The following is a 137871-nucleotide window of genomic DNA, read 5'->3' as shown; positions in this document are numbered from 1 at the left end:
GTTTATATGAGCTAAGAAACATAAAAATACCTCATGCTTTTAGCGGTCTACCAGGCTCCATCAATGTCTGCCCAGGCTGTGAACTTTCTCGAGTCTTGCTCAAGGTGTATCAGGTTCTAATAAAATGTTTAATAATTTTCCATATGCAGAAAATGGTTGAGAGAGTAACATGTCCTCTCTCTATGTTAAACAGTGATCCCAGTCATTATTAACATTTGGATTTCTTGTTACCTCGATTTACAATGTGTAATGGATACCAAAATATATTTTCCGAGCAGTTTCTTCAAAAATATAAGTGTAGAAATCTTTAATTAAGTAGTTGAAGGGAATGTTTGCAATTTTTACATTCTTCCCAAACAGGGAACAAAATCAGTTGCTTTCACCTTTTAGTTCATTAAGAAAAAGCCGACTTGTCAATATATAATTTGTACTGAAGTTATTATGCACATGAAAAATACCGAAAAATTTAAAATTCTAAGCGCAAATTGTTTTTATGTGGAATCACGCGAAAGCATGAGCATATGAACTGCCACAGGGCAACACCACACTCCTGTCGAATTTTAAAGATCACACTCGTGGTACATGTTCCAGAAGTCTCCAGAAAGTTAACTATGAGAGAAGATCCAGCAACTAATAATTTGTCATGATACTATTACTTGTAACATTTTCCTGACGATGGCAGTCAAAGGAGCATGAGAGTCTTTGAAGGAACAGGCTAGTATAGTAGTTATTTACTTTCCAAAAAGGTTAAATGACAGTACATATGCCGCAAATATCTTCAATAATTACTTCGTTGTCAAGGCTGTCAATTGATAAGAAATGCAGTGTATTGTATTTCACTACAACTATCTTTGTAGCTTCTAAAGGAATTAGGAAGAAAATTGGCTGCAATTTTTTGGAAAGATAAAATAGTCAAGAACCGATAAACTTTTGTACAAAAATATTATTCTAGGAGACTATTCCGTAAAGATGGCAGTCTTCAAGCCCATTTAAATATATATATGTGAGAAAATTTCACAAATTTGCTTTGAGCTGCACTCGTATTTTACCTCTACAAATCAAAACATTACTTTGTAGGAATTTGAACACTACAGCACCGAAGCTGAATGAATTACTTAAGATGACAGAAAGCAAAGAGAAATATTATGGATCCACATCAGTTTGTATAAAGAGGCACATGAGATCAAATTGCTTGTGTATCACAGTTTTATTTCCCTAAATACGTATCTGTCACTTAAGATTAACACAGTGGAATAATTCTCTATTGTTATGGGAATTCATCAGCTTATATACTAGAGACACAGCTACAATATCATGAAAGTTACAAAGAATTTTCACAAACGTTTTATTCTTCTGCGATTGATACACCACTTGCAAAGTCGTACTGACGTACTTAAAAGAAAATGAAACCTTAGTAAATATGTAGCTTGAGGAAAGAATCTATGTAACAGAGAATTCACAAATGTGCAATGACAAGAACTTGAATTCAAATTTAAAAAAAAATACATAAATTTAAACACTTAAAATTGGAAACTTTTCTCTGCATTAAAAGAAGAAACTTACAAAAACGAAAAAGTTTAGGTGTAATGTCCCCGTCGGCGAAGAGGTAGTTGCTGACTAGGCTCAAGCTCAGATTGAAACGGAGAGTCGGTCCTGTCCTTTTCAAGAGGGAACATTCTTGAATTTCTTTTAAGTGATTTAGGGAAACACACAAAAAACTGTATCTGAAAGAACGGACTAGGAATCGAACCGTCGTCCTCCCGAATGTATGACCAGTACCTTAAGGACAGTGCAACCTCGCTCCGTGAAAATGTCAATAGATTAGTTCACTTTGAGCCCTCTGGATACTTCTGCACATAAACAACAAGTGAACATTGCGCAGAAAACATGATTTGAATCTAAATAGGTTCTGAGCTTAGGCAAGCCTCGTCCGTACTGTTTAAGGAATTAGCACTGGAAATAACAGTTGCAACCAGTATACCTATACTGTTTAATGACGTTCGATAACAACCAGGGATAATTTGAAAACGACACTAACTTCCGTAAATGCTAGAGTAATAATGAATATGGCCTTCTCAGCTTATTAATTCACAGTTATAAAAGTATTTGAGTACAACTGAACAGAAGCATCCAAAAGAACAGGAATCTTTTAGACCCAATAACTCTTTCTAATATGTTGTTATATAATAGACATGGAAATCACATTTTTTTTACTACACTGAAGAGCCAAAGAAAATGGTACACCTCTGTCTAATATCGTGTAGGGCCCACACGAGCACGCAGAAGTGCCGCAGCACGACGTGGCATGGACTCGAATAATGTCTGAAGTAGTGATGGAGGGAACTGACACCATGAATCCTGCAGGGCTGTCCATAAATCCGTAAGAGTACGAAGGAGGGGAGATGTCTTCTGAACAGCATGTGGCAAGGCATCCCAGATATGATCAATAATTTCCGCTTCTGGGGAGTTTGCTGGGAAGCGTAATTTTTAAACTCAAAAGAGTGTTTCTGGAGTCACTCTGTAGCAATTCTGGGCGTGTGGGGTGTCGCATTGTCCTGTTGGAATTGCCCAAGTCCGTCGGAATGCACAACGCACATGAATGGATGCAGGTAATCAGACTAGAGGCTTACGTACGTGTCATCGGTCTGAGTCGTATCTGGACGTAGCAGGTGTCCCATATTATGCCAATTGTACACGCCCCACAACATTACTGAGCCTCCACAAGCTTGAAGAGTCCCCTGCTGATATTCAGGGTCCATGAATTTCTGAGGCTGTCTCCATACACGTCCACCCGCTCGATACAATTTGAAACGAGAGTAGTCCGACTAGGTAGCGTGTTTCCAGTCATCAGTCCAATGTCAGTGTTGGCGGGCTCAGGCGATGCGTAAAGCTTTGTGTCGTGCAGTCATCAAGCGTACAAGAGTGGGCCTTCGGCTCCGAAAGCCCATATCGATGATGTTTCTTTGAATCGTTCCCACGCTGACAGTAGTTGATGGCCCAGTATTGTAATGTGCATCAGTTAGCGGAAGGGTTGCACTGCTGTAACGTTGAACGATTCTCATCAGTCATCGTTGGTTTTGTTCTTGCAGGATCTTTTTCCGACCGCACCGATGTCGGAGATTTGCTCTTTTATCGGAATTCGGAAATTCACGGTACTCTCGTGAAATAGCCGTACAGGAAAATCCCATTTCTTCGCTACCTCGATGATGCTGTGTCCCATCGCTCGTAAGCCGACAATCAAATGGCTCTGAGCACTGTGGGACTTAACTTCTGAGGTCATCAGTCCCCTAGAACTTAGAACGACTTAAACCTAACTAACCTAAGGACATCACGCACATCTATGTCCGAGGCAGGATTCTAACCTGGGACCGTAGTGGTCGCGCGGTTCCAGACTGTAGTGCCTCGAACTGCTCGGCCACTCTGGCCGGCGCCGACTATCACATCACTTTCAGAGTCACTTAAATCTTGATAACCTGCCATTGTAGCAGCAGTAACCGATCTTATATAGGTGTTGTCGACCGCATTACCGTCTTCTTTATATATATCTGTATTTGGATACGCATGCCTATATCAGTTTCTTTGGCACTTCAGTGCATATAGCGCTTCTGTCTTAAGAGTCGACAGACGCGTTTTCTTTCGTCTTTCAGCAGACGTCTGCAATTTCGTTTTTGCGTAGTGTAGCTGAATTCAGCGCAGACAAATAGTGCTGATGATGTATTTCATGGGACGCCAACTGTTGACCGAAATCATCCGTTTGTTTCCGGATACAAACAAAATGATTTTTAAAACGGAATTTTACGTGCTCTGTCGACAGAGCTGTCCCAGACTGTCTAGTCCGACACTCATATTGTCAGTACGTATTAACAGGAACAGTAAAACACAAAGAATAAACATTAATCCAGTAGCGACTCAGTTGTGCTGCATGGCTGGCGGTAGGAGTCAGCTTGGGCCAGGGCAGTGCCACTTCTACTCGAGAACTTCTATTCTTCGTGTTTTAGCGTCCCTGTTAATACAAGTTGATAGAAAAATGTGGCAATAGAGAAATTAGGGCTCATACGGAGGCGTTTAGGGAGTGGTTTCTCCCTCGCTCTGTTCTCGAGTGGAACAGGGAAGGGAATGACAAGCAGTGGTACAGGGTGCCTCCGCCACGAACCGTAAGGTGGCTTTCGGAGTACCTATGTAGATGTAGGCGAGGATGTACTGTTTACATAAAACGTAAATAATGTGATGGTGACTAATTAGACACAACTAAAACAATTAGAAGCGGCTAAGAGACATGCGTTGAAATTTTATTACATTTTTTACAAAAATATTTCGATGCTCACACGTCATCGGTATACTAAACACCAAAGTAATTATTGGTACTTCCATATTATGCCTTTGTTACAGTAGGGGCATTTTAGATGTTAGTAATTGCAGAAGCACATGAACTCACAAAATCCAACGCGTTTACACTGGAAAACAGAGGTTGTGGTCAAAGGGCTTAAAGAAGTACAGAGAAGTTACAAACGAAGATGGGCAAAAGTCAGAAATAGGTCGTGTATTGAATAAAATCGTATTCTCTAGAGACTGTTAACGCTTATTGTTCTACACTCTGTGAAGGAGTTCATCTGCATCTATGATGGATAAAATTCACTTAGTGAGAAAGAGTTTGTGGCGAACTGAGAAACGACTTTCTTAACTTACTTTTCCGAGCTAGCCCATCGGGTCGTAAGACATAGGGCTGCTACTACGGAGGATAGCAGTTCAGACACCCGTCGAGGCTGTCAGGTTTAGGTTTCCCATGACGTCCATAAATTCTTTATGTGAATCACACGATGGTTCCCTGAAAGGAGCACTAACAATTTCTTTTCCTTGAATGCATGGCATCTGTTACTTCGAAAGAACAGACACCACGCAGATCCCGCAGTTGTGAAATACTGTATGTACACTGAAGGGAGATCGCTGCTATCAGCTGCGGTGGGACACAAAGCGGAGTCAGCGGCAACGAGCGAAAATGTGTACCGGACAGAAATTCGGACCTGGGATTTCCTGCTTATTATGCAGGTGCAGTAACCACTGGGGCATCCGGGACATAGCGTTACCGTAACTGCACGGGCTATCTCCGTACTCCTCACGGCCCATATACACTCCCATTGATGTCTCATTGCAGATCATAACTGTGATCCCCCTTCCATTCACATGCAGTGTTTCACAGCTGCGGGATCTGCATCAAAAAAAGTTTTGCATCACAGACACAGTCCCGTTGACTGTTCAGAGATGTCACTAAACCCGTCCAAAGATGTAAAGAACCATTCATGAGCAGCGCCTATCCGACGGAGGGGGTCAGGCAGCCGATCATTTCGAGTCATTCCACCAGGAATGAGATACACGGCTCCTGTTGTCTGTAGTTCAACCATGCCTAGACTGTCAATACCGCGGTTCGATCGCGTCTGCATTGTTACTTTGTGCCTGGAAGAGCTCTCAACGAGCGAAGTGTCCAGGCGTCTCGGAGTGAACCAAAGCAATGTTGTTCGGACATGGAGAAGATACAGAGAGACAGGAACTGTCGATGACATACCTCGCCCAGGCCGCCCAAGGGCTAATACTGCAGAGGATGACCGCTACCTACGGATTATGGCTCGGAGGAACCCTGACAGCAACACCGCCATGTTGAATAATGCTTTTCGTGCAGCCACAGGACGTCGTGTTAAGACTCAAACTGTGAGGCAGCGCGGTACAGATTGGCCCAACAGCATGCCGAATGGATTGCTCAGGACTGGCATCACGTTCTCTTCATCGATGAGTGTCGCATATGCCTTTAACCAGACAATCGTCGGAGACATGTTTGAAGGCAGCCCGGTCAGGCTGAACGCCTTAGACACACTGTCCAGCGAGTGCAGCAAGGTGGAAGTTCCCTGCTGTTCTGTGGTGGCATTATGTGGGTCAGACGTACGCCGCTTGTGGTCATGGAAGGCGCCGTAACGGGTGTACGATACGTGAATGTCATCCTCCGACCGATAGGGCAACCATATCGGCAGCATATTGGGAAGGCATTCGTCTTCATGGACGACAATTCGCACCCCCATCATGCAGATCCTGTGAATGATTTCCTTCAGGATAACGACATAGCTCGACTAGAGCGCCCGGCATGTTCTCCAGACATGAACTCTATCGATCATGCCTGGGATAGATTGAAAAGCGGTGTTTATGGACGACGTGACCTACCCACCATTCTGAGGGATCTACGCCGAATCGCCGTTAAGAGCGGAACAATCTGGACCAACAGTGCCTTGATGAACTTGTGGATAGTATGGCATGACGAATACAGGCACGCATCAAAGCAAGAGGCCGTGCTACTGAGTATTAGAGGTACCGGTGTGTACTCAATCTGGACCACCACCTGTGAGGGTCTCGCTGTATGGTGGTACAACATGCAATGTGTGGTTTTCATGAGCAATAAAAAGGTTGGAAACGATGTTGATGTTGATCTCTATTCCAATTTCGCGTACAGGTTCTGGAACTCACAGAACCGAGGTGATGCAAAACTTTTTTTGGTGTGTGTTAACAATTGTTTTAGAGAGATATCGCTTCACGGTATGTTACATGACCCGTAAAAATGTATATGCTGTGCAAGGCATTCTGAGACTTCCGACGACGCCTTTCATAATGAAACTGGGAACATACGCTTGTCATTTGAAATAGTGATCGAATTCCTGTGGTTCAAATGGCTCTGAGCACTATGGGACTTAACATCTGAGGTCATCAGTCCCCCAGAACTTAGAACTACTTAAACCTAACTAACCTAAGGACATCACAAACATCCATGCCCGAGGCAGGATTCGAACCTGCGACCATAGCGGTCGCGCGGTTCCAGACTGAAGCGCCTAGAATCGCTCGGCCGCACCGGCCGGCAATGCAATTAGTGCTAATATTAATAATCATCATTTCGTACTCACTTTAGACTGCATCAGCATTTAGTTCGTAGCTTTACAGTTAAGACTGTACAACTGCTTTCATGATTTTTGCCTTGAAAAATTCCGTCACGTAAACACGTATATTTATAGTAGACCTTTTTATTGAAGTCTGAGAATACTGATTGATATTAATTAGACACTGTGTCCATCATTTACCAATATAACTGATTAATTCAAACAAAGAAATCTCTTTTGGCTCTACACAATCTGCTTAATAATTAAAGTTATGAAACGTCCCCTTTGAAAAATTATACAGGACTGTGCTTAAACTGACACACAATATTTTGTTAGCGCAAAGCAATCTGACTTTCAATAATCCCTACAAAAGAATGGGCCCTGACTAACAGTAAACTATACCTTTCACAAATCACTTACCTCACAAAAATCTTCGCTACTCAAGCTACTGCAATACAGCGAGCGCCACTACTGCCAGCTAAATAAAAGATTCAAACTACTGAAGGCACTAACTATTGATAGGGATAGTTAGCAAATGAAAGATATTAATAGAGAACAAACAATGTATTTACCTTGATATCATCATATATAAATATAGCAGTTCATGACCAATTTCAAAACTCCGCCATCTCTCTCCCCACATCCACCACTGCTGGCGGCTCACCTCCAACTGTGCAACGCTACGCGCTGTTCACATCCAGCTGCCGCTGCCCAACACTACAATGGCAGACAACAATGCAAACTAGCCACAGACTGCACACAGCACAGCCAGTGATTTTCATATTGAGCGCTACGTAACGTTGCCAATAAGAAAACATAAACAGCCTACTTACATAGAGAAAACATAAACAGCCTACGTACACAGAGAAAACATAAACAGCCTACTTACAAAGTGTATGAGTGTGTCACAACATAAGTAATTTTCTTAGTTAATGAATTGATAAATTAGCTAAGTTCGAGATATTTTCGTCTGTAATTACACATCCTTCTGAATGATTTTTGGGGAAGAGAAAGCCGCAAATTAAGCCTGCTCCTGAGTGAGTCAGTTGTGCATATGTGTGTGTGCAGTTGTGTGTGTTTGTGTGCCATAGAGGAGACAGAGAGAGGGGGAAGAAGAAAACAGAAAGCTTTTCGGCACGTATATTTTTGATAGCTTAGGCTTTCTGTAGCCTAAGTTTTAAGCGCTACCCCCGCATTGTGATACCGGTGAGAGGTAAGTGTCCGTTCGTCGAAAAGTATATTTGTTGAGGAACTGAGCATCATAATTGTCGTCTGTGATAAGTAGCCCATTGATTACTGTCATTAACTAAATGGAATATCAAGTCAAGAATCAATAATGTAGCAGTGTAGGAAGGTGGTTGGAGAGGAACATGAGTTAACAAAACAGTTATATGTTATTCCCCTTGATTAGGACAATTATGTGGGTACGGCATCGCCTCAGGGGCAATATTTCGTCTCGGCGCAGCAGGCGAGGCAGACGTAGAAAAGAAATTGCAGATGATGCGTAAGTTCAAAATGGTTCAAATGGCTCTGAGCACTATGGGACTCAACATCTTAGGTCATAAGTCCCCTAGAACTTAGAACTACTGAAACCTAACTAACCTAAGGACATCACACACACCCACGCCCGAGGCAGGATTCGAACCTGCGACCGTAGCAGCCTCGCGGTTCCGGACTGCAGCGCCAGAACCGCACGGCCACCGCGGCCGGCGATGCGTAAGTGTGTAAGGAGAGCAAGCAACTAAGGTCGTTAGTCTCCTGTTCACCCACAGGACAAGAAAATGGCTCTGAGCACTGTGGGACTTAACTTCTGAGGTCATCAGTCCCCTAGAACTTAGAACTATTTAAACCTAACTAACCTAAGGACATCACACACATCCATGCCCTAGGCAGGATTTGAACCTGCAACCGTAGCGGTCGCGCGGTTCCAGACTGAAGCGCCTAGAACCGCTCGGCCACTCAGGCCGGCTCCACAGGACAGAAGCACTGTACCAAATCTGTCTCTGCAAAGAGTAAATTCTGTGTGAAAGTTTAAGGAAGTGTTCTAAACGTTTATGTAGCGTGTATGTGAGGCGGAACATGGAAACCAGCCCGGTATTCACCTAGTGGTACCTGAGAAACCGCCTAAAAACCACGTCTAGGATAGCCGACACACCAACCCCTCGTCGCTAACCCGGTGGGCTGATTCACACCTCGCCCCCATAAGCAGTCACATAAACACGTGCGGATATCCGGACGGATGGCAAAGAATCTGCACAGATGGCAACGTGTTGCCAACAAGGGGGACGCCGAGTCGATGGGGACGTTTACGGTCCCCATCTCGGAACTGGCTACCAGCGGCAAGAAAGCAAAGGCACCTTACATTCTAGTCCGTGGTGTTTTAGTGACGCTAAATCAGGCGGTGCTGCCCAAGGAGACGAACTCTGGACCGTAGGCTGCAGCGCTGCCTCAGGTGGCGGTAGTCCCGCAGTGGGACAGAGTTGGGCAGTCTACCATTTGTGTCTCGATCACGAGCTGGCAGCATGCAGGATGGCGAGCAGACCTGGGGAGATGGGGTCCTGGTTGTCATGGGGCCTGGGCGATAAGGCAGCGATTGACGATTAGTGGGCTGAAGGCATGGTGACGGGCGCAGCACCTGCATCATAGTCACTGCGTAGACTCCAAGGCCGCGTCCTACGCAGACTGGGAGCGACAACGTTGCCCAACTGTCCAGAACGATTATAGGTTGGTCCTGGTGAACATCATGTTTCTGTGTCACCCGGGAGTGGCCCAAACAGTGTGCAGGTGTCGGTGTAGAAATGCGGTGGTGGGTCGAACAGGAGAAGCTTTCTGAAGGTTCGTCAGCGTCTCGCCCATCGACTCGCAGAAGCTTGGAGTGGGAACGTCTCGCCGTTGCTGATCAGGCAGGACGTTGTCCTATGCTGACAGAGTCACGCCTTCCAAAATAGAAGGAGTCAAAGTACTAACTCGAACCACTGTATTTTGAGCTACTGTACATTCAGAGACAGCACATAAATACAACAAGACAAAGTTGATCGCTTTCTAGCGGCACGCAGGGAACTACTTATTCCCAGTACTTGGTGCACTGGAATACACAACAGAGTAAATGATTAGACCATTACTTACTCAACTGCGTGTTAGCACTTTCGTCCTCCGACAGCTTAAAATAATCCGAGGCATTTTCAATGGTATTAAGATCAGGGGCCAGTCGAGGCCATTAGAGAGGGTGTCTTACTGTTCGTCACACCAGGAACGTTGGCGCGCAGCCTTGTGAATATGGCTGTTGTCGTCTTGGAAGACGGGAGTGTGCACAACTGACATCAGGAAGATGCAGAATAAATGTTGTAATAAACACCCTGGCGTTGTCTGTTTTAATATGAATGTGCAGGCCTACGCCATGGCAAGGAAAACACTCTCGAAACATTATAAAACCAACTGCCTCCAATATACCGTCCGAGCACTGTGAGGTAAACGCCTCGTTAGGTTGTTGGTACACTGGCTCCTTGCGTCATTGATATCCCTTTCCACCCTGGTCCGCACGATCATGTGGGCTTGGTTTTAAATTGGCCGCCTCTCAAATTCTTAGTTGTTCTGCATCACTCCAGACCGAAACGACAATTTCAGGCCCCGGATTGGGTTTGGCATTTGTTTTGTTTCATAATGCGACCACCAGAGGTCAGCAGATGACTTCAAACCTCGACCAGAAGCGGAGCCATGAGTCGGCGAGGTAAGCACCACGTATTTTCTTCCATTTCATTCATTTAAGGTAATGCTGCATTATTTTTGACTGAGAATTGAGCCATTTGAACTAATATCTTGGAGCGCAGTATAGCACTAAGGCAACCTCATTGTATACCACCTTGTGCCCCGGTCTAGTACCTTAATTTTCAGTGGCACGAGTTAGCTCCACTACCGGTTTTACTGATGTGCTCCCTTCAAAATCTTGTCTTGTATAAGTTTGCCCCATGTGTGTCTGGGAACACAGAGATGAGCTTCAGAGTGACTTCAGTGCTAGTCAGTTAATGGAATCTTCATTTTGGCTTGGCTTCTACTGAAGAGTTTGAGTGGAGCGTAGTGTGTTTGATTAGTTATTCATTTAATTACTGTAAGTTTGTTTATTTAATGGGGAGCAAGACATTTAAAGACTTGATATTAACTGCCCTTTTTGCGGCGTGTTGCTAATTCGTTCCAAATGGCCTACTAGTTATTCAATGGCAAGGCTGTTGATTAGTTGGTTACTGTGAGTACAAATTCACGCTATTTATTTGTTACCGAAATTGTTTAAGTGTCTGTGTCGTGATTCAATCACTAGCTACGTGTTTGAGCTAAACTGATATAAACCTTACATTGCTTCCTTAAAATTTGTTGCCAGCAGACCCTTAAGACAACTAAGTTTTTACACTACTTATGTTAACCTTTACTGGGAGCAGTATTTCAGGTGGTTAGATTTTGTCTAAAAATGTGTATTTCTCTGATGTAATAAACGAGTGATAAAAGAAAAAAGCAAAGGGGCCTGGTCCTTCCCATTGTGTCCGGTTTGTAACACGTATCAAGAATTTTTCGCTGAACGTATATAAGATGTCCAAACAAGTGCTTGAAGTGCCAGTTTTATTTTATAAATGTTTATATTCGCAGCAGCACTGACGTTCGTCACAGGTGTTAATGATGCCAAGCTCTGACACTAACCTCACTTTCAAACGCAGACAGTACAGTAAATATTCGCAGTAACATCTGTGATCAAATAGTACTGCTTTGGTTTTTATATACAAGTAAAATACCCTTTTGTCTTTTAGGACTAACATATGAAGAAATAATACGATTTATTTTGGATGATTCCGATTTAAGTGACCTCTCCAGTAACGACGATTTTGAGCCAAGTCACGTTGCATCAAGTGTGATCAATATTTGTGCATGTCCAAGGGAATAACTGCTTTCGGTTATTCCACATACATTCGGTATATGTGCGTGCGATGTGTGTGTGTATTTAAGTGAGAATTGGCTATTTTGCAACATATATACGTTTATATCACTTTTATCATACTACAGTATTGAAAGTCCTTGAAATAAATATAAATGAAAGCACATCTTGAACAGCAGAATATATATTATTTGCACTGGGATAAAACCTCGTACTAGTGAAGTTAAAAAAAATACCACCCCGAGAATTTTTTCAGTATGTTGACCCTATTTCACAGGTCTAATGCATGGGAATGGGCATATTTTAGATGATAGTTTGAAAAATCTTCTCTCAGAGGGGAAAGACATATGAGACAAAATCGCTACTCACCAGCCACATTATGTGCATCCGGTTTGCTACTTCTCAGTTTGTATGTTCTTCTTATCTTTAAACTGAAGATGTGCAGCTTTACGTGCTGTCGTAAACTATTGCCTTTACTTGCAGTTTTCTTCTCAATGTTCGATCTAAACTGGTACTGTTGGACCTGTATTCACTGAGAGCAGACATTCTGGGACAGGCGCCGATTACAACTGATGAATCGTGACAGTCGAATCATGTTCCCTTCCATTACAATATTTTTCTGAGCACTGATCGTATATTTAAAAAAAAGGTAAGAAACAGACGCAACAATCTCTGATTACTTGATAGATTACTAGAAAACGGGAGTTTGTCAATAAACCGTTTGTTCACAAAATTTTTTTTTTCATAAAATGCGCTTTCAGTGCTGTTGTGTTCTCGGTATTCTGTTTCATGTCCTTAAACTTGATCCAGCTGCCGTAACATCGTGAAAGTCCATCAAATGGATAGTGCATGGTCTAACATGCGAAGCTGTGGTTCACACTGAAATTCCAAAGTTCAAAAGATATGACAAATGCTTTTTGTTAACTACAATTCTACTAGCTAAGGACCTAATGCTTTATTCCTGGAAGTGTATTAGCACAAATAAGGCATAGTGTTTCAATAATAATGGCATCTGGAACAAAAACTTTTTTTCCTATCTGTCGGAGAGTGACATTTTTGAGAGCGTTTCTGTTTACTAAATACACGATGATTCTTGAAAAGAAGAAAACGGTAGACAGCCAGTCTTAATACGAGGGTTGTCCACAAAGTAAGTTCCGATCGGTCGCAAAATGGAAACCACTGGGAAAAATCTAGTAAAGCTTTGCACAGATGTGTTGGGCAGTGTCTCTAGTTATGCCCGTCGATCGTGTCGCGTCGCCCTTTTCAGTTTTGAGTGAACAGTGAGCACGTAAAGATGCGTATGGAATAGCGTCCTCCGCCAAGTACGAGGGCTTGGTTAGAGATTTCGCCTGTGTCATGCAGCCCACATAACACAGCTGTCGAGCAGTTCCTTCTTCATGCCAATTCTTGGCCGCACACTGCAGGGGCAATGAAGACGCTCCTGCAGAGTTTCCGATGATAAGTGTTTGACCACCCACAATACAGTCAGTAATTGGCTCCGTCTGAGTCTCATATCTGCTCACAAGAACCGCTGGCTATGAAGACAAAATTTTCCCACAGACAACGAGCTGCCGACCAGTGCAGATAACTGGCCGAAAGCACAGGCGGCTGCTTTCTATGACGAGGATATTGGAAAGTTGGTAGAACACTACGACAGTACTCGAAGTTGGAGCGGGACTATGTAGAAAAGTAGGTGGAAGGTGTACCTAGCTGTTGCAAATAAAACGTTTCTGGTCTTCACTGTGGTTTCCATTTCGCGACCGATCGCAACTTACTTTCTGCACACCCCTCTCAATACTGCTGATGTGAGCAAATATCGCAGCTGCCAGTTTCAAACTGGAAGGTTCATCTTCAGGCGGCTGTTCACGAGTGAGGTGGCGCAGTAGTTAAAACACTGGACTCGCATTTGGGAGGACGACGGTTCAAAACCACATCCGGTCATCCTGATACAGGCTTCCGTAAATGCCTTCAGGCAGATGCCGGGATGGTTTCTTTGAAAGAGCAAGGCCGACTTCCTTCCCAATCTTTTCTTAATCCAATGGAACCGAAGACCTCCCTGTCTGGTCCCCTCCCCAGAATCAAACAACCAACGTCTGTTCACATTTATATTAGTTCGTTAATGTTTACATAAGTTCATAAAGGTAAAAAATAAAGAGCCAACAGCTAATATAAACAACAAAAAACATAACATAAACGTGAACAGCCGTCTAAAGGTGACCTTGCTGGTTCGAAATCGATGACAGCGCTGTTTTTGTAAGTAAAGAGCGTTGTTAATAGTGGCTGGTGGCTGTTTTCTTCTTTGCAAAAATGAACTTGCAAAAATTTTGTGATTGGCACTTGGAACCAGTCAGTTTCCTGATACGGCACTTGGAATATTCTTAATAAAGTATTTTCCAATTTGCCTAATATTTTACAGTAATGCGGTTACCTGTGTAATTCTGTGGTATCACAATACCTTCTCAATTTTTGGATACAAATAGTTGTCAGAGATTCACCGTTTTTTCTTTCCCCTGAAAGATACCACATTGGGCACTTAAATCGATTTCTATGAGGGCTTGCTGAACGGTAGAGCCTCCGATTTTTTTATACGAAAATTCCGAATTTTTTCTAAAAAATAAAACACACTTTACCAATATTGTAAATCGTTATTCTTCATAAAAATAAATGTCGTGTGACGACGGCCTCCCGTCGGGTAGACCGCTCGCCTGATGCAAGTGTTTCTATTTGACGCCACTTCGGCGACCTGCGCGTCGATGGGGATGAAACGATGATGATTAGGACAACACAACACCCAGTCCCTGAACGGAGAAAATCTCCGACCCAGCTGGGAATCGAACCAGGGCCATTAGGATTGACAGTCTGTCGCGCTGACCACTTTTTTTTAATTAATTAATTTTTTTTAAAAATAAGGAACTGCTGCGGGAGCAAGATGACGGTTAGGGCAGGGGTCGACACCCGAAGCCTGGCCATCCCGCCGCCACGCCCAAGCAACGTGTTCGAGGATCGAAGGATCAGGAAGAGGATGTAGTTGGTTCGTCTATATTGTTTATGTATTTATTTCTTTAACTTTTATAACATTTTTATTTTCTTATTTTATTTTTTTGTATTTATGGATTTATTTTTGTTTCATTACAAAAGGATCCTACAACTGCCGTAGCCGAGCGTCCGAGTCGTCTTCTCGTCTGTTGGGAGGGGTTCCCCCCTATTCCGTCCGTAGAGGATCAATATGCTCCAGGATTCTTCTTCATTTTCAGCGTCTCATACCCGGAACGCCCCAGTGAGCAGGAGGATCCACAAATAATGAACCTAAATAGTTTGCGAAACGGGTTCTGTACTTCGGGTGGCGGCTGAAAGGTGCATGTGTCGTCATCAGTAGGGACCAAAAGTCAACTGTGCTTTTGTGAGCATCGCAAAATATGTAGTAAAGGGCCATGCCTTTTAGATAGTTAACGGCGTTCGTCCTGGTTGATGGAAAGTATACGCCGTCTGGGCGCAATATATCATCAGGGGAGATAGACTCCGGCAATCGCCGCAAGAGTACTGCCAGCATGCGCTGCGTCAGTAGCCAGCACTCGCTGGTCGCGGCACAGTCAACGACTGAGCATGTCGGACACATGGGGTCGTCTGTCAGATGAATGGAATGTAGCCTCTGACACCACTCAGCTACCATGGGTGGACGTTATTCCTCATGTGAACATATTTATATCTCAACATAGACACCCTGTTGAGAAACACACTGCTACCAACAAGAGACCATTTTGTTGATACCGTAAACTGTTGGTTTTTGTTGATGACGGATCCCACATCCTCATCTCTACTTGCATCGCTTCATCAATGTCAAAGTGAAGTCCTCTGAGGTGTTCTTTAAGTTTTTGAAAGAGCTGTAAATTGAGTGGTGCCACGTCGGGACTGTATGGAGGATGATCGGTGACACACTGTAGCAGACGTTGCCGCGCTCTTGTGTGGTCTGGCATTGTCATTCTGAAGTAGAAGGTGCTCCGTGTGTGGACGAACGTATCCTGCGGTTAGGAAATTGATTACTGCACGCTGTTTGTCATGCGCCGAAATAGTTACTTTATACTCCGCAATTTTACAGGCTCCAACTCGGAGACCTATAGCGACAGCGGTTTGCAACTAGCGTCAGCGATACGGGAAAGCTGACCGAGTAATATGTGTGACATGCAATACCTCTATTGAAATAGAGGACAGAAAAAAGTCGGAGGCGTAACTTTCAGCACGCCCTCCTATTTCCCGTCTTCAAATGTGTCGTTGAGTTATCAACGGGATGAGCTGTTTGTGGAGGGGCTCCATCAGGCGAGAGGTTCGGGTGAAGGAAACTAGGCCAGTAGTGGCAGTGGCGAGACAGAGATACGCAGAGGGACAGCAGCATTTGTCTCCGAAGAGCCGGTGTCATCAGCCTTCTGCCGGGGAATATCGTCTCCATCGGCGGCCGCAGACGAGCGGCTAATGTCAGTATAAGAGCGGCCGGGGCGTCGCGACGATTCGTGAAACATGGCGGTCTGCCCCACGGGCCTTCTTTTGCTGCTGCTGCTCCTGGTAAGCGTCACTGTCTAAATACCTCGGGCGCAGCCGTCGCACTCGTCTTATATCCGCCCTCTGATGGTGGGGGAAACCAGCCTCTTCAATCAAATGATGGGAAAATTGAGGGCTGTTTTGATTCGAAGTGCAGTAAACTTAACGACGTTTTCAGTGTTTGTAACGGTGCTTGGAAACCGAGTGGAGAAAGCTATTATGGAAAATGTAGCGGTCTATTTCTGTGAGTGATTCTCTGACGGACATTGCGTTACAGAATCACGAGACTGGCTTCCTAATACTACTGCTAAATAACGACTCTCTTCTATACAGGGACAGTCCTGTGAGTTGTCACACTTTATTTTACGGGAACGGATTAAGATATCGAAACAAGATTTCCGGCATATTATGTCGCTCAGAGGGGCACCTGGTTCAATTATATGTTTAAATCCTCTCAATCCTTGTACTAGTCGACGTACTGAAACATGAATGTTTCGCCTAATGGAACGTAGTACGTGATTCGACGACGGAGCTCCTCTTTGGGGCGTTTACATCACGGTAGCTGATTCTGCCTGCATAGGTTATTTTTGCCAAAATTTTAAGCCCTATCACGTTTTCAAGAATTTTCGAACGCCTTTAACCTTGTGAGCATCCGATCTTCAGTCGTGTTGACTCATCGTACTTAAAAAAAAAGATAGTGCCATGAAACACAGTGCATATGTAAAAAAGTGGTGTACAAACATACAAAAATGCTGAAAGTTTCCTTCCGGCATACGTAGACCACGTAAGGTGTGCGCGCCATGCATATCGGAATCAGGTTTCCAGCAAGCAACAATTTTTCAAAAAAAATATTTTGTTATGTTGTTATTACTCGTATGTTCCTTGCATACGGAGACGTGGAAGCATTTATGATACTTCTAAATAGAAAAAGAATAACTAGTTTAAATTGTTTTTAGGAAGTACAGTTATAGGACTCTTCGCACATACTTGGAGCTATGCTATTAATAAAATTAGTGAGTTGAGGCCAAACATGATGGTACATTGCAGTTGCATATGCTTCGTCATGTAAATGTGGAAAACGGAGTTGAAATAATTTTTTTGTGATTTTACTCACAAACAATTGCTGTTAAAGTCGGAAAAATGATATCATTGCATTTTAAGAAACTGTTACATGCATATTTCAGACAACGAAAATTGTACGAAGAAGAAGCTTTTTGGAGGCAATATCGCATTAGTTACTGCATATTATTGACGAAAAGTTTCGTCTTTGAAACTGTCACCTTCTGATCTTCAAACAATTTTTAGTTATTAATTTTGTTCTCATCTTTTGATCTACAAAAAATTTTCAGTTATTAATTGTGTTTCAAATGTCGAAACCAGCTGTCAGTAATAAATAGTAATTAACGCGATCTCGACTACAAAAAATTTTTTCCAAGCTATATATAGATGGCTCTTCCCATTTTCTCAGCATGAGGAACTTCAATCAATGATACGAGGATTAACAAAATGGCAAAATTTACCCTTCGTTTATTATCACTTTCCAAAAGCCTTCTTTCGCTGTCCTGAACTGTCAGCGAAATGTTAAGAGGGTCCATGTTAGGTATAAATCGCATAAAATACTTATATGAATGCGGACATGTCAGAAAGAACAGACATAGCACATTTACATGATTTGATTGGTCCAGGTAGCCAGTGCATCTACCTTTTTCAGTGCATATGCAGAAAAGTGTCCGACGTCTTGTGGGAATCTCAGAAAGCGGACTTGCAGGAAATGGACACGGACTGCGTATAGGTGGCGCTCAATGTAAATGTGAAACGGCCGTTAGAAGTGTCGACATAGTCTGCGCAGGTGGTTAGCGCTCAAGATAGTAAGCTGGATATCCGGGTTCGTACCCCGATGCGGTGTGCATTTTGACTCGTCGCCGCTGCAGATTCTGCATTATGTCCCGAGGCAGCTCGCAGGAGTGATCTTCTCCCTAACTTTCATTTCCTCCCCTCACCACCTTCAGTTCGCATAAATTGCTGGTGGTATATTGATGAACATTAACAAAAGCAAAACGAGGGTAATGGAATGTAGTCGAATTAAGTCGGGTGATGCTGGGGGTATTAGATTAGGAAATGAGACACTTAAAGTAGTAAAGGAGTTTTGCTATTTGGGGAGTAAAATAACTGATGATGGTCGAAGTAGAGAGGATATAAAATGTAGACTGGCAATGGCAAGGAAAGCATTTCTGAAGAAGAGAAATTTGTTAACATCGAGTATAGATTTAAGTGTCAGGAAGTCATTTCTGAAAGTATTTATATGGAGTGTAGCCATGTATGGAAGTGAAACATGGACGGTAAATAGTTTGGACAAGAAGAGAATAGAAGCTTTTGAAATGTGGTGCTACAGAAGAATGCTGAAGATTAGATGGGTAGATCACATAACTAATGAGGAAGTATTGAATAGGATTGGGGAGAAGAGAAGTTTGTGGCACAACTTGACCAGAAGAAGGGATCGGTTGGTAGGACATGTTCTGAGGCATCAAGGGATCACCAATTTAGTATTGGAGGGCAGCGTGGAGGGTAAAAATCATAGGGGGAGACCAAGAGATGAATACACTAAGCAGATTCAGAAGGATGTAGGTTGCAGTAGGTACTGGGAGATGAAAAATCTTGCACAGGATAGAGTAGCATGGAGAGCTGCATCAAACCAGTCTCAGGACTGAAGACCACAACAACAACAACATATTGTTTTTGACATGATTCATTCTAGGAATGACCTCTTCTACAACTACAGAACGCTACTTCACTCTAATGAAAATAAAACACATGTATTTATTTAGCACTCGAGTTGATACCAAGGTTTGTCGTTCACTTTCCATTATTCCTCCTATTTTTGCCCTAAATGCGTTTCTTCTCAGAAACCTGACAATTTGTTCAGAAGATCGTATACTGAAAGTCATTTGCCTGAGGTTGCAATTCCTAAAGAGACAGTGATACGGTAATAAATGGTTTAAACCTCGTGATCTTATAATTTTAAGGCTCTTATAAGTAGTCTTCTTCCGCATCAGCTGACGATTACATATCTAATTTAATCGACCCAAAATGCGTGAATGAAATGTATTTTAAGTAAAAGGAGGTCAAAAAATGAGACCTTTCTTTGCAGTATCGTTTGGCTGAAAGGTGAACACTGATCAAAACCAATATTTCAGAATTATTTTCAATATTAGAAGAGCTAATATAGCCGTCCCTCATAACTGACGTCTATGTGGTTCCTAAGAATTATAATTTTATTGTCTGCGTACTGCTTGTTATACGACTGTGGTTGCTTTACGTTTTCAGTATGTAGCTACTCACGAAATTTTATTACACGTTTAATCTATTATTTCAGATCTTAAGTTCGTAGTGTCCTTCACCAGAAACATTGGTTGCATGTAATGTGTACATTGCTTCTTATGTGAATGGTGTTCTTTCTCCCGTTTCTTTTTTACAGTTTTCACGTGTCGTAGATTGTAATAGTGTCTTGGTATCGAAAATATTGTTAACAATGACTGAAACTCCTTCCAAAATATTTTTTTTCGTAATGTGTTTCCTAATTTTCTGAAGAAGTCTGGAAACTGACAAAAGAAATATTTCTACGAAAGCCAGAAATCTGCACAGTGATAAGAGTGTAAGAAAGTACGCTGTCCTGCAAAATCTGAAATCTGCGAATCCTTATCCTGTGTAATTGCAGACGATTTGTTAACATTTTTCATTCGCGTTTCCACTATCGTATAAAAACCTGTTTAATTACCGAGGAAAATGGTCTCATATTTTACTATTTATAATACTAGCTTATATGATGCATTGATTGAGCTGATTTTATCCTTTTTGTCGCATGTATTCATTTTTTTCTCTTCTTCTGTCACTCTCTTTCCGGAAATTTTTTGCTGGAGACAATGAAAAATACAGCTTCTTCAGTTCTTCGTTCCTCAAGTGAATAGACATGTACCCTTATTGTACAATCCGGAATCCAGCTTGATTGAGGTTGTGGTGGATGAAATATAATAAAGAACGGCGTCAGCTACAAGATTAATGAAAATTTGTAATCAACAAAATTTTGCTTCTGGGATTCTTACAAGAAACTTTCCCACAATTCTCTAATTTTACTCCGAAACAGCATTGAAGCTAAATAAAAGAATGGCTAAAATGTCAAACTGGCTCAGATGATTCGACGCTGTATGTTAGTCTGTACCAACTGTACACTATCTCTTTGGGACAGGAAATCTGAATTTGTTGAAACTGGAAAGAGTATGTAATTCAGTTATCATTTAGTTATGCAGTGTAATTTAATATTTTAATGAATAAGAATGTAAGCTTCTCGTCATTGAAGGGATTTTTTTCTATTTGTAATGTTTTAAGAACTGCTCTCTCTCTCTCTCTCTCCCTCTCTGCGGAGGATTATTCACTGTTATCAAAGTTTACGGTTGACCTAACACGTCTGCCAGAGCGTATTTGAACCAACTGCCGCCCCTGTTAGGGCCAACCGAGCTAAGCAGTCATCAGACTTTAAACTGTCACGCAATCTGCTGTGAATTTCAGTTTCATTTTGTAAACATCATCCTTGACAGTAACTACACCTTCTCCGCCGTATTATTGCCATAGCACTAACATAAAAAAAGGTCGTACCTGGATAATAGTTGTATTCCGTCACTGTTTCCCCTATTTACCGTGCTTCCTCTAAGTAAACAATGCATTCTTCTTACTACTTGTATGTGAGAACATTTGATAAGGTCTAAGGTTCACGTAACTCAACAACATCCATAATCTGAACTGTATTTCAAAATTAGCAAATTAAGTTATTTATCGACATGTCCACACCCGGTAGCTGAGTGGTCAGCGCGGCAGAATGTCAATCCTGCCCGGGTTCGATTCCCGGCTGGGTCCGAGATTTTCTCCGCTCAGGAACTGGGTGTTGTGTTGTCCTTATCATCGTCATTTTATCCCCATCAACGCGCAAGTCGCCGAGGTGGCGTCAAATCGGAAGACTTGCACCCTGCGAACGGTCTACCCAATGGGAGGCCTGGTCACACGACATTTATTTTTATTTGTCGACATCAGATTTGCATAACTGAGTTACTTAAAAATGTTTCGGAGATGGCGTACATAAACAACATGCACTGACATACAAGACAAAATATATTACCGGCGTTATACTGGATTTTCTCAAACGGTCTGAAAATCTTGTAAGGTTGTTGCAATGTAGGTTGTGCTGAGAAATAACTGCTAAGAAGAAAATTCAGTATGTTGCACCATTTCCTGTTTAATTAGTCAATCAGGTCTTTGCGCACTTAAATTCAAGCGCCCCGCCAGAGACGGTGTCACCAAATGTCTGCTTCTCTTGGTTTCCTGAAACCGAACAAGAGAACGATACAAAAATGGACATGGGGCGGTAGTAAGGATCGGACCCGTGCCAAGGGCTGAGCAGCTTCGTGCTCTGTCATTTACACTATGAGCATAACTGACAGTAATTATATCTGGCGGGCCGCTTGAATTGGCCCGCGCAACGGTCTGAGTGGGTACCTACAATCAAAACGCCTCAATATATCACCTTTTCTTAAAGCTGTTTCCCAGCACACCTTACCGTGCAACATCCATACATGCTTCTCAGATTGTTTTTGGCCACCCTGTATAAATAAACAAATGTGTATATAATATTATTAATTTCTGTCGTTAAAATGGTCAACAGCAGTACCAGTTATCCAAATAATAAAACAAGTCTGATGAACTTTTAAAAACGATCAGTGTAGCTGTGTCTAGCTTGTTCCTGAGTATTTCCTTTTGCGGTCGAAGATTTTCGTCTCTTCAGTGTGTGATCACTGCATACTTTTTGTAAGTGTTGTATGGAAATACGAGGGCAGTTCAATAAGTAATGCAACACATTTTTTTTCTCGGCCAATTTTGGTTGAAAAAACCGGAAATTTCTTGTGGAATATTTTCAAACATTCCCGCTTCGTCTCGTATAGTTTCATTGACTTCCGACAGGTGGCAGCGTTGTACGGAGCTGTTAAAATGGCGTCTGTAACGGATGTGCGTTGCAAACGACGGGCAGTGATCGAGTTTCTTTTGGCGGATAACCAGGGCATCTCAGATATTCATAGGCGCTTGCGGAATGTCTACGGTGATCTGGCAGTGGACAAAATCACGGTGAGTCGTTGGGCAAAGCGTGTGTCATCATCGCCGCAAGGTCAAGCAAGACTGATCTCCCGCGTGCGGGCCGGCCGTGCACAGCTGTGACTCCTGCAATGGCGGAGCGTGCGAACACACTCGTTCGAGATGATCGACGGATCACCATCAAACAACTCAGTGCTCAACTTGACATCTCTGTTGGTAGTGCTGTCACAATTGTTCACCAGTTGGGATATTCAAAGGTTTGATCCCGCTGGGTCTCTCGTTGTCTAACCGAACACCATAAAGAGCAAAGGAGAACCATCTGTGCGGAATTGCTTGCTCGTCATGTGGCTGAGGGTGACAATTTCTTGTCAAAGATTGTTACAGGCGATGAAACATGGGTTCATCACTTCGAACCTGAAACAAAACGGCAATCAATGGAGTGGCGCCACACCCACTCCCCTACCAAGAAAAAGTTTAAAGCCATACCCTCAGCCGGTAAAGTCATGGTTACAGTCTTCTGGGACGCTGAAGGGGTTATTCTGTTCGATGTCCTTCCCCTGGTCAAACGATCAACTCTGAAGTGTATTGTGCTACTCTTCAGAAATTGAAGAAACGACTTCAGCATGTTCGTAGGCACAAAAATCTGAACGAACTTCTCCTTCATGACAACGCAAGACCTCACACAAGTCTTCGCACCCGAGAGGAGCTCACAAAACTTCAGTGGACTGTTCTTCCTCATGCACCCTACAGCCCCGATCTCGCACCGTCGGATTTCCATATGTTTGGCCCAATGAAGGACGCAATCCGTGGGAGGCACTACGCGGATGATGAAGAAGTTATTGATGCAGTACGACGTTGGCTCCGACATCGACCAGTGGAATGGTACCGTGTAGGCATACGGGCCCTCATTTCAAGGTGGCGTAAGGCCGTAGCATTGAATGGAGATTACGTTGAAAAGTAGTGTTGTGTAGCTAAAAGATTGGGGAATAACCTGGTGTATTTCAATGCTGAATAAAACAACCCCTGTTTCAGAAAAAAATGTGTTGCATTACATATTGAACTGCCCTCGTACAATGAGATACGGTACTTTATAATCTGTATGAATCTGATGGAGTGCAGACATTTTATTTGCCACAACTTCCTATTCAAGATAATGTACAAAACCCTCACCCTTCCCCTGTGCAGTGGCGGTTTAGGTCTACATCATGTGTCTTCCAAAGCGGTAGACCTTTTCATTGGCTCTCACATGACGTTGTGGCACAGTAGTCTTACGTGCCTTACCAGCCTATTGCTGGAAGCCCTTTGCACCACGCTCTCTCGCAGCAACTATCCAACTTTCGGAAATCCCGCCCCCCTTCTTTTACTTCCGCCATTTTTTCCTTGAACTGAGCTGCGTCCGTACTATGATACGGCCGGAGAAATTGATATCCACGAAGGAGATCTATGATTTCCTTCAGCAGCGCATGTCACGGAATGTGGTTGAGGGGAAGTTTCCACAAGTCGACTCCTTACCTTGACACTAACATTCTGTCTGCATGCTACCTTACTGTCAATGGGAAGCATGTATGCCGGTCACGCCTTCAAAGGATTCACCTCGCAGACACCCCGTTGTGTATTGCCTCTGATGCTTTGGACACAGACGAGCACCGCCTGGTGTGCAGATCTGCGAGACGTGTCTGGTTCTTAGTGCGACATATGTTGTCCCTAATTACTCGAAGGACTCCTCATCAGATACCTACTCAACTGCTCCTCTTTCCGGTCGTTGGATACTTTCTGCAAGCAAAGACGAACTCTGTGAGGCGGATTTGTGGACACGCAGCGCACTACTTGTTTGCTGATGGCGAGAAACGTATCCTTAACTTTTGGCAGTTCCTTAATGAACGCCACTGTGCAGTCGTCCGCAGTCCAAAATACAGACAATTTTTCTTCAATTTCCTCTGCGATGTCTTCCTTAACCACCTCAGATTTGTGGTGTTCATGCCATGAAGAGTTGATCGCAGCCTCTTCCACACACAGAACCGATATATTCACTGGTCATCGGAATGTTTTTCTTAGTCTGACGTCTTGGTACGCCATTGTCGTCGTGTGACACCTGTTTCCTTATATTCTTGGTGGTATTACTGCCAAAACTAAATAAATAAAATAAATAAATAACTAATCACAAGAGAAGTTTTGCGCGTCTGTTATGAGTCTTATGTATCTGTACATTGTTGCCAGACGTTAGAGTTGATGGTGGTGAAGTGATTAGCGGTCGATCTTCATAAGACGAACGCGTCTGACGCGACGGTTCGACTTCCGGTGAAACTCAGATATTAATCCACATTTTTTCATCACTGGTCACATTATTTAATTTATATGATATTTCAGAGGTAATATAAAGAAAAAAACTACGTGTATTTTCATGACTTTGTGGTGAATGTAACATTTTATTTGACTATTTACTATTGTAACCTCCCCACCAAAATTTATAAGACGGAAATATTATTTAGGAATGCCAATGGACATTGCTCTATGTGTAACCTCTCCACTGGAATTTTAAAGACAGAAATAATAAATGAATAGGAGCCAAACGTAACCTCCCTAACAATTAAATTTAATGACAATAAAAGTGAGAATCGCAATCTGACTCAAGTATACGTTCTTCATAAAAATTAAAGTCCATTCAGTGATAATGATAATTCAATTAAACGGAAATATCGGTCTTTGGCCCTATGCAAAAATCAAAATTAAATTCTTACCTCATTGCAACACCTGGTCAAATTTCTGCTCTTGTTGTTTCGCACCGCTTGGAGGAACTGCATTGCAAATAATAATATTCCCTTTTTTTTTTTTTGTAATCTAATTGAAAACTGAAACTTTTGTTTAGGGGAAGTGGAACGAAATAGTTACTTCAATTAAATGAAAATTTTATGTAAAATTGCTTTTGAAATCAAAGTTATTATTGGGGGCACTTGTTGAAAATTAGTTACAATAATTAAACTTTACATTATCCGATGATTATCTTAATTAACAGCATACCTCATTCAGCATCTTGACCAGTGTTGTCGCCAGACCTCATCACGCAACCCCACTGGGCTGCTACCACTGATCGACCGCTCTGCATGACGACTACTGGCGTACTGCACGCCACTGAACAGAGCTACTGCTCGCGACGACTACTGACAGAGTACTGCCCTCAACTAGACAGAGCTACAGACTCGCAACGACTGACTGACAGACAGAGAACCGCTCGCAACACTCGCGCGGTCAAGCGCATACTCTCTGGTCACAGATGCTACAATGCCTCGCCATCGCTGCTATGTTACATACGTGTTTCATAACCCTCCACTGGGGGGGCAAAAATTTGGCAGCGATGGTGAGTCATTTGAACTTGCCAAGCGCGGCAAAATTTTTCTTTAATTAACAAAATTCTACAACTTACAGAATATTTAAATGTTGTGCACACGCACTAAGTACAAAATATATCAGACAAAGACAAAATGTGAGTACAAAACATAGTAGCAAATCAGAAAAATATATATACAAATTATTTGACAGATAACAAAGTGCACAGGCACTGAAAAAAAATTCTTTAGCATATTCAGAACAAATAAACAGACTGGCAAAATATTATGTTGACAAGTGACATGAGTGCACATGCACTGCAGTTGAGAACATATCAGTAATTGATGAAATGTATGTACAATTAGTAACAAATGACACAAGTGCATACGCATGAAAGTATTGAATATACAGAATAGTAGAAATCATATTGAAAAATGAGAAAAGTGTACAGGCACTGAAGTTCAGTAGAAAACATATTAACACCTAACAGAAGTGCTCATGCACTGTAGTTCAGAAAATAAAAAATGTATATACAATATAAAAAACAAAAGTGCACATATACTGTACTTCAGAACAAATCAAAAAAATGTCTTTAGCATTTTGGCAATAAATAAACATAATAGCAAAAAAATCATGTCGACCAGTGACATAAGTGTAATCGCACTGGAGTTTAGCGAATTGAAAAAAATGTATAGCCATGAACATAAATAATGTTAGCAAAAATGATTTTCACTATGTGACAAGAATTAGGATAGGAAAGGGAAGGATTGCATCACGGTTGTAGCACTTTAGATTGCACACAGCTGTTTTGAAAGTCCATATCTTTCCACAGAAGTACAACACCAAGTGACACAACTTGAAGTTCTTTTCCCCTCAGAATTTATCAGCGTAGCCAAGATACTGAACTGTCGTAGTAATATTCCATTTTTTTATTTATTTTGGCAGTATATTAGGTACACCAAACAGTGGGACCATAATAACGTCTTCATCGCTCACGGTGGTGGACAGCATGTCGTGTCAACACCACGCTCTTACACGGCACATCAACGTAGAATTAGTGCAAAACCAAATATAGTGCTCATGATCACTAGGATAAACAGGACAAATGGACATCGCAGTAATTCAGGGTAGTTAGCTCATAAGATGAAGGACATTAAGTCACATAATATTGTCAATTACAGTAGTAGTTTGCGGCATTCATAGCCCAGTTATTGAACATTTCTGTACCATGTATGTAGTATTACAGAAAAATGTTCATTAATTGTTTTACATAGAATCAGTAATCTTCTTTTCCTAGTTACAAAGCATTATTAAATAATCGCATTCTTTTCCAGTTACAAAGTATAGCATAGTTAATTAATCATTTGTCATTCCAATATAGTATTAATCATTAACCTTCTCCTAATTACAAAGCATCATGAAACAATCGCATTCTTTTCCAGTTACAAAGTATGGCATAGTTAATTAATCATTTGTCATTTCAATAGTAATAATCATTAGCTTTTTCCTAATTACAAAGCATTATTAAACAGTCACATTCATTTCCAATTATAAAGCATAGTTAATTAATCATTTGTCGTTTCAATAGTAATAATCATTAGTTTTTTCCTAATTACAAAGCATTATTAAACAGTCACATTCATTTCCAATTATAAAGCATAGTTAATTAATCATTTGTCATTTCAATATAGTATTAATCATTAACCTTCTCCTAATTACAAAGCATCATGAAACAATCGCATTCTTTTCCAGTTACAAAGTATGAACATTGAAAACAAGAGCTAATTAATGGCATAATTAATAACAATTCATTAAGTGACATTAATTATTGGCACTCAGTGGCCATCAGGTATCGAATAGTATAAAGCATTGTTCCTCATTCAGTATTATTCAGATCATTACGAAGTCATTATTAAAAATCAGTTAATTATAGTCATAGCATTAATAATCATGGGGATTATAAGTAGTCTCATTACAATAACAGTGGCAATTACTAGCCAGTGACTAAGCATTATTTTATATATATGTGTAATTTTGTTGTCTCATTAAGAAGTCATTACTCAAGTGACATACTATTCAGAGCTAATCAGTATTATTCAGAATTTTCTCAAACTGGTATCACTATTTGGGACTGTTAATACATTTTTTTTTGTTAGCAATGCGTTGCGTTGGGATCGATAATTAATTGCTGAGGCATAACACTTTTTGCTTTTGACCTATTGCTGCCAATGAGGATAGGTAACGTCATTCGTCATGAGTCAGCTGTAGCAAGGTTATGTAACAAGGCAGTATATGTGATTACATTTATAAATGGTAAACACAAATGGGTAAAAAAAATAAAAATGCAAGTACTAGAACAGGTATAATAAGTAACAGTTTTAGTAAGTATCATGACAAGCATCTCCTGGAAAGAATACAAAATGGATTATTGACCTGAAAGAAGAAACGCACACTATGCTGAAAAGTAGTGAACTTCGAATTAACAAGTAGTGAAATGTGTATAAAATGTGTTCCATAGCTGTCCTTTCCAAAACTTTCCGTCATCCTACTATGCAATATAACACCTGCTGTCAAAACAAACTGCAACAAATACTTAAATAACTACATAGCATGAATATAAAACTCCAACATTATCCTCATCTGTAAAGAAAAAACTTCATTATCAATCACTTCATTATCCATATTATCATAGCTTCATTATTATCATCACCTGTAAAGAAAAACTTCATTATTCATAATACCATATCCTTCATCATTATTCATCAGCATTCATTATCATCTGCAAAAAATATCACTTCATTACTCATTACACAACTATTCCTTATCTCTAGCATATTTCATCACTAAAAACTAAGATGTGTAGTTCTGTCTGACAGCCTGCATCAATCACCTTGTATTCTGAAAGAAAAAATTAGCTAAGGCTGCTATTCTATGATGAGTATAGTATATTCTTGTTAATGCTTGTTAATCCTGATCCATTTACTCTTCCTCATAAAGTTATTGCATCTTCTATCGTTTATTCCGTAGGTGAAATTCCCATTTCTGTTGAATTTATTTCTTACACGCATCATTTCTTTCCGAAATTGATGAACAGAGATTAATGTCTTGCATTTAAATCATATACCAATTAAATAATGACTGGTTTATGGTGACATAATTAACCATACAGCATAACATGACAGAAAACGTAATATGTCAAAGACATTGACAGTGTTCAGAGGCGAAATGTACAGATAATATCACAATGCAGCAGCAAAAATGTAAAACAGTCACGATGTTGAGATGTCATAAGGCAAAAAAATGTCAAAGTCAACAGGTGTGTTATATCTTAACTATTTCACAGTGCATACAAACAAAACTGGAGTACAATCATATACACAAAAAAAGTGGAAAATGTGCACGGTCTGATGTGTAACGACAAGAAAAGCGACCTGCTAACCTTACCTTGCCGGGCACTTGCCAAGAAAAAATACGATAATCATCAGTAATTAGTCAAGTGAAATAATTGCATTAATAAATGACATCATAGTGTGTTGAATCATAAAGTGTCTTCATTCAATAAACGGTTTAATGTTTGAGATATGGTGGTTGCCTTTCGATTTTCTAGTTCTCAAAGTTTCGACGTGTACAACATTGGGGTGAGGGATGCTGCGAATCCGATATGGACCTGCGTATAGAAGTTCAAATTTACTGCACTTACCTTTTAATTTGCTGGATAAATAGTGTGTACGTACTAATATTTTCTGTCCAACGTGAAAGTCTCGGCGTCTACAAACCTGTTTTTGCCGTCTTCTCCGGCGCTCTGCGGCACGTTTGATGTTGTTCAGCGCAATGTCAATTATTTCGTGGTGTCTTAGTCGACGACATTTAGGGAAGTTTACTAATTCTTTAATTTTGTTAGGTGGTTCAACGTTTTTCAGTATAGTAGACGGAGATAGCATAGTGGATTCATTTGGAATGGAATTAATTACGTCTTGGAATGAGAGTATGTGTGTATCCCAATCAATATGTCTTTTGTGGCAGTATATTCGGCACAGTTTACCAATTTCTTTCATTAACCGTTCACAGGGGTTCGAAGAAGCATGGTACTTGGATATATAGATCGGAGAAATGTTTCTGGCTCGTAACATGCTTGTCCATACACTACTACGAAATTGTGATCCATTGTCGGAAATTACTTTCATCACATGCCTTACATGAAATAGAAAATGTTTTACAAATGCTTTCGAAACAGTTTTAACAGTAGCTTTGCGTAATGGAGTGAAAGTAACAAATTTTGAAGTGAGCTCTACAGCGACAAAGATGTAGCAAAAACCTCTGTTAGTTCTCGGAATCGGACCAAAAATATCTACTGCGGCCATGTGTCTTAATTTAACAGGTATAATGGGATATAAAGGAGGAATATGTGAAGTGGTGTCTGATTTAGCTTTCTGGCAAATTTTACAAGACGCTAAAACTCGTCGTATACGTTTTTCCATGTTAGTAAAATAAGAGTTCTGTCTCAGTATAAGAAAACATTTTCGTGCTCCGTAATGTGCGTAATTTAAATGAGTGTACCAAATTAATTTGATAACCAGTTCGTCAGGAATGCATAATAACCAATTGTTGCTGTCAGGATGAGAGCGGCGAAACAGAATGTCATTGCGTACAGTGTAGTGGTTCCTAATCGTAACATTTTTCCTATCTTGCCAAAGGTGTTTAATTTCTTTCCACACATTGTCCTTATTTTGCTCTTGCGCTATGTCCTGTAATGACGATGAAATAAAGTTTTCAAATGCAACTTCCTGAATGTACATGACACTGAAATTTGTTTTGCAGAAGTTGGTTGCTACGTCTTGCTGATTGTTGCCGAGAGAACGCGATAGTGCGTCTGCTATAAAATTTTGTGTGCCGGGAATGTGAACAATCGTAAAATTAAATTCTTGTAAATATAGTTTCCATCTACTCAATCTGTCGTGAGTAAATTTAGCTGAAAGCAAAAATTGTATTGCTCTGTGGTCTGTGTAGACGGTGGTATGTCTGCCGTAAAGAAAGTGCCTAAATCTCGTAAAAGCCCATACAACACATAATGTTTCCAATTCTGTAACGGAATAATTTCGTTCAGCAGGTGACAGAATGCGGCTTGCAAATGCGATGTTTTTAATAACTGTTGAACCATCTTCTTCAATTTCCTGGAAAATATGTACGCCTAAAGCGGTGTTAGAACTGTCGGTGGCAATGGAAAAATTTCTAGTAAGATCGGGGTGCGATAAAAGTGGAGCATTCAACAAAGCATGCTTCAGGTTCATGAACTCAGAATGTGCTTGCTTATCCCAAGACCAAATAGTGTTTTTACCCGTTAATTGGCATAGTCTAGGCGTGTCTAAAGCAGAATGGTGAATAAATTTACGAAAAAAGTTAATTAAGCCCAAAAAACTGCGTAATTGCTTTTTTGTTGTAGGAACAGTAATGTCACGTAGAGCTTGAAGTTTTTCTGGATCAGGCGCAATGCCTTCTGCTGAAATTACGTGTCCAAGAAATTTTATGGAAGTTTTGCCAAAGTGCGATTTACTAAGATTAACTGTAAGTCCTTGTGCATGAAAGCTTTGTAACAGTTGTTCAAGAATCAGATTGTGTTCAGACCAGTTAGCTTCTGCGATAAGAATGTCGTCTACATACGTCGTAATTCTGTCTTTAAGTTCTGTCGGAAGTATTGTGTTCAAACCGCGAATAAAAGCTGCAGAAGAAATAGTTAAGCCGAACGGTAATTTGCAAAATTGATAACAGTCGCCAAAACAAAGAAATGCTGTGTATTTTCTACAATTCGGATGAAGTTGAATTTGCCAAAATCCCGATTTCAAATCTAATGTGGAATAAATAGCTGTACCGTGAAATTTCTGTAAAAGTTCCTCTAGTGTCTGTGGTCGATCTGTTTCATTAATAATAATGTCATTAATGTGACGTGAATCAAGTACAAGGCGAAGTGAGCCATCTTTTTTCTTGACAATATGTAGCGGGTTTATGTATGGACTAACTGCTGGTTCAATAATTCCTTGGTCGAGCATATCCTGCAATTCTTTTTTAACTTGTTCTCTATGAATATACGGAATAGGATAATGCTTAGCTTTAAATGTATCGTGCTGCTTGACTTGAAATTCATACATAAATCCGGACATAGTACCAGGAATGTTGTCAAAAACTGAAGCTTGCTGTAAAAGAATTTTGTGTAATTGCGTTCGTTCGTCGTCTGTAGTTGCACTGCTTCGTTGAACTTTATCGGAAATCATTTGCATTACGTCGTAGTCAACTTCGTCTGGAGTATTATAGTTGTGTACGTACGTATCCGTGAACAATGTGGGATTACAGTCTATGTTGCGTGTTGCGGAAATGACCTCTGTGCGGTTAATTGTTTGTTCTTCCGCAGATAGTGAGTGCTGAAATTCTAAAGCCACTTGTACATTTTCATCCTTTAACATTAAATAAGAATTTTGAAAATCGATAACTGCGTCGTGTTGTACCAGAAAATTCGTACCTAAAATAACGTCTGTTGTCAATAAAGGAACAATCCAAAAATTTGAGTGGAAAGTATGACCTCCAATACAAAATGATAAATGCGTCTGTAATTTAACGTCTACACCTTTACTCGGTACTGCTCCTTTCACTTTTGTTTTGCCTAATGGTAATGTCGGATACGTATTCTCTTTGTTGCACTCGTTGAAAGTCTCCTCATTTATTACAGATATAGGTGAGCCGGAATCAATTACTGCTGAGAATTTCGATGAACCAATTTTAATTTCGATAACAGGATGTGAAATAGATTTCTGAACAAATGGTCTTTCCTGCAAGAGAGTGTCTCTGATGTCGTCAAAAGTAATTACGTTTTCGTGAACAACATTTTGCGTGTCAAAGGTAGTGCTTGTGTTATTGGAAGATGCGTCCTGTGCAGTATTTAGTCAGATTCTATCTGACGTGTTATTATTATTAGGAGGATTCTGTGGCATTTCTACTATTTGAACTGTTCTATTACTTCTTCCAGACTACTCGGTACTGCTCCTTTCACTTTTGTTTTGCCTAATGGTAATGTCAGATACGTATTCTCTTTGTTGCACTCGTTGAAAGTCTCCTCATTTATTACAGATATAGGTGAGCCGGAATCAATTACTGCTGAGAATTTCGATGAACCAATTTTAATTTCGATAACAGGATGTGAAATAGATTTCTGAACAAATGGTCTTTCCTGCAAGAGAGTGTCTCTGATGTCGTCAAAACTAATTACGTTTTCGTGAACAACATTTTGCGTGTCTGAAGTAGTGCTTGTATTATTGGAAGATGCGATCTGTACAGTATCTAGTCAGATTCTATCTGACGTGTTATTATTATTAGGAGGATTCTGTGGCATTTCGACTATTTGAACTGTCCTATTACTTCTTCCAGACGTGTTACGCTCTGGATGGTACCTACTGTCGGGTTCATTCATGAGAATATGTTCTTGCGTATGATTTTGCTGTTGGTGAGACCGACTGTTGTTATATGTACGCTGATAATTGTGCTCATCGTTTTTACGTCTGTCGTAGTAGTCATTCCTATACGGTGCATTACGATAGGAATTGAAATACTGTCTTCTTTGTACGTAGTTGTTTCCTTGCTGACGTACGTTACTATTTGTTGTATCAGGGACTATACGTGCTCGCGGCGGAACATTAAAGCCTGGTTGACCTTGTGCATTCCATTGTTGGTTAGGTATGCTAACCGACTGGTTTTGATGTTGTTGTTGTGAAATACCTCTATTGTTACTAAAGTGTGGTTCTTGTTGCTGAAAATTTTGACGATATTGATAATTAAAATTTTGGCTGTTATTAGAATTTTGGTAGTTGCCGTTCCTAAAGCGTCTGTTATCTTTCCTATTGAAATTACGTGTCTGATCATAATTGCTGCGCTTTTGTTGACCTTGGTTATTATAAGAAAAGTTTTTGTTTACAAAAGAATAATCAGATTGCTGTACTTCCAAGAGCTGTAAAAGATCTCTGAACGCTGAAATATTTTATTTTTGCTGACCTGTTAGAAGTGACACTCTTAATGACCGTGGTAATTTAGAGATGCATAATTGTATAAGTGCGGATTCACTGTACGGCTCACTTAGGTACTGGTTTTGTTGGACCATATGCTCAAAAAATTGCGTCACACTGGGAAAATTTGAGTTCTCGTAATTCGGCAAACTAATTAACTGATCTTTAATTCCGCGCTGTGTCGTCTTCGACCAGTACGCTGATAGAAAAGCATTCTGAAATTCCTCTACTGAGTAGCATTGCCTCGCGATCGGTCTCATACGAGTTGCCGGTTCGCCTTCCAAAAAACTGCAAATAAATTCAAGTTTATGTGTTACAGGCCAAGTCGGTGGAAGAGCAAAGCTAAATTGTTGACTCCAATCCAGTGGGTGGATCTGCGTTCTATCGTTTTTGAAAACCTTAAACTTTCTCACTGCCAGAAAATGTTTGTAGTCGAAATTATCATCTCTGTGTAATGGAACAGGTTCAGGATCGTAAGAGAATCTATTGAACTGTGGTTGATCGGAATCTAAGTCCCGTACTCTCTGTAGATTACCCAAATTATACGCACTGCGTGAGTCTGACACATGTTCATAAAGTGGCGTCTGTTGTGGCATGTTATTAACTGAAATGTTTTTCATCTCTGTTACTTCTTGTTGTAAATTTGATAACTTCCTACGTAACGTGTTGTTAGACGAATCGATCTCATTAATTGCCTGCTGTAAATTTTGAAATTCAGGCGTTTGGATAAATAAAACCGGTACAGTATCGTCTGATTTATTGTCATTAGTATTTTCGATGACATCAATACGACTGGCCAATTCATCACATTTTTCAGTCAGTATTTTAACCTGATCATCGGTTTTAGAATCAGACGCATTAATCTGTTTTTGCAACTTGCGCGTAGTTTCGCTCAGTTTTTTAACATCAGCTTTGATGACATCGCAATTCTGTGTTAGATCTAATTGTTCGAATCTGTCTGTCACTGTTTGAATATTTACTGTGTGTGTATCTGTTTTTGATTTAAGATCAGAAATTTCATCGCGTAACTCCACGTTAAATTGTTCTATGGTATTAATTTTGTCGGACACTGTAGTAATATTATTATCTACATACGTCTTCGCTTTCGCGAATATTTTACGTTTGTCCTCTTGTCTTTGTGCAGTGATTGTTTCCATGACTTGTCGTTTTACTTTGTTTTGATCTTGAATAAATTTGCGGAAACGCGTATCACTGTTTTGTATGTGCTGATTAAAGCGCTCGTTCATCTGAGTGTTCTGCTGTTCGAATGTCGCGTCTATCTTTGCGTCCATAGTGCGCGAAAGTTCTACCGTCATTGCTTTAAACTCGTCCCGTAATTGTGCAGCTTTTTCAGAGCATTGTTTAGCGACTCCGCTAATTTCGTCTCTGAGTGTTTCTGTTGCGGCTGTTTGCATTTCCCTTAATTCCTGCGCAACAGACTTAATTTCTTCGCTATTTTTTTTTGAACAAGCCTCAATTTCCGCGCGCAACTGTTCCTTAGTGTCATGGCACTGCGCGGCAACGGCTCTAATTTGTTCACTGAGCTGTCTGGAATTGTCGTCTAATTTTTCATTCTGTTGTCTGACCTGTTCACTAAGTTGTTTGAGATTTTCGTCATTATTGTCAAGTTTCTCATTTAAGTGTTTGTTATCTTCCCTAAGTTGTCTGAAATTTTCATCAATTTTATTAAATTTTTTGTCCTGATCACTAAGTTGTTTGGAATTGTTATCAAATCTTTCATTAAACTGCTTAGTCATTTGTATCAACAATGCCATAATTGGATTCGACTCAAAGTCAGCATTTCTATTCTCAGTGCTGTTTAATGGTGGATCTGGAATTGTTTCACTTTCTGTAACCATTTGGTCATTTTGAGATTTACAAAAAGATTTGTCAGTCAAATGTATACTATCAGTCATTGTTTCGGAATTAAATAAATCTGTCATACTTTGTGTGATCTGTTCATTTTCATTAGACAAATTTGTCTGCTCGTCACGTGAATTTAGTAAATCGGTTGTGTTAAGCAGGGCAGCGCTCATTACAATAGTGTGCCCCGCGTCATCAATTGTCGTCAAATCAACACAAGACACAATCGAGTTCGTTTGTTCATCATTAAGGTCTACATCATTACTAATTGTTAGAACGCACTGATTGTCAGTGAACGTAGGATTGTCATCATTACACTGCGTGTCACAATTACTATCGGTCACGCTGTTTAAGTCGGTAATTTCGTTCATAATACCTCGCGATACACTATTCACAGTCTTTCGCGGCATTTTTACAATAGTCAAAATTTTTCACAAAACAAATAAGCACAATGCAAAAACAACACACAAATACAATAGAGCAACAAATTGCCGTTGACCTGTAGAAAGAAAGTCACAAGTTAATAAAAGCGTTGCGCCAAATCCTAATTATATCTAAGCAAATAAGAGCAGATATCTGACTGTTGCTCAAAAGACTCTCAACGAAATACGATCCTGGACTGGGTGTCGCCAAGTGTAACCTCCCCACCAAAATTTATGAGACGGAAATATTATTTAGGAATGCCAATGGACATTGCTCTATGTGTAACCTCTCCACTGGAATTTTAAAGACAGAAATAATAAATGAATAGGAGCCAAACGTAACCTCCCTAACAATTAAATTTAATGACAATAAAAGTGAGAATCGCAATCTGACTCAAGTATACGTTCTTCATAAAAATTAAAGTCCATTCAGTGATAATGATAATTCAATTAAACCGAAATATCGGTCTTTGGCCCTATGCAAAAATCAAAATTAAATTCTTACCTCATTGCAACACCTAGTCAAATTTCTGCTCTTGTTGTTGCGCACCGCTTGGAGGAACTGCATTGCAAATAATAATATTCCCTTTTTTTTTTTTTTTTTTTGTAATCTAATTGAAAACTGAAACTTTTGTTTAGGGGAAGTGGAACGAAATAGTTACTTCAATTAAATGAAAATTTTATGTAAAATTGCTTTTGAAATCAAAGTTATTATTGGGGGCACTTGTTGAAAATTAGTTACAATAATTAAACTTTACATTATCCGATGATTATCTTAATTAACAGTATACCTCATTCAGCATCTTGACCAGTGTTGTCGCCAGACCTCATCACGCAACCCCACTGGGCTGCTACCACTGATCGACCGCTCTGCATGACGACTACTGGCGTACTGCACGCCACTGAACAGAGCTACTGCTCGCGACGACTACTGACAGAGTACTGCCCTCAACTAGACAGAGCTACAGACTCGCAACGACTGACTGACAGACAGAGAACCGCTCGCAACACTCGCGCGGTCAAGCGCATACTCTCTGGTCACAGATGCTACAATGCCTCGCCATCGCTGCTATGTTACATACGTGTTTCACTATGTGTAGCTAAAGTTTAACGCACGAGGGACAGGCTTGGAAAGCGCAAATCAAACTTCGATAAACAATGATGCAAATGACGTTATTGACAATCACTAATACAATAAGTCACAATGTGTCGGATCACAAGAATAACGTACAGTTACTCTTCGGATGTGCTTTTGAGATCACACGATGCAGGATGGTATGTCATACAGACATGAAAACATAAATTGAAACTTCATGCAAAGTACACGTGGTATTTTTTTCATTCTATTATCTCTTAAATGCCGTATAAATAAAATAATATAACTATTGATGAAAAAAAGTAGATTAATAACTCGGTTTCAGCGGTTTGAGCGTTCGTCTCATGTTGCTTGAACGCTAATCACTTCACCACCCTGAGTGACATTGATGTACATATATATATAAGCCACATAACAGACGCACAAAACTTCTCTTGCGATTCTCTCGGAATTTCCAGAGTAGTGCAGCTTACTACCTGCAGATTATGTTGTTTTAAAGGCCTACTGAAGGTGTACAGAGTTTGAAGTAAATCTGTGATACCAACGTTGTGGCCTCTCCTTTTACGTGTTTCTGACGTCCTGTATGCTGAACTATATGTCGTACAATGATACAAATTTGTCGGTATGTTCAGTGGTATAAATGGATGCTGCTGCGAAATACATTGCGGATAGGGCTAGTATTAAAAAAATAATAAAGTACTGCATTGACTGCAAAAAATTAATAATCAATAAACTGTTTTTCCTTTCATAGGTTATGCGTGTGTGTGTGTGTGTGTGTGTGTGTGTGTGAGTGTGAGTGTGAGCGTGTGTGTTTGGGAGGGGGGGATGTCACTGGGAAAAATTTCTTACGATATGAAATTATGTGTTAAATATGTTGCAAGTCGGTAAGTTCTCTCATTCTCAAATACTGTATGAATATAATCTGGGTATTTGTGTGCCGTGTGTTACGCTTTTTCTTCACCCCCACCCCTGAGAGATAGATGGTTCTCCCCAACAGTGCATGTTTCATTTTTCGCTTTGTATCCAACGATGATGATTCATCAATTTTCCGGCACGGTAGCTGAGCGAGATCGGTCAGACCACTAGCTGGACCCTGTGATAAAAAACAGTGCGAAAATATCAACAACGAACTTCAACGGATGTCATGTGACGTTCGCTACGACCAAATACAACAAACAAACAAAAACAAAAGGGGGCGGCGGGGGGGGGGGGGGGGGGGGACGTCTTTGATTCATAATCAAAATGTTTTCGGTCCCGGGTTCTAATACCGCCGCTGCTTAAATTTTGATTAATAATCAGCATTGGCGGCCGAAGACTTCCGGCATAAGAAGTCACCCCATTCTGCCAACAGCCTTCTCAAAGAGGGAGGAGGAGCGGACGGAGGTTCAGGGCACTCTCTTGTCCTAAGGGAGGGAAACTACCCCTAAAGGTGGAAGAATCAGCAATAATCAACGGCATGAGGATGCAGAAGGCAATGGAAACTACTACATTACACACGCAACGTGTATTCACAGATCGTGTGGCCTGTAATTGAAGAAATGTCATGATGATCTCTCCATTGGCTAAAGATTCCGGAATAGTCCGCCATTCGGATCTCTGGGGGGGACTGCCAAGGAGGAGGTTACCATGAGAAAAAGACTGAATAATAAAAGGAGGGATAACGTTCTATGATTCGGGGCGTGGAATGTCAGAAGCTTGAACGTGGTAGGAAAACTAGAAAATCTGAAAAGGGAAATGCAAATGCTCAATCTAGATATATTAGGGGACAGTAAAGCTAAGTGGAAAGAAGACAAGGATTTATGGTCTGATGAGTATAGGGTAATATCAACAGCAGCAGAAAATGGTGTAACAGGTGTAGGATTCGTTATGAATAGGAAGATAGGGCAGAGGGTGTGTTACTGTGAACAGTTCAGTGACCGGGTTGTTCTAATCAGAATCGACAGCAGACCAACATCGACAACGATAGTTCAGGTATATATGCCGACGTCGCAAGCTGAAGATGAAAGAGGAGGAGGAAAGTGCAAGAGGATATTGAAAGGGTATTACAGTATGTAAAGGGATATGAAAATCTAATGGTCATGGGAGACTGGAATGCAGTTGTAGGGGAAGGAGTAGAAAAAAAGATATCAGGAGAATATGGGCTTGGGACAAGGAATGAAAAAGAGAAAGACTAATTGAGTTCTATAACAAATTTCACCTAGTAATAGCGAATACTCTGTTCAAGAATCACAAGAGGAGGAGGTATATACTTGGAAAAGACTGGATGATACTAGAAAATTTCATTTAGATTACTTCATGGTCAGACAGAGATTCCGAAATCAGATACTGGATTGTAAGGCGTACCCAGGACCAGACATAGACTCAGATCACAATATAGTAGTGATGAAGACCAGGCTGAAGTTTAAGACATTACTCAGGAAGAATCAGTAAACGAAGAAGTGGGATGCGGAAGTACTAAGGAATGACAAGATATGGTTGAAGTTCTCTAAGGGTATAGATACAGCAATAAGGAATAGCGCAGTAGGCAGTACGGTGAAGAGGAATGGACATCTCTAAAAAGGACCATCACAGAATTTGGGACGGAAAACATAGGTACAATGAAGGTAACTGCGAAGAAACCATGGATAACAGAAGAAGTACTTCAATTAATCGCTGAAAGGAGAAAGTACAAAAATGTTCCGGGAAACTCAGGGATAGATAAATACAAGTCGCTGAGGAATGAAATAAATAGGAAGTGCAAGGAAGCTAAGTCGAAATGGCTGCAGGATAATGTGAAGACATCATAAAAGAAATGATTGTCGAAAGGACAGACTCAGCACACAAGTAAGTCAAAACAACCTATGGTGACATTAAAAGCAACGGTGGTAACATTAAGAGTGCAACGGGAATTCCACTGTTAAATGCAGAGGAGAGAGCAGATAGATGGAAAGAATACTCTGAAAGCCTCTATGAGGGGGAAGACTTGTCCGATGCGATGGAAGAAGAAACAGGAGTCGATTTAGAAGAGATAGGATATCCAATATTAGAATCAGAATTTAAAAGAGCTTAATATCAAATAAGGCAGAAGGGATAGATAAAATTCCATAAGAACTTCTAAAATCATTTGTGGAAAAGGCAACAAAACGACTATTCACGTTGGTGTGTAGTGTCTGGTGATATACCATCTGACTTTCGGAAAAGCATCATCCACACAATTCCGAAGACTTCAAGAGCGGACACGTGCTAGAATTACCGCACAATCATCTTAACAGCTCATGCATCCAAGTTGCTTAAAAGAATAATATATAGAAGAACGGAAAAGAAAATTGAGAATGCGCTAGATGACGATCAGTTTGTCTTTAGGAAAGGTAAAGGCACGAGATAGGTAATTCTGACGTTGGGGTTAATATGGAAGCAAGACTGAAGAAAATTCAAGATACGTTCATAGGATTTTTCGACCTGGAAAAAGCGTACGACACTGTGAAATGGTGCAAGATGTTCGAAATTTCGAGAAAAGTAGGGGTAAGGTATAGGGAGAGACGCGTCATATACAATATGTACAACAGCCAAGAGGGAATAATAAGAGTGGACGACCAAAAACGAAGTGCTCGTATTAAAAAGAGTATAAATCAAGGATGTAGCCTTTCGCCCCTACTGTTCAATCTGTACATCGAGGAAGGAATTATGGAAATAAAAGAAAGGTTCAGGAGTGGAATTAAAAATCAATGTGAAAGGATATCAATGATACGATTCTGTGATGACATTTCTATCCTGAGTGAAAGTGAAGAAGAATTACGTGACCTGCTGAACGGAATGAACAGTCTAATGAGTACAGAGTATGGATTGAGAGTAAATAGAAGAAAGACGAAAGAGAAGTAGTAGAAGTGAGAGAAGTAGTAGAATGAGCGAGAAGCTTAACATCAGGATTGATGATCACGAAGTAGATGAAGTTAAGGAATTCTGATACCTAGGCAGCAAAATAACCAATCACGGACGGAGAAAGGAGGACATAAAAAGTAGACTGGCACTGGTAAAAAGGGAGAGAATTCTACTGGTATCAAACATATGCCTTAATTTGAGGAGAAAGATTCTGAGACTGTACATTTGGCGCACAGCATTGTACGGTAGTGAAACATGGACTGTGAGAAAACCGGAACAGAAGAGAATCGAAGCATTTGAGATGTGGTGATACAGACGAATGTTGAAAATTAAGTGGACTGATAAGGTAAGGAATGAGGAGGTTCTGTGCGGAACCGGAGAAGAAAGGGACATGTGGAAAATACTGATAAGGAAAAGGGACAGGGTGATAGGACGTCTGTTAAGACATGAGGGAATGACTTCCATGGCACTAGAGGGAGCTGTAGAGGGTAAAAACAGAGATTGGAATACATCCAGCAAATAATTGAGGACGTAAGTTGCAAGTGCTTCTCTGAGATGGAGAGGTTAGCACAGGAGAGGAATTCGTGGAAGGCCGCATCAAACCAGTCAGAAGATTGATGACGAAAATACAAATGTCATTACTGTATAAAATGAACAGTAATGCTTTTGCATTAAACTCCTCTGGGGCCAACCATATACCGCTGCAGCATTCGTGGACAACTCTGCGACTCTCCATCTAGGATAACGTACTGCGTACTGCCTGTCAGGGAATCTTCGTTTCAGTCGCAAGTCTGGTTATTATCTCCCAAGCAACTTGTTACGTTTAGGGTCGTTGAGGTACTGTGTTACACTACTATTTTTCAGAAAAGAGGCATGTAAAATTCATAAATTCATGATGAAAGACTCGTCTGATTGGAATACTTAATTAACTGAATGGAACTTGATAAACCACAATACTCGAAACTGTCGGCAATTGACTAATGTAATCTTATCCTTCATTTACTCTTAATTCGGATAGGTATGCCTTACGTAAATGAGAGGACACTGAAAGGCTTCTGGGCGGTGCAGAAGCACACAGGCTCCTATGGGAGTGAAAGTAAGCCACCACACTCAGAGGCATTTCACATAATTACGCACAAGAGAGGAATAGCTCAGTAGCCCACGGTCAGGAGTGCTCTTTGTATTGCAACGCCAGGGCGCCCAAACAATTATGGATGAACGTAAACAGGATTTATTGTGGCACAATCCCCCGGCTGCAAAACACTTTACAACCCAGGAAAGTGGAAAGGCGAGGAACATGTTTTAGCAAAAGGCACTGTTATGCTCAAAAGTAGAAAGCTGAGTTTTTCCCCGTGAAGCATCAGACTCTACATAAATATCACAAATTTGAATTCGGACCAACAGATTTTGGGAATTTGAAGGCGTGAGATGCTGTTGGACATACTGATTTCATAAAACCGAAATGTTCACATGATATAAGAATCACGTAGATTGGCTAACATACACTATTGGCCATTAAAATTGCTACACCAAGAAGAAATGCAGATGATAAACGGGTATTCATTGGACAAATATATTACACTAGAACTGACATGTGATTACATTTTCACGCAATTTGGGTGCATAGATCCTGAGAAACGAGTACTCAGAACAACCACCTCTGTCCGCAGCTCGTGGTCGTTCGGTAGCGTTCTCGCTTCCCGCGCCCGGGTTCCCGGGTTCGATTCCCGGCGGGGTCAGGGATTTTCTCTGCCTCGTGATGACTGGGTGTTGTCTGATGTCCTTAGGTTAGTTAGGTTTAAGTAGTTCTAAGTTCTAGGGGACTGATGACCATAGGTGTTAAGTCCCATAGTGCTCAGAGCCATTTGAACATTTTTTGAACAACCACCTCTGACCGTCATAATGGCCTTGATACGCCTGGGCATTGGGTCAAACAGAGCTTGGATGGCGTGTACAGGTACAGCTGCCCATGCAGCTTCATCACGATACCACAGTTCATCAAGAGTAGTGACTGGCGTATTGTGACGAGCCAGTTGCTAGGCCACCATTGAACAGACGTTTTCAATTGGTGAGAGATCTGGAGAATGCGCTGGCCAGGGCAGCAGTCGAACATTTTCTGTATCCAGAAAGGCCAGTACAGGACCTGCAACATGAGGTCGTGCATTATCCTGCTGAAATGTAGGGCTTCGCAGGGATCGAATGAAGGGTAGAGCCACGGCTCGTAACACATGTGAAATGTAACGTCCACTGTTCAAAGTGCCGTCAATGCGAACAAGAGGCGACCGAGGCGTGTAACCAATGGCACCCCATACCATCACGCCAGGTGATACGCCAGTATGGCGATGACGAATACACGCTTCCAGTGTGTCTTCACCGCGATGTCGCCAAACTCGGATGCAACCATCATGATGCTGTAAACAGAACCTGGATTCATCCGAAAAAATTATGCTTTGCCATTCGTGCACCCACGATCGTCGTTGAGTTCACCATCGCAGGCGCTCCTGTCTTCGATGCAGCGTCAAGGGTAACCGCAACCATGGTCTCCGATCTGATAGTCCATGCTGCTGCAAACGTCGTCGAACTGTTAGTGCAGATGGTTGTTGCCTTGCAAACATCCCCATCTGTTGAGTCAGGGATCGAGACGTGGCTGCACTATCCGTTACAGCCATGCGGATAAGGTGCCTGTCATCTCGACTGCTAGTGATATGGCGCCGTTGGGATCCAGCACGGCGTTCCTTATTACCCTCCTGAACCCACCGATTCCATATTCTGCTAACAGTCATTGGATCTCGACCAACGCGAGCAGCAATGTCCCGATACGACAAACCGCAATCGCGATAGGCTACAATCCGACATTTATCAAAGTCGGAAACGTGATGGTACGCATTTCTTCTCCTTACACGAGGCATCACAACAACGTTTCATAAGGCAACGCCGCCGGCCGTGGTGGGCGTGCGGTTGTAGGCGTTCCAGTCCGGAGCCGCGCTCCTGCTGCGGTCGCAGGTTCGAATCCTGCCTCGGGCATGGGTGTGTGTGATGTCCTTAGGTTAGTTAGGTTTAAGTAGTTCTAAGTTCTAGGGGACTGATGACCGCAGCAGTTGAGTCCCATAGTGCTCAGAACCATTTGAACCATTTTTGAGGTAACGCCGGTCAACTGCTTTTTGTGTATGAGAAATCGGTTGAAAACTTTCCTCATGCCAGCACGTTGTAGGTGTCGCCACTGGCGCCAACCTTGTGTGAATGCTCTGAAAAGCTAATCATTTGTATATCAGAGCATCTTCTTCCTGTCGGTTAAATTTTGTGTCTGTAGCACGTCATCTTCGTGGTGTAGCAACTTTAATGGCCAGCAGTGTAAAGAAACTAGAGATGAGACAGAGAAGCTCAGCTGTGCTGATAAGGACTACCTCATTGGTCACAAGGAGAGAGTGAGAGAGAATGAAACGACTTTTTAGTGTGTAAAATGTTAGAATGCACATTACTGGTTAATCAAATTGAGAAGTCTAGGGAAAGGAACTAGTGTGATCTAAGGATCAGTTTTTTCGTTTGGTGCTCTGAGGACTCAGCCAGTGTGAACAGAATAAGATACGTGGAACATACCAATGCAAAATTTCTTTGTACAAGGCATTTGACCATAAATAATTTCATCCTAGACCTCACTCTCTCCTTCATCTTGGACTCCATAGCGATCTTCATGTCAGACTCCATCGAAGGCTGCTGCTTTCGTGCTGCCGCCTGAGCCGATGTACCGAGGGACTTATGCAAAATTTCTTTGTACAAGGCATTTGACCATAAATAATTTCATCCTAGACCTCACTCTCTCCTTCATCTTGGACTCCATAGCGACCTTCATGTCAGACTCCATCGAAGGCTGCTGCTTTCGTGCCGCCGCCAGAGCCGATGTACCGAGGCACTTAGAAAAAGTTCGGGCTGATCTGCACTTTGCAGCTGGTGAGGCTTCCTCGTGCTACCAATGACTGATTATGCAGCCACTTCAAGCTGCACCTGCAGTACTATGGTGACATCGAGCGGCAACCGCGAGACGATGCGTAGGGAAATTAAAGTCATCTCTATCTCTTCAAGGTTCAATTTGAGGACCTAAATTTTGATCCAGTGAAAAGGCTGCTTTCAACTCTGATCACAGGTGTAACATATTCTCTTGTGTAGTACTATTCGCCTTTCAGTTAATCCATGATAATCGTTGTGCACTTCACGAAAGCAATTAATACACTTGTTAGATTATTAACATCTCTTCCCCCACTTGTCGGATGTGCCAACGTCTTATTATATTAATACTGGCATTGTTTGTCAGTTGTTTTATGAATAACTGTATCAGAATAAACCAAAGTAATTGGGACTCTCAATTCATTACTTTGGAGAATGATTAATTGACATTTGTCAACAGTATACGTCAACAAAAACAGCCAGCGATCACTAGCAACAGTATCAAAGGTTTTTCGAACGCATAGAAATATCGAATCTACCCGGGTCCTCTGTCCATGGTATTGAGGATAGCCCATGTGAAGGCAGCGAGTTGTGTTTCAGATGATCGATATTTTCTTCGGACCCATTTTGATTTCTGTGGTGATGGTTATATTGCTAGAACTTCACGGATTCTGCTACAAATGAGTGTGAATGCTAAACGACGCTTTCTTTTTGTACGTGCTCCTGTCCTGTCACAGCTCAATGAATCTGCTTTGCATAGTGGTCAAGAGTGACGCTAGTTTAAATTTCTCCATTAGGTGCTGAGGGCTTCATTGAGTTGAAGCTATTTGAGCTGCTTTTCAATCCCGCTACGGGTTACTATGTAGCTCAGCAGCGATACAGCTCCTGAGTGACATTATCATTCCTTGTAAATTCGTGGCAGATTAAAATGTGTGCCGGACAGAGTCTCGAACTCGGGATCTTTGCCTTTCGCTGGCAAGTGCTCTACCAACTGAGCTACCCAAGCACGACTCACGGTCCGTCCTCACAGCTTTACTTCTGCCAGTACCTCGTCCCCTACCTTCCAAACTTTACAGAAGCTCTCCTGCGAAATTTGCAGAACTAGCACTCCTGAAAGAAAGGATATTGCCGAGACATGGTTTAGCCACAGCCTGGGGGATGTTTTCAGAATGAGATTTTTCACTCTGCAGCGGAGTGTGCGGTGATATGAAACTTCCTGGCAGATTAAAACTGTGTGCCGTACCGAGACTCGAACTCGGGACCTTTGCCTTTCGCGGGCAAGTACTCTACCAACTGAGCTACCCAAGCACGACTCACGTCCTGTCCTCACAGGCAAAGGTCCCGAGTTCGAGTCTCGTTCCGGCACACAGTTTTTAATCTGCCAGGAAGTTTCATATCAGTGCACACTCAGCTGCAGAGTGAAAATCTCATTTTGGAATCATCATTGTTTGATTTCCTTTTGTGACGGAACGTTTGAGGACGGAATATGTGGCTTTCGTTTTACTTTTTTCTGTTTTGGTTCGTGTAAACACCAGTTATTGTGTCATTTTTAGTTCTGATATATGAATATATCATCTTGGAGTTCCTGGAAAATTTCAACACTAACATTTACTGCGGTACTTCTTACGGCTTCCTGCATTTGATCTTAGAGTAGGCAAGTACATTTCAGTTAAAATTGAATGTGTGACTATCTTACATTGCGCTACTGTAAAACTTCTTTCACACTATTTTCGTGATATTTCTTAGCAACTTATAATGGAAACAACTTATAGGCAATTACGCATACAAGTTGTTAATGAAGTCTTGAACAATTTAAACGAGAATAATTCTTCTTTAGATCAAGACACTTAACAATGTTTCAGAACAAAAACAGTTTCGGTTGCAAAATTATGTAATGTTAATGGCTCGTTTCACCCAATTGGGGCATCATCAGGGCGAAACGCGTCATTGAGATTAAATAATTTCGCAACCGAGACTGTTTTTGTTATGAAACACTATTAAACCGGTTGCTGTAACAGCCTGCCTCGATGGGATGGGAAAATTTTTACACTTACTACGTATTTTTCTGAACAGTAATAGTTTTGGGCGCTCTTTTGGATGTTTTTTGCTTCATGACGATGGTTGTCATACCTTCACCACACTGAGTTCACCGGCTGCCTGTGGAAGTAGCAGTATTTGTGTGAATGTGAGTGAATGTTTACTAGTCACAAACAGCGGCATCACAGCGAAGGAGCATAAAACACCCGCACTGATATCAGCTCTTACAATTAACGTTAGCTTACTCGTTTATTAGTTCGGGCTTTTCCGCAAATCAGGAATGGTGCAGCGGTGTAAGAGAAGCGTTTCTGTGGTTTCTTGCAAAATATTTAATATTAATTTCTATTTCCGAATATTTATTCTGGCGTCATTGGTCATACTTGAATATGGACATCATGCACTCCTAATATACAAACAGGCTATAATGAAAAACAACAATCTGAATCAACAGTTTTGAGAACAGTGGTTCTCTGAGAAACCTGCTCCAGTTCACGAAAACGGCTTGGTGTGCTAAGAAGTTGAGTGTAAAATGTGAACGCAGATGTATAAGCGACAAACTTTTGCGACTGGCGATGAATATGAAGTATCTGTTTCTTGTAACTGTAAGGAAAACGTTTTATCTATAACTTTGTCCAAAATTCCAGAGGGAAACTGGTACACTCTATTTTTATTTAGATTTGTGCTTTGTCATTAATTGCCCTCTTGACACAGAATGAACTCGGAGATTGTACTAAAAATGGAAATGGGTTGCCAGTGTTCACCTATCTAGCACAGTAAACTGTGTGATTTTGACATGTAGGAGGTCCTTAGAAATATCCTTGAATCACGGACTACATATGTGTCTCAGTTTAGGTCACCATTATGGAAATCTCATCAGATATTCCATTTGCGGCAAGTAATTGTAGTTGGTTGTACTCTACAATAAGGCTTTAATTGTACAGGGACATCTCCTGAAATGCCAAATAAATGTGTACTTAATTAATAACTGTTTAAAACAATTTTTTTCAGCATTGGTAGTTCTATCTAGTTTTCGAAAGTAATATCCGAAGATAACGAGAAGTGTTTCTTCCACAGGTGAGTGAGCTGTGTGTATATCCTCGGCCCGTTAGCGCTTGCTGCTTGGAGAAAACCACGGCCGACAGTAGCATCGGGTATGGGTCAGCTGGCGGCACTGGAGTCAAACCTTCGGGCTTCTCGGGCCCTGGTGAGCGCAGTAGTGTGTCTGCTAACGCGATGTCCGCAGAAGTCACCGCAGCAAAGCAACGCAACGTGTACCAAGGACGAAGACTGAGACGCTCCGGAAGACGACGATGGGTAGCTGCCAGTCCAGTGAGAATCCGCAATTTGAATTCGCAAAGCAAAGACGCTACGAGCTCTATAATAACAGAAAATGAAACTGATCGAAATAAGACGCGGAATGTGACAGCAAAGATACTATTGCCACATTATTCTGCGAGTGTCACAACGCATGAGTCAGAGCGTCTCACTGGATCTCTCCTTGCACATGTAAGAGAACTTCCTCAATCTGACCGTCTTCAAGGAGACATTATGTCTTTAAAGACAGCACAAATTGAAGATCCGACATCATATGCAGTCACTTCAGGATTCGGTGAAACCGAGGCAATTTCCGGTCAACCTCTCCCTGCACAAAGCACCACCATGTTTGAGGAAGAAACTTCACAACGCTCGCTGGAAGCAGATGGCGAGCGTTCTGAAAGTTCAAAGCGGAAACTGGTGTCATATAACGGTGATAGTTCACAAACCAGTGACTCATACGTTAGTACTGAGCAGAGCCCTTCATTAGGTATGCATTTACAGTTTACATCAGAAAATAAAATTTTATCCTCAGACAAAAGCAGACTTTTGGCTAGTACCACGATAGCAACGAACACAAGAGATAATTCAGTACTTCATAATAACGACAAAGCAAACTCAAAGCACATGCTACCGCAGGCCACTTTGCAGCAATTACGTGGGTCACCTGATAGTGAAACACAGCAATATTTCTCCACTGACCGTGTTAACCTGGAAGAAACGACTCGAAGTGGCAGCAGCCCAACTAAGCCTCCAGCTACAACAGAGCCGTGGGGTTCAGAAGTGACACCACCACCGTCTCATGACTGGATCGATGCTGGCGACAGCGCTGAATACAAAACATCCATTGGGCCTCCATCGGGGCTTTCGCGATTGCCGAGTAAGCATCTTTGGAAGGCAGAGGATTTTTACCAGCAAATGGAAACGACTGGTTCGACCACGGAGTTTCCAACAGTCGAGCCGATAAGTTTAGATGGCAAGTCGGACCACACGACAACGTATGGCACTCTTATCTCAAGCCAAGGGATACCACAGTCTACTCTGAAGCAGCAGCAAGGACCTCCTTACTTAGAGAAGTCTGGCAGCGGTAAACGGTCAGAAGCGTCTAATGATTCCGTTAGTACAACACACATTCCACGCCCAGAAGAGAATGTGTCCCTAAGGCAGTTGGCGGATTCTAGCAATGACAGTAAAGAGACCTATGATATCGTACCGCCTTTGGGGCAGTCAGTGTCACTAAGCAGTCAATCGTGGAAGGCAGCTAACGTGTCTCACCCATTGCCAAAGGAGACAAGGGAATCCGAAGCCAAGCTGTCGGTATCTATGACGAATCGTCGTGATTATACCAGCACTGCTGAGTCAAGCAATATTTTACCAAATGCCACTATTCGTCAGTTGCATGGACCTCCTGACAATGAATCAGAGTCTTCTACCTCATCTGTCACTCCAAAGCAAGAGAATAGTACTCCAGTAAAATTGTGGAAAGAATCACAAGTTTTGCGGTCAGAAAAAATACCTGCACATAACTGGCCTTCTGTTATTACTAATAGCCGTAACAATCAAGAAACTTCTTCTAATGAACCGCCACTAGGTCTTTCGCAGTTACCAAGCACACGCCCATGGAAGTCAGTTGCTGTTCCACAGGAACTGGAGACGGTTGCTTCAGCCATCGAGCTGGCTGCGTCGGCACTGGCTACAGGAGAGGCTGCTGATTCAAACCATGCAGTACCAAAGGCCACGGTAAAGCAGATACATGGACCTCCTGACAGCAAAATTCAGTTATATCCTACGTCCAAAAGTGACAGTGCAGAGGACCAAATGAGAACTAATGATGGTCGAGCAGATACCTCGAAAATAGATCACTGGGGCCCAGAGAAGAGACTCCCTTCACATCGCTGGCCAGACTTCGGAGTTTCTACTGGTCATGACAGTCAAGAAGCATCTTCCATGGGACACCAGCAGGGACTTTCACGGTTACCCAGCAAACGCCTATGGAAGTCTGTTGTTGTTCCACATAAACTGGAAACGGCTTCTTCAGACACCGGAACGCCTGCGTCCACACTGGTGACTACAGAAGAGACGTCTAGCCATCCACATGTTGCCAACAGTGCTGATTCAAACCACGTAATACCAGAAACCACCGTGAAACATGGGCCTCCTGACAGTGAAATTCTGCGGTATCCTCCGTCCAAAACTGCCAGTGCAAAGGACCGAATGAAAGCTAATGATGGTCGAGCAGATACTTCTAAAACGGGTCACTGGGGTCCAGAGAAGAGACTCCCGTCTTATCGCTGGCCAAACTTTGGAGTTCCTACTGGTCGGGACAGTGAGGAAGCATCTTCCGTGGGACCTCAACAGGGACTTTCACGGTTATCCAGCAAACGCCTATGGACTTTAGTTAACAATGCACAACCAATGATAACCAATGATTGGACCACAGAGTCTGCATCTGTCATGACGAATTCAGGTGCTACATTGAGCCACGGCAGCGTCATTGACACTGCTGTGTCAAGCCACATGATACCAAAAGCCACTGTGAAACAGCTGCTTGGGCCTCCAGACAGAGAAACTGAGTGGTATCCTCTATCGGAATTTGTTAACCCAGGGGGTCGAAGAGAGGAGAACAGCAGTCCAACCGAGTTCTCACAGCCAGATGGATGGGGTCCAGAGAAAACACTGCCATCTCATAGACGTCCAGATGGTATGACGATTGATTACGAGAGGCAGGAGTCATCTATCCCACGCCCTCCACCTGGACATCCACAAGTGCCAAGTAAGCATCCGTGGGAATCATCTGATTTTCCTGAAAGAGGGGACGCGAGAGGTTCGGTCATAAAACAATTATTAACCATCGAAAAACAAGCAGGGACGTCGATGTCTGGTAAGAATGTGCAGTATCAGTTAAAAGAGGAGCAGAACATTCCTGTCAACGCCGTAACTCCAAAGACAGAACCTAATTTGCTCCCTATTTTGAGGGTGGCACACCTCTTGTTAGAAGCCGCAAAGAAACAAGCCGACGGACCTTCTGACACGGAGTTGCAACGCTCATCTACGAACGAAACTGCTACAGCCCTGAGAGAGTCAGAGCTCTCTCGAATAACAAAACAGTTGTCTACCATCACGCAATTGCTTATTTCTGGATTGCTACTGAACGTACTCACCACTAAGCAACTGCAAGGTTGTTCCCTAGACAGCCCTCTACTGAACTCTACGTCAGAGGAGTTGCTGGGACCTACACTGACGTCACTAAACTTACCGGCTCCTGATGTTGTGACAGCCACCCCTGGTGTGGCGAGTAGTTACCCAGTCGACTCTCACTACAAAGACACCTCAGTGTGGAATACTTCTTCGGAAACGTCAACAGGCGCCTCCGACACGTTCTCCATCCGATCCTGGGTGTCACGGCCAATACCGGTTGTCCCGCTTCCAGAGGTAAGGTGTAACAAGTTAACTGATTATAATTATGACTATTTGCTTTAAGTTGTTTGGTTGATTTGGGGGAGCGACCAAACAGCGAGGTCATCGGTCCCATCGGATTAGGGAAGGATGGGGAAGGAAGTCAGACGTACCCTTTCGAAGGAACCAACCCGGAATTTGCCTGAAGCGATTTAGGGAAATCACGGAAAACTTAAATCAGATGGCCGGACGCGGGTCTGAACCGTTGTCCTCCCGAATGCGAGTCCAGTATGCTAACCACTGCCTTACATCACTCGGTAGGTTGCAGACATATCAACATGTCCCTATTCCCGATCAGGATATTCTGTCAGTGTAAGCGAAAAGTTCCAGACAGTATTCAAGCCTTTATCCCTCTCCTTTGCGAACAGTGCGCGACTAATTACACCATCCGAAGCACGCTTTCCGGACTTCAATTTCCAGTTTAACAAGAGCTTCTCCCCTACCATACCCTGCATATGCTTCCTCTCGGTACTATGCATGGTGGGATGGAGCATAAAATTACCATCTCGTGTGACTCAACGGCGTAGTACCAGCTTTTCAATCGGACACCACTTGGGTGACATGCCTATCCATAATCTACATTCGTAAGCCTAACGGGGAAAGGGGTGTTGCAGTTTAACGTGGCGTCCGAACCAGGTGTCGTTCCTAGCGAATCTTAACTTGATTGAGAGATGAAGGCTAGTTTAAATGCGAACTGAACGGTTTCGTTGGTTCGGTGGGTATTCAATACAATTTTCTCTTACTTTCCTGTCACTCGTGTTATTACTAGAACATCAGGTCCGACACTGCCGACAAAAAGACAGAAGCTCAAGGTTGAAATTTCGGTCCAACACACGGTTTTAACTTGCCACATACACTCTACAGAAAATTCATTCATAGACTTTTATATAATTTTTGTAATAAATTCAAGTCAGGGGTGTTCCCTTGGAAAAGTGATCGAGTTTCTTCGCAGTCCCTTTCCATTTGATCCTGTGCTCGTTGTTTAATGATCTGGGCATTCTGGAGGCGCAGATGTCAATTTATTCCATTAATTTTGGTGTCCTGTGACCATGAATATTCAGTGGTCGGAGGTATTGCCGAAATGTACGTACATAAAGCAAGAAATAACACTACAGACACACGAAATGCATAAGAATCAGAAAAAAAGACACCTGTCTTCAGTTACTGCAAAAGTATAATTTATTCACCAACAGGTTAAAAGCGGTGACTCGTTTTTATTTTACAGGTTACTATCCCTTGCTGTAGGGGCTCTGTGATTTTTGATATATTGTCTAAACCAGCAAGGTAAAACAGAGGCCACTACTTCCACCACATCAAGTGGATTTAGTGCTCATGTACTCACACTGAGCCGTGAACACTTCGCAGTTTATCAATGAGGGATAATTGAACATGGTTACTACTGTTATCGGTGCCATGCGTGCAATGGTCGTGCCAGGCGCGCGATATTGAATCTTTATCCTATCGTTAATGGCGCGAGACCTGCACGACCTTATAGCAACCGTTATAGTTCTGCATTATTCTGTGACACTAAGGGTGATTTCACGTAATGAAAGGGAGCATGTAAGATTAACGGACTCATTTATTAAACAGTTGAGAATCGAACAATAATACAACCAAAAGGGGGTTGGGGGGAAAATGATTCGAGTTCAGCAGCCTGCCCCAACGTACGTTCATAACAAGCCACGATAGCAGGAGAAAAGGGATTTTAGTAACGATCGCCGTATTATCAAGTAGAATCCCATTTAGTAAAGGAAGGGGTTGCAGGAATGCAACGACCACCACCATGAATCAGCCAAAGACCAAGAAAGATGCTACTGTGCGTGAATCGCTAGGTAGCCTCCCGTACTAAAGGAATAAAACCCGCAAGACGCGAAACTATTCACAATGACCTATAACGTTGCCTCTGGGCCGCAGGGCGCGAATCTACAGTACACGTCGGCGCTTATGCTTACCGAACTTTATCTCCTGGAAGCAGCACCTCCCGTCTCCGGCACGGTCACACTAGAACTGAACTACTGCCCCTTTGTCCACTATCCACCCGCGGAAGGCAGTTGGCGCCTACCGGCGAAAATCGGGCGCGCACCTGAACTCGCCAATCAGAGGGCCGGAATTTCACAGGGAGGCGACCTCGCGACGTTAAAATCGAGCAGAAATAGCGGTTACTAGGTTGCTAAGGCAGGTTGTGGAACTGAGAACAGGAGAAACTTTGGCCACTACTGAATGTTGAAACGACACCACGTGCTACCCTGGCGATCGGAAAAGGGATGGGAAACGGGAAGCCATCCTGGCTGCTAGGAAGACTGCTGCCCTCGCCCATAAATAAAGAAAATTTCTAGCGCCAAGCTCCTCTCACAGATCAGTGTGAGGCAAACTATAAAAATCGTCAAATAAATCAGGCCACCCATAGAAATTATTAATATTGCCTGAATTACAATTTTACCGAATTCAGAATGCTGGGATTAGAAATATGAAATACGAGCACTGAATGGTAAATGAAGTGCACGTCTTTCAAGGTTTTCGGTCAGTTAATTCATGTGGTAGCAAATACATATTGCAGCAGCAAGTAAAAGAATAATAATATAAATAATAATAACACTGGATATAAACAGCATTTCTATTTCTGAATAGAAAATATATATTAAAAATATTCGTACACTAAAAGAGACGAAGGTTATCCAAGTTACCCAAGAGTCGCTGTGGTATTTTCTGTTATTGCATTCACAATATCCGTTGCTAGTGAAGTTTATTTCAATGGGTAAAAAAGAAACTGCGCTTTTGTAAGTAAAATTATGTTCGTACCTTGTGTGCCAAGTTTTTATAAATTTGTACTACTTTCAGAAAGTTCACTTTAGCAACGCAAAAATTGTTAGAAATTAATATGCAAATGGCGAATGTAAATAAATTAAACACAGTTTCAAACTTTCTCTGTAATAAACTGAAAAAGTAAACGCAGTTTGCGGTTTGTGAAAAAATTGAAAAGAGTCGCAGAACATCAATAATAGTCCTACGTCTTTTGTGCTTATTTTCGTGTTTCAATGGAAACTGCAAGGAAGTTCATGTACTGTTATTATGTAAATACTGCATGCAGTATAGAATCACACTGACGATTAATCTACTTCAAGGGGCAGCACAGGACTGAGAGACGAAAAAAACCATCTATATTCATAAATTGATATCAGTACGTAAAAATATAAATGGTTTCTGAGAGTATTCACTTCCTGGAGGCTCGTTGTACGTTGAGAAATAACTGTGATCTGACTACTTTTTTAACACCCTAAATGTTGTGGAAAAAATCTTTTGTGTTTTAAATACCAAGATCAAGGAGACGTCATATACTGATTCATATGAATCATTGAGCATTCCGGAGGGTCGTTAAAGTTAGCAAAATGAATCACCTGTAGGTTCCAAAATCCTACCAGCATCCCATCTAGCACAATGGCTATGCGTAGGGAGTTACAAAGGGTGGGGTGCAACGATCGAGCAGCTCACATCAGCCATACGATTCTGTAGTTATGGAGGTGGTGTAAACAGCTTCGCCGCTGGAGAGTGGATTACTGTAAACGAAAGTCATAAGTTACGCTACATCCCGTGGCAGTCCCATGGAACGGTTTGGGTCCGATGAAAGCCTGATGAACGTTGCCTGTCATCGTCTGTAACACCAACAATAACGTACGGAGGAGGCGGCATTACGGTATGGGAGTTATCCGTCGTTAGAGTGAAGTCCCGTTACTGCGCTTCAGTTAATTTTAAGTGGAGGAGAGAATGAAGACGTTTTACAGCAGTGTGCACTCTCCGCTGCAGGGTGAAAGGTATGTTCCGCAATATACACAAGCAATAGACCTGAGTCACGACCGTCGCAGTAGGTGGTAAAAACAAGGAAGAAAAATTTGCGTTTGAGATCTCTTTAACGACGGAGTCTTAATTTGCAGAGTATACTTTGTGTGTGGAGAAAAAGGAGGAGTAGATCATGTACGTTTCGAAGGAACTAACCCCCGAATTTATCTTAAACGTTTTGGCAAATAGTGGAAAACATTAAAGATGAAAACAAAGCTGATTTTGGGTAAAATCTGCAAGGATTTTGTATTATAACTGTTTTTTGGCCAATAGTGGAAAACATTAAAGATGAAAACAGAGCTGGTTTTGAGCAAAATCTACCCGGATTTGTGTTATAACTCCGCTTTTTGGCCGAATTACGTTTTCTAGAAGTACTCTCAGGTGTGGATAAAGAACACTTTTTTACACTCACAGAGGAGAGCAATGCCATCAGCGAATCTTACGAGTATCACTGATGGCCTTTGAGCCGAGATGTTAAACCAATCCGAACCTTTGTTTTATTCCGTCTTTACTTGTTCGATGCACACGTTGAAACGTAGAGACGAAACAATTCATCTCCGTTTCACACATTTTACAAGTCGAGCACTTCGCTCCTGATCTTCCAGTCTAATTTACTCAATCTTGATTGTTCTACATTCTGTTTATTAGGCGTCTTTCCTTACAGCATACCATTTTCTCAGAATTTCGAACGTCTTGCACCAGTTTTCATCTTCGAATGCTTTTTATAGATCAATAAATTCTATGAACGTCTCGATTTTTTAAGGTGTTAGTTCCATTATCAAGCACAACGTCAGTATTACCTCTCTGCTGCCTTTACGTCTCCGAAAGCAAATCTGATCATGCAACAGCACTTCCATTTTCTTTTCCATTCTTCAGTATATTATTCTTGTCATCAATTTCAGTCTCTGGAGGGAAAGGGGAGGGGCGACCAATCTAGTGACTGCCCGCCAGGAGTTCCTGACCTAAGACAGCCTCTTCATCTGAGCGTAACACTTGCAACCTACGTCCTCAAGTATATACTGGATGTGTTTCAATCTCTGACATACTCTACAGTTTTTGCCCTCTACACTTCGCTCTAGTGCCATAGAGGTTAATTCCCAATGTCTTAACACAATTATCAACTTGTCCCTTTTCCTTGCGGGCGTTTTCTGTATGCTTCTTTCTTCACCGATTCTGTGAAGAGCTCCTCATTACTTACCAGTCCACCTAATTTTCAGCATTCCTCTGTAGCATCACATCTTATACGCTTCAATTCTCTCCTGTTTAGCTTTTCCCACTGTACATTCTCAGCAACTTCTTCCTCGAATTAAAGCCTATGTTTGATGCAGTAGACTTCTTTTGGCAATGAATGACCATTTTGCCTCTTCTGGTATACTTTTTATGTCCTCCTTGCTTCATCCGTCATTGGTGATTTTGCTTCCAAGGCAGCAGAATTCCTTATCTTCACCTACTAATTAGGATGATAAATTTATCGCTACTCTCATTTATCTTGTTTCTCAGTACTTTCGAATCTTTTCGCTTTAGTGTCTATTCATATTCTGTACTCATCAGACCATTCCATTCGACAGCCTGTATCCTCCGCCTTCCTAATCGTCCTACTGGACTACGATATAAGTAACCGTGACGGCGTATGCCTGGTGAAATTTTACAGTGAACAAGGCTGTCGTTACCGAAGGAAAATGACGCCGGGTAGTTGACAGAAAGTGTACAACAGACCCTTTTAGAGGATTAATCTATTGTAAATCTAATCTAAACACTGATGATAATTTTCGCTAGCGAACCACACAAGGGGAGGGGAGGGGGGGAAGGGTGTACCACGTAATATTTTCTACTAAAATTACTGATAATACAAAAAATTACTGATTAGCTAGAAAGGGGATAATTAAACGGTCGCCAGCCCACTAGGGCAATGAATCTCTAGAATCTTAAGAAAGATAATGGCCAACGGACTTGCCGCAGTGGTAACACCGGTTCCCGACAGATCAGTGAAGTTAAGCGCTGTCGGGCTGGGCACTTGGATGGGTGACCATACGGTCTGCCGAGCGCTGTTAGCAAGCGGGGTGGACTTAGCTGCGGCGAGGCAAACTGAGGAGCTACTTGATTGACAAGTAGCTGCTGCGGTCTTGTAAACTGACATACGGCTGGGAGAGTGAGGTGCTGACCATATATCCCTCCATACCCGCATCCAGTGACAGCTGTAGCTGAGGATGACATGGCGGTCGGTCAGTACTGTTGGGCCTTCCAAGGGCTATTGAGACGGAGTTTACTTTAAGAAAGGTAATGGCAAAGAAATTTAAGTAAATAATCACTGGCGCGGCATCAGAAGGTTGTTACGCGTTTCCACAAGACTTTGGGAGAAAATAATTGAATCAGAAAGCACTTAGTTTGCAGTCACTTTTTCTGAAATACTAAATTTTAAAAGTGAAGTTAAATGAAGTTATTGGTTAAACTAATGGCTGGCTGTAAATAAAACTTTGTTATGTGAAAAAATGACTTTCAATTACCTCGGTGTAACGTAACGAAAAATTTAGAAAAAGGCAAGTAATTTGCTTTTGATTGTTGAAAGATTGAATTGATTTCAAGCAAATTAGAAACTGAATTTACTTTTAATATAACAACAATAGAATACACACCAAGCCAGAAGAAGTTACTCGCTAAGCTAAATAGAGGATAAATGGAAAAGCGCACTCTTCATTTGTGCTGTATCTTTAGTTATTAGTTATTCCAGCGTCATTTTACGTTACTTTCAGTGAATGAAGTAAATACTCAGAACTGAAAATTATTTAAGCCTCTGTTATGGAACACAAGAATGAACAGTTACTAAGACAGAAAATTTAGACTGAATCTGGTCATTAGCAAACAAACAAAACTGCCAGTAAATAGTAATCATGTTTCACATTTTTACGACACTCGATGATAGTGTGGAAAGAAAAGGGACCCTGTTTGGTAATGCTATCTGAGGACAATGACAAAACAGGTGCTCTACAAGTTTTAACTATTGCAGGTTATTATTCAAGTTAGTTCAAATGCTTCAAATGGATCTAAGCAGTATGGGACTTAACATCTGAGGTCATCAGTCCCCTAGACTTAGAACTACTTAAAACTAACTAACATAAGGACAGCACACACATCCACGCCCGAGGCAGGATTCGAACCTGCGACCATAGCAGCAGCGCGGTTCCAGACTGAAGAGCCTACAACCGCTCGTCCACAGCGGCCGGTATTTTAGTTAGTCATACTTTGTGAAAGAAATGCCAGTGGGTAATGCTTCTACAAGTTTGCTCAACACTCTAACGATGTTGTAGTTCAGCAGACGACAGAGAATGTAGCCGACAACAATGCTCAGCTGCCGCTGTCGCTACTGTTGCTGCTGGTTGATAACCCTGAGTCGTTTCCAGAGCCACGGACAATTATGGGACAGGCAATAATTAGAACTGCAGCTTCCTCTGCCTGTCCACACCTACCCTGCTCTCAATACTCAGGGATTAACAAATGAGGTGCGCCTACACTGGCGCGAGCGTAACTGCACATCGCGTCTGCGGGAGCGTCCAACAAACAGTTCCGGAGTGTTTCATTACTCAAGCTGCTCTGCCTCCTCTCTGGCCGCAGCGCGACGGAGACTCTCCATACACAAAGATAAACAACGGCACAGCTACTGCCATTTCGTCGTTGATGGCGATGCATTGAAATAAATTTCCCTTCGCTATTACCCAGCAATTTACAATATTAGCGTTATAATTACGATCAATTTTATACAGTCAGAAATAAATACACTATTACACTCATTACGTTTTCAATATAGTTTCTGTAATAAAGCTTTGAGATTCAGAATTAACAGTACAGTACAAATTATCAATGGATATGAAACGGCGCAAAATTTTGTCTGGTGCAGAAGGTATATTATCTGCATTTTTGGTGTTAGAAGATCCTGTAATTCTCTTTCACTTCCACACAGGATAGAAACGTCATCAGCGAATCCTATCATTGATATCCTTTCACAGTGAATTTTAATCCCAGCTCTGAACATTTCTTTTATTTCTGTAATTGCTTCGTCGATGTATAGATTAAAGAGTAGGCGCGAAAGGCTGCATCCGTGTCTTACACCTTTTTAATGCGAGCACTACGTTCTTGGTCATTCAGTGTAATTGTCCCTTGTTTTACGTGCCCTATCCTAACCGTCTTTGCCTTTACCTTACGCGTGTTTTCCTCAGAATTTCTAACATCTTGTCCAATTTTCCACGTCAATGAAATCTATGAGCGTAACATGATTTTTCTTCAGTCTTTCTTCCATTATCAAATGAAAGCTACATCTCTGGTGCCTTTTCCTTTCCCAACGCGAAGCTGATCTTCATCTTAGAGATCCTCAAGTTTCTTTTCAATTTTCCTGTATATTTCTTTATAGCAACATTGATACATTAGCTGTTAACTTGCTTGTGCGATGGTTCTGGCACATATTCGCCTTGATTTCTTGGAAATTGTCTGGATGATATTTTTCTAAGTCTATGTCACCAGTCTTATTCATACTACACACCTACTTGAACGCATTCGGGAGGACGACAGTTCAAACCCGCGTCTGGCCATCCTGATTTAGGTATTGAGTGATTTCCCTAAATGGCCTCAGCCAAACGTCGGGATGGTTCCTTTAAAAGAGCATGACCGATTTTCTTCCCCATTCTTGCCTAATCCGATGGGACCGATGACCTCGCTGTTTGGTCCTCTCCCTCCAAATCTACAAATCTACCTACCTGAATAGTAGTTTTGTTGCCACTTCACCCAGTGTTTGTAGAAATTGCGAAGGCATATTATACATGCCTTCTGCCTTATTTTATCTCAAGTCTTCCAGAGCCCTTTTAAATTCTTACCGCCTATATCCTCCACATTGACTCCAGTTTCTTCTTCCATCAGGTCGTCAGACAACTCGACCCCCTCATACAGGCCTTCAGCGTACTCTTTCCACCTATCCCTTTGCACTTACTATGTTACCACCCTTGCCTTTAATGTAACTGAAGATTGCTTCGACTCTTCTATATGCTGAGTCAGTCCCTCCAACGATCATTTCAGTTTTCTGCACGTTTTGGGACTGACTTTCGGCAATAGCGGACTTGATCGGTTGCAAGGGTCGAGTGCAGCGTTGATGTTGAATGCAAAGTTCTTTCACAGTGCGTGTGGTCTCACATATTAAGGCATAGCACATTGGCAAGGCATTTTGTATACTTCAATCTTCCGTAATAAGAAACCGTCTTACACTGATCCCAGTCTAGTAATTTGTTACCATGCTTCCCCTCCACCCCTCACCCCCCCATCCCTACGCATAAAAGCTCCTGCTTCTGTTTTTAGTAATTACTTGTGTTAAAATTCTCTAGAGCTTACTGCAGCGTCACGTCTTTTTAAAAATTCAATTGCTTTCGACTCAATACTCCTCGGCTAGTTTCAAGTGTCAGTCACCATTTGACAATATTCTAGGGTATTCGGTCGAAAGCTCGCGTACTTTAAACTGCTAGACGCAGCTGGAAGCCCGAGTGATAATTAGGAGTATATATCGCCTCAAATATGTTGTATACTTATAAAAATAATCTTGAAGTTTTTTTGTAGTTCTTGTCCCTACCATTTGCAACTTTCCATTTATGTGAGATGGGATATGCAAATGCTAGCCAAGAATGCAGGTTGCGCTTTTGTGTTGGATCACGAATGGCACCTGTGTGATGTCTTCAGTAAGTGTCAGACGTGATCAGAACAGTGTTGTGTGTAGTCGTGAGGGCCTTATGTGGTGGCAAAATTTTTGGTACGCGTATGTTGGGTGCTCCCTCAATCAGGGTAGCCTAAGTGGTGTTTCAGGACGCACTGTATCGAAGATATAATGTACACGACTTATAGACAAAGTGGAAAGACATCAATCCGCTAAGTCGCAAACACTGATGAAACTGAGTGATGAATGATCATGATGGACGGACAGTGAAGAGGATTATGACGAAAAATAAGATGACGATATCAACAACAAAACAAGACGAATGGACTCCATCAGCAGGGAATTGCAGGGAATGCTCACAAAACCAGTCCTGGACGATGTGACCTGTGTGAAAAGGTGCCCTATCTTCTTGGAACATAGCACTACCTTCGGGGAAAATAATATTGTACCATTGGATGGACCTCTTGAGCCAAAATGGTAACACAATCCTTGGCAGTAACGCGATCCTGCAGAGTAACCAGAGGGTCCATGGTAAGGCTGCCCAGATCATTGCTAACCCCCCTCCGTCCGCAGCTCGTGGTCGTGCGGTAGCGTTCTCGCTTACCACGCCCGGGTTCCCGGGTTCGATTCCCTGCGGGGTCAGGGATTTTCTCTGCCTCGGGAAGACTGGGTGTTGTGTTCTGTACTTAGGTTAGTTAGGTTTAAGTAGTTCTAAGTTCTAGGGGACTGATGACCATAGATGTTAAGTCCCATTGTGCTCAGAGCCATTTGAACCATTTTTTTAACCCCCCTCCCCCCACGTTTCTCTCATTGGGCGTGATCTCGGCCAGATGGAAACAGTGTGACACAAGACTCATGCCATAAAGTGACCTTTTTCCAATGCCACATAGTTCAGTTCTATAGCTTTTTTGCACCATTGATGAGCAGGATGAGCAGTTGCCTGTTGATGGAGCTCGATTCGTGTTGTTTTGGAGGGGCTATCGCTGCCTTATTTTTCATCATAATCCTCTTCAATGATCGTCCATCACGATCAGTCATCTCTCAGTTTACCAGTGCTCTGACTCAGAGGACGATGTTTTTCGGTTTTCTCTTTACGCCGTATAAATTTTTGATGCAGTGCCTCTGGAAATTCCCAACACTTATGCTGCCAGGAGCACACACCATATGAGCATCAACAATTTGTCCTCGCTCGAACTCAGTTACCTCCAACATAATGCACTCACGACTACACACAACACTGTTCTGATCACGGATGACACGTACTGAGGACATTACACTGGTGCCGTGTGTGGTCGAATACTAGAACGTAACCTGCAGGCTGGATAGCATCTGCATTTATGTTGAAGCATGCATTTCTTTTTTTTTTTTTTTGTCCAAAATCTGTAGTTAAGCACGTGGGTGGGAAGTTGAAGATGAAAGGGACAAGGGCTACAAAAACACTTCAATATTTTTTCTGTAAGTATACAAATACACAACATACGAATCCATTGTTTCGTCTGAATACATATTGAGTAATATCATTCGAGCCTCTAGCGGTGTCTAGAAGCTTAGAATCTACGAGCTTTCTACGGAGCACCCCCAGGCCATTTCCAAGTAGGGACTGACACTAGAAAATAGCAGAGGAGCATGCAGTCGAAAGCTTTTGGATTTTAAACGATTTGACACTGTAAGAAGCCGGAGAGAATTTTAACACAAGTAATTACTAAAAGACGAATCACGATCTTTGAGTGTGGGAAGTGGGGCGGGTAAAGGCAGGCGGGGGAAAGGAATGGGGAAGGGGGCATGGGAACAAGTCACCAGACTCAAGAGAGACCACGTATCACGTGAATGTTGTTGTACGTGAGTAAATTTCTCACGTTAGAATAAGAAGGGAAATTCGCTTTCAAGATTAGTACGGTCAAACGAAGGCAAGTCTCAGAAACAACTTTGAAAAAACTTGTTTTATATACGGAGAACAAAAGATAGAATAGGTTGCAGACTCCTTCCACAAATAACAAGACTCGCTAATTTAGTAACCGACAGAAAAGCGTAAAGAACCTACGAAGTCACGTAAAGAACCATCATTAAGAACATCCTAGGGCGAGCGTTTGTCTATAGGACAAAGCAGTGCAGTAAGTATACGTCCTTCCGGAGGCGGCGTTCCTTCAAGACCTGTGGCCGAACGGGAAACAGTCTCAGAGAGCATAGCCACCACACACTAGAGCTAGTTCCTCACCGCAAACGGAACCTGCTGGGCGAGAGTTACATGTTCGTATGACCAACCCCTAAAATGCTGTTCCGCGTTTTTGTAATGAGTAAATACCGCAGGTGGAGCGCACAATGGTGCGAAGTAATCCGGCTATAATCCCATGCGATTGTCAAATTACGTGAAGTAATCGCTGCTGGGCACCTAAAGTCATTTGATTTAGTGGGTATTTCATGGAACTTTCGTAATGTGCACGTTTCAGTTTCAACGAAAGTCTACCGTTAATTGTGATACACGGCTATATCGGTTCCTGAGTATGCCTTAAAGCCAAAATTTGATTTCGAAATCTCTTTCTGACTACCATGTAATACCGCTGGAATCTTCCAGTGTCACTGGGCATCTTACTAAAATAACATCTCTTCTTGTGGTTTCTGAACAATGTATTCGTTATTACCAGATAAACTTTATTGCAAAAAATAATTGAAAACCTTGGCTGTAAATAATGGCAAGAGACAGTCAATGAGAACAGAGATACATGTGGTAAAACATGGTGCGTGATGTGCTTCATTCATTTCAATTGATAGTCCGCGATAAAGCGAGAAATGTCATATCTATAATTTCAGATTTCAGTATGTGCGTAAGTAAACAGTGGTTAGGTGGCAAAAACGTGGTTACTAGGAGCAAGTAAACAGTGGTAAGTCAGTGGTAACTCATGTGAAATGGACTCAGTCTGTCACTAAACAATGTTAAGTACCCACTCATATATTCTTAAGAATAAAATTTTGGATATAATTTATAATTTTAAAAACAATTCGTTCCTCGATAAATATTTGAAAACAATGGGTTAACTGAATAAAACCACCACAGAGGAATGCACTTGAAATATCTTACTTTCAAGATTTTAATTGAAACATTACTGTGAAATTTCTCAAAACAACCAGCTTGTCCCCTACAATGGTTTACAATCAAGGTCTTCAGTTAGTCTTCGTTTCCTCCATTCCTACTACCGAGCCCACGTCAATTCGTAACTCTCCATTCTATTTCTTCCCCTACTTCCACATTCCGATCCCCCATGATTATTAGATTATCATCTCCCTCTGCGTACTGAATTAGCCATTCAGTGTCCTCATACACATACTCTCTTGTTTGTGATGTCAGCATGTGTACGTGAACTATTGTTGTTGACATTGCTTTTGCTTTGCTATGATTCTGATGAGAACAGCCCTATCACTGAACTAGTCCCAGTATTTACTCCCTGCGCTATCTTCTGGTTGATAACGAAACTTGCTCTTTTAACACAATTTTCTGCTGCTGTAAATATTACATCTGTCAGATATTCATCTGTCCAGTAAGCCATATCTTCATTCCATTTCACTTCACTGATTGAGGATTTGCATTTTGTTTCTATGATTTTCTGGCTCCCTTGCTACGTTCAAATTTCTGACGTTCCATGCTCTGACTTGTAGGATGCGACTATTTCGTTGGTTATTCAGTCTGTTTACCTACGCCTTGGCTGTCCCCACCTGGAGGTGCGAAAGGAGCTCTGATGCGGAACTTTAGTCAGTAGCGGGATCATCATGACACTTTTTTAACTGCAGGTCACATCTCCTGTGGATACGCTTTATGTATTATTAGTGCAGTGGTATCCCACCTTTTAGGGGAAGTTTCCCATCCCAAGAGCAAGATGTTGCCCCAAACTTCGGTCCGCTTCTCTACTCTCTCTGACAAGGCCGTTGGGTACTTTCTATGTCGGAAGACATCGGCCACCATTGCTGATGATTTTCGTTTCATATTTAAGCAGTAACTGGGACCGAACACATGATCAGGACTTTTCGGTTACTAGCCAAAACCACCACGATTAGACCCAACACCGACTCAAACCAAGGCCTCGGCGCTTGTTCGTGACGTCACTTCGGTTAGGCACGGCGAACGCCAGGTCTCTTGCAGGCATACTCGTAATGGTGGTGGTGTCTCCCTCTCTGACACAGGAAACTGTGAAACTATTGGCGGTAGTTGACGAACACACATTGTTCTGAGAGATTTCTGCAATCAATTAATTGTGCAATTCTTTCCACTTCTTAACAAATAGCGTACTCCTGAACTTAAATTTCCACCTGTTTTAAGGATTGACATACAAAAACAACTTCATGGTCCAGCTGCAACAGAATTCGTACTTCTTTACCTTATTTGTAAATCTGAGGAAGTTACGTTTGTACTGGGTTGCTTTTACAAGAAACTGTGAGCATATTAGTGCTCTTCTTTAGGTATCTTGGTTGACTATGGGGTGAGGAGCACTGAATGTTAATGACATACCTTGCGATTGTACACGTTGGGGAGGGGGTGGGTGACAGAAGAAGAGGCAAAAGAGAGATAGTTGTTTTATCAAATAAAATTTTTTTATCTTATAGTTTCTCATTTCAGTTGCAAGAGGGAAATATTTATCTTTTATAATGTGCATATTTAAAAAAGTTTAAGTTCAGCAGTATTTTCGATCTATGAAGCTATTTTGTTTCCTGTTTAGAATTCCTTTCGTTGAAAACGACTGTAATCTAATGACTGGCAACTGTTGGACATTTACACATGTAAATTAGTTCACATTTCCAGTGACGATGTCAAACGAAAAGAAATAAAAAAACGAGTTCATTGTAAGGGGGTTGGGGTAAGTTTCGATAGCAAAATGGATCAAGTAAATATAGTTTCTTGAATGTAAAAATTCCGAAGCTTGCAATGGGGCAAAGCATCTCCTCATATTGATCTACGTTTGTCTCCACAGGATTCAGTAATACAGATCTATGATCTTCATTTGTAGCTTTACGATAGTAACAAAATTTTTCATCTAGATAAAACTGCAGAATCCAAAACAATACCAAACAGTTTGTCCAAAAACAAGAGATTTATAGTGATAAGCGCGCCCAGGTGTTTCTGCCTGCAACAGACCTGGCGTTCGCCTTGCCTAGCTGGCGTGACGTCACCAACAAGCGCCGAGGCCTTCATTTGAGTCGGTGTTGTTAGACCACGGGTAATTGGTTTGAGCTCACAACTAACATTCCTTGCCTTTTACAGTCCTTACTCCTAGAAAATTTCTTGTAGATTTTCATTCCTAGTGATATGTCTTAGTTCCTGTACATGTTGTGTATACCCGTTATTCTCTGTAGAGTACGAGAGCGCATACATGTATTCTGGGATTTTCAGACATCTTACTTTACTCGTTAAATCCCTACTATAGTTCAAAATCCTATAAGGAAGCGATCAAAAAGCTTCCGTGCGATGGCCGTACAATCCTGAATCGGATTGCCGATCAGGCAGAATCGCCGTGCGCATTGAAGTTATCATCCCACCGACGCAACAGGTCGAAGATAACCGTTGGGTAAAGCACAGGAACCTGATTCCTGAAGAATTCCGTAACTACCTGTCACAACACATCGTCCTACAGTAACTGACATCACTTCAAGGCGGCTTTAAGGGAGTGAGTGCCTGATAATAGCATGGGGAGAGAACAGGACTAGAGGGGGAATGCTCGAGTGTCTCCTACTTAAGATGAGGCTTGCATCCCAGATCGACTGACGTCTTGTATCGAATCGCGACCACTACGCACCATTCCACAGCTGTGGTTTTCGACAGACATGCTACCCCGTCCACAATCTTCATTCTCCAGCGGCCAAGGAAAGAATAACAGCACGTTGGTGCTATTTGGACGCACTTGATAATAACACCACATTTACTGTACACGCGTCGGAAAGACACGGATGCCACACTTATCCCTCGCCTATAAATTCCTTGCTTCACTGAAGAGCCAAAGAAACTGGTACACTTGCCTAGTATCGTGTAAAGCCCTGCTCAAGCACGCAAAAGTGCCGCAACACGGCGCGGCATGGAGTCGACTAATGTCTGAAGTAGTTCTGGAAGGACTTGACACCAAGAATCCTACAGGACCGTCGATAAATCCGTAAGAGTACGAGGGGGTGGAGATCTCTTCTGAACAGCATGTTGCAAGGCATCCCAGGTAGGCTCAATAACGTTCACGTAACTCAGAAGAGTGTTTATGGTGCCATTCTGTAGAAACTGTACTGTGCGGCTGGTCCCGGCGGAGGTTCGAGTCCTCCCTTGAGCATGGGTGTGTGTGTTTGTCCTTAGGATAAGTTAGGTTAAGTAGTGTGTAAGCTTAGGGAATGATGACCTTAGCGGTTAAGTCCCATTTCACATACATTTTTGTAGAAATTGTGAACGTGTTGGTTGTCGCATTGTCGTGCTGGAATTGCCCAAGTCCGTCGGAATGCAAAATGGACATAAGTGGATGCAGGCGATCAGACAGGATGCTTACGTACGTGTCACCTGTCAGAGTCATATCTAGACGTATCAGAGGTCACATATCACTCCAGCTGCACACGTCCCATGCCATTAGAGATCCACCACCAGCTTGAAGAGTTCCCTGCTGACATACATGGCGCATGGATTCATAAGGTTGTCTCCATATCCGTACACGTCCATCCCCTCGATGCAATCTGTAACGAGACTCGTTCGACCAGGCAACATGTTCCCAGTCATCAACAGTCCAGCGTCGGTGTTGACGGGCCCTGGTGAGGCGTAAAGCTTTGTGTCGTGCAGTCATCAAGGGTACACGAGTGGGCCTTCGGCACCGAAAGCCCATTTCGATGATATTTCGTTGAATGATTCGTACGCTGACACTTGTTGATGGTCCAGCATTGAAATCTGCAGGAATTTGAGGAAGGGTTGCACTTCTGTCACGTTGAACGATTCTCTTCAGTCGTCGTTGATGCCGTTCTTACAGGATCGTTTTCCAGCCGCAGCGATGTCAGAGATTTGATGTTTTACCGGATTTCTGATATTCACGGTAAACTCGCGAAATGGTCGCACGGGAAAATCCAGACTTCATCACTACCTCGTAGGTATTGTGTCCCATAGCTCGTGCACCACCTTCAAACTCACTTAAATCTTGATAACCTGCCATTGTAGCAGCAGTAAAGGATCTAACAACAGCACTTGCTGTCTTATACAGACGTGGCCGACCACAGGGCTGGATTCTTTCGTTTTACATACCTCTGTATTTTAATACGCATGCCTATACCACTTCCTTTGGCGCTTCAGTGTACGTTGCATATCCGCTGCAGCAATGCTCTCAAAAGGAAACTGCTTGATTGCCCCTTACATTAACTGTACGTAATGCGACTTCAGCTGCAGAGCAAACGTTTCATCACAAATAATTTGTGGCAGAGTTGATTGAAATGTCTTCGGAACAGAGTGTTCTATCTACGATTAAATTACCTATTACTGTAAGCATTTATAATGGATTTTCATTACTGTTGGCCAAATTTTACAGGGAGTGAGTGACGTAGTTGGCGATCATCCGTCCCCGGATGGGCTGCCTCCTCCACCTCCACCAGAATTTATGAACGAGGAACTAGACGGTGTAGAATCAGTCGGTGGAAGCTTGGCGAGCGGTTGGCACACCACGACGACGCAGTCTCTTCAAGGTTGCGCAGCATCAAGTGCAGCTACTTCTCAGCCTCCAACCAACTACTGGGACACCACTCAATCCCCGTACAACTACTGGTATCCAACCACTACAACTACTCAGTCGCCCTACAATTACTGGTACCAAAATATGAATACGACCCAGTATCCCTATAACTACTGGAACCCCAGCACTACTACAACACAATCTCCTCAAAATTACTGGAATACGAATGAAGCTACTACTCAGCGTCCTTATAATTACTGGGATACAAGCACAACTGCAATACGTCCTCCTTACAACTATTGGTATACAAATAAAGACACAACTCAGAATCCTCTCAATTACTGGGGTACAACCACATCCACAACACCGTCTCCTTATGACTACTGGAATACAAACCAGAACCCACAAAATTTCTGGGAGACAACAAATACGACTACAGCAAGTCCTTACGATTATTGGCAGACAGCCACGACTACGACTCAGTCGCCTTACAGTTATTGGTCTACAACGACACAAGACCCGCGTTACTGGTATACAACACCAACAAGTTCAACGCCCACAAAGTCACCGTACGAAATTTGGTACGATTATTGGTACGGTAACGCCACAACGAGTACTAAATCACCTTACGAAAACTGGTACGATAATTGGTACGGTAACGTCACAACAACTACCAAGTCACCGTACGGAAACTGGTATGGTAACTGGTATGGTAGTACAACAACAACAACAACAACAACAACAACCAAGTCACCATATGAAAACTGGTATGATAATTGGTATGGTAAAACAACAACAACAACCAAGTCACCCTACGAAGGCTGGCACGCTAATTGGTATGGTAACGCCACAACAACTACCAAGTCACCGTATGAAAACTGGTACAATTACTGGTATAGTAGCTCCAGTACAACGACAAAGTCACCTTATGACAGTTGGTACGACTACTGGTCAAAGAAAAGGACGACGACGACAACACCAAAGACGAGTGAGCCACAGTCACAATATAATTGGTACTACGGCTGGCCAACGACTACAACGAGCAAGCCGCCGCCGACGAACCCAATACAGTCCCAATACAACTGGTACTCTGGCTGGCCGACCACAACCAAGTCTAGTACTACCGAGCCACCAACTACACAGCAGCCATGGTACGACTACTGGTCGGCACCATCTACCACTACGAGCAAACCACCGACAAATGGACAATCACAGTACAACTGGTATTACGGCTGGCCAACACAGACCACATCAAAGAGTACAGAGCCACCTACTACACAGCGACCATGGAACGACTACTGGTCAACGACGTCTCGTCCACCAAGTACACAATCGCAAAACAACTGGTTCGACAGCTGGAAGTTACCCACAACAACACAGCGTCCGTGGTACGATTACTGGTCGACAACCAGTCGTCCTCAGAGCAGTCAGTCGCAGTACGACTGGTACCACAACTGGCTTGGTACCACAACTGCAACAGCGACCTCGCAGCCCCCAACGGAACTTCCGACAACCACTCGTAGTCCGTGGTATGACTACTGGGGAACCACAAAGCGACCTTACGCGTGGTACAACAGCTGGGGAAATGGCCCAGCTGCCACCACCACCACCACCACCACCGAGTCTCCTACTTCACAAGCACAGGCCACTGGGTCCCCGCCGTACAGTTACTGGTCTCCTGGTCAACAGCCAGCTGATCCGATGCAGTCTTCCGACAACACCGTCTCGTCTGGTGACAAACCTGCACTGCAGCAGCTGCAGGGCACTCACTATAATCCTGACGGCAGTTACGTCTTGGAGTGAGTATTCGCCTTGGTGCTTTGTTTTCTTGTTCTTATAATCTACACTCATGGTCATAAATTAAGGATAATTGCAGAATGTGGTGCCACACAACGTGGCACTACACCCAACTGGCGTTAATAGCGTAGGCACACAGGGAACACACACAGCACAGATATGTAAGTCCACGGTATTGGTGATAAGTTGCGAAAACCGTCCCGAAACACATGTGCTGCAAAACATCACTGTTTACTGCGCATGTACGCCAACATCAATATGGGACATGATCACCATGCACAATTACACAGACCGCACAACGGGTTGGCATACTCTGGATCAGGTGGTCGAGCAACATCTGGGGTATAGCCTCCTATTCTTGCACCAGTGACAGTCGGAGATCCTGAAGTGTCGTAGGTGTTTGAAGACGTGCAGTGATACGTCGACCGAGAGCATCCCAGACGTGCTCGATGGGGTTTTGGTCTGGAGAACAGGGAGGCCTCTCCATTCGCCTGATATCTTCTGTTTCAAGGGGTACTCCTCCATGGTGGCAGCTCGGTGGGGCCGTGCGTTATCATCCATCAGGACGAAGGTGGGACCCACTGCACCCCTGAAAAGGCGGACATACTGGTGCAAAATGATGTCCCGATACATCTGAACTGTTACAGTTCCTCTGTCAAAGACACGCATGGGTGTACATGCACCAATCATAATCCCACCCTACACCATCAAACCACGACCTCCATACAGGTCCCTTTCAAGGACATTAAGGGACTGGTATCTGGTTCCTGGTTCACGCCAGATGAAAACCCGGCGAGAATCACTGTTCACACTATACCTGGACGCGTCCGTGAACATAACCTGGGACCACTGCTCCAATGACCATGTACTGTGTTGTTGACACCTGGCTTTACGGGCTCTCCTTTACCAGGGGTCAGTGGAATGTACCTTGCAGGTCTCCGGGTGAATAAACCATGTATGTTCAGTCGTCTGTAGACTGTGTGTCTGGAGACAACTGTTACAGTGGCTGCGGTAAGGTCCCGAGCAATTCTACCTGCAGTACTCCGTGGCCGTCTGCGAGCACTGATGGTGAGATATCGGTCTTCTTGTGGTGTTGTACAATGTGGACGTATAGTACTGTAGCGCCTGGACAAGTTTCCTGTCTGCTGGACTCGTTGCCATAATCGTGAGATCACACTTTGTGGCACACGGAAGGCCCGTGTTACGACCTGCTGTGTTTGACCGGCCTTCAGGCGCCTGAATATTCTACCCCTCATAACATCATAAATATGTGTTCTTTGAGCCATTAGCAGGTCTGAAAACGTCTGCACACTTTCTCGCTGCACCGTACTCTGACATGCCCCAACACACCTCTGCGTATGTGGATAGCTGCCAGCGCCACCATGCGATGACCGCAGGTCAAATGCATCGCATGGTCATACCCCGAGGTGATTTAAACCCGCAGACCGCCGACCAGAGCGTTGTTTCACTATGTATCAGTATTATCCTTAATTTATGAGCCTGAGTGTATGTTATTACTTCGTTATATTTGCTTATAAAGAACTACTAATGCGCTTTTTTTACTAGAGCCAAACTGTTTTACTAGAGGTAGATCCCACAGTAGTCATGACACAATGTCACAGTAATCTGATAAACCATATTAAAAGGAGAGGACGTTACCTAGGAATTCATACTATTTGTACGTCTGTAGTCCCTAAAGAGAGGCAGCAGCCTCTCCAGTCCTTCCAGGGGCAACACTCTGGATGATGGCTTTGCTATGTTCGTACTGTGAAAGCCTGAAAACAAGGTATTTAATAATCCGCTTGAGTCAATATTCTGGAGGTAAAGAAGCTATAGAACTATCAATAAATTGTTCTGTTTACTCGGGGTTATATTATTTCTTTATTATGTTGAGCTTTCCCTCATTACAGAGGCTTATCTCCAACATAATAATTTACTCGTAAATTACTATACAAAGAATAAACGTTCTTAAACTATATTTTCAAAATACTCCTCCAGGTGTTTCGATCTTGTGTGTCTTCTTCCTCTGCCCCCATTCTCCTCATTGTGTGCTGTACATTTTGGAGCCAGGTGGTCATAGGTCGGCCTCTTCTTCTTCTCCCCTCCGGCTCCCACTCCAGTATCAATTTTGGTATTCTGGCTTCCTCCATTCGTCGTACATTTCTGTACCACTGTAATTTCTTCCTATTTATACGGCATATATTCTTTCTTTTATTTACATTCTCCTTATTATTTCGGTGTTCCTAATCTTCTCTTTCCTGGAGAGTCTTGCCGATCTCTTCCAGAAGTCCATCTCTAGAGCTTGTAATTTTTAACGTGCTTCAGGTTAATTGTCCAGGTCTCCGTTCCATACAGAACCACACTCTCTAATATAGAGTTGTAAATTAATTTTTTAGTTCTGTTGATTACATTTCTGTTTCATAAGACTGAGTTAAGCATTCCAATGACCTTCCGTCCGCAACTAACTCTTTTATTGGTTTCTGACTCTCCTTTTCCCTCGATTTCTAAAACGGATCCCAAATAACAGAAAGTGTTTATCTTTTTGATTTTCTTTCCTTCAATGTATAGCTCATATGAATCATTAGTCAAGTATTTTGTTTTTTGGTTATTGATCTTCAAACCCCAAGTTTTGTATGCTACTGCTAATTGATTGAACATATAGTTAGCATCCTCCCCATCTTGTGCTATGACTACTTGATCATCAGCAAACAATAAATGATGTAGGTAAACTCCATCCCTTATTTCTAATCCCATACCATTACAGTTACGAGACCATATTCTAAGGCTAATATCTACATAGCTTTTAAATAATGATGGTGACATGGGACAGCCCTGTAAAAGGCCTTGCTTGTTCTAAATTTCTGTGAAAGTTTATTACCAACTTTCACTTGGCATCTGTTATCTTTATACATCTGTTGTATTATTTTAATCAAGGGAGGATTTATGCTTGTCATATGTAGTGCTCTCCAAAGTAATTTTCTCGGAACAGTATCATACGCTTTTTCTAGATCTACGAAAATTAATACTATATTTTTTGATTTTCCCCTATGTTTCTCCAAAATCTGTTGTAATAGGAAATTATGGTGTACACATGACCTCCCAGCCGTAAAACCACATTTTTCTTCTTGGGTTCTAAAATTTTTTCCGGTTTGTTTTTGATTACTTTCGCAAAAATTCTCATTGATGTGTTTGTAACACAAATTCCTCGATAGTTTCAAGAAATTTTGAAATCCTGTTCTTAAATATGGTATTAATGTTACCCAGCTTCATATCGTTGGGTACTGAATCTTTATATATCATTTTGTTGAAGAGCTGTGTTATCAGTTTCACAATTTTGTCACCACCATATTTCAGACACTCCAGATTGATATTGCCTGGTCTTGGTGATTTATCATTCTCTCCTGTTCTCAACACCTGAAGTGCTCGGCGTTATATGTAGAGAAAATATAAAGCGTTAGCGTATGTAATACAGTATTTCCATTCTTGGCGCTACGGGTGGACAGGTTCAAATACAAGAGGAATGAGAATGGACTTAGACAACATGTTAATACTGTAGCTATTATTCGTTTAGGTACAGACACACTAATGGCTCATGTTCTGGAAAACACTACTTCGCCCCATGTTTCCTTGCGCCACACATAATCTATAAGATACAGGAGTTCCAGCAGTAATTGATTCCTTTCCTCTGTAATGTGTCATTTATGCGTATACTTCTCACAACTTTTTTCGTCTCTTATTGGTTCTTTAGTTTCTTTTGTTTAGAAATTTTCTAATCAGTAAGCTATAAAGGAGAAAGTGGGAGAATCTGGCGCATCTAAGGCAATTTGACTATAACCTTCATACTGTAATACCTAGAGGCTCAAATTTTCGTGTAGAATTAGCAGCATGTGTTTATTGTAAGATACCTTAACACCATACAGCTACACACTTTAGAAAAAAAACTGCTAATTATGACATCATTGGGCTGTGTCATTTTACTTTAAGTACAGGGTAAAATGACACACTATGTGGGGTATATTGGCAGAAGGAATGGTATAAGGTATTTAATTCTATACATCTATTAGTAAGAAATGCGTGTATTTAATATTATGATTATTAAACCTAATACTTAACAGCACAGTTTACAATGGAAAATATCAGTTTAATTAACTATGGAATAGATACAAAACAATGATAATAGTTTTCTTAAATCTGGAGACAAAAATAAAGAAGAATACTTTAGTATAAGCCTATTCAGTAATTTGTCTCTTGCAAATGCGTAAAACAATAAATGCTTCTTCAGAGAGGAGCCACAGTTATAATTCAGGAGTGTTCCACCTACTGCATTAGGAAAGCCGCGAAAAAGCACAAGAAATACAACAGTACCATTTCTCGCCATTTTAGACAAATTGACAACAGACTACGCACAGGTCTTTGTTGCTGGTGTGTTATGATGGATGGCGCTCTGCCTGTTAGAAGTCCAATTACGAACAGCACTGACGGCATTTCTTAATTCATAAGCCATCCAAGACGCTCTCTCTGTTTAAAGGGTGTATGTCCTCGGCATTTGAACAGATGAACCCATTCTTATAAAACTGATGCACTATGTTATTTTGACTTTCATTAAATATGCATTGACGTATCTCATTTAGCTGCCTACTGTCATTGGTCAGAAATTGAAATGGGATAAAATGACGCACTGGGCATTTGTGCGTCAAATTACCCCAACGAGCACGGCAACTATAGTTCCACACTCGTGCCTTGCTTAAGAGAAATGATGCTTATATAATCGTGAGTGTTAATGTCCAGAGATAGGCATAAGAACAAAAACTTGTATTTTAGTATAGCAGGAAATGGCTTATCTGATAGAAACTGGAGATCAGATATTAGAAGAAATAAAAGCACACTCTTACTTCTTGTGCCGAGCATTAGCAAGTAATGGCTGAAGCCCATACATGGTTATTTGTACAACTGAGCATCAGATGACAGCACAGAAGAGCTACATAAGCTCTCACAGTTAAACACATATTTTCACCAACTGCGACATAATCGCGTGTACAAACAGTGATCCAATACTGTAAAATGCTTTATTATTCCAGTCTCTGATCACAAATGAATTCTTCAGACGATGACCGGTTTCAGTCTGTAATGACCATCTTCAGATCTTTTTTACACCATGTCCTAAAATGATACGGCCATAATGGCATCGTCAAAACATATAAATGTAATCAGCATAGCATCGTCACATAGATTTAAAATATGGTATAGAATAGGCAACATCGTCCACATAGTGATTATTGACAACTCATTTGTGATCAGAGACTGGAATAATAAAACATTTAAACACATACTGATGTGCGCCATTTTACCCGCCGCGCCAAATTGTCCCGGTCTTCCCAACTATATACTGACCCACTCCATGAATAAGTACCGCTGACTTGCATGGTCCCACGGAACCTGGTAAATAAACCTAAATAAAGAGAACCCACCCTCCTTCCAGTAAGCATCTTCCACAGATCGGTCTCCACACCTATTCAGTTTAGTTCCACTTAATTTTATACTGTGTCTCTACATTCAAATTAACGTTTAACTTCGACTTCATAGCAGTCCGAATGCTTCGATTTTCTTCTTCTCCATATTTTCACACAATACATACATTTTTAGGAAGTCTTTCTTCATTTCCATTCAATAGTTGATAGTGTAGAGTTTTGCTGAAAAAAAGCTTGATTCCCATGCGCCAGCATATTCCTCGCTTCGGCCATATTGTGTAATTCTACTTCATCGATAGCAGAATTGCACTTCGCCCGCTACCGTGCCGTTCCCATTCTTGATGTTAAGCAACTCGTTATTTTCCATCTACTACTCTTCATCACGTTCACTTCGGTTTGTTTACACTTAAACCATGTCCTGTTCTAAGCGAAATGTTCATTCCTTTCAGCGTATCTTGCAGTCTTCCTTACACCTGGTTAGTAGCGCTATGTTGCCTGCGGAAGTGAGAGTCAGTATCCGTTTCACTTTCACATTTACGTAATACACTGTTTGACAGTTGCTAAGGGACAACTGATACTTGCTAAGGAACGATTGGAACAACTGGCAATTGCTATAGAACAGCCGGGTCTAGTGAAGCAGGGGATACACCCCGTCGGCTTTGACCAATGACGTCAGAATTGGCCAGAGAGCATTTATTACGCAGATGAAAGCATAGAGTAAATATCTGTCGAGTGAGCATTCACATGCGCAGAACAGATTTTGTGTTGTCAACATACATTGCCGGCCTGGTCACGTGTTCTCGGGACGCGCCCTGTATATTTCGAATGTCAATACATCCCAGCACAGACGGATTCTTTTCGTACATGTCGTGGATTATTTATATATGTTGCGCAGACATTTTAACACTATCCATTTGATACCGGGAATAAACCAGCTACGTAACTTTTAAGGGCAAGTGTTTTTGCAAATGGTTCAAATGGCTCTGAGCACTATGGGACTTAACATCTGTGGTCATCAGTCCCCTAGAACTTAGAACTACTTAAACCTAACTAACCTAAGGACATCACACACATCCATGCCCGAGGCAGGATTCTAACCTGCGACCGTAGCGGTCACGCGGTTCCAGACTGAAGCGCCTAGAATCGTACGGCCACACCGGCTGGCTAGTGTTATTGCATTTTGCTACTTTGCGATAGGTATCACAGTTCAGATGCACTCGATTTTTGGTAGTTTTCGGTATGATACGGCACTTTATAGTATTACAGAGCCGGACGTAAATTTTTGCAGTGATAGTCTTGCAAAACGACTTGACAGTACGCTAGTACTTTTGCAAGTGTCCGAAAAACACCGAATTTGCCTCACATTAGCGATTATGTTCCTGCTAATGCGTCCTTTTTTTCTGCTGTTTCTGCGTATTTATTTTCTAGTTTTTGCGACCTAAAGCACAATTTTTCTTACTGGTGACACTTTGAAGTGTTTATTTAAAGCATTTTACGTACTTGCTCCCAGTTTATTAAATAAATAGTAGACTGAGTAAGAAGGGGGAAAAAGGCGATCGGAGAATAAATGTACTGTAAAGCAAATACAGTTGGTCATGTAACAGTCAACCCATATAGCACCATTAAGGGAAGCGGAAAGTGACACAAATGAAAGAGTTTGGGGATACGTTTACTAATATTTCACGCTTCTTAATCAAATGGTGAAGAAAATAAATTGAAGGCAAAATACACCAAAGAAGATGAATGTGTTCTTTGATTAGCTACACTATTGTGTTTTTTATTTGATTTGTGCAGAAAATGTATTTAAGCTGAATGCAGAAATTGGTAGTAGGTGCTGTGGAAAACTGAAAATAGTTGGTATAGCATCTACCTTCAGCCACACACGTCCAAATTTTTCTCTTTCTATACATTCCTCTTCAAAGTGTTTTGAACATACTTTGGAATATTTTGTGGGCACAAAATTACTTCTCATTTTCTGGAGCCACATCTTTACTCGTTATTCATCCTTCGGGAAACTAAAATATAAATCACACATAATCATTCTCCATGTCCTAGACACACTTAACATGGTCTCCTACTGTAACCTTATAGCAAACAAAATGGTTTGGACACACATGTTATACAAAGACAATTAGAGACTCCGCCTCTATTGAATTTATCTGTCTCGCGTCTTTCAAATCTATACACATAATCGACAAGTCACTGATAAATGCATGGAGGATAGTATTTGCTGAAACAACTAACCATTCCCTTTCCTGTCCCACTAGCAAATTTACGAGAGGAAGCGATTGTTTGTAAGCTTTTGTACGAGCCGTAATATTTATTGTATAGTCATAAAATCATAGAAAAATAGGTCTACAGAAACAAGCCTTAATTATAATGCGTCTCGAAATTTTTAAACATAGTACCCATGAAAAGTTACTATCCCTCCTTTCACATATTTTTCTTTGCATCCGTAGCAACAAAAGTAATTCTCCATCGCTATTACGCTATCAACAAACGGTGAAAACACAACAAAAACTCTTGATATTATAAACTTCAAACTCTGAGGAAAGCACACACGCACAGCGAAGTCCAGAAAACACGTGACAATCCTGGTTTAATGTTGACAACATGCGCAGAACGCAATGCTCACTACAGAGATATTTACTCTATAGATGAAAGAGCTTACAAGATTGTTCAGAAACAAAAGAATACGACAGACGAAAAATACATTTGACATATATCAAGGCAAGTATTATTTTCACGTTAAGGATATCTCGAGCTTGTATCGTATTATTTCTGTGGAAAATGAAAGGGGAAAAATGGATGGAAATATTTGTCACATAGAATACGTACCTCACGTCACATATATATGGGTTGTATCTCGAACCTCATTCGAACTGTATTGTTAACTGCAGTACGGGATACAAGTTTAGCGTACGTCGATTACTTCTTTTTCGTTAGCATTAATATCCTGTTGCTCAGTTGAACTATATAGGTCAACTGAAGCACGGGATACAAATTTTACATGTGTTGTTTCTTTCGCCTCTGCTACCACTAATAGTCTGTTCTTACGCAGATAGTAGTATTACCGATGGCAGAAGAAGGAGCTACGTACATAATATTTGTACCCCATACCTCCGCTGACCTATATATATGTACACTGCTAACGAAAACGTGGAAATGGATATACGTTACATTTGCAACCTGTACCTCAGTTGAACTACACGAAGAGGCAATAAGACGACACATGCACAATCTGTAGCCCGTAATTCGCTATGGGGTACAGTATTTGTTCGCCTTTGATGCTAGTAGTACCGACTGAAAGTTATAGTTTTGATCACAGCAGTGACAATAGTATCCCATTCTTTAGTGGAGCTGTATGGCTATACACAACATTTGTATGCTGCTCTTCCAGTTGACATATATAGGTAAACCTCATCAATGTTACATATGTCGTTCTTTTCGAATAGGTAGTGTCAGTGTAAAGATCAACTGAAGGACGGTATACAAATTTTAGTTGTGTCGGGCGTTTCGCCTTTAATATTGTTAGTACAGATCCGGAAACGAAAGAATAACGACAGCTGCGAAATTTCTATTACGTACTGAAGTACACGAAAACATACGTAATGACGTAGTACAAAAATGAAATACGTCAAAATAGTCAAATGCAATAAAAGAAAATCAAAATGGAACACTAAACTTACCTCGCGGGAACAACTTAAAAGAACCGAAGCTCGGCTCGCCTAGAAAGACGTCAACAAAAATCACATATCCACATACACAACAAGCAAAAAATTACGAAAAAACTCACACACACACACACACACACACACACACACACACACACACACACACGCACGCACACGCACGCATACACACACATTCACCCCCCCCCCCTTCCCATCCTAATGTGAAATTGTTGTTGTTGTGGTCTTCAGTCCTGAGACTGGTTTGATGCAGCTCTCCATGCCACTCTGTCCTTAGCAAGCTTCTTCATCTCCCAGTACGTACTGCAACCTACATCCTTCTGAATCTGCTTAGTGTATTCATCTCTTGGTCTCCCTCTACGATTTTTACACTCCACGCTGCCCTCCAATACTAAATTGCTGATCCCTTGATGCCTCAGAACATGTCCTAATAAACCGAACCCTTCTCCTAGTCAAGTTGTGCCACAAACTCCTCTTCTCCCCAATTATATTCAGTACCACTTGATTAGTTATGTGAACTACCCATCTAATCTTCAGCGTTCTTCTGTAGCACCACATTTCGAAAGCTTCTATTCTCTTCTTGTCCAAACTAATTATCGTCCATGTTTCACTTCCATACATGGCCACACTCCGTACAAATACTTTCAGAAACGATTTCCTGACACTTAAATCTATACTTGATGTTAACAAATCTCTCTTTCTCAGAAACGCTTTCCTTTCCATTGCCAGTCTAGATTTTATATCTTCTCTACTTCGACCATCATCAGTTATTATGTTATTATGCTCCTCAAATAGCAAAACTCCTCTACTACTTTATGTGTCTCATTTCCTAATCTAATTCCCTCAGTATCACCTGAATTAATTCGACTACATTCCATTATCCTCGTTTTGCTTTTGTTGATGGCCATCTTATATCCTCCTTTCAAGACACTGTCCATTCCTTTCAACTGCTCTACCAAGTCCTTTGCTGTCTCTGACAGAATTACAATGTCATCGGCGAACCTTAAAGTTTTTATTTCTTCTCCATGGATTTTAATATCTACTCCGAATTTTTCTTTTGTTTCCTTTACTGCTTGCTCAATATACAGATTGAACAACAACGGGGAGTGGCTACAACCCTGTCTCACTCCCTTCCCAACCACTGCTTCCCTTTCATGTCCCTCGACCCCTATAACTGCCATCTGGTTTCTGTACAAATTGTAAGTAGCCTTTCGTTCCCTGTATTTTACCCCTGCCACATTCAGAATTTGAAAGAGAGTATTCCAGTCAACATTATCAAAAGCTTTCTCTAAGTCTACAAATGCTAGAAACGTAGGTTTGCCTTTTCTTAATCTAGCTTCTAAAATAAGTCGTAGAGTCAGTATTGCCTCACGCGTTACCATATTTCTACGGAATCCAAACTGATCTTCCCCGAGGTCGGCTTCTACCAGATTTTCCATTTGTCTGTAAAGAATTCGGGTTAGTATTTTGCAGCCGTGACTTATTAAAATGAGAGTTCGGTAATTTTCACATATGACAACGCCTGCTTTCTTTGGGATTGGAATTATTATATTCTTCTTGAAGTCTGAGGGTATTTCGCCTGTCTCATACATCTTGCTCACCAGATGGTAGAGTTTGTCAGGATTGGCTCTCCCAAGGCTGTCAGTAGTTCTAATGGAATGTTGTCTGCTCCCGGGGGCTTGTTTCGACTTAGGTCTTTCAGTGCTCTATCAAACTCTTCACGCAGTATCATATCTCCCATTTCATCTTCATATACATCCTCTTCCATTTCTATAATATTTCCCTCAAGTACATCGCCCTTGTATAGACTCTCTATATACTCCTTCCACATTCCTGCTTTCCCTTCTTTGCTTAGAACTGGGTTTCCATCGGAGCTCTTGATATTCATACAAGTGTTTCTCTTTTCTCCAAAGGTCTCTTTAATTTTCCTGTAGGCTGTATCTATCTTACCCCTAGTGAGATAATCCTCTACATCCTTACATTTGTCCTCTAGCCATGCCTGCTTAGCCATTTTGCACTTCCTGTCGATCTCATTCTTGAGACGTTTGTATTCCTTTTTGCCTGCTTCATTTACTGCAATTTTATATTTTCTCCTTTTATCAATTAAATTCAATATTTCTTCTGTTACCCATGGATTTCTACTAGCCCTCGTCATTTAACCTACTTGATCCTCTGCTGCCTTCACTACTTCATCCCTCAAAGCTACCCATTTTTCTTCTACTGTGTTTCTTTCCCCCATTCTTGTCAGTTGTTCCCTTATGCTTTCTCTGAAAATCTGTACGACCTCTGGTTCTTTCAGTTTATCCAGGTCCCATCTCCTTAAATTCCCACCTTTTTGTGAAATTAGCTAACATATTTCGGACCGTACATTTGTCCATCACATTTAATGAAACATTTAAACGGGTAATATGTTTGGCGAATACTGCACCTCCGTGAATATTCGTCTAAGCGACTCTTAAGTGTGGAAATCCGGCGTTTCCCTTCCCTACAAGTGATCTGACGCTGACTAAAAACCCTCTATGCTATTTGTGAAAGCCCCTGTGGATAATGATCTGAACTCGATACTGTGATTGACTACGAGATTCTGATAACCCCTTTCCCCTATATCGCTTTTCGAACAAAAACCAACTGTAATCACAGTGGAACCCTCTGCAAAATGATCTTAAATTAAGCTGACCAAAACTTCCTTCCTTCGATTGGCTACTACTTTCAACACAACATCGTCACATTCTTGACCTGAAACTACAGGCCCCCAAACCCATAATCCCACCAGAGGTTTCCCCCCCCCCCCCCCTGTTGTACTTCCTTTTGCAAAAATGCGACTCGTCATTTCGGACCATAACACACGACCCCCCCCCCCCCCCCCCCAAGGGTCCCCTACATCTCGCGTATTCCCTGCAAAAAGAGTACCAATCCACAACTGTACGCTTACTCATACGACATTCATGGACACACAGCCACACAGGATATCTCAAACACCATCAGTACGTGATTTTCATAATGTCTCTCAAGGCGAGCTTAGATTTTTCTAACCACGTCCCTCGTCTAATGGACCGCCACAACCGGTCTTTCCTGTAGTGCCATACGAATAAGTCATGAGTACGGCGACGAGATACACTTGTGAGGCGCATATGTTCGCCGCACTCACGACATCGAACATACTCGGCAACGAGATTACACATTTGTAAAAAACAAATCGTGGCCAACATGTCTACGCCCGTAGCCTCTCTCATATCATCTATGTTCATTGGAACAGATAAATCAATACCTACAAACGAAAATGAGATACTAAAAATTGTCCCAAAATAAAAAAAACTAATATTCCAAATTAGCTCAACATCAGTAAGAATGAAATTAATTACGGAATGAATTGCAAACAACCAATTATTTAAATAAATGCACACGAAGAATATTTCGAGTAATACGTAGCGATCTCTTTTATAATCACATTCAATTATTCTAATGTACAATGATAGCGCTTATCCGGAACACAGAACTTTTTTATCATCTATGGCCGAAAGTGAAGAAATTGTTATCTATGAATAATGTATGACGTCATTGGTCAAAGTCGACGGGTTGTATCCCCTGCTTCACTAAACCCGGACAGCCAACAGTTGCTACGTAACACCCGAACAATGATAGTAACAGGGAATATAGAGGGCAGGGCACGTTAACTGCAGCGGTGCCTGTGCTCAATCGCTCTGTATGCATTCGACAGTTCATGCAGTACGGGGTTTAACGAAAGTGGATATGGAACCGATTAGTTCGACCTTCCGTGTGGTACGGCAATAGGTTTTCAAGAAATCATTTGAATGTTTACTATCACGGACAAGCAGTTGGACGGCTCAAAGGCGGTCAAGTGCCACCACTGTGCCCACAGCAATGGGTGCGTGCAAAAGGAGAATCTCGTGATTCAAAAAAGTCGCTCAAGGTGGAAATGCTATCGAAAGCATGCCGGTGGTCATAGACGGCCCACCACAGCGCAAGAGGATCGATACGTAGCCATAGTGGCGGAAAGGAGCTGGCTTCTCACTCCTAGGCAGATCACTGCACACTTCGCAGCTGCTATGTATGAGAACCACTTTGCTGCGATGAAATCGGCTGGTTTGTATGGTCGGAAGCCTGGTAATTTCTAAGAATGATTGCCTATCGAAGTCGCTGGGCCCAAACGGTACATATCGAACGTGCGATCGTAAATCGAAAATGTGATTCTGGCGGGCGTTATGAGTATGTTTACGTTGGTCACTACAGCAACGACAAAAGAAGAGCGTTACAGAAATATTTGTAATTGCAAAGGAGACGACTTACCTTACTCGTCGTTGGTGTTGTCGTCATGTGAAACTCCATTACGGTGGTCCGGATGGATCATTTGGAAGAGTCGAACCATGTATTGTTCCTGATACTCGTTCGTTTTCCGCACTGTCCGCAATGAAATTGTAACGGTATTCAGCATCGACACTGTTCTTACGAAGTTTTACACACTTCGCACCACCACAGTCTACACAGTACCTTCTTTCCTCGTCCGGTAGTACTCCATATTTGATACAAAAAGGTGAACAATTTTCTACGCTGCATAAACATGGAATTAGATTCTTCCACGTCAGAGAATTCGCAGAAGAAACGTCAAGAACACCAGACATCCAATTCACTAACGACATAAATCGTCTCGGTTTCCCCTAGCAACTCACAAATAATTCACGGAGGTATGTAATTTAGAGCAAGTAAGGGAACGACGGAAAACAGATAAAAATGGCGATCACAAATAATTGATTACAATGCCCGCCACCGGGGTCGCATGATCGATTTCCGATCGCATGTTCAATATGTATCGTTTGGACCCAGCGACTTCGATAGGTAATCATTCTTCGAAATTACCGGAAGCCTATTTAAAAAATGGTTCAAATGGCTCTGAGCACTATGGGACTTAACTACTGAGGTCATCAGTCCCTAGAACTTAGAACTTCTTAAACCTAACTAACATAAGGACATCACACACATCCATGCCCGAGGCAGGATTCGAACCTGCGACCGTCGCGGTCATGCGGTTCCACACGGTAGCACCTAGAACCGCTCGGCCACCCCGGCCGGCGGAAGCCTATTTAACACATCCAACTTTAACCATGCCATCGTCGAGAAACAGTTCGTTGGTCTAGAGACCATACTAATTGGTCAGCAGCAGTGGTCCAGAGTGATGTTCTCCGACGAATTCCGCTTCACTGTGGCAAGTGATTTTGACCACCAGTTACTGTGGAGAAAGAGGGGAACATGTTACGCACCACAGAACGTTCATGAACATAATCGCGTGGTCTAGATGTTATGGTGTGGGCAGGCCTTATGCACAATGACCGAATACCACTAGGTACTGCAGATTATTCTGGATCTCGCTCGTCTGTTAATGGTGCGATAGGTCCCGAATTTCTGTTTATGGACATGATCGTTGAGGTATCGGACACACTGGAAAGTGAAGATACTGATCTTTTGGAATAGCTATAGAGCATCCCTGAGGTGCTGTTGGCAGACATGTTTCTCAGCGAACACCCTCTGCCTAAACCGTGCAAGAAATGAGAACCACTTTGAGAGTGAAGTGGGACAATGTCTGACAAGCAGTGCTCATCAGTTTGGTCGTTAACATGAATATCACGTGCAAAATGTGCATTAGAGACTTTGGAGTGCCTCTTCCTCACTGGTGTCGACTTTCATGTTGGGAGTCTGACCTTGTCATACAGGAACGTTATTTATGTCTGTTATCCTGCTTCCTCCTGTGGTGAAGTCTGTACCATTTTTCATTGTAAATGTACCACTCCACCTTTATGGCTTATATGCTGTGTTTCGCGTCGTCCATCATTTCCTGTGATTATTACCGTCCAGAAAAGTCTCTGTTCCTTACGTTGTCAGGCATTGTACATTCTGGCCAAAATATCACAAGAACCTGAGAAATGGAGGTTCACTTAGTGAGCCATGGAATAAAATGGCGCAAACGCCACACAAAAGGAAAATAATAATCAAGAAGGGGGCAAAGAAGAAAGAAGAAAGCGAACATGCCGAAACGACAGAGGGGTCTTGTTCTTTCGTAGTCCGTTTGTGCTGATACTCAACTCTTAAAATGACCTTGGCATACAGACCTCTGCTGCCTTCTGATCAAACTCGCTTTTATTCCTAGGCTATCCTCCAGCCCTTATGTGGCTAGTAGATGCAAGTGAAACATAGCTTTGCGTCAGTGCTGTAATGGAGCAGGTGCGAGATGCGTTTAAGTAGTTAGCGGTATTCAATCCATTTCTTTCTTGGCAACGTACTGTAACCTTTCTTTACGTAGCGTGTAATCCTTGAACTCAATACGTAGTCTAACGATTGGAGAAGCTGCCGTCGTTTCATGGATACAGAAAATCTGTGCAGGTATCAGAACACTCTAAGTAATTCGAAGGTCATATACACAGACGAAGTGCATGAATATCAGAACTATATTTTAAAAGAAAGTGTCGAAGGCAACTTTTAGAAACAGAAGTTGTTTATTATTGCGGGAGAAAGTAATTTATATTTTTAACGCTTTCGGCAGACACTGAACCAACCGCTGAAAGTGTACCGGTAGTCAGACAACTGCACTGTAATTAAATTTTTTTAATTCCTACATCAACTGGGAAAACAAATTTTTAATCACCGTGCTGATATAATCTTTAAACAGAAGCTACAGAAGGTACTAAATTGTATTTTACCACGACGGATGATTGTAAAACATTTCTGTTAGGTGATGGCACTAGCTTGATAGAGAAGGGTGCCGAGTGCCAAAATAAGGAATGTAGCAAATAGTGCAGATCGAGGTATAAGTGTATAGCTCGTAAGAAATAAATTTGTGCTAAATCACAGCAGGACCGAGTTTTTCCAGTTGCTAACATACAGTCAACTGAAACTGACGTTGCGATTACACACAATGGGCATTTGTTTAGTGAAGCTAAACAGTTAATATTACTAGGTGTTCGATTAAACAATAGGCCGTCATGGAAGCCCATGTTCAGGATATTGTTCAAAAACTGAATGCTACTATATTCACCATTAAAGAGGACCAGCAATAAATGAAAGCTCAACACAACAGTTGGTCTAACTTTCTTGTTTCTATTCGTTTGTGTCATACGGCACTGTGTCCTGGGGTAGTTCTTCCCTTTCACGAAGGTAGATTTTGGCTCAGAAATGGGTATTTCGAACAATATGTAGTGTAAGCGAAGATCTCCTCTACCCCTGCTCAGGAGTCTGGAAATTCTAACTTTGTTATCTTAATCCTTATTTCCTTTGATGTTGTTTGTTGTTAACAGTATGAGCTTATTCCAATATGAGCTTATTCCCACGAATTATCAGCTTCAGTCATTTATAATACTAGGCAGAAATCGAACCTGTGTTTGGGTCTCGCCTCCTAGACTGTTGTGCAGAAAGGTATGCAGTATTTTGCTGCATCAATTTTCACTAAGCTACTACAATAATTAAAAAGAAATCTTAGTAATAACCTTCAAGTCCAAACTGAAGGTTTTCCGCATGGCTCACCCCTTCCATTTTGTCGAGGAGTTTCTGGGAAAAAGTTAAGCTTATTCTTGTATTGTATTATTGATTACTCCATATATTATTGATTACGCTAATACACGGTGATTCTAAAAGGACTTAACAAATTCACTTACACGCAACATTTTAGTGAAAAACGTTATGCAGGTAGGAGACGTGTCACTCTGCAGTAAAAGACTGTTGTAGTATTCCAAGCTAGCTGTTTACACAAAGATATTACGTCGTCAGATTAACTGTATTTCTTGGGGATAAAAAAAAGTGTTGGTGTAAGCGTATCAGTAAAATAATAAATAATGTTGGAGCTTATCGTGTCGTTTGTTTTTGAAAATTTCGTCAGATTCTAACAACCCATGACTGAGAACAGATAACTCATCGCGTTCAGCTACAGACAAGGCTACATCAAAAAACCCTAGTGCGACATTTATCACATTTTGTAGAGATATTTATCACACAACGGGTATTAAATGATTAAACTTCCATTCCATTTGTACTGATGTTCATCATCATCTTCAATATGAGGGTGACCCTCCTAATGACATCTTGAGAAAGTTCTATCCATGCCTTAAACACATACTTAGTCCACGAAGATTGCTGCCTGAAGACAGGTGTGAAAGTATTCATCTTCTCATCGTATCCCAGACATTCTCTGTGGGGGGTGAGTTCCTATGGGTCCAAACTGCTGAGGTCATCCTCCCTGGCCTTACACACTACTTAATCTAACTTAAACTAACTCACGCTGAAGACAACACACACACACACACACACACACACACACACACACATGCCTGAGGGAGGACTCGAGTCCCTGACGGGGGACCGCGCGAATCTTGGCAAGGCGCCTGAGACCGCGCGGCTACCCCGCGCAGCTTTGAACAGAATTTACCATTCTTGAAACGTACTGTCAACAGTTATCAAGTCAGTGCAGCTGCCATATCTAGTTTCTCCACACACCATCATTACACGGCTTAGATAGGTTTGTATGTCGAGAACTGTCGGTTCCTGTGATTGTATGTTGGTGGCAGAATCACAATATAAAGAAACAAGAAACCAAATACACAATATATAAAACCAGTATCTTCAACCACACATGTCTGGATATAAGTGTATGGAAGATAATGTCATGGATGAGCAAAATCAAACAACTTTAAAAGCATTTGGAAATGCTTAGATCTTCCTAGGTGCAGAATGCTAAACATAGCCGGCTGAAGGACAAATAGGTCTACTGTTTGGACTTCTTCGCTGATCGTAGTTGGTAATCACGACTATGAATCCCCATATTTGGAGGTTAAATCTGAGTGTTTCAGTTCCAGAGAGAAGTGACTGAGAGAACGATATGTACTTCATTTCTACAGTGCAGTGTCTAAGACAGTGCGTTGACGACCAACAGCCGCATTGAGTTTAGACTGAATCGCGATTACGGCTGTGCATCAGCTGCAGAATATTTCAGAACAAATTAAAGTTCGTGCTGGATCGGGACTCGATAACTGATTTTCCGCTTGCCGCTGACCCACTCTGTGCAGGAGTCACGGTAATACAGTACGAGCACAAGTGAGAGTAGACAACAGCACAAATGGACATCTGGGCCGCTCCTGGAAGCGTACTCGGAGAACCAAAGTGGATGAGATGACTGCTTAAAACAGGTGAGAAATCTCGGTTCGGCTCTAGATCCATTATAACATTTCATTTGTTCTGAAATATTCAACAACTGATGTGGAACCAAAAATGTTCAAATGTGTGTGAAATCTTATGGGACTTAACTGCTAAGGGCATCAGTCCCTAAGCTTACACACTACTTAATCTAAATTATCCTAAGGATAAACACACACACCCATGCCCGAGGGAGGACTCGAACCTCCGCCGGGACCAGCCGCGCAGTCCATGACTGCAGCGCCCCAGACGGCTCGGCTAATGCCGCGCGGCGATGTGGAACCATAATCGCAATTTGCGAGTTCTTTCTAAATTGAATGTCGCAGTTGTCTCAGACACTGCATGACAGTATTTCATGCAACTTCAAGGCAATGACCAGAGCAAAGAGTGTCTCACTTTGTGTGGGAATCACAGCAAAAAAGTAGGAGAAAAAGGGAGAGTAGACACCAGGACAAATGCAGATCTGACCCGCTTCTGGAAAAGTGCTCGGATAGGGAAAGTAGTAAATTTTGGTTTGAGTCCCGCTAGAGCACAAAATTTCATTTCTTCTGCAATATTTTACAGCAGATGCGGAACTAGAACGCAGTTTGTGGGTTCATTATATAATTCACTCCTCTTGGGTTTCCAGAAGGAAGAGTTTCATATGGTTCAGACCAATTGTGACTGTTCAATACTTGTGATTTCCATTCTTCCATAACTGCTTTGGCTAGAGTTATATACATGATGTGTATAAGATTTTCTCTGTATTCAGATAGCGCCAGATCGAGCTTAAAACTCAAGCTTTCGAAGATTAACACCATACACTTCCTCAGGAGATGTCAGTTGACTGGGAGCGAAGTCTGCTTCCTTTGTAGTGGCGTTCAAGTTTGAGGTTGATTGGGTGACATTGCTTGGAATTCTAACATCTGTTGGTAGTGACGTCAGTGGGAGGATAGGATCCACATGGACAAATGCAGGAAATCGGTATCACTGTATTATGTCCCTCCCCCTCTCCTCCAACAGGCTGCGAATGAGTGCCGGAAGGAGAACTTAGACAGATCCCCCACCCCCACCATCAGTTCACTCCATGAGTTACAAATTTTGGTAGTATTTCTTACTTCTTTGAAAGCGCTACGTCTAAAATGCTGGTGTCTAGACATCATTCAGATTATTACCTCCGTCAGCGTTATAATTGTTGCTGCACATGGGAATTTCTAGCACTTCTGTGGATTATCAATATGGAATATGATTTCCCTAGCTTTCTGTCAAGGCGTTTATGCTGAAACACTTCCCGTCAGTTTATTTTCTCTAACTCTATCTAGAGAAGAGATAAATAAATCTCCACTGACCATTACCACAACTATTACAACTGTTATTAAACATATTTCCGTCAAAACAAGCAAAGACTATGAGCTTGCATGAAGAAAGATTCTGTTGATCATTCTTTATCTCAATTTCTGTAACGGATCAATAAATGTAAGACGCGGAAATAATTTTCTAAGCCAAATTGCGAATGGTCGAAGATTTCGTTGTAGGGGCGCTAGAAGAAACGTAAGTAATGGAATTACTTTCAATTTAATTAGGCTCCAGAAGGGGATCCTGCGTCACGGATGTGTTAGCATTTCGCTGTAGATGAGTGAAAGAAAATTTAGCAACGATATTGGCAACAACTGTCCACAACGTGCAAGATATTCAGTGTTTTTTTTAAATACCCAGAAGGCACAGAACACAAACTGAAAGCAGAGGGTGAAATCGAGATTATTAAGTTGCTTCGCTGATCATGTCCCTGCAAATCGGGAGCTGGAAAATTATTTCTGGTTCTCAACGCTCGGCACAGTATCACAGACCGCAGTCAGTTATGGATATAGCCAGGACGACAAACGACCATTTCGTTGTAGCTAAGCTTAGGTAATTGAGAAACGTAAGGCTGGTGCGAAGTAATATTCTAGGTCGTTCCAGGTCAGCTGCGACACTTTTGCGTAAAAATCGTTAATACTTGAATAGCAGTATAACTTGGGAAAGACGTATAACGTCCTGCACTTGGCATGATTAGTTTTCTACGCGTGCAGCTGCTGAGATATGCCTGTTGGAAACTGTGAACGGCGTAACTAATTAAATTTCTGGTAAAAGAAAGCTTTGAACCAACAGACAATAAAAGAAAATTAACTGCAGGTACAGAGGGACAAGTTAAGGGCGTGAACGGCATCCTTTCACCCGCGAGGTTTAAAGGTTAGTGAAGGACAGTTAAAATTAAGTAACGCCTGTTTCACTATACTTTACGTCACTCGGTGCACCTGGCGCTCAGTACCAATTCTGAAACTTAGTGTACGGTTGTGAAATATGTTTCAAGGGACTCGAATGTCTATGGATGCACTCGTGTGCATTGCACTTGAACGTTTCTAATTAACGATGTTCAAATAAACGAAATTTCGCCAGCTGTTGAGGGCCCTGCATGTTTCACGTAGAAACTAAGGCATTGATAAGAACATACTCCATGTAGTTTTAAACGATATCATACGGCCGAAAGATAAAAATTCCTTTTCTTTGTCATCGGTCTTCCGACTGGTATTATGCGTCCACTATTTCCTATTCTGTGGCAATTTCTTCATCTCAGAATAGCAGTTACTCCCAACGTCCACAGATCTTTATTTTATGTGCACCAAGCCCCGTCATCCCCTACAATTATTTAGTACTGTGTAGGCAATATCCTAGTGTCTTAACGCCGGGCCGTCAGCCTATTTCTAGTGATTGGTCTCCAAATCTTCATTCACATTTCTGAGCAGAACCTCTTGACACATTTATCTTTTCCGCTTTGTTATGGTTCTACATTCTAAAATCACATTTGAGACTCTTCCGTTCTCCATTTTTCGCATTTTCCACAATCCATGAATCTCACGTGCATTACCGTGCTCCTAGGGCAAGTTCTCAGAAAATTCCGCCTGAAACTAGGGTCTAAGTTTGGTTTCCGTAGAAATATTGGAACACGTGAGGAAATACTGACCTTACGACTTATCTTAGAAGAAAGATTAATTAAAGGCAAACCTACGTTTCTAGCATTTGTAGACTTAGAGAAAGCTTTTGACAATGTTGACTGGAATACTCGCTTTCAAATTCTAAAGGTGGCAGGTGTAAAATACAGGGAGCGAAAGGCTATTTACAATTTGTACAGAAACCAGATGGCAGTTATAAGAGTCGAGTGACATGAAAGGGAAGCAGTGGTTGGGAAGGGAGTGAGACAGGGTTGTAGCCTCTCCCCAATGTTATTCAATCTGTATATTGAGCAAGCAGTAAAGGAAACAAAAGAAAAATTCGGAGTAGGTATTAAAATCCATGGAGAAGAAATAAAAACTTTGAGGTTCGCCGATAATTCCGTCAGAGACAGCAAAGGACTTGGAAGAGCAGTTGAAAAGAATGGGCAGAGTCTTGAAAGGAGGATATAAGATGAACATCAAGAAAAGCAAAACAAGGATAATGGAATGTAGTGGAATTAAGTCGGGTGATGCTGAGGGAATCACATTAGGAAATGAGTACCCTTAAAGTAGTAAAGGAATTTTGCTATTTGGGGAGCAAAATAACTGATGATGGTCGAAGTAGAGAAGATATAAAATGCAGACTGGCAATGGGAAGGAAAGCGTTTCTGAATAAGAGAAATTTGTTAACTTCGAGTATTGATTTAAGTGTCAGGAAGTCGATTCTGAAAGAATTCGTATGGAGTGTAGCAATGTATGGAAGTGAAACATGGACGATAAATAGTTTGGACAGGAACAGAATAGAAGCTTTCGAAATGTGGTGCTACAGAAGAATGCTAAATATTAGATGGGTAGATCACATAACTAATGAGGTGGTACTGAATAGAATTGGGAGAAGAGGAGTTTGTGGCAGAACTTGACAAGAAGAAGGGACCGGTTGGTAGGACATGTTCTGAGGCATCAAGGGATCACAAATTTAGCATTGGAGGGCAGCGTGGAGGGTAAAAATCGTAGAGGGAGACCAGGAGATAAATACACTAAGCAGATTCAGAAGGATGTAGGTTGCAGTAGGTACTAGGAGATGAAGAAACTTGCACAGGATAGAGTAGCATGGAGAGCTGCATCAAACCAGTCTCAGGACTGAAGACCACAGCAACAACAAATTTGATATTACCAAATGTGAAACTTCCTGGCAGATTAAAACTGTGTGCCGGACCGAGACGCGAGCTCCCGAGACTCGAACTCCCGAGACTCGAAGTCCTGAGTTCGAGTCTCTGTCCGGCACACAGTTTTAATTTGCCAGGAAGTTTCATATCAGCGCACACTACGCTGCACAATGAAAATCTCGTTCTTAGCAAATATGACTTCGCAATGAATTTATTCCTAGCTTATTCTAGTCTGTTTCGTCAGTCCTCCTTGTTTTATAATTCATGCATTATTTTATTTCCTCGATAGCATAGTTTCTTCATCTGTTCCAAGGCAGCCAACATAGTACTTAAGTCACTACTCTCATTTCTGCTGCTCTTAAATAATTTCGTTTTTCCTCGCTCTCAATCAAAAATGGTTCAAATGGGTCTGAGCTCTATGGGACTTAACATCTGAGGTCATCAGTCCCGTAGAACTTAGAACTACTTAAACCTGACCAAGATAAGGACATCATACACATCCATGCCCGAGGCAGGATTCGAACCTCCGACAGTAGCAGTCGCGGGGTTCGGGACTGAAGCGCCTAGAACCGCCCGGTCACAGCGGCCGGGGCTCTCAATCAATTTTCTGTAGATGATAATGAACCCAGATAATCGCGAACAAATTGTCAGTGGCACTTTGTGCTCGGAAACATACTGCCGTCACTGTGACATCAGTTAGAGAACGGAACATAACTGCGCAATCACGATATTCTAGTGTTCAAGCGGCGTCGTATGGGGAACAACGTTCTGCGGATTTTCTGACCTGCAACTGCCACAGTCCAACCTAATCTTCACCCATCATTAGAGCGGGATAAAGAGGCTGGTTCTGCGGTAGAACCATTCGCGCAAAAATGTTAACAGCCGTTAATGACGTATAATTGAAATATACTCCACCTTCATAGCATCTCCTGAATTAACACTGAAATAAAGATCAAATAAAATGTCTTTTCCTCTTCATTATATGGCGTCATTGTATCCAACATTAACGAGTATTCTCAGTCCATTTGTCACATAGTAAGAGGGGAGTGTGGAAGCGGAAGTCGAATGGCGTACTTAATTGTTTAATTCAACCTCTTGCGTTTCATGGAACATTTACAAGGTTACAACACTTTCAGAATATTGTCCGTCTTATTTTATGCCCTTGTGTCACTTAACCGTTGGCTGAAACACGTTGTCAATCCGTCTGAAGTCATGCTACGTGTTGTCTGAGCTGTTCTCGTTTCAAAGTTTCCGTATTCTGGAAGACGAATGAAAAATTTAGGAATATCTGACTGAACGTCGATTAGGATTCAGTGGTGATTCAGGCATAGGGGATGAAATAAGAAATCATTATAGGAGAGATGTTTTAGTGAAGGGAAAGAGCCTACACACTAGATCTAGATAATGTTTTTGACGACGTGAACTGGGAAAAGCTTGTAACTGTACTGAAGGAAAAATAAGATGTTTCGAAACTCATACGGTTTTATGCATTCCTTCAACCTGATCCTATAGCCCACAGTTAAAATGAAGGGTAAGAGCATCCGTAGGACAGAATTAAGAGGAAATATATGACTATATTTTCTAAAGCCTACTCGATTCACATGTATGTAGAAGATACGACTGAGCGTTGTTTATTAAGGAACAGGGGACTAAAACGGCGGCTGAAGAATTTAGAGTTTGAAATTTGCCTGTAATACGGTTACTGTAGCCAGGGATAGAAAATTGCTCCAAGAAAGGGTAGGAGAAATCAATGCTTCCGGAGAAGATCGTAGAATGGAAATAATGTAAAGGAAACGAAAGCAAATACAGCTGGAAGAGAAGAAAGGGTATAAACATGACAGGGGACAAACTGAAATATGTACAAGGTTTTAATTATGTAGGAAGTACAGCAGAAAGTAAACGAAGAGACAGAACAAGCATTAAATCGAAAATAGCTATGGCAAAACTGCCTTTATCTATTAAGAGGACGATTTTCTGTAACCCTATGAGTCTAGAGTTAAAGGAAAGGTTAATAATATGGTTTGTCAGGAATATCCTACTAACTTTCTCCTAGGCATGGACGATAGTGAAGGAGGGCAGGCAGTGGATAGAAACTCAGATTTGGATATGGCGGAGAACGGAGAAAATAAAATTGATAGAGAGTGAAAAACGAAATGGTGGTGAGGCTTATGAGAGAATAAATTAAGTTAGTGGATGCCATAGAACATAGGAAAACAAACTGGAGAGGAGGAAAAGGATGACAGAGTCTTAGAAACCGTTTAGGAAGCACGTGTTCTGTGGAAGAAATGACACGGACGGAATGCGATTCAGATCCTGGACGATCTGCTTAATGGATATGCATACAACAGTCTAATGGAGGAAGTACCAAAAGTGGAGACTACACACGCAGCAGAAAACTGAAGATGTTGAACCACGTAATGGTTTCAGTAGTTTGGGACACTAGTGGTTGTTAACTGCAGAAACATGTGGAACCAATTTATGTTGGCCAAGGCACACCAGTATTCCCACAACATAGACAGAAACAAACCTGCCATTTATGCTTTCTTCGGTCAAGGTAACGAGGCAGGTGCCCAACGCTGCAACGCTTCCTTTACAGATCGACCGTATCTGCTTCTCGTTGCCCAAACAGAATATTTGCATGTTTCTGTAATTTCTTTAACTGCAAAGCTGCTGATTACGTGACGTAGCATCAAGGAGGACAAACACGGCGATGAGACAGACGTGTCTCTACGGATGACAGTTGGTCACCTGATTCCACAGCAGTGTGTACTATAAGCATCTGACGAAAAAACCTGTCAGAATGACCCCTCTGCTCTACGAAAAGGAATTATGCTATACTTTTTTCCTACTTCAGACGCCGCACACATTCTTTCTACCACCGTAATTTTAATAACTTGCAAGTATGTTGTAAATTATGTTTACGCTCCTCAAACCTTCTCAGTATGAAGTTAATTGCGGACTGTAGAAAACCGGATGAGAGTCGAAGCTTTTGAAATGTGCTGAAAATTAAATAAACGCGTAAGACAAAAACTGAGGAGGTCGGAAAGCACTGACTAGAACTAGGGACACGGTTACAGGCCGACATGAGGAGCCGCGCTGTCTTGGGGGCCTTGCCACGATTCGCGTGACTCCCCGCGTCCTAGGTTCGAGTCCTCCCTCGGGCATGGGTGTGTGTGTTGTCCTTAGCGTAAGTTAGTTTAAGTTAGATTAAGTAGAACATAGGATTCTCCCATAAGTGGTCCCATAGGAACTCACCCGAAATTTTCAAATTTCCAACACATGAGGAAATAACATCCATTGAATTTGTCCTGCAGACTGCAAAGAAGATATACACTGAAGCACAAAAGTCGTCAGGTACCTTCCTCCAGGCGTAGTGCAGCAACTCGACGCGGCATGGACTCAACTGATCAGTTGAAGTCCTCTGCAGGAATATTGAGCCATGCTGCCTGTATCGCAGTCCATAACTGCGAAAGTGTTGCCAGTGCAGGATTTTGCGCACGTACTGACCTCTCGATTATGTGTCATAAGTATTCGACGGGATTCATGTCGAGCTATCTGGGTGGCCACGTCATTCGCTTGAATTGTCCAGAATGTTGTTCAAACCAATCGCGAACAATTGTGGCTCGGTGATATGGTGTATTGCCATCTATAAAAATGTCATCGTTGTTTGGGAACATGAAGTCCATGAATGGCTACAAATGGTCTCCAGGAAATCGAACATAACCATACATTTTCAGTTGTCACCATCGAGGTACATCAACAACACCAGTCGGCAGCTGAGGGCTTCAATTAATGATAATTTATTCTAGAGAACCTGCACGGTCATCATTGGTGTCTGTTCTTTCGGGAACAGTTACTATCTTCATATAAACATAGTTAAAGGCTACCCGGCCATTGACCTTCGTCTGTGCGAATGCGCACAGGTTGGCCGAACTTTTACGGGAATCGTCACTTTAGTTGGCGCGACTAATGAGTGGATGGGCAAATATCTATTAGGAACATTACATATGTAGATTGTGGGCAGTTGGAAATATGGGTGTCATGGAAGGCGTGCAAAGGATAAATCCCTGAGGTCGCGCTATTCATCTGTGTCCTCGGTGGCTCAGATGGATAGAGCGTCTGCCATGTCAGCAGGGGACCCCAGGTTCGAGTCCCGGTCGGGGACACGTTTTCAGCTATCCCCATCGAGGTACATCAACAACACCAGTGGGCAGATGAGGGTTTCAATTAATTATATTTTATTCTAGAGAAGCTACACAGTCATAACTGGTATCTCTTCCTTCGGGAACAATTACTATCTTCATTTATATATATAACCATTTCCGGTCAACGATCGGTTCAGCTGGACCAGATGAGCCAGTTCATTCCATCTAAACACAGCCCGTACTATTATGTATCACCACCAGCATGCAGAGTACCTTGTTGACAACTTGGGAACCTTTGGGCTTGGCGGGATCTGCGTCACACACGAACCCTACCATCAGCTCTTCACAACTGAAACCGGGACTCATTTGACTAGTATTTGTCAAAGGAACACACCGCCATTTGACTGTTTTATTGTTTATTTAAGTACAACCCAGGTTTCGGCCTCTTATGCGATTTTCCACTATTTCGTTTTATGTCTTTAACATATATTGGAGGCATAAAATAAAATACGTGAAAATGGCATGAAAAGCCGACTCATGGAATGTGTTTAAACAAACAAACAATAAAACAGTCAAATGGAAGTGTGTTCCTTAAAAAAAAAGGTACAGTATAGCTTTTGCTCAGCAACATAAAAAACTGTTAATTTGACTACGCTACGGTTTGCCAGTCCTCTAAGGTGCAAAGGATATGGTCACGAGCCCAGGAGAGGCGCTGCAGGCGATATGCTGTAAGCAAAGACACATGCGTCGGTCGTCTGTTGCCATAGCGCATCAACGCCAAATTTCGCTACACTGATACGTTCGTCGCACGTTCCTCACTGATTTATGCGGTCTTTTCACGCAGCGTTGTCTGTTAGCACTGAGTACTCCACACAAACGCTGCTGCTTTCGGCCATTATGTGAAGCCCACCGGCGGCTGCGATGCCTGAAAGTTGGTACTTCCCAAATGGACTGTCCGTAGTGTCTAGCTCCAGCTACCAATCCATAGTGAACTAACTCCCGTCTTGCGGTCCTAATCACGTCGGAAACCTTTTCACGTGAATCACTTGAGTACAAAAGACAGCTTCGCCAATGCTCTGCCATTTTGTACCTTGTGTACGCCATATTACCGCCATCTCTGTGTGTGCATATGGCTATCCGATGACTTTCGTCGCTTCTCTGGATACATGGTGTTTCCACATCTTGCCTTTAGATGTCAAACATAGAACTGTGAACTACGCGCTGTTAGCCTGCCACACTAATCGACGTTTCTGTTTTGTTTCAGCATGCCCGGGCATCACGAGGAGGGCTTTTATAGGGTCCCTGCAGGTGGAGGTGCACCAGTGTTTGTGAAGCAAGGCTATTACACGTACACGGACGGTACTGGAGAACGGCACACCTTGTCCTACGTCGCGGATGAGTACGGCTATAGGACAAGCGGTTCGTGAGAGCTATACCCAACGGCGACCTAGACGTCTGGTCTCGGGGTAGCTGCTCTTCCTGCACATCGAGTCATCTGGAATTGGAGCACCTGCTGAAACACACCTGTTCCTGTTCGAAAAGTCGATGAGTGTTGTCACGTCTAGGTCTGTTCAGCGCTGGGTAGACGCGTTTACCTGCAAACTCATTTCAGATGTTCTCGATACAAGCAGGAACAATAACCAACACAAAGACTTATCAAGGACTTCAGTCATGTGAAGACATAATGCAACCACAGAAAACATTTCTTCGTATTATCCTTCCCATTTATTGGTCCTCTTAACGACTTTCGCACAAAATCCGTGTTCTTCGTCATAATATTTCGATCATTCTTCCACGTGTTAAAGTTGTTATTAACGCCTGAACTGTGTGTCCGGGAACTGAGTAACTCTCGTATAGGTGATGTCGAAGGGGAAAATATTATTCGTACAAAGAGGAATATCTTTATTCTCAAATACAAAGGGATGTGAATAGTCATTAAGAAGATTCCGCAATATTTTGCAGTACTTGCGAAGCAAAGAACACGTCATAGGAATTCTTCGTGAGTAGTTAAGCTCTCACGTGTAAGATCCACCACCGGCAGTCGAATTCGTCTTAATGACACAATGCTTTTATTCCCCATGTCAGTTGTCCTATTTGGTTTTAGTATAGCTATACGGCGGTTGTACAAAGCGAACCTAATTTGTCATTTAGGTTCTAAAACCGTTTATGCTTCCGTTACGGTACCCTCGTTTTCACTGTAACCAAGTATTGCACCACACAGATAATCTTGGACTTAATCTCAAAACAGCAGTCTACTCAGTACCGTAAAATAACCGGTTTACTGTAACAAACCAAATACTAGAAATGTTTGCTCTTATCAGCAAGTGTATCTCACCCCAATTATGAACATAATAAGCAGTTTCTGTTCCAAATGTTCAAATGTGTTTGAAATCATATGGGACTTAACTGCTAAGGTCATCAGTTCCTAAGCTTACACACTACTTAACCTAAATTATCCTAAGGACAAACACAAACACCCATGCCCGAGGGAGGACTCGAAAATACGCCGGGACCAGCCGCACAGTCCATGACTGCAGCGGCTCAGACCGCTCGGCTAATCCCGCGCGGCAAACAGTCTGTCTGAGATTCAAAACATTGTCTGTTTTTTAATGTGTATAATAACTAATCTGTGTGAAGCGAAAACTTTGTGTATTATTTATATCAAAATATCTATGACAAATGTCTGAACCAAAATGTATTTATTGTAGAATCAGAACTGATTAAATGTATGTAAGCTACCAAGGCGGTCACTTGAAGTGCTAGTGTAAGCAAAACCGTGAAGAACTGAAATGGTGAAACTATGGTCAAATTATGTTTTGATACAAACAAATTCACGACCCCAAAAATCAATTGGCGATCGCTATCCGACTACGACAATGAAAACCAAGCTAAATAAGCAGCTAACCCACGTCGCGCAATTTAATAAATAGCAGGCACAGCATCAATAACAGAAAGTCAGTGAACGTGAAAAACGCTTTTAAGCTGATATCTAAACTACCAAAGTGTAATAGAGGACAGCTTATGGTCTATCACTGTGCAATGTGGTCACTGTGCAATGGGGACTGATGCCCTTTAATGTAATTGCAATACTCAAATATGAAAAGAGAATAAGAGGTAGTAGCCTAATTCTACTTAGAGTCTGTTGAATGATGTTGCAGTTCGAAGTATATCACCGTGTATAAACTGGTAGATAATTCTAGCCACATCGAGCTAACACACTGTGTAATTTAGGACATGTAACATGAACAAATACACTTTATACAATCACCGTCAACGTCGTTACGGGAAGACTCCATCCTACAACTTCAATTAAAAAAAAAAGTAACGATAATTCAGTTCTTTGGAATGTTTACTCTTAGATTTCAAAACGATTTGGCTGTATTGGATTGCAAGTACGTCTGCGCACGCTTTTCTGCTCATTATTCAGCCAACCGCCTGCAAAATCCTGACCGACAGCTTCCAGCACACTTATCAGAGAGACACTTGAAGATCTGCACTGTTGATATCGATACTGACAACAGAAACTCATATTTGTGTAATATCAGTGAAGCCAAGTTTTCGTGTTCTTGAAAGAAAAGTATTAAGAAATTAAAAGTGGCTGTTTAACAGACAACATACATCAACCTGTCCTTAGGGTAGCAGATTGAAAATATGCTTTGCAGGGAGCAGGCAGACGATGTTAAAAATTGATTTGAAAACATCCTACAGAAATTAAGATTACCTAATAAGTAAAAAAGATATGGTGATGATTTAAGGTTACCTCCAATGTTGAGCCCATATGCCTTACGTTATACAAAATTAAACCTTAAGGGAAGGTAATAGCTCAACAATGAGCTATAAAACTGTAAATATTGAGTTCCTCATCACAGTTTCAAATAAAAGTATTTTGAATGAAAGTACAAAAAGTAACAAAATAGGCATTACTTCATTAAGTTTCATAAAAAAATCATAATCATGACCACAAGAATGGCAATTTGTTCTTAAAAGTGTTAAGAGGTTAGGCCGACCGCGGTGGTCTCGTGGTTCTAGGCGCTCAGTCCGGAACTGCGCGACTGTTACGGTCGCAGGTTCGAATCCTGCCTCGGGCATGGATGTGTGTGGTGTCCTTAGGTTAGTTAGGTTTAAGTAGTTCTAAGTTCTAGGGGACTGATGACCATAGATGTTAAGTCCCATAGTGCTCAGAGCCATTTGAACCATTTTTTTGTTAAGAGGTTAGAGTAAAACGATAATCACATCATAAATTCAGCAATAAAGTAAGTTTTCGATTTAAGTATCACTAAAATACAGGGTGAACATTAATAAAAATGACAAACTAGAGGTTTCAAAGTTCTTATTTTTATTTTCTCTGTTTATTTAATGAGCGGTTCATTACTGTGATTGCGTATTGTTATTAACTGAGTTTTATTTATGGTTTGGTTTAGCGATACCTTATTACTGTTTGCTCTTTTTATTTGAGTCCTTTTAATTATGTTTGAGGTAGTTATGAAGTCTATATTGCTTACTTTTCTACGTAAGTTAAAGAATACGGTAATACCATATGCGTTTCGCAGAAGCAGAACTTTTTGAGCCTCCTTGCTGGAACTTCTCCACCTGAAACCGCTAAAGATAGTTTATCGTTCACCATATGCGTTTCGCAGCAGCAGATCTTTTTGAGTCTCCTTGCTGGAACTTCTCCACCTGAAATCGCTAAAGATAGTTTATCGTTCTACGGAAATCGATCGGTATAGCCAAGTGCTATGCTGTGTCCTGTGTATAGAATGTGGCGTCCAACTTTATTTCATTAAATTATTTAGGTCTTCGGAGAAATATTCTCGACGAATCCCAAAACCGCGTAAAACTGCAGGTTCGCACCATCAAACCACACAACACTTCCGAACGACTTTCGTCTTTATAATCACTGAATATTTCTTTTGAAATGATTAAGGGCCGTGAATTCAACACACCTGATACTCCTTTTGTGCTTTCATAAATATTTATTTTCTTCAATACCATAAAACGTAGATTACTGCCTTACTGGCGGCTTCCAACAATCTCCTCTCAATTCTAAATAGAACATCTCTCTTCCAATGTCCAACAAAAAATCATTATCTCTTTGCCATAGCTTAATACGGTCTGTATTTTTTTTTTATCGAGTTCGTACGGAGATGCTTAAATTCCACAGAGTATTTATCTCTCGGGCAGTTATTTTGCATCTTTGTCGTATTCATATTCTGTCGCACTATTATTACTGTTCTTGAATCTTGGATCACGCCAAAGGTCGCTTTCCTAACTGAAAATGGATGCAGAAGGGTCCTATGAATAAGTGTCCAGACGTGGACGATGTGCGTGCTACGACTCCACATGAGATCGGAGGCCAGACGCTGTATCAAAACGAATCATTCGATTTGGCTCGTCTATATTTCTGAAACTAACAAATATTCAAAATGAACTTTGTATTTTGATGACCGAGAAACTCAACAAGTCTCTTTACACACCCTTTCACAGGTGTTCAGTATGCCTCCATTGAGATGCACGGCATATGTCAATGCGGTATTCAAATTGTTCCCAGACTGCAGCGAGCGTGTCTTGAGTTACAGCTTCCACAGCTCCTGTTACACGATTTCTCAGTTCACTCATTGTTGCTGGTAATGGAGGCACATAAACAGATTCTTTTACAAACCCCCACAAGAAATAATCACATACAATCAGGTCCGATGACCTTGGAGGCCAGTAATGTAAGGCTGAATCATTTGGTCCAGTGCGACCGATCCATCTTTCAGTAATCCTTTGATTTAAAAATTCTCGCATACCAGTGTGGTCCCTACAATGTTTCCAACTTCATGTGGTTGATCTTTTACCTCATATTCTCACATTATGATGGTTCACTTTTCCATTTAAATGAAATGTTGCCTCGTGACTAAATACTAAGCGTGGAAAAAAGCTGTCATCCTCCATCTTGCCAAGAATGACATTACAGGACTCCGGACGTCGTTCATGAAGAGCTTGCAGTAGCTGACTTGTGTATGGTTGCATGTGTAGACGTCGACGGAGCACATGCCTGACGGACATCGGGGCCATGTTGAGCTGTCGAGCAGCACGAGAAACGGATTTCTACGGACTCCTTGTGAAACTATGGTGTTTGTGTTCGACGTCTGTGTCAGTACTCGAGGACGGCCCGGCAATTTGCCTTTAAACAAACAACCTGTTTCTCGGAATTGTTCATGCCATTATCAAATGCTCTGTGCTATAGGAGGACCCACACCATACCTAGTACGAAAGTCACGCTGAACAGTTATTACTGAGCCGCACATACGTATCTCAAATAACATAACACTTATGGGATGATTATTTTTGATACACCCTGTAATTTTCCAAATCATAAGTCGGCGCAACCAAATTACTAACAATCGCCCGTAACGGGATCCCATCTTTATGGATCTTCGGCAGTCCGTATAACCTAAATGGAGCGGCGTACCACGAAGAAATTTCTTAACGATGACCTCAGGCAATGAGGTCCTCTTCAAAAGTGAAGCCGTCCCAGACCACAATACAGAGTTTCATCGCACAACACACGTTCACAATGGCCTCCAGGGGATTGTAGGTGATAAGGATAGTAGCGGTTGTCATGTAGGATATACATGGGATTGTAGGTGATAGGGATATCAGCGGTTGTCGTGTAGGATCCACATGGGATTGTAGGTGATAGGGATATCAGTGGTTGTCTTGTTGGACACACGTAATTGTAATTTGGCTTACAACACGTTGGCAGGCCATTTGCCGGGAGCTTGTACTAGGGTTCGTCTCAACATCCTGTAGAACCGGGCCTTCCAAATCTGGTATATGCACAGTTCGCCGCCTCTTTGCACGTTCGTCTGTCTGAAAGGACCCATTATCTCAAAAACGTCCAATAAGGGTCTGAGTGTTGTGGTTGGTGTCTGGGAGGGTACATATTTTGGTGTAGCCGTGCTACCTCTCGACCGATTCCATCTGTTTGGCCGCACACAAACACCATCTCGGTTTCGCATTCTTGTCGGGTCTTCAGCCGGATCAAACTGTCATCCGTACAATACAGATTACGTGAATAGGATTGCTATTAGTAGGCAGTTCTCTAAATTTCAACGTCTTTGTCGCAGATATCGGAAAATGATACTTGTCGACGGACTGTGACAAATCTGGCAACTCAAGAATGTGGATGAAGTCACGGTTTCGGTATCGGAAAAAGGTTTAAATTTTGCCCCAAGCTCTCGAATTGTTTCCGCCGTGGAATTCATTTCTTTCGTTGAGTAGGGAGCGTCACGTCTTCCGGAAGAAAGGTCGGAAGAGATCAGACAGGATGTTTCTGACCTTTTGCGTCGGGGTCAGCTTCCACAGAGTAGCATTTCCTCGGCTGAACGGGCAGTTATTTGGTCTATTAGAGAGGACCCGAAATTATTAGTTTTATCAGCAGAAAAAGGCATACTTCAAATTCCATGGATATTATTCAGCGTTTAAAGTTACTTCGTCTTGGTCCCTCTGATTTACCCCATTTACTTTCCAGTTTCGATGTAGTGTCTCTTTTTACTCGGGTCCCTCTTGAAATGTCATTTATTTTAATTAATGAAAAACTTGATATGAAAGGACGGAGCTCTACCGTCATGTTTTGACATCCACCTATTTTATAATCAGTGGCAAATATTTTGAACAGATTGACGGTGTGGTTTTGGGGCGTCCTTTGTCCCCCATAGTCGCTAATATTTTTGTGGGGTGCTTTGAGGATATGGCCCTGAAAACATCTTTTTCAAGCCTACTTGGTTTTTGAGGTGTGCTGACAATATGTTTCCAAAAACTTCCTCTCAGAAAGTTTCATATCAGCATACACTCCGCTGAAGAGTGAAAATCTCATTCTGGAAACATCCCCCAGGCTGTGGCAAAGCCATGTCTCCGCAATATCCTTTCTTCCAGGAGTACTGGTTCTGCAAGGCTCTCAGGAGAGCTTCTGTGGAGTTTGGAAGGAAGGAAGAACTGAAGCTATGAGTTGTGTTTGGGTAGCTCAGATTGTAGAGCACTTGCCCGCGAAAGTCAGAGTTCGAGTCTCGGTCCATTACACAGTTTTAATCTTCCCGGAAGTTTCATAACAGCGCACACTCCGGTGCACAGTGAAAATCTAATTCTGGATATGTTTCCAGTTTGACCACATGGATTCTATGCACCAGTTATTGTACCATTTTAATTGTCTTCAACCTAACATTAAATTCACGATGGAGACTGAAAAGGAGGCATGTTACCCTTTTTGCATGTACTCGTTTCTAAAAAGGATAACGGAATTCTTGGTCACAGAGTTTATAGGAAACCGACACATACTGATAATAGTTACATACTACCGGCTGTCATGCACCGTTTCAACATAGAGGACCTAAGGACCTTGGTCAAACGAGCATAGGTTATCACGGATTTTGAGAATTTACGCCAAGAGCTGCAACATCTTAAGGATGAGTATAAAGACAGACTGATTCGACGTGCATTTGAGTTTTGACCTTCAACTAAATCAGCTAAAGACACTTTTAGTTTTGTGATTTTTCCTCCATATGCTTGGAGCGTGCCTGCAGAAATAGACAGAGTTTTGAAGAAACATTAAATCGGATGTATATTCCGTCCCCCAGCTAAGACTAGAGCACTTTTTGACTCTCTTATGGATGATTTAGGTTTCACGAAGCCTGGCGTTCACAAAATACCATGTGAGTAGGGTGAAATATACTTTGGCCAAACTGTTCGTACCGTCAATGACAGCTGTGTTGAAAAAGAATCGCCTTATGCGATTATTACAACTTGAAAAATCTGCGGTGGCAGTATTCACCACTGCAGGTGCTGCAAATCTTCTATCACCAGGGGGCAGCAGCAACAATTCAGCGCTTGCGCTTTACTTTAGCGAATGCGGTTACGTATTTTCGCTGCTTGTAAAAGTTGAGATTTGAATCAGTTATTGGCGAGAGCGGCTCAACTTTTCTCATCAGATGATAGCTGTCAGGTGGACCGCGGCAATATTGTGCGCAGACGGCAGTTTGATTCGGCTGAAAACCCGACAGGAATTTGACCTGCTGATAAGCCAGGGAAGTCTACACAGTGACACCACGCCGGTTGGTTTCCGACATGAATACCGCACCATTCTGCTCCTAACATGACGCCTACGGTGGCAACGATCCGTTTCCGGACATACATTCATAGGATCTTTTTTTTCTTCATTTCCAGTCAGGAATCCGTCCCTGCAGTTTGTCGGTTTTTACTAATGTTCTCCCTTTATACAAGTGAGGCCAATCCTTGTGGTGTCTCGAGTTTGAAAATTATTTTAGTTTCTTCTAATTAAATGCTTTTATTGTTTTCTTTGAATAAATGTAAGTATTGTTTGGAAACTGTTCAGAAAACATTGCAGGGGTTCTGAGTAGAGCGCTTTTGTTCACCACGTAAATTACAGTACAGTTCTTAGCTACAGATATGTAATAATAATAAATTGAGCCTTGCATCTTAATTACTGCGATTGCGTGACGTAACTGCTATTATAAACAATGACCAAGAAAAAAATTATCTCATTACGATAAGCGTCCGTAACTACGTCACGTAAAGTACCTGTTTTCGCACAACAAATTCAACTATGCCACAGTAAATGACTATTATTGTAGATATTTCTCACTATCAGATAATAGAAATCAGAGCTCGCACGGAAAGATTTAGGTGTTCCTTTTTTCCACGCGCCATTCAAGAGTGGAATGGTACAGAAGTAATATGAAAATGGTTCGATGAACCCTCTGCCAGGCACTTAAGTGTAAATTGCAGAGTAACCATGTAGATGTCGATGTAGATAGTGGTTTAACAGTACATAGTCCCACACAACTTTCCTTTATAACGTTATCTGAAATTATGTCTTTGTTGGTGCGCAGCTAGGCCAGCTGAAAAATCACTCATTTATTGTACACATACTTGTTTTGATATAAGTAAAATCTCCTCCAGGTCCACAGACTCCTGTGAAATAGAAATGTTACACTAGTTGCACAAGCCGTTGCTCTACTGTAAGGAAAAGTATCAAAATTCAAACTTTAAGCATAATGCCGCCAATCTTGTAGCTCCTGCGATGCTACGTTGTCACGAGTACCCAGCGTGTTAGAATTGCTGTAAAAGGGCCGTTATTTGACACAAGGCTATGCAACCACGAAATGAAAGCATTACATAACATTTTAAGCAAACATCTGTTTCACTGTTAATACATTCTACAGTTGTATCGACCTGGTAACTCAGAGCGATCTTATGACGACGATGGAGTCAAAGAAAGAGCGCCAGAGAAAGAATATCAAGGAGAGAGACTTATCACAATGACGCTTATATATGTTTATACTAAATATTAGGGGTCACAGCTATAAACATGCTGTTTCGTAGTACATTATCTCAAATCTCAGTTGTCACTCATTTTCTCGAAAGTAACATGTCGCAGAGTTAACATCTCATATTACGCGTCCTTTGGTTTTCTTTTTCACCAGTTGTTACTTTATAGCTAGTTTCTTTTAAAGTCACTCAGTTCATTAATTCGCAACAAAGATAAAAATTTTCATGACAAATAAGTATGGGGACGCAATATTGGCCCCTTGAATGGCCATGTGTACATTTGAATATTGTCTGTAATGGGTATTCCACTAGCGTTCCTGCTTCTTATAACACACGGATCACATAAATAGCATCTCACGGTTTGGGTTCACATTCACTAACATTTCATGCTACTATCGTTATTCACAGACTTTTACACATAACATCTACGTAGCTCGTTAGTTAATGTTCAGCTTATGCAAATTTGCATGAAGTTTCATCATATCCGCCTTCTTACAGGTGTAAGTTGCCTGTTTGTATGTTGGCAGCGCTGTAGACTGTGTTAATATCGCTGACAGCACTCTGCGCCCTTGGCAAGAGAGTCTGTGGTTGGACGGACTGGCAGTTAGCGAGTGGATAGAGAAGTGTATTTACATGCCTTTTTTTCTTACTGGAAACTCTGTGTTGGTAGGAGATGCATTGTTAAGCGAGACCGAAAGGAAATTTATGAGGATGGTTGTTGGTAACGTTTGGGCAGTGGAATTATTGACAACTATAGAACTTTCGGAACTGGCTGTCATATGAATGAGGTAAAATTTTCTAAATACATTGTTTTCTCTTCAACAAAATCTTTCTCTTGATAACCATATGCCTCCTACTAATTAGGGTCTATAGTAGTTAGAATCTTTTTATTTAGCTGGCTGTAGTCGCTGCTTGCTGTAATTGCTGTAGCTCGTGGTATGAAGATTTTATGTGAGGTATGTGACTTACAAAAAAAAGGAGGTTCGTGTTTGAAATGAGCTTAGGCAATTGACAGAGCTAGAGGTAGATTCGGATTTGTTTAATTTCATATTTTTGGGATTTTTATTAGTGTTTGGAGTTCTTGTAATTCAGGACCATTCTTTTGTGTTAATTATTGGAAGTCATTTTGTCACTGTATAACAGTCAGATTGCGTTGGGCTTGTATATTGTGGGTAATAAATGAATAGGTTAAGCTTGAGTTGTCTTTGTCAGGGAAACTTCTGAAAGTCAGTGTTTGAACGATAAAAATAAGTAAAGACTCAGTAGTTTTACTTGTCGACCCTTAGCCGAGGATACTTCACTGGAATCTTCTGATTTCCTAGTAGTTTGAATAGTTAGCACATGGTAGAAATTAGTTATTGTTTACTGCTAGTGCGTAACTGTATGCATGATATTTCCTTTGTGGTTGTAGTTTCTTATTGTTGTACTGTATTGTCATGAGCAAAGTAGTTCTGGTATGTATGTGGATTAGCACTAAGTATCTCGCAGTAGCTTTTGTAACTAATTATATATTTATTATTTTCAGAGCTATTTTAGTGCCTCTTCTTATTTTCGTTTTTCAAATTGTTTTTTGTGTATTATTGTGCAAAATAGTGTGATAGTCATGGTGAGTGAAAAGCCTAACACTAGACTGCAAAGCAAATTGAGAAATGCCAGTGACGAACATAGCTTGTTTAGCACCACCTTGTAACGTACTGACAAATGTTAAAGACAATAATTTGGCAATAGTGCGTAGTGACATGGAACAGACAGTAAATAACGGGGTAGAAATTGAAACAGTAAGTGAACAGGGAACTATTGTCATTCGATCGGTCGGTAACAGTTCGCCTTAGGAATGCGAAATAACAGAACAAAATCTTGCAAATACCATAGATTCAGGTTTTGTATCAATACACTTTTCTCAATTAAGTCAAGATACACTCTCTGCTTTTCCAAATACGAATACTGCCGGTGGAAACGCATTGACGAAAATCACAAAGGAACTTGTCTGAGTCACTAATAACTCTTATTGTAATTAATTCCAAAATTTGATCAAACAGAGAAACAAACACAGCAACGACTTCAAAACTTAGACGCCCTGGAACAAAATCTGAATCAAACATAGCAAAAACTTCAAAGTTACATGTAATTGACGAAATTAAACAAACACTTGACAAACACAGGAAGATTTAACCGCTGAGATACACGAAATCGAATCGAAATATCAAAACATTTCTGAAGACGTAAAAACACAAATTTGATAGCATTTTCAGCCTATTTTTTCGTTGCATGAAGACACATTACAGAACCATGAAGCAGCAATAAAAGAACTGCAGACGATTATACACGAAAATTACGAGACTTTACAGTCTAAAATTGAATCTGTTGCATCTATCGATACGGTCGCGCAATTTATAAAAAATCAGGAAAACTTAAAGGACACAGTAGATATGGTTATGACACAAACAGACACTCTGAAAGTTGGGTCAGAAAAACACACGGAGGAAATCAGCACATGATCGGAAAAAGTAGCCGAACTTTCGGCTAGTTTACAAATTTATTTACGAATGTAGAATGATACAATACAGGTTGCCTTTACTGACACAGAGGAGTACGAAGAAATTAGGAAATTTAAATGGAGTCAGAAACAAATTAACACACAACACAAAAGAGAAATACGGGAAGTACAAGATCAGTTGGCACAGGTGACACAAGAATTACATATTTAAGAGGATACGGGAAGAGGGATTTAGGAATACAGAAAAGTCACACAGTAATAATACATGGTATTTCCGAGATCTTGAAAGTAGTCGGCAGGGTGCACCGAGCCTTGAGATGGAACCGTAGACGAGACGTAACAATGACACGATGACTTTGACTATAAGCCCTTCATCACAATGCATAAATTTAAAACATTCAAGAATGTCTAATAATGACATACATCCACAAGCTGAGCTTCATAATTTTTTTCATTTCTTCCTCCTATCTGGTCATTAGAGCATAGATTAGAATTTATGTGTGGCTATTTAGCTGTAAAAATTCGATCGGTTATTCGCGACTGTCACAGCGAAGGAGATTTTTATCATGCCTTACTTTCTGCATATCGGTCTCAGGCTATCCAAGATCGAGTAAAACACAAAATTACAATGATGAAACATTTCGAACAGGCTGAATTTTCCAGCCCTGTAAAATATTTTGAAGATATGTCACACAAGAGTCATTATTTGTTAAACCCATACACCCCTCGGAATTTATTCACATTTGCTTGATTAAATTTTCTGAACACTTAAGACGTTATTTTGGCTAGACGGTGTAAAGATGATATCGAAGCTTTTCTAGGAGTTCTGCAAGTATTGGAAATCGACACGAACAATCGCATGATGCGAAACCAGGAAAAAACAACAATTAAAGGTCACACCCATCACAATTTCGTGAAAACAGAAACAATAACTGTACACGATAAGGCTACCGTTATAACGCAAATCGTTACCACAACAGATACCACCCGTAGGACAACCATTGGCAGAATAACAATAATTACAGAGAAAGATCACATTTCCGTCGTAATGACTATGACAGAAACAAGTGTAGAAATAAACAATATGGGAACCAGAATAATTATTATCAAGGGAGACAAAATGATTTCAGGCGCAACAGTCCACCTCGTAATTACGATTCTGGGAGAAATTCTCCACCACTTAATCGACAAGAAAGAAATTACAGAAATCACCAACAAGACGACAGGCGCTATAGTCATGACAACAGACCTGAATTTAATCGGAACTGGCGTGATTCAAATAGGGCACGGCCCTCTCGACAAGTTGAAATTGTAGAAATTAGACGTCCAAATCCCAGTAACGACGCGCGACAACGGAGATAATAGGCAATGACTGACATCGCAGGCAGCCACGAAACGTACCTATGAAGCTGACGACATAATTATCATGACCATCAGTTAGGTGAAAATGGGAGACATTTGGGACTTTTTTCTCCTGGGACATGACATAAAATAGAATAATATTGCATATCCTGTAATTCACATCACAACAAATGACATTAAATTTACGGCATTACGTGGCTCCGACAGTCCTGTTTTGTTAATTAGTGAAAGAGCTTTCAGTAAATGCAACAAATCGAGCAATTGCCCCACACATAAGATTAAATTACAAGGTGCAATTTTTGGAAAAAGTGTAGATGTGCACAAACATACTAACTTAGTATTCTTTTGTCAAAGCCACAATTTATTATGAATTTTCTTATTGTTCCATTGTTATCGACGGAGATTATACTAGATGTAAATTTTCTGAATGAGTATAATGCAATTTTAATCTTTCACGACGCTGAAATGAGTTTAGAGAAAGAAAGTAAGTAAATAGCTTTGAAATTTGAAGATTGGCTTTCAAACCATGGCGAGAACATCAATCAGCTTTACCTTTTGTGAGATAACAGTTTGGAACTTTCGACGAATTTGACACTAATAATCATTTTGCAAGTACTGACAGATATGATATTGATGACTTATTAAACACTAACGTTTTAATTCAGAAAAAATTGAAACAATTGAGAACTGTAATGACACTGATAGGCAGGACCTACTTGACATCTTACAATCACATTTCACAGTTTTTACTCACAAAACAGGAACAATTAAAGGATTTCAGCACACATTTCGTTTTCGTAAACACACAAAATTTTGCGTCAGACCATACGTAATTCCGACACGTTAGAGAGACCGTGTTAGAACGGAATTAGAATCTATGCTTGACGAGGGCATTGTTGAACCAGCGGTAAGCTAATGCGGTAATCCATTACATGTTGTTGAGAAGAAAAACGGATCGATCAGGCTTGTCTTAGATTCCAAATAAATACCATAATCATTCCTGAAACAGACAGGCTGGAAACGGTGGAAGAATTTCTTCAAAATTTCAATGGCGTAAAAGTGTTGTAATATATTGATTTCAGATCCAGCTTTTATCAAACTGAACTTCATCCAGAACATAGAAAATATATGGATTTTCTTTGTTTCGGCGTTTGTTGTCAATTTCGGAAACTTTTGGTTTGAAAATTTCTTCGGCAGCATTCATTCGTGGGCTACATTCCATATCACCTGAAGTTTTAAAACGACACGTCACCTCGTACGTGGACGTTATTTTAATACCAGAAGCCTCTTGAGAACAACATAATCGTATGTTAAACAGTTTGTTATCTATTTTTGCTGAATCTGGAATTACAGTTATCTTGGAAAAATCTGAATTAGGTAGGACAAAGGCAAAGTTTTTGGGTCACATTATTTCTTCTGAGGGCACTCAGCCGGATTCTGAAAAGTTGGAAGCGATCAGAGCTGTTCCTGTTCCATCCACAAAAAGACAAGTTCGCCGTTTTCTAGGTCTCGTGAATTTCTACCGTCGGTTCCTAAGTATGCAAATTCTAGTAGTTCCAAAACTTTGTTGTGTCACTGGCAAAAACACCATTTGCAACTGGGACGAACAGGCACAGTTGGAATTTGTTTTCTTTGAAAGAAGCGCTACTTAACGCTCAGTCTTAGCTTACCCAGATCTGCACATGATTTCTGTCTTACTACGGATCTTCTAAGGTTGGTCTTGATGCCCATTTCTTTCAAAAAGTTCTAGGAAATGTCGTTACTGTTCAGAAAACCATCGTTTTTGTTAGTATCCTGCTAACAAAATCCGAGAAAAATTATTCCGTCACTGAACTGGAAGCTTTGGCTATCGTTTGGGCTTTCGACAAATTTGATTTCTGTATTTGTGGCAAACATATAAAATTTTGTAGTGATCATCGAGCATTGCAATTTCTTATGTCTTAAAAACTAAATCATATCAGGTTGATACGATGGGCATTGTTTCACAAGGATTCCGTTTGACAATAGTCGACATTCTTGGCACGGAAAACATCGTTGCGGACGCACTTTCACGTGCACCGGCTGGCCTGAAGAAAAACAGCACAGAAGCTAATCTAGAGAAAATTTCAGTATTATTTACATTCAATAAGTAGCTTTCGGAAACTTCATCACTGCATCTTTAAAGGACATTACTCATAAGCAAAACAAGGATCCAATTTTGAAAGATATTAAAAGTAAATGGCATGAAAAGACACACACGCAGATTCGTCACTATTATCTCGTTAGAAATAACATACTCTTCAATCTTTGCTTGGTCGATGACAAGCTATGCGTACTTTTGTATTCCTGACGATTTTGTTAGAAGCGATGATTGGGTGTTGTGTGATGTCCTTAGGTTAGTTAGGTTTAAGTAGTTTCAAGTTCTAGGGGACTGATGACCATAGCTGTTGAGTCGCATAGTGCTCAGAGCCATTTGAACCATTTGTTAAGAAGCTTATCTGGTATACTGATTTCAGCTGAGCTCATTTTGCTACACGAAAATGTTATCATATTCTCCGGACGACTTGTTATTTTAACAACATGGAAAAGGAAATTAGGGGAGTTTTGTCTGTTTGCAAACTTTCTCAAAAAGCTAAACCGTCTACCATCTCAAATGGTTCAAATGGCTCTGAGCACTATGGGACGTAACATCTGAGGTCATTAGTCCCATAGAACTTAGAACTACTTAAACCTAACTAACCTAAGGATATCACACACATCCATGCCCGAGGCAGGATTCAAACCTGCGGCCATAGCGGTCGCGCGGTTCCAAACTTAAGCGCCTAGAACCGCTCAGTCACACCGGCCGGCCCACCATCTCACATCGTGCTCCATTGTTTCCTATTATTCCTACTATATTAAAAGAATTAGCTGCTTTTGATCTTCTGGGACACTTTGTTAAAACATTGAATGAATTTTTGTACGTTCTCGTCGCTGTTGAAATTACTTCAAAATGTGTTTCTTTCATACCATTACGCAAAGCCACTGAAATTTCTTTATCCAACGCGTTTGTTAAAAATTTCTTACGTGAGGGTGGACACGTTGAGAAAGTCATTTCAGATAACAGGCCACAATTCAGACCTGCTATTTGGCTGCGCATGCTTCGGAATCGTAAAATCAAACCTGATTTTAATTCGTTGCACTCTCCACATTGTAACCCGCTTAAAGCATTGTGAAAGAAATTAATGAGCTTTGCAGTCTTTGTTGTCACAGGAAGCATCAGTATTGGGACAGATACTTAGACTTATTTCAAAATGTACTTAGTGAAATGCCACATGACTCCTTTGCCTTACCAACTATTCTTGTACTGAAGAATGAGGAACCACCGAACAGAATTAGAGAGCTTGTACCTTTTCGGAGTACAGGTAAGCTTCGACATAAGACATAATTGATTGACTATTAAGAATATGAATTCTGCTGCAGACAAAAGGAGAAAACTACACTGTAAGACAAATGCAAAGAAAGTACACATTGGACAAAAGTTCTCTTTAAAGCCCATTCATTGTCACATAAGAAGAAAAAGTTCTCCTTAAAGCCCATTCATTGTCACATAAGAAGAAACATTTGAGTCACAAATTCTTTCTGATTGACGGCGGATCTTACAGGATCTGACCTATACCGCATGATAATTGCGTCGAAGTTGAAACTCTGCGTAATAAGAAAAGTAAATTGTTACATCACATTTTTCATGCACAACTGTTTATTAAGAAATATCTTGCTTTCTGACTTAGTGTTTGCTGTAAAAATTTTTCGCTTTAAGTTACTATTACGCTTTGTCACATTTAGAAACTGTTAGCATGCAGCAATGTTTTGAAGTCAACTATCCAGTCAAGAACCGATGGAACATATTACAACAGTAATTTTACGATTACACTTTTATAGGGAACAGACGACACAGTCTTACTGGATGTACATTTTCGCTTGTCAGTTGCGGGATAATGTCACAACTATAATGCTCACATTCATGGAACGTATATTGCTAGTGAGGTTTACTGCAACATTTTGGTTTACTTGAAAAGACATTTTTAATTAAAATACTTTTTGAGAGGTCACAGACGACACAGTACTTGGTTTGTTTGACAGCTCCATTATTATATCACGACGCTACTTATCAGTGACAATCTTCATTATTGCTTTTACGCTGTATCTGTTTTATGCCTGCACAGTTCTACGATCTTCTGGAAAGTAAAACACGTTTCGGTACTGACGTTTTTGGTATGGGTACAATGAGACAGTTATTTTCGTAACCCAATAATACGTTACAGTACAGTACTTTCAAGGTCACGGCAGTGAACGTAATAACTACGACATTTATATGCGTAGCACTTTACTTTTGTATATGACAAGGTAAGTACATTGATTTTTGGAGAACTTCGCTTCTGAACGACGGTAACTACGACACTTGGTACATTTTTACTATTAAGCAATGACAGAAATTTTCTTACAACAAGACGTACAGTTTAGTGCTACAAGATATGTGTATGAGTGACTACTTTTTGTACTCGAAACATTACACTGAACAACAAATTTGAAAGTGTGTAAATTGCATGATTTTGAGTTAGTTATGTTTATTTCAGTATAAAATGATACAAAATCATCATCTTCATATATATTTAGCTATAGTTTTCAAAAAAAGTAATCTACATTTTTGTATAAATAACCCACTAACTAAATATGCATGCATGTTACAAGATTCAGAATAACAAACTTTAATTGAATAAATAATTGAATTATGTTATATGTTATGCATTGATCAATTTCAGTGCTATTCAGGAAGTACAAAAGTAAAATATTAAGTAAAAATGAAGATAATATTACATGAATGAAAATACTTTGTAAGTCTACTTTGTACCAGAACTATGTAAAGCACAAAAGAAAATATATAAATTAACTGGTCACAAATGTATATAAAGGATTACAAATGTTAAATGCCTACATGTACAGTATATACAATTACACATTTTGTTCAGGGATACATTCAGAAGATGACCGTTTTCGCTTGGCTTGGCGTTTATACACTTACTCGGGACCATCCGTTATGACAGTCCAGCAGTAATCTGCTAAAATAGTGGGGCTCTACTTTCCAGCGTATCTCTTTTCAAATTTGGCAACATCTGGATGACATCGCTCCCCATGTTCATTACTTACTGCAACACAATCTTTGGGGAAGAAGTCAAGATTACTATGTACGAAATGCATTTCCAATGACATGTTGCAACCAAGTTTTTCATAAGATAACAACATGTTATCTACAATCTACTTGTAATTTATCGCTCGTTTGTTCCCTAAGAACAGTAAACTGACAGTCTTAAATCATTCCCATTCATGCTTCTCATCACCTTGTATGACTCCATCAAAACTATGGTCTTCAAAAAACTCTCAAATCTGTTGGCCTACAAAGAGGCCCTCATTTACTTTGGCATCACTTAAGTAAGGGAATTTTTGCCTTAAATACTTAAACACATCACCATCTTTGTTCATTCCCTTAACAACGTTTTTCATGAGACCCAACGTGATGTGAAAGGGTGGGAACAGAATCTTTTTAGGTTCTACTAGAGGTTCACTCTTAATGTTGTTTATACCTGGTTGAAGAGATTTTCTGGGGGCCCATTCATGCATACTACAATGAGATGCATGAGCTCGGCTATTCCATTCACAGAGAAAGCAGCAATATTTAGTATACCCAAACTGCATACCTAGTAGCAGTACAACCACTTTCCAGTCTCCACAAATCTGCCATTGAGAGTCACTATACAAGATGGCTTCTGGTAAAATTTACATGTTTGCTATGACTCTTTTATATGTACACTGTTCCCAACTGGAATAGGAGGAAGCTCATTACTAATATGTAAAAGCACTGCTTTTAAGCTCAACATTGACAAATCAGCAAAGAGTCTCCACTCGTCAGTGTTGTAATTAATTCTGAGAACCTTCATTAGACCTTTTATGTTTACACATACCACAAAACTATCTTGCATTTAGAAAAAAGGAGTGAATTGTTGCTCTCTTTTGCAGTAGACTGAAACAGTTACATTGCTTTCCAGAAAATTGCGCTGCTGCAGCCTTGATGCTAAAATCTCAGCCTTAGCTTTAGAGAGCTCCAAACCCCTAATGAGATCACTTACCTCATTTTGAGGATCATCAGTTGACGATATATTTGGGAGAAACTCTGGATCTTGTGATGTACATGGTTCAGAACATTCAGAATCCCCATCGGAAGTAACCTCGTACTCTGCGGTGGTTCAGGTATTGATAATCCTTCCCCATGTAGAACTGGAAGTATGGCAGATGGAATGTTAAGATAGACCACTGTCCAAATAGTTCAAATGGCTCTGAGCACTACGGGACATAACATCTGAGGTCATCAGTCCCCTAGAACTTAGAACTACTTAAACCTAACTAACCTAAGGACGTCACACACATCCATGCCCAAGGCAGGATTCAAACCTGCGACCGTAGCGGTCGCGCGGTTCCAGACTGAAGCGCCTAGAACCGTTCGGCCACACCGGCCGGCAAATCACTGTCCATTTCTTATTTTAAGGTATTCCCTTGTTGATAGGAGGAACCATACAAAAGTAGCAGTCACTGACATGGTTAGTTGGCTTGCGCCAGATCATGTACACTGAAAAGGGCATTGAACGTCCTTCCCCATGCTTCCAGTTCCTGAGGTTGCTGGCACAAGTGTTACAGATAACATGTGGAGTCCCGGGTTTATCCTGATTACCTATTTTTCACCCAAAATAACAACTGTAAGTTTTTTTAATCAATGGATTTATTTGCTGATTTGTGAAGCAAATGTCACTTCTGCACAAACATAGCAAAATGTGTCAGCTCTGTTGCTCACTTCAATAGCAGTCAACTGTTACGTATCACCGTGATTTTATTTGCAGTTTGATTGAATGTAAAAGAATGTTATTCATTTGCTAGGTAGTAATAAAATCATGGATAGAACTTTTATGTTCTTTGGCTATAAAAAGTTTATATTGCATAGCACTTTAAATAAATCAAATTTTGATTATAGTTGTAAACAGAAAAGATAAAATGCAGTTCTCAATACTGGCTTTTGTAGCTGAAAATTTAACTTTGTGCTCTCTGGCCTATTATGTGGGGACACGCACAACACTAAAAGATTTCCTGCTGTGAATGTATGATCGTTAATTTGCAGAACTATTTTCTCATAAATATGATCTGGCTTGTTAGAAGCGAAACACTATATTATTACTGTAACTGATTACGAAATTAAATATGTCTCTCTCTACTTTCGTCTCTGAAATGCATAGAAAATTAATCCTACACTCCTGGAAATGGAAAAAAGAACACATTGACACCGGTGTGTCAGACCCACCATACTTGCTCCGGACACTGCGAGACGGCTGAACAAGCAATGATCACACGCACGGCACAGCGGACACACCAGGAACCGCGGTGTTGGCCGTCGAATGGCGCTAGCTGCGCAGCATTTGTGCACCGCCGCCGTCAGTGTCAGCCAGTTTGCCGTGGCATACGGAGCTCCATCGCAGTCTTTAACACTGGTAGCATGCCGCGACAGCGTGGACGTGAACCGTATGTGCAGTTGACGGACTTTGAGCGAGGGCGTATAGTGGGCATGCAGGAGGCCGGGTGGACGTACCGCCGAATTGCTCAACACGTGGGGCGTGAGGTCTCCACAGTACATCGATGTTGTCGCCAGTCGTCGGCGGAAGGTGCACGTGCCCGTCGACCTAGGACCGGACCGCAGCCACGCACGGATGCACGCCAAGACCGTAGGATCCTACGCAGTGCCGTAGGGGACCGCACCGCCACTTCCCAGCAAATTAGGGACACTGTTGCTCCTGGGGTATCGGCGAGGACCATTCGCAACCGTCTCCATGAAGCTGGGCTATGGTCCCGCACACCGTTAGGCCGTCTTCCGCTCACGCCCCAACATCGTGCAGCCCGCCTCCAGTGGTGTCGCGATAGGCATGAATGGAGGGACGAATGGAGACGTGTCGACTTCAGCGATGAGAGTCGCTTCTGCCTTGGTGCCAGTGATGGTCGTATGCGTGTTTGGCGCCGTGCAGGTGAGCGCCACAATCAGGACTGCATAAGACCGAGGCACACAGGGCCAACACCCAGCATCATGGTGTGGGGAGCGATCTCCTACACTGGCCGTACACCACTGGTGATCGTCGAGGGGACACTGAATAGTGCACGGTACATCCCAACCGTCATCGAACCCATCGTTCTACCATTCCTAAACCGGCAAGGGAACTTGCTGTTCCAACAGGACAATGCACGTCCGCATGTATCCTGTGCCACCCAACGTGCTCTAGAAGGTGTAAGTCAACTACCCTGACCAGCAAGATCTCCGGATCTGTCCCCCATTGAGCATGTTTGGGACTGGATGAAGCGTCGTCTCACGCGGTCTGCACGTCCAGCACGAACGCTGGTCCAACTGAGGCGCCAGGTGGAAATGGCATGGCAAGCCGTTCCACAGGACTGCATCCAGCATCTCTACGATCGTCTCCATGGGAGAATAGCAGCCTGCATTGCTGCGAAAGGTGGATATACACTGTACTAGTGCCGACATTGTGCATGCTCTATTGCCTGTGTCTATGTGCCTGTGGTTCTGTCAGTGTGATCATGTGATGTACCTGACCCCAGGAATGTGTCAATAAAGTTTCCCCTTCCTGGGACAATGAATTGACGGTGTTCTTATTTCAATTTCCAGGAGTGTATTACACGCCAGAAATGACAGTATGCAGTACTTGCCAGACATAAAAGCTGCAGTGGATTTTTAAATATTTGAACACTATTGATTGCCATGGCTAAAATGAGAGCATGAAACTAAAAATGAAAATGATTTTAATATCATTAGCCTGGCCAGATTTCAACACAGCAGTCTTTTATCTGTTACAAGTAGAGTTTTAACTCTCTGATTTACGTAAATTATTTACGTCACTAATATGCTACTAGCAGCTAGCCATGTCCACCTAAAAATAAAATCTGCAATTCTCCTCTGTGGTCTCCGGGAAGCTGAAAGAAATAATTTTAATGTACAATGACCTCCCTGCTTAACTGCGGGAAAACTGCTTTCATTCAATTATGGTTTGAATTTGCCGCGGCAGCGGCTCCCGCGATCGTGGCGCAGCACTGCATCACAAAAAATGCTAAACTGGCTGAAAAGGGCTAAAAATGTGGGATGAAATACTGGGAAAGTGAGCTACAAATTATTACAAGTATTTTTAACAATTTCTGTATTCAGAATTAACATACAATTCAAAGTTCTCACCTTTTTTACATATCAGTGCCCAATGGCGTCTTTCTCAATCAAAAAACCAGTGAAAGCGAACTAAGCTTTAGTGAGATCACCACAGGCTCTTACAATATTAACGACTACGAGAAGACAGAGACAGTAATGTCTAAGCCTCCACTATTTATAAGCAATTTAATATGCTAAAATATATCTTCTTTACATTTTTAATTGTCATTGTCTGTGTCGGTTTCCACACTCGCCGACCACAGACATTATTTGCAAAATGATTATTTCTTTTATACAGAATCCACATAATCGATAACTGTTCATAACAGAAATGAAATATAAGAACACAGATAAAAGTTTCTTCATTATATTACACAGATTTTACAAATGTCTTGCCCAGAGACATCACACAACTTGAACTGGTAATTAACTGGAAAGAAATGTGCAAAAATTATTACATGCATTAATAAAGTCACTGAAGTTGAAGAGGAGGGAGACACAAAGATCACTAAAATTGGTATCAAATTGTTTACATCCAAAATATTGCACACAAGTAAAACCAAGGACAATAATATAATCCACTGTTACAAGTTATTATAACTCTGACAAACCATTATAATATTTGATTTTAAACTTAACATTAAAATCCATACACAATCGTCTCACCACAATAAAACAGTGTAAAATGAAAACTAGAGCCAATTTTGAGTGGCCTTTGTGATATTCGCGATCAGCGCATTAGAATGGATAGGAATTAGCTATTTTTTTCGATTTACGTTTTCATTGCTGCATAGTGTTATAAGAAATATTTTTGAAATACAATGATACAGAGAAGGTTTTCTATTATACATTTCATTCTGCACTTTCAATCTGTAGGCTCTGAGGTATAATTACATTATCCCTCAAGGGGATACACCTACTTTTGTGGCAAGCGCAAGGAGCCCTAGCTAGTATGGTATTTGCTTATACAGTTTTATACATCGGTACAATATTTCTCTAGCATAGAATTACACAAAAATCTGGTCATATAACAGGGAGAAATGAACATTTTTACTATGGCTCTGACACATGTCTAGGTAATTACTTTGGATAACTTTGCATTTTTTGAAATTGTACGTTGTCTGCATTTTGTGAACTGTTCAGATATTTTCTGAACCACTGTGATACTGCAAGAGCTTTGAGTGATGTATACTGTATGGGATCATAACTTTTGAAGATGTTTGAGGTAGATGACACAATTGAAACGAGCAGAGTGCATTTTTTGAGAGGTTTTGAGATTACTGAAGGAAGCTACGTCGATTTTCAGATTTCATTGATGTGTTATGATGATATTATTACGATCAATAGGAAAAGTCCATACATATGTGACTGTGAGTACCAGAATCTACATCTACATCTACATGATTACTCTGCAATTCACATTTAAGTGTTTGGCAGAGGGTTCATCGAACCACAATCATACTATCTCTCTACCATTCCACTCCCGAACAGCGCGCGGGAAAAACGAACACCTAAACCTTTCTGTTCGAGCTCTGATTTCTCTTATTTTATTTTGATGATCATTCCTACCTATGTAGGTTGGGCTAACAAAATATTTTCGCATTCGGAAGAGAAAGTTGGTGATTGAAATTTCGTAAATAGATCTCGCCGCGACGAAAAACGTCTTAGCTTTAATGACTTCCATCCCAACTCGCGTATCATATCTGCCACACTCTCTCCCCTATTACGTGATAATACAAAACGCGCTGCCCTTTTTTGCACCCTCTCGATGCCCTCCGTCAATCCCACCTGGTAAGGATCCCACACCGCGCAGCAATATTCTAACAGAGGTCGAACGAGTGTAGTGTAAGCTGTCTCTTTAGTGGACTTGTTGCATCTTCTAAGTGTCCTGCCAATGAAACGCAACCTTTGGCTCGCCTTCCCCACAATATTATCTATGTGGTCTTTCCAACTGAAGTTGTTCGTAATTTTGACCCCAGGTACTTAATTGAATTGACAGCCTTGAGAATTGTACTATTTATCGAGTAATCAAATTCCAACGGATTTCTTTTGGAACTCATGTGGATCACCTCACACTTTTCGTTATTTAGCGTCAACTGCCACCTGCCACACCGTACAGCAATCTTTTCTAAATCGCTTTGCAACTGATACGGGTCTTCGGATGACCTTACTAGACGGTAAATTACAGCATCATCTGCGAACAACCTAAGAGAACTGCTCAGATTGTCACCCAGGTCATTTATATAGATCAGGAACAGCAGAGGTCCCAGGACGCTTCCCTGGGGAACACCTGATATCACTTCAGTTTTACTCGATGATTTGCCGTCTATTATTACGAACTGCGACCTTCTTGACAGGAAATCACGAAACCAGTCGCACAACTGAGACGATACCCCATAGGCCCACAGCTTGATTAGAAGTCGCTTGTGAGGAACGGTGTCAAAAGCTTTCCGGAAATCTTGAAATACGGAATCAACTTGAGATCCCCTGTCGATAGCGGCCATTACTTCGTGCGAATAAAGAGCTAGCTGCGTTGCACAAGAAAGATGTTTTCTGAAACCATGATGATTACGTATCATAAGATCGTTCCCTTCGAGGTGATTCATAATGTTTGAATACAGCATATGCTCCAAAACCCTACTGCAAACCGACGTCAATGATATAGGTCTGTAGTTCGATGGATTACTCCTACCCTTCTTAAACAGTGGTGCGACCTGCGCAATTTTCCAATCTGTAGGTACAGATCTATCGGTGAGCGAGCGGTTGTATATTATTGCTAAGTAGGGAGCTATTGTATCATTGTAATCTGAAAGAAACCTAATCGGTATGCAATCTGGTCCTGAAGACTTGCCCGCATCAAGCGATTTAAGTTGCTTCGCAACCTCTAAGGTATCTACTTCTAAGAAACTAATGCTAGCAGCTGTTCGTGTTTCAAATTCTGGAATATTCCATTCGTCTTCCCTGGTGAAGGAATTTAGGAAAACTGCGTTCAATAACTTCGCTTTAGCGGCACAGTCGTCGGTAACAGTACCATCGGCACTGCGCAGCGAAGGTATTGACTGCGTCTTGCCGCTTGTGTACTTTACATACCACCAAAATGTCTTCGGATTTTCTACCAAATTTCGAGAAAATGTTTCGTTGTTGAACCTATTGAAGGCATCTCGCATTGAAGTCCGTGCCAAATTTTACGCCGATGGAAACTTTTGGACACTGTTATTGATGAGATTTCGGTTCTACACAGTCTCCTGTAATTTTTTAAATATTTTCGTAAAGAGTATATGTGACCTTGACGTAAAGTATGGTATTTTTCTGATGTAGCTTAAGCCGCTTTGAAGCTCGTCGCACTCCTGCAAGCGCTCCCATACTTTCAGAAAAGAGAGGCCGTTGACATCGCTGTTGACATTTCTTTGCAGAACACACCACAAACACGACATACAGTATTACATTTAAACATATGATTACACTTTGCACGTTGTTCTTTGTGCTACTTACTGAAATGCTTATGTACTGATGAGAAATATTCTTATGTTTACACACCTGATTGTGAAAAGTGTCTCTCTATGAGAGTTGAGAGAATTTCTACTGACTTATGATATTCCACATCGTTATGGAATGATGATTTTATGTTTTACTTTGTACATATTTGCTTTTTTTATTTGATATATGGTCTCTAGCTGCATAGCAGCATTAATTTTATAAAATAAAATTCAATACATGTGTAAATTGAACACTTTCTGTCAACAGAAGAATTAAATAACAATTTTATAATCCACATTCTTAAAAAAGAGCACTTGGAAAGGAAAGAACTATAAGAAGGAGAAGGGACTAGTAACAGGGACTGCAAACATAATTTTCTTTCCATGGATTTGGTAACTTTTTGGCAGAGTAAGTTGTTGTGGTGCACTACTTTAGTGTTAAGATGTGACATAGAATCGTTGCATTTCACAGGGGAGATAATATAGATCTAGTTCCTCGTCCTAGCACTTTGCATATTCTTGATGATCACAGATGCACTCATGCTACTTTAAGCCTACACATATACACTCCTGGAAATGGAAAAAAGAACACATTGACACCGGTGTGTCAGACCCACCATACTTGCTCCGGACACTGCGAGAGGGCTGTACAAGCAATGATCACACGCACGGCACAGCGGACACACCAGGAACCGCGGTGTTGGCCGTCGAATGGCGCTAGCTGCGCAGCATTTGTGCACCGCCGCCGTCAGTGTCAGCCAGTTTGCCGTGGCATACGGAGCTCCATCGCAGTCTTTAACACTGGTAGCATGCCGCGACAGCGTGGACGTGAACCGTATGTGCAGTTGACGGACTTTGAGCGAGGGCGTATAGTGGGCATGCGGGAGGCCGGGTGGACGTACCGCCGAATTGCTCAACACGTGGGGCGTGAGGTCTCCACAGTACATCGATGTTGTCGTCAGTGGTCGGCGGAACGTGCACGTGCCCGTCGACCTAGGACCGGACCGCAGCCACGCACGGATGCACGCCAAGACCGTAGGATCCTACGCAGTGCCGTAGGGGACCGCACCGCCGCTTCCCAGCAAATTAGGGACACTGTTGCTCCTGGGGTATCGGCGAGGACCATTCGCAACCGTCTCCATGAAGCTGGGCTACGGTCCCGCACACCGTTAGGCCGTCTTCCGCTCACGCCCCAACATCGTGCAGCCCGCCTCCAGTGGTGTCGCGACAGGCGTGAATGGAGGGACGAATGGAGACGTGTCGTCTTCAGCGATGAGAGTCGCTTCTGCCTTGGTGCCAATGATGGTCGTATGTGTGTTTGGCGCCGTGCAGGTGAGCGCCACAATCAGGACTGCATAAGACCGAGGCACACAGGGCCAACACCCGGCATCATGGTGTGGGGAGCGATCTCCTACACTGGCCGTACACCACTGGTGATCGTCGAGGGGACACTGAATAGTGCACGGTACATCCCAACCGTCATCGAACCCATCGTTCTACCATTCCTAGACCGGCAAGGGAACTTGCTGTTCCAACAGGACAATGCACGTCCGCATGTATCCCGTGCCACCCAACGTGCTCTAGAAGGTGTAAGTCAACTACCCTGGCCAGCAAGATCTCCGGATCTGTCCCCCATTGAGCATGTTTGGGACTGGATGAAGCGTCGTCTCACGCGGTCTGCACGTCCAGCACGAACGCTGGTCCAACTGAGGCGCCAGGTGGAAATGGCATGGCAAGCCGTTCCACAAGACTACATCCAGCATCTCTACGATCGTCTCCATGGGAGAATAGCAGCCTGCATTGCTGCGAAAGGTGGATATACACTGTACTAGTGCCGACATTGTGCATGCACTGTTGCTTGTGTCTATGTGCCTGTGGTTCTGTCAGTGTGATCATGTGATGTATCTGACCCCAGGAATGTGTCAATAAAGTTTCCCCTTCCTGGGACAATGAATTCACGGTGTTCTTATTTCAATTTCCAGGAGTGTATTTCCCTTATCTGCATTGCTGTCTTTACTGTAATATTTGGTCATACTATATGTATCAAATCTCAGAGACTATATGACTGTGTTAGTGCTTGCCCGTGTGTTGATAATTCAGCAAGGGTCTGGTTAACAGCATTGCTGGTTGTAAGGATACTGCAAAAAAATCAATGAGTGCATAAGTGATGATTTAGGGACTTGTAATGTTCATCAATACTAACTACACAGTAATGGCTCATGGACTTGCTATATAATCCTCAAGACCCTTCAGTTGTGATTGTGCACCCACAGATGGCTGCTGGCCTTCCCTACAAGAACTACAGTGGGTCTGCACCTTTGGTGGCCCACAACTATCATAATCTCTACTAAGACTGTAGTGGGTCTGCTCTTTGCTGACCCTCAAATACTGCCAATATGCTTCAAGACTTCGACTGATACTGCAGTGGGTCTGCTCTGCGGTGACCCACCGCCGGCCGGGGTGGCCGAGCGGTTCTAGGCGCTACAGTCTGGAACCGCGCGACCGCTACGGTCGCTGGTTCAAATCCTGCCTCGAGCTTGGATGTGTGTGATGTCCTTAGGTTAGTTAGGTTTAAGTAGTTCTAAGTTCTAGGGGACTGATGACCTTAGAAGTTAAGTCCCATAGTGCTCAGAGCAATTTGAACCATTTTTTTTGGTGACCCACCAATTGCACCAATATTCTTAAAGACTTCGGCTGATACTGCTGTTAGTCTGCTCTGTTGTGGCTCATTACCAGTCTTATGATATCAACTGAAATCTTTATATCGAGAGTCAGCACTGTGTTCAGGGGGGGGGGGGGGGGGACAACAGTATTTCATCAAGAATGTATGGTTGTCCTCTGATACTTTTGCGTTTTCATTTACTGGTCAGCGTTTGTGCGTAAAACTGGCGCAGACTTCTCTTCTGATGAATTATTAGGATTGTCTTTGGGGACTGCGAGGAGAATTTTTACTTTATTGATCAACTGCACATAACTTTGTTGTGGATCTGCTCCATTTGATATGCTAATACAAAAATTTTAACAACTTAGACTTGGACAGTGCCCAAAACAATTTGTAAAATTTCTTGAGGGGAGCAGGGGGCTAAGTAAAATATCCATTTTGTATGTTGGCAGGGGTACAGACTGTGTTAATATCGCTGACAGCGCTGTGCGCCCTAGGCAAGAGATTCTGTGGTTGGACAGACTAACAGTTAGTGAGTGGGTAGAGAAGTGTATTTACATGCCTTTTTTTCTTACTGGAGACTCTATGTTGGTAGGATATGCACTACACAGTGAGACCGTAAGGAAATGTATGAGGATGGTTGTTGGTAACGTTTGTGGAGTGGAATTATTGACAACTATATAACTAAATAACTTTCAAATGAATAAGGTAAAATTTTCTAAGTACATTGTTTGCTCTTCAACAAAATCATTCTTTTGCTAGTAGTTAGAGTCTATAGTAGTTACAATTTTGTTATTTGTCTGGCTATTGTAGCTGCTTGTTGTAATTGCTGTAGTTCGTGTTATGAAGATTTTCTGTGTGGTAAGTGACTTATAAAAAAATTGGGGTTCGTGAGTGATATGATATTAGGCAATTAACAGAGTTGGAAGTGGTTTCACATTTCTTTAATTTCATATTGTTTGGTTTTTTCTTGTTGTTAGGATTTATTGCAATTCATGGCCATTATTTTGTGTTAAGTGTTAGAAGTCATGTTGTCACTGTAAAACAGGCAGATTGGGTTGGGCTTGTATATTGTGGGTAATAAATGAATAGGTTAAGTTTGAGTTTGTCTTTGTCAGTGCTTAAATGATAAAAATAAGTAAAGACTCATTAGTTTCAGAGGTTGTAAATAAAGTTTGTGGAACTTATATACAAGTATTTGCTGCTGCTTGTTATTATTTGTATTACTGCCGCTTAATTAGAGTATACTTTCAAGGCTACCTGAAAGTACACAGTTTATAGCTGTTCTTATAAACCACTTTTGTTTGGAGTGGAGATTTATCGTCGTGACCCGTTAAAAAATATGTGGTCCTCCCTTAAGGCGTGGTTCACTGAGAAAACGGCTCGAAAAGCGAGGAAAGGACCTACCTCTACTCCCAATTCGCTCAGATATTACTATTGCCTTGCATTTGTGAGACATTTAATTCAGTGAGGGCTATTATGCTAACATTTTAGACCATTGTACAAACATACGGATCTAACGTGGATGCATAGTTATTTTTCCTACAAGCATGAAGTGTTACAGAACTTCTCCGACATTTATTGAAAAGTCTGTGTGTGTAAGGTTAATTGATCATTTTATGACACATAGTTTGCTATCAAATGTACAGATCGGCTTCAGAAGTCGTTTAACAACTGGAAATACCGTATTCTGTTTTATATGTATGGTACTGGACGGATTAAACAAAAGTTTTCGAACGCTAGGCATCTTTTTTCATTTAAATAAGGCGTTTGCGTTTATTGCAAAATATTGCTCCAGAAGTTGGACCATTATAGCTTACGGAGCGTAGCTCACAACTGGTTCACCTCTTACTTTAACAACAGACAGCAAATGGTCATTCGTCACAGAGAATGGCTGTGATTTGCTGTCTGAGTGTGGCACAGTCAATTAGGGGAGGGGGTGCTCCAGAGATCAGTGTTGGGGCCACTCCTGTTCCTGACTTGTGTAAATCATATGCCCTCTAGTATTACAGGTAATTCTAAAACATTTCTGTTAGCTGAAGACACTAAGTTGGTAGTAAAGAATATTGTGTGCAACACTGGCTGTGTTTCAAATAGTGCAGTCCATGACATAAGTTCATGGCTTGTAGAAAATTAACTAACGCTGAATCATATTAAGACTCTGTTTTTATAGTTTCTAGCACATACTTCAACAAAACCCGACGTTGTTTTAATTTCACAGAAATGGCATATTATTAGTGAAACCTAACAGTTTAAATTTCTAGGTGTTCAGATAAATAGTAAACTTTCGTGGAGAGCCCACTTTCAGGAGCTTGTTCAAAGAATTAATGCTGCCATTTTCATTATTCGACCGGTATCTGAAGTAATTTTCATTCGACACGGAAAGTAGTCTACTTTGCTTATTTTCATTCGCTTATGTCGTATGGTATTATATTTTGTTGTAACTCTTCTCAGACTCAAAGGATATTTTTGTCTCAGAAACTGGCAGTTCGGGCAATAAGTGCTGTTTAGTTCGCGAACCTCTTGTCTAGCCCTGTTCACTAGTCTAGGTATTCGGGTATTCTGGCATTGGCCTCTCAGTACATATATTAACAATATCAGCTTATTCCCAATAATTAGGAGCTTTCACTCAGTTAATACTAGGCAGAAATCCTATCATCATTTGGATCGGACTTCCTTAACTCTCGTGCAGAAAGGTGTGCAGTATACTTCTGTACCCACTTTCAGTAAGCTACCACAAAAATTCAAAACCCTTAGCAGTAACCACCGCGCTTCCAAATCTAAACTGAAGAGTTTCCTCATGGGACACTCCTACTCTGTCGAGGAGTTCCTTGAAAAAATTAAGCCGATTCCTGTGTTATACTGTCGATTGCGTTTGCTGAAACTTACAGCTTCTCTTTTTTTGGGTTCATAAATATTTTATTTCGCCTTTTATTACTTTTATGTTGTAACTTCATGTACTGACCTGTTCCATGACCTTGGAGATTTGCTCCTCAATTTGGTCCTACGGGACTAGACATGTAAAATAAATAAAACGATATCGTGTTTCAAATTATAGAACACAAATATTTTTAATTTTTCGGAGATCTTCTCCATTCTATGAAGTCTCCAACGATGTAGAAGACGTTTTGCTGCCGCTTCGTTGTAGTCTCGGTATAGATCCCCCCCCCCCCCCCCCCCCAGGCGACGACTGCTTAGCTGCTGCCACCAACTTGCCGCTGCTTCGTTTCTGCGAACTTGGACTGCTTTCGACTACGTAACTCTGTTCTGCGCGGCCATGAAAATGTTTAAATTACAGCAATCCCGACTAATCAGCTTAGGCGTTGCATGTTGTGGGGTCAAACACATGAGAATTATGCATTATTATTATTTGTTTAGGACCAGTTCTGAAGATTATCTGGCTTGGCGATTTATTCTGACACAACCTACATATTTATTGAACATGTCTCTGCCTGCGTTCTGCAAAATTTTATATACGTAAACGTACCGTTGTCGCATGACTTTTCTACCGTTTGTAAAATCATAGAGCGCGGACACTCGTGGATACACTGCGATTTTCAAACATTCAGTGCTGCGATCTTACATCGTCTGCGCAGCGTCGCCGACAGCTTGTGAGGTTTGCGGATTTACGTCTGCGAGTCGATATGAGCAGTTTCTAACGCTTTGAGCTCAACTCATATATATGTAACCACTGCCAGTACAGTTTTCACTCCCACTTTCGTTGAGGTTTTGTACACACGTCTCTAATACAAGACTTTGTTTTACTACACAACAGGCTTCCATCGACATTTCGACGAAGTCGAGGTTTTTGCACAAAACCCTCAAAATTGCTTTCCTTTCTACCGAGAAGCGTTCATTCTCATCATATACATATTACGAATGACTGTTTCAAGTCACTAACACCCTTTTTGTTCAAAGTTCTTGTTAGTGACAAGACTGAGGATAACTTTTACTTTCTTTATTTGACTTCTATTCGTCTTGTGGACGAGAATATTTTTTTATAAACATAGTATACATAGGTCTGTAATTTATCATTTGGTATACATGGTTCATTTCTTTATTCACTTACGTCAAACAGCGGATCACAGGAGTGAAGCGTCCTGGGTGCAGACGGTGGCCTGACTTTAGAATTATCTTTACTGTATAGTGAAATCCTAATTGTAATTACTGGCTGGACTTAAATCCATTCAGAGATTATTTCGGTAGGACAGCAATGTATGTCACCTATTACGACAAAACACGCGCATCCCGAAACTAATGAATCATGGCTGTTCGTCCAGGACATAAAAACTCCCACATAAACTGTGCGTGGAGAAGCCCCACACCTTGCCCAAATATCTCACGAAATAAGCATCAAACGAAAAAACTACAAAGAACGAAACTTGTCTAGCTTGAAGGGGGAAACCAGATGGCGATATGGTTGGCCCGCTAGATGGTCAAACGGATATCAACTGCGTTTTTTAAAATAGGAACCCCATTTTTATTATATATTCATGTAGTACGTAAAGAAATATGAATGTTTTAGTTGGACCACTTTTTTCGCTTTGTGATAGATGGCGCTGTAATAGTCACTTGTAGATTAGTTTTCGTCAACATGATGCTTGTAATCCCGGATAGTATATACTGCTACTGATGAGACATAACTCTCGTCTTAGGTTCAAATTACTCTTTTTCTGAAACTTCCTGGCTGATTAAAACTGTGTGCCGGACCGAGACCGCGAAAACGGACCCCGTCCTCACAGTTTTAGTTCTGTCTGTCCAAACTTCACAGAAGCTCTCCTGGTTCGCAGGAGAAGTGAAGTTTAGAAGGTAGGAGACGAGGTACTGGCAGAACTAAAGCTGAGAGGAGAGGGCGTGAGTCATGCTTGCGTAGCTCAGATGGTCGAGCACTTGCCCGCGAAAGACAAAGGTCCCGAGTTTGAGTCTCGGTCCGGCACAAAGTTTTAATCTTCCAGGAAGTTTCATAACAGCACACACTCCGCTGCAGAGTGAAAATCTCATTCTGTACTCTTTTTCTCTTCTGATATATAAACGCTGCTCAGTTCTAGCCTATTTCTCACCACTAACAACACTATGTTATATTCCTATAATCCCTTCATTATGTATAACAGATAAACATCATTAGAAAGTACATTATCAAAATGAGATTATTTATGTACATCGACTCTTTACCCCATTGCAACAACTGCCGCTTTTTAGGACTTCTTCCTGTAAGCAAAAATAAATAAATTAATTAATTAATTTCCACATAAGATTATATTGCAAAAATTGTCACCCAGCTCCTCTTTTGCATTTGAAACAGCACATAATCTTCATTTATTTACTGCTCCCTTCCTCTGTCACTACATTCAAACTACGTTTCGAGAAAATGTTCAGTTTTCAAAGGTACTATACCTAAAAAAACACAGTGTAATTAGAAGCATGACATATAGTAACAAGAATACAATCAATACAAAATGTAAAAAGAATACTAACTCTTTTCATCATTTTACACTTTTTACCCATACTACGCCACGAAATCCATCGATGGAATTCGTAACTGCTTTCACCTGATATCCAGCCACTTCCCATGAGCTTATTAATACCTTCTGGTGGATGTTGGCATCATCCCCTCAATACTGTTTCCATGCATTCATGTCTCCATACTTTCTTCAGCGTCATTCCATCCCAAGTGATTACTTTTTTCAGAAGATCCCCACTCTTCCATTTCTGATTTTGTTCAAATTTACCAACGGCACAGATATACCACAGAAATGAACTCACGCAAAATTTGAGCTCATAAGACCCAATATGGTGGAAACTGTGGCCTTATATTTGAGGAACTCAACGACAAACCCCAATGTTTTAACCTTTCTTAGTATAATGAAACAGCAACTAGGGACCTATTGTTCTCAGACCCTACACATTTTCGCACTGAATGAGAAAAACGCAGTTTGAAAATGTGTAAAACAATTTGTAAGCCAGTATAATGCATTAAAGTGTTCAAAAACCCTGCTGGCCTTCTTTAGAGTCAGTTATCTCTTGAAGAAAAAATGCAAGAGAACTACAACTTGACAAGTACAATATATTAACAGTACCTGGGGCAGAATTTGTATCAGTAAATATTCCTGCCTAAGCACATAATATGCATCATACTCAATCAGAAACATATTGCGAAACATAAAACTGTAGAGAGTGAGCCAAGTTCATGTGCAAATATAGCAAAAGGGTCACTTCAGAAGTTGTTCATTCCAGCACCACTGGGAAGAGCACATTTTTCTCCACTGGAAAAATCTTGTGTTTTAGAGTTGATAGAGCAATGTAAGGCTGAACTTCAACAAAAGTCTTGTGCAATATGCCACTTTCACAAGATGGTATAGCTTGCTTAATACAGTGTTAGGTCAGGCAAGGAAGCTAATACTTATCGGAAGCTCTACTGAAATTGACTACAAAGCCCTTCTTGCCAACATTGTGTGCAGTTTAGATTCGAAGGGCTGCATGCGTCAATGGTATGAAAACTGCCCAGGAAGTATAGAATAAAAAATATTTAACAAGTTTTTTGACAGAAGTTTTTTAAAAACTTTGATTTCCATGATGTGATTGAATTCAAACCGTGTATTCAAACTAATTGTGATGCACTGGAGACAAAATAGCTGCCTATTGAACAATTTACTGAGAATTTTATTTCCAGAATTTTGAAGCACACCAGTCACCACTGTGTTGCGAAACACAGACTTGCCACTTGAAGAAAATAAAAGAAAATGTGATGCGTGGTGAACTAGTTATTCTAATGGATTTTGTGGAAAATTCTTCTTTCATCGTCGAAAAAGCTGTTGAAAGATGTCACTGGGACGATAGTCAAGCAACACGGCACTTGTTTGTTGTATACTGTAAATCTGAAGAAATACAATGCATTAACTAATGCACTATCAGCGATTGTCTCAGACATGACACCATTGCTGTCCACTCATTTCTGGCCAAGGTGGTCAACTATTTGACAAGCGCCATGAAAGATGTAGTTCACATTCACTCTTTTAGTGATGGTTTCACTGCTCAGTATAGAAATTAGAAAAATTTTATGAACCTGTGCTACCACGAAAAGAACTTTGGTACAGCTGCTGAATGGAACTGTTTTGGCACGAGCTGCGATAAATGTCCGCACAAGGGAATTGATGGAACAGCTAAACGCTTAGGAGCAAGAACAAACCTGCAGTGAACTACAGACGATCAGATTTTATTACCAGAGGGTTCATTCAGACTCTGTGACCAACAAGTACAAGGAATCACGTTGATCTTTGCCAGAAGCCAGGAAATAGAAGATGAAAGAAAACTGCAAGAAGAACGACTTGCAAATGACCATACTTTATCTGGAATTCGTGAAAAATCATCATTTTTTCCCCAATGGATATGAACCACAACCTAGTTAGCCGAGCTTCAAGGGATACAACTTCTTTTGTGACCTCGGTTTATCAATCAGTTGACACCAATGTGATTTTCGTGTCAGTTTTAAGCTTCATTCCCGCCCAATACGTCGCCGGCATCTACGACAATCACGGTCAATTAGTAACGTATGAGACGTTGATGTTTAAGGACACAGTGCCCTGGTCGAACTCATGCGCTCTTTTAGTCTAGCTTACCCGTTCTATTGGCATGAAAGAGAAGATAAATGTTGGATTCCTGAACAGCATATCATAATGAACATTGCAGCACCTTCAGCAACTAGAACATGACGTCCGTATAATTTTCCACGTAGCAGTAACTTTAAATAGCACTGGCTTGGGAACCAGCATAAAGAGACCCGCATATGGCTGGGGAACCTTGGCAAGAAACGAAACTGAGGTTTTGGAGGAACCTTGATAAAGAAACCATAGTAAGAAACCCAACTGAAGCTCTGAAACCTCGATGAAGAAACCATAAAACACGGCTTGTGAACCATAGCAAGAAACTCAGATGAGGCTTTGGAACCTCGATGAGGAAACCAGCAAACACGGCCATCTATATGTAACAGAATAAGCAATGCTGGATAACCACATCATTCCCATCTTGCCTTTGCAACTACACATGGTCACTACCAGGACATGTGCGGAAACTGGCTGAACTAATGGTTTTCATCTGGCTGAGTCGTCAAATTTCCTTGGTTTTCTTGGTTAATTGGAACACCAGCATTAATCTACCTGTTGTCACCCTTGCTTCTCTTGAAGTTATGGGTTCAGCAACCTTTACTGTGTTGCGTTAGTAAATGTAATACACATGACTTTTGTTGAAGTTCAACCTCATATTTGGTCCCTTTGCTGAACTGACTCTAAGATCCTACAGAATGTTTCTAGAGCATAAAATTGTGTTCTTCCGAATGGTGCCGGAAAGAATAATTTTTGGAATGACCTTTTTGCAATATTTACATCCGGTCTTGGCTCATTTATTGTAATTTTAAATTTGAAGCCTTATTTGTGATTGAGCACAGTAGAAAAAATTGGCGAAGCAAGAAGATATGGTAATAGAATCATGTAATAGAATCATGCCCCAGGCATTGTCAACAAATGTGTCATGTTGTAGTTCCTTTGCGTTTTTTCTTCCTGAGATATCTGACCCCAAAGGGGGTACAAGAATCTGTGCATTTTTCTCTGTAGGTTTTTGGGTCACTTTAATGCGTTATGGTGGCTCACAAAATGCTTTAGATTCTGTCACACTGTATTTTTCTGGTTCACAGCCAAACGTTATCCAAGACGTGAAAGTAAGAGTTTCCTAGTTGTTTTTGTCTTGTAATAAAAGAGCTTCAAACATTGGGTTTTTTTCGTCTTCCTTCACATATTTCTAAAAGCCATGCAAATAGGAAGCCACTGCTTCTCATATAATTAAGCACATGATTTAATATTTTTCACAGGTTCATTTTTACAGTAGGGGTACACCCACAGCAAATTTCAGGAAAATTTAAGGGCAAAGAGTGGCGGGCCAACGATCCCTTGCAATGGAATGACCCTTCCGCAGTCTGCTCATTGGGTCCAAGGGAGTACGAAACTGCACATTGTTCTGAATCCTCAGAAGTCTGTAAGCATAAAAAATTGGAAAACTTATCCACACATAACTAATTGCAAATGTATTTCAGTTAACGCAGGGCGCAGTTTGCCATCTTTATTCCTGGAATACCTTCTCCCTTACTCGCAAGGGGGACACTATGGAATCTCCTACTTCCAAGAGTCTTGAATTGAATGGCGTATTGATCACCAATTTGTCTCACTCGGAATGGTCTCATATAAGAAGAATTCGTGTAATAACGAATGTTGTTAATTGGATAACTTCTACTACTTTACTAGCAATTTCTAACTTCAGTGAATGAATTCATTAACCCCTTGCATTAGTGACAACTTTGGCGCAGCTTGGCAGACGTAACCTCACCACGTCACTATGAATCAACCTAGATGAAGTTGGTTACTCCAGAGCTTCCCCAATTTCATCTGGTGACAAATTATTTGTCAAAACCAGAACCAATTATACAGAAGCTGAATAATTTGGAAGTTCATTAATAATGCTTTGAAACCGATGAATATATGTATCCCATGGCTTACGACAACACGTAAGGACAACAGTAAGGACCAAGTAATTGTCCAAGCTCCTTCAAAACCCATCCTAATGAGTCGTAGGCTGGATGGAATGATGAAATATAAGGTATTTTTACGCTTTTAATTCAAAAATTGTTATAATCTGCCATTTTGGATGCTAGTTATATCGCACTGGTAGGGCGTGCACTACAGGTTCAGCCCAGGGATCTGTAGATCCTAAATACTGTTATGTACGCACTATAACACAACAAATATTCCGTCATAACCAAATTTATTTGACCTTCTGTCACTCAAAACAAAACTTAGGTTCGACTACACAACACTTCGCTGGTTGTAGCGTCAAGGAGAAAATCAGAGTCACTAGTAGAGAATACAAGTCCAAACCACTGCCAACCAGTCGATACCGACGCGTCGCAAGTTTCCAGCCAGGGAGGCCACAGTACGGTTCGGTCGTCGCGAATCCAGCAGCCGGGTAGTAACACAATCATCGGCGAAGATTGAACTGGTTAAACGGGCTCAGGGTGCTCGCTTAAATCCGCAGGTCCGGCCAATCAGCGTGTTCGTAGATGGCGCCCTTATACGGTTGCGCACTCTGGTGGCAAGGGCAGCGCCGCCGGTGTAATCCCGCTAATCCCGCGACGACGCGTTCACTGGCGCCAGTTGTTGACATCGTGTGCGGTACTCGCTGTGTGCCGCGCGTGTTGTAGCACGCCGCGCCGATTTGACGGCTGCTGTGCGGCGGCCGGTACGACAAATACAGTTCTGGAATTTGTCACACAAACTTTCGTGCTGTTACGCTGAAGTACGCCGCGCGGAGTGGCCGTGCGGTTAGAGGCGCCATGTCACGGACAGCGCGGCCCCTCCCGCCGGAGGTTCGAGTCCTCCCTCGGGCATGGGTGTGTGTGTGTTGTTCTTAGCATATGTTAGTTTAAGTAGTGTGTAAGACTAGGGACCGAAGACCTCAGCAGTTTGGTCCCTTAGAAATTCACAAACATTTGAAGATTTTGCGCTGAAGTGCGGGTTGTTTGTATAATCAAGCATGTTGTATACTTCATGCCCGTCCGACGTTTGCTGCGTACCAGCTTAATGGTGCTGCACTTTGAACGGCGAGCAGTGTATTTTACAGGAGAAACGGCAATGTACGCAGGGTGAGCGCCACACCAGAAGCTCTGAGGAGGTACACGGGAACATTTGTCAGACGTAAATTGCCTGCCACCTGAGTAGATGGGAGACGGTGGCGGGTACAGGCGATGCACTGTACTGATGCCCCGTAGATTACAGGAGGCGGTGTGAGCACGTGCCGG

At 41.5% G+C, this 137871-nt stretch overlaps 1 protein-coding gene across 1 annotated transcript; it reads left to right on the top strand.

The window, feature by feature from the left end:
- The first annotated feature begins 16341 nt into the window (after positions 1 to 16341).
- Positions 16342 to 98873, top strand: LOC126419524 (mucin-5AC-like). Its single transcript, XM_050086714.1, has 4 exons — positions 16342 to 16386; positions 48159 to 51830; positions 68898 to 70837; positions 98711 to 98873. The coding sequence occupies exons 1-4, from the start codon at positions 16342 to 16344 to the stop codon at positions 98871 to 98873; spliced, it is 5820 nt and encodes a 1939-aa protein (XP_049942671.1).
- The last annotated feature ends 38998 nt before the right edge of the window (positions 98874 to 137871 follow it).

The sequence above is a fragment of the Schistocerca serialis genome, chromosome 9 (genome assembly GCF_023864345.2).
Source record: "Schistocerca serialis cubense isolate TAMUIC-IGC-003099 chromosome 9, iqSchSeri2.2, whole genome shotgun sequence".
Lineage (NCBI taxonomy): Eukaryota > Metazoa > Arthropoda > Insecta > Orthoptera > Acrididae > Schistocerca > Schistocerca serialis.
This window is presented reverse-complemented; position numbering and strand designations above follow the sequence as displayed.

Excerpts from the sequence above, each read along its gene's own strand:
- LOC126419524 (XM_050086714.1), top strand. The coding sequence starts at position 16,342 with ATGGCGGTCTGCCCCACGGGCCTTCTTTTGCTGCTGCTGCTCCTG. Across the intron at positions 16,387-48,158 it reads TTTTGCTGCTGCTGCTCCTG|GTGAGTGAGCTGTGTGTATA; the intron begins GTAAGCGTCACT and ends TTTCTTCCACAG. Across the intron at positions 51,831-68,897 it reads CGGTTGTCCCGCTTCCAGAG|GGAGTGAGTGACGTAGTTGG; the intron begins GTAAGGTGTAAC and ends CAAATTTTACAG.